We start from the raw sequence: 144,179 nt of genomic DNA on the forward strand, positions 1-144,179 counted from the left end.
CCTCTGGTAAAACTTATTTTGAAGTAAGGTTGGGCTGATTGCCCACGAATTGTGAAGTAAGGGCGCTGAGCCCAAATCCAGTAAATATTGTACCTACATTTTTGTTGACTTGCTACTCTGTACCTGCAATGCTTGTTATTTCTTCATTTTAAAAAGAAAATATAACCTTGTTAAATTTTACATTAACTTTGATTCCGTAGTTTGAGACCCGTTCACGCCCGCACCTTCTTTCCCCTCTACCTACCACTAAAACACGGTAACAATAATAATAATAATAATAATAATAATAATAATAATAATAATAATAATAATAATAATAATAATAATAATAATATGCTGATATAAGTTTCAACATTTTTTTCGAAATTTTGATATTGCCTATTTTTGCGGCTTTATTTCAACCTTTTTATGCCTATTAAGCTGCCTATAATACGATTCTGAATGTCTCAATGTCTTCAGTTTAATGATCAATAAGGAAATGGAACCATGGTTGTCAAAATTTTGGCAACTACAGGCTTAATATGTGAACATGAGGAAACGACTGTGACTTGTACGATAACCGCAGTCTTATCAACATGTGTGTTCAGTGAAAGTGCAGCTCTGTTTACCTTGAAGTAACGGTGCCACTGACTACATAGGCACCTGAGACGACCTACTTCTCTACCAGTCACCCCCAACTCTTATATAAATACTGTGGTCGATTCAAATGCAATGAAACTCATTTAATAGGACTTGAGAAGAAAATCAGAAGCGGGTTTTGGGAGGAGGTAGGAGGTCAGCGCTCCTCAATAATAATAATAATAATAATAATAATAATAATAATAATAATAATAATAATAATAACAACAACAACAATAATCAAAGGAGAACTACAGACCGCTATAGACACACGGGTGATTTCATCAATACTGTATGGACGAGATATTTGGCATTTTTGACACATATTTAGGATGGATAGACTCACATGAAGATTATTCAATGTAATAAATTCCGAAAACAGGAGAATAAATTGACTGGAGGAAACAAGAGGGGCCCTGAATGAATTGAACATCGGGGAAGACATAATAGGAAATCGCGAAGTCTTCAGGACCTCAGTAAATAAACACACATTTATGGTGAAAACTAGCAGCAGGAATGGTACTAAGTGGTCAGAAGAAGCAACGCAGTGAGTTCATGAAGAGATGTTCGAAGAATAGGAAGGTGAAAGTCATCAAACCAATAACCAAGTTCCAACGCTATTTGAGAATGGGCATAATAATAATAATAATAATAATAATAATAATAATAATAATAATAATAATAATAATAATAATAATGATAATAATATTAATAATAATACCGAACGGAGTGGTCACGCGTGTTAACGTGGTCGAATAAAGTTTAGTGGAGTTTTTAAAAGCAAGAAAGATCATAACATGAAGACGAACTTGGAATTAAAGAAGACAAATTGGGGCAAATATTCGTTTTTAGGAAGAGGAATTAGGGACTGGCCCCAAGCTCTAAATGGATAGACTGAGCAAATGCCGAGGGCGCCTGATCCAAGGGGGCGCAAGCACGAAAAAAATATTCGTTAAGAAAATATAATTATTACTGGGATATTTATTTTAAAATATGAAAAAATGGTTAAGTCCTTGTTTCTACAAAGTTAGTTGTCGAAAATGATGTAGGAGCTCTTGAATCATTCATTTCGAACAGCTTGTTTGTTGCAAGACAGCTGAGCGTCACTGTTAAAATTCTAGAAATGAACTAAACTGCGTTGGAATACGATCAGTGTTCTCTTCTAACTTCCACGCACAACCCTTGTTTTGTATCCACGCCGCGAAACGTGTCACTGTATTGCCTGCCGGCTCTCGCGCCCCTCAGTAATCGTGATCGGCGAACTGGACTGTGCTAAGTATTTGTTTATCGTCCTCCTCTGTGATGTAGTGGTTAGTGTGATTAGCTGCCGCCCTCGGAGACGCAGGTTCAATTCCCGGCTCTGCCATGAAAGTTGAAAAGTGGAAGGACTGGAATGGCGTCCACTCTGCCTCGGGAGGTCAACTGAGTAGAGGGGATTCGATTCCCACCTCAGCCAGCCTCGAAGGGGTTTTCCGTGGTTTCCCACTTCTCCTCCAGGAAAATGCGGGGATGGTACCGAACTTAAGGCCACGGCCGCTTCTTTCCCTCTTCCTTCCAATCTTCCCATTCCCCCACTTCGTTCAGCATAGCAGGTGAGGCCGCCTGGTCTTCCCTCTCCAGTTGTATCCCTGACCGAATATGGGATCCCACGTAGAGTCCGAATTAAATAATAATAAAATAATCTTATTTCTTTTATTTGTCAATTAAAATAACAAAATTTAAAATCCGTTAATAACGCGACATGCTATGAGCAGGTTTGCTAGTGTTCTAAAATACAAACATCTTTCCGTTTCTTAAGCTGCCTGGCCGAGGCGGTAAAGGCGTCCTTGGTTCTCCCGAAACGACGTGGAAGTCGAAAATTTAAGAAACGAGATTTCCACTTCCGGAGGTGCATATGGTCCTGAGTTCACTCAGCCTACACCAAAACTGAGTATCAGGTTAATTCCTGGGGGCAAAGGTTACTGGGCATAGAGCTAACCACTCTACCCCACTAAGTGCCGAAGTTACCTTCCACTCCTCCCAGGCCCTTCATGAACTATACGGAGATAGCTTTGCTTTTCTTTTCTTTTTTTCCCGTCGTTTCATGACCGATTTGTGAATTGTGTTATTAACTTCCATGTACACGCACCTAGCTAGAATTATATTGAAATACTTCTTACTTGTTTTGTACATTTAATATTTTAGACATTTTATACAATATTTCAAGAATATCTCAAAAAACATTTCCAAAATATTATTTGTTTCAGGGAGTTTGCTGTTAAAACACAAAATGAGTAAAACTGTAAGTGGTGCTGAGAACATGATATGTGTTTTGAAAAGACAACATGAGGAGGCAAAAATTTTAAAAAGTTCCCAAAAATAGAGTTATTCTTCACCCGTAAATTGGTTTCTTCGGAGAAATCTGCTTCATCAAGCTCCAGCATCCCTTCAATTCAGCCGAGTACAAGATCAGCCACTGACTGCTTAGATGAAGATGAATCATCCATCATCCACCAATAAAAACAAGTAGCCCTAACCGATCATTAATTTAAAGCTTGATGAGGGACACCTAAGCGACCATGGTGAGATAGGCTCAAATAAATCAATTACACTTTTGTTGAATAAAACGGTAGACGTTAATAAACCAAACCAAACCCCATGGTGCAACAGCCCAGATGTGCCATGCCCTACTACGTGGCCGCCTACTCAGCCGGAAGGCCTGCAGATTACGAGGTGTCGTGTGGTCAGCACGACGAGTCCCCTCGGCCGTTATTGTTGGCTTTCTAGACCGGGACCGCAATATGCAATGTCATTCTCAGATAGCTCCTCAATTGTAATTACGCAGGCTGCGTGGATCTGGAACCAGAGCTCAGATCCAGGTAAAAATCCCTGACCTGGCCGAGTAAGAGGCAGGCAAGCTACCCCTACACCGCGGAGCCAGCAGCAGATGTTGATGTCGAGCCTATTTATACAATAACTGATGTTTTGAAGGAATCATCATCAGTCGCATTAATCATTACTGAGTGTCGTGACCCCATTGTTTTGTCCCTAGAGAGTTACATGCTTCACAAAGTGTCGCCATCCAACTCGATCTTCAGCTTTTCTTAGGACGTTCTGAAGAGGAAGGCCAGTTATCTTCCTAGCCTGATCTAGCCATCTGCTTTCTGTCTTTCTATGTGGTCTTCTGCCTTCTATGATAGACTTTTCCAGGTTGTCTCCATCCCTCCTTAAGATATGTCTAAGAACTGTATTCTTTCACTGACACGTGCAGAGAGACGTTTCGCTATCGTCAACTCTTTAATGATGGACTCAGTCCAAGCTACACGTAGTATTCTCCGCCAACACCACATCTCAAAGGCATCGATGTGGTCTTTGTCCTCAGCCTTGACAGTCCATGTCTCACAACCATAAAAGAACACGAACAATTCTAGTGCTTAAATCAATCCAATCTTCGTGATTTTTTATATTGCCCTGTTCTGCCAGATCTTTAGTTTACTCATGGCTGCACGTCCCAGGACAATAATCCTCTTTATCTCTTTATCGTAATTTCCTATGTCATTTGTACATGATTCAAGGTATACAAAGATCATTAACCATCTCCAGTCCTTTTAATCGACCTGTGAGGTGCACTTGATTTCCACGATCAATGATCATAAACTTGGTCTTCTTCAAATTGATTTCTAATCCGTAAATAAGACTTGAATCCTGCAAATCTGCAAGCTCACCTTCACTACTGGCAATGAGTGTGGTGTCGTCAGCAAAAAGCAAGTTGCTCATTTTTCGTCCAGCAACTGAACAACCAGACCAACCATCAAGCGCTCTCCTCATGATGTGCTCGGCATAGAAATTGTATCGCTGCGGAGACAATACACAGCCTTGTCTTACACCTTTGGATACACTGAAAACGTCCGAGGTATCCCCATCCACCCTTACGGTCGCCAAGTTACTGTTATTAAGGCCCTTCAGCAGTGATATGAGATGTGCTGGAACACAGAATTCATCTAATATTTTACATAGTTTGTCCCATTCAACACAGTCAAAAGCCTTTTTGTAACAGTCAGATTTAGCTGAGAACAGTTCCGAAACGCTAGGCTAACTACCTAAAACATAATATTCTACAAGATCCTGCTACTCGGAATGTGGATTTGTCGGTAATTATAGAGCATATTTTAGAAAATCCTCCTACACAAGACTTAAATGCAGATTTGTCCAGAGTCCGAGTGCATTTAACAAAATGAAGGTAAGTGCACTTTATCAATTAATTTGTTTAAAGGCACGCTCATAAACGGGGAAACCTTCGTAAGAAATTGGTTACTGTATTCTCAGTCTACAGTGAAGCTATTTTTATGTTCCTTGTTGCTTATTCCAACAAAATATTAAGAAAACAATTATCTTTTAGGTTTGAAAAACACGGCACAGAGTTGATCAAATAACATGAGCATTCGCCTAGACCACATGTGTAATATTCTGATTTACAAAACAAGGCAAAATTCCATGAAAATAAAAAACTTCTCTATCGAATCAGTAATAATAAGAAGTAATATACTGGCGAACTGTATTGTCAAGAATAGTTTCTGTTGTAAGATTTCTTTCAGTACGAGGCTTGTATTTTCAGACACACAATGAAAGTATCTATCTACTTCAAACGGCCTATATGTGGGATGTTTGGAATTGATTAGTGAATATGATTGTTTCCTTTCACAGCGTCTTTCAAAATATGCTAATACAAGTTCAGGTCATGTGTCTTACTTATCAGCCCAATCCTGTGACGAATGTATTCACATTATATCAAGCTGTGTTCTAGCTAAATGTAAAATAAGCCAAGTACTACTCCCTCATTGTCGATTTGACTCCACGCTGCTTCCACACGGATGAATTAGAAGCAATGACAGAAGCAAACCTAAAGATAGCTCCTTTAAGCTTCTACCGCGGCTTCGTCATTCATCTAACCACCTAGAAGAAGTATTGAAATGTCTGACAGGATTGAGATTAGAAATTAAAAACTACATGGATGAAAGCTATGGCAACCCATCTGATATGTCAAGCCATTACACTGGTCTACAAGCAGGATTCAAATATACAATACATTTGCAGTCTTTGCGCCATGTGCTGCGTAAGGTTCTACAACTGCCGAGTGTTGTACAGAAGTAGTGGTGGTGGTGGTGGTGATTATTGTTTTAAGAGGAAGTAAAACTACGCAACCATCCTCTACATAACACCAATCAGAGAGAAGAAATGGAAGGGATCCGACACTTCGAAAAATGAATGTATCGGCCAAAGAAAGGCAAGGGTCACGACGATCGTGAAAATGAAAGACTCCCTAAGCCCCGAGTGCTCTAATACCGTCGGGGTCGGAAAAGAAAAAGAGTTGACCAAGGGAGTTCTGATAGGATATATGAAAGTGAGGAGCCTGGCACATTGCTTTTGGAGCAATGCCAGGGCTCAGTTAAGGGCCCCGTGGTCACAAACTCACTCTCCCAAGTTAAGAGCCCCTGGGACTCCTTTTAGTCGCCTCTTACGACAGGCAGGGGATCAGAAGTACAGTAGTGACATTTTTCTCTTTTCTACAAGAACTCTGCGTCTTTCTCTCGGCATCTTCATATACAGTAGATGTGAGCTTCTGCAGACGCAACTTGAGGAAAACAAAACTCCAGTAGCCAAACCTTTGTCTATTACCTGTTGGTCTGCACTGGTGGATGCAGTAAAAATGCTAGTGAAAGGCTACGAAAAAATACAATGTTGCCTTAAATAAATACCTGAATGCCTAATTTCCAAAACTCTCTCTCATAGGATCTAACATTTTAAGAAATACATTTTGGAACGTCTTGATAAGTGTATCAACTTGCAAAATCACACTCTAGATCGTGTAGCAATTGCCAAACAGGTACAAACATTGGACACTTTTATAAAAGGTAAAAGGGAAGCCTTTCACACGCATGAACAAACTGTTACGGGCATTTTAGAATGCAAAGCACCCACCTATAACAGAATTAGAAGACGGAAAATATTTGCAGATGAAACCCATGGCGTTCATGACCTTCATGAAAGGAACTGCATTTAGGGTTAACGTGTACAATGCAACAATTGTTCGGCTCCAAAAACAAAATGGTTAGCGTGCTGACCTTTGGTCCAGGGGATCCCGGGTTCGATTCCCGGCCGGGTCGGGGATTTTAACCTTCATTGGTTAATTCCGATGGCTTGGGGGTTGGGTGTTTGTGTGTGTGTCGTGTTCTTCATTAGAATTCATCACAGATAGGGTTCCATCCTCATAGACGCGCAGGTCGCCTGTACGGCGTCAACTCGAAAGACTTGCACCAGTAGCAGGCTTCTTCGGAATCCACATGTACCCCTCCCCCCAAAAATGTAACAGTTTATTTCCGATTAGAAAACTCGGAAGGAAGACAATCTCTATGATGCTTTGGTGGATCGATTTGAAATATTGACACTTCTGTTATCCGAAACTTCCAATGAAGCGATAACGAAAGGAGCTACAAAGTTGACTCAGCTTTATGACGCAGACATTAATGGGGATTTCCCTGACGAATGTTGCCACTTCAAAGGCTTATACTGATTTGGAACAGATACAACGAATACTACATATATTAATATTATGTACATACATTAAACAAAACAACTTCCGAATTTTCCTCTCCTTACCAGCCACTGCTGAAGGAGGATTTTCTGTACTGACAAGAGTGAAGAACACGAAAAGGTCTACTCTTCAGTACTAACGTGCTGTGAGAGAGCCATCACCTTAAAAAAATATAATCGGAAATCACTGAATCACTGCTCATCTGAAAGCTAGGGAAAAAGACGATCATTTTAAGGTTTTCTGTTTCTAAAATATAATGAAGATGTGTTACTAGCATTTTGGTTGTTTCTTTCAGCTATTGTATGTATGTCCAACCCTTGTCCAGTTTGTCTATGGGGTCGGTTATAAAGCGAGATGAATCTTCGTAAAGAGATTTTACGACCGGATGGCCTTCCGATGTCAATCTTATTAGAGGAGTTAATGAGATGAAGTGAATGACGTGATATATGATAGCAGGAAGGGAGACATAGCCCACTCTTGTCGAATAGCACCAAGAGGTTAAACGCATCCATCCGACGGACGAATCACCATCAACAGCGGCATATCTCATAGGCCTATGCCCTCACTCCATATGAACCCTGCGGAGAGGTTTATAAGTGAATTGAGGTGGTGGTGGTGGTGATTACTGTTTTAAGAGGAAGTACAACTAGGCAACCATCCTCTATATAACACTAATCAGAAAAAAGGGAAGGAATCCGACACTTCGAAAAATGAAGGTATCGGCCAAAGAAAGACAAGGTGGTGGTGTTGGTGGTGATTATTGTTTTAAGAGGAAGTACAACTAGGCAACCATCCTCTGTGAAACAGTAATCAGAGAGAAAAAATGGAAGGGGCCCGATACTTCGAAAAAATGAAGGTATCGGCCAAAGGAAGACAAGGGCCACGAAGGGCATGAAAATGAATGACTCCCTAGGTCTCCATACGTAATACCGTCGGGGTCTGAAAAGAACAAGAGTTGACCAAGTGAGGTCAGATAGGATAGATGAAAGTGAGGAGTCTGGCACAAGTAAGTGGACAGCTGAGGGCCCCATGGTTGCCAACCCACCCTCCAAAGTTCAGAGGCCCTGGGGCCCATTTAGTCGCCTTTTACGACAGGCAGGGGATACCGTGGGTGTTATTCTGCCGCCCCATCCACAGGGGGATTGCATTGAGGCTTTTGGTACACAATCTAGTGATTAGAAATTGTGTACTTATATATAACTTATTATATATTGAAAAATGAAATGGCGTATGGCTTTTAGTGCCGGGATATCCCAGGACGGGTTCGGCTCGCCAGTTGCAGGTCTTTCTACTTGACACCCGTAGGTGACCTGCGCGTCGTGATGAGGATGAAATGATGAAGACAACACATACACCCAGTCCCCGTGCCGTAGGAATTAACCAATTAAGGTTAAAATCCCCGACCCAGCCGGGAATCGAACCCGGGACCCTCTGAACCGAAGGCCAGTACGCTGGCCGTTCAGCCAACGAGTCGGACGTTTATATAGGCTTAGTACAGCGAATGCCTAGCTGTCAGAGCAAGGTCCAGGAAATCTGTACGTCAACAGCTAGCTCATGTTTCATACGTATCGCGAATCGATCAGGGCAGCCCCAGCTGGCAAATGGAGCACGTTTGAATCCATTACATTTTTTCGAGAAGTACTTGTCCAATTTTTAAAAATAATCACGGTGATCAATTTGTAACGTTTGTAGGTTTAAGGCTATGTGTAGAAAACAGTATAGTTCCATTTAAAAAACAAAGTTAGTAGCATGATCTCAGAAGATACTGACACACTGAAAAATTACTGTGAGTCTGATCATTAGCTCCTTGGTACCATTACTGACAGTGAAACAGAATGTCAATATATCTTTGACTGTTCAAGAGTTATTTGAGGTGGACAACTTAGCTGAATAACCCTTATAGGTTATGCTCGATCGACAATAGAGAGAACACCACGTAAAGCTGACCTGAATGACGCAAAATGAAATGTGATATAAACCCACTAAATATGCATCCTAAACCTACACAATATAAAAAAGATAGAAACACGTAATATGCATATAATATGATGACGATGATAATGAAAACGGGCGAATAAATAAAATGCAGCCCACAGCAGTTCTCAAATATGGATAAGTACGCTTCAGTCTCAACAATACATCTCCCAAACACTTTCCGAAGAATAGCGCGCTAATGCTTCGTCTGGACTGTAAACAAACGAACCAAATGACTTACGCAAGAAATGAGTAGCCTATTTATTCAGTGAAGGCGACCACAGCAAAAATAACAAGAAAACTGAATTTTCTCAAAAACCGTTAGAGTTACGAAGAAAATGTACGTGAATTGCCCTGTAGAAGAAAAATACCAATATACTGTATGTATGTCTCCGCTACACGGAAAAGCATAGGATCATCGACATGCTTTTGGGCTTGGAAGACGAGAGAACGAGTTGTTGGTTGTTCCCCTCTTAGTATATGCAGGGGGTATAGATAATGTATCCTTTTACTCCAACCACAGGGGAGATAAAGATTTCCGATATAACGAAAGAAAATAATATGTAGCATACGATCTAAGTCCAATAATATGGCAGCTGATCCAGTACACAACATTCCCATGTCACGTCACAGCAAAATGGTCACTGATACAGCACACAATTATATGACCATAAATATTCGCAACATGCATAGTATGAGAAATAGGACCTGCTATTGCTCCCGGGCGAATATTGTATTTCCAATAAACAGTATCTTCCTTTCGCAGTGTTCAGAATGTTAATTAATGCTTTCTCGTTAAAATTATTCGCCATTGCTTTGTTTACAGCCTCTCTTTATAGGTCTACTAGCTGATGTACCCGTGCTTCGCTACGGGATTCTCAGAAAGACTGACTTTGTGGTTTTCCTTAACCTGAAATCAACATAGGTCATTGACTGGGCGAGTTGACCGTGTGGTTAGCGGTGCGCAGCTGTAAGCTTGCATCCGAGAGATAGTGGATTCGAACCCCATTGTCGGCAGCGCTGATGATGGTATTCCGTGGTTTCCCACTTTCACACCAGTCAAATGCTGGGCCTGTACCTTAATTAAGGCCTAAGGCACTCCTAGCCCTTTCCTATCCCATCGTCGCCATAAAACCTATCTATGTCGGTGCGACGTAAATCAAATAAAAATACTCTGTACGCAGCAGTAATCCTATCTGCCGGAGATGAAGGGCAACAGATGACACAAAGCACATCACGACAAACAATGGTCAATGTAATGTTATTGTTGATCAATGTTATGAGCTTTCTATATTGTAGGCCTTCACATTTGGTTTTCTTTCTACTCTGTGATTTGTAAAATATTGTATACCATAAACTGTAGTTTCTTATTCTCCGACTTTACATACCGATTTTCATTAAATACTGTTTATAAATTTCTGGTTACTCGGCGCTGATATGGACTTAGTAACAGTAGCATGTAGCATCGATTACACCTCTTAATAAGAAATATAACCCTAGTTATGTAGCGTTCATCGATTACACCTCTTAATAAAAAATATTTGAGAATTACATTTTAGGCATTCCCCTAAACTACCATTTCACTCAGCGTGAATAAAATAATTTACAGCCTAGACTATAGCGACTTATTTTCTGACTTTGCATACCGATTTTCATCAAGATAGGACTACTAATAACAACAATATTTGAGAATTATATTTTAGGCCTTCCCCTAAACTACCATTTTTTTCAGCGTGAATACAATTATTGATAGCCTAGATTGTAGCAACTTACTCCCCAACTTTGCATACCCATTTTCTTTAAAATACGATCACTAACAACAAATAGTTGAGAATTCAATTTTAGGCCTTCCCCAAAACTACCATTTCACTCAGTGTGAGTAAAATGATTTATAGCCTAGATTGTAGAGGCTCATCCCCTGACTTCACATACCGATTTTCATTAGACCACTAATAACATAAATAGTTGAGAATTCAATTTTAGGCCTTCCCCTAAACTACCATTTCACTCAGCGTGAGTAAAATGATTTATAGCCTAGATTGTAGAGGCTCATCCCCTGACTTCACATACCGATTTTCATTAAATTCTCTTCAACCGTTTTCTCGTGATGCGTGTACATACATACATACAGACAGACAGACAGACCGACAGCAATTACGGAAAAGTAAAAAGTGCATTTTCTTGTTACTATGGACATGAAAGATACAGAAATACCATTATTTTCAAACTCTGAGCAATGTACAGACAAAACTCTTATTTTATATATATATAGATTACATCCAACATCTTCCAAAAACATGCCTTTCCGTCCACCAAAATGACGTCGTTCTTCCAACCATATGACGTACACTTGTTGCCTGGAAACCCATATTCGTAAAAAAAATCTCTACAAAGATTCATCTCATTTCATTCCTGACCCCGCAGAGAAACGGGACAAGGGTTGGTTACACACATTTATGTGAACTGCGCCTCTCGACATTGACTGAAATTAAAACATCAAAGAGGGAGAGAGACAGGTCCATCGATGAAGAAATGAGACTCGCATTGTCAACGATTCCACCACCGATCAGCCGCCTGTGAACAGCTAAGCAGACGTAAAGGTATGAGCAGAAATTTATTTTAATAGTAATGTGAAAGGTATATTTTCTGCCCTCTACACTCTACAGTTAATTAAAGTTCGTAAATTTTAATGCACGTGTCGATTTCGGTTTTATAATAAGATAAGAAGAAGAAGAAGGGTACATGTGTATATCAATAGCGGCATACCGAATGGTTTAGAGGGGAATGAGGGGAATAACATTTCAGTGAGCTCTGTCGAGTCATGGCCGTCCCCTGAACAGAAACAGGTTCAGGAACACTGCTCTTCAATGTGGGGAAAAAAGATATGTGAATGTCAATATTCACGATATTCATCCTTTATCTACGAAGATGGAAATCGAATATGGGTTTCCAACAATGATTTGCTGAATCAAAACCCTCATAATTCCCTCAAATGAGGTAAGAATACCTTACATCTACACTCCTGTCCACGAAGTGTATTTTATTCGTGTATTTTATTCTTGGGAGGTGGTGATGGTGATTAACAAGGAAATGCAGCTGCACAACCATCCTCTCTTATCACTCATCAGAAGGAAAATGGAAGAGGTCCGACACTTCGCATAATGAAGATGGGGTAAAGTTAAGTAACACCGTGATACTAAGCTTTCTCTGCTAGGGATTCAGAAACTTTAGACTGCGGTTGTTTTCATTTATTTCGTGTGAAAGAGGGATGCCCTACGAAGCATTTCTTACATATGTATTACAAATATCGGCATGTTATTTCTAAGAATTAACTTACAAATATTGGTAGTAGAAGTAGGTAACTCCGTGATAGTGTTCAAGTTACTCCGTGATAATATGCTGCTTACCATTAAGAATACTTTTTAATCACGGAAACTAGTTTTTAATGTAATGGAAGTGTTCAATTAATATGAATAAGTTTCAGTTATCTTTTACTGGCCATACTGAAACGTTCTATAATACAAAACAGTCATAAAGAAAAATGTCAAAAATAGTCCACAAAAAATATGCATAAACAAAATTCTGCTCTTGTTTTCAGTCTGCTTGGCTGTTCTTAGTCACTATCTGATTCATGACACTCATCACACATAAAATAGACATTATCTAACACTTTCTGGCACTTCACATGGTACCAGACATTACGTAACTAGCAGTCGATCCATTCGGCTCCGTTCTTCTTCTCGGCGTCATCCGTATAGGAACCACCACACGCACCACAACCATCATCATCATTTTTCTGTGGTATGGTTTTAGGCCTAGACTGATTTATTGTTTGTATGGATTCGCCCACTCCTGACGTCGTTGGCTTGTGGTTTGGCAAAATTACTTTCGCAGAAGGGTCACTTCTTTCTTTACGCTCCGTTTGTCACGCTGGGAGTTTCAAAATGTCTTCTAGAGTAGCCGTCAACTTTTCAGATGATTCCTGTCTCTGTCCCTGCGTAACAAAGGAAGGATCAAGGGCATCATCGGAAACGAGGGGAATATCGCAGTCTTTGCGAAGCTGTTGCAGATAGTGGTGGCCTGAAAAGCATCTTGGTAATCTGCAGCCGGAAGTCTGTTGAAATCATAGCGAACTGATTTCTCTCCAGGATGATCAATCAAAAATCTAGCCAACTCTTACCTCCATGATTCTTTAAGAAGTTTATAAACCCTGACGTCCAAAGGCTGGAGAAGGTGAGTTGTGTGGGCCGCGAATGTCACAACGTGGACATCATTCTCAGCTGTCAAAGACAGTTTCTGGGATCATATGGCTTGCATGTGAATCCATGAACAATATTACATGTTGGTAGAGAGGAATCCAATCTGTCATTCAATCTTACCCCTTTAAAAATAACCATCGGTAGGATGCACATTCCAGAAGCACTTACACAACAAAGGACAGTTGTAGTGACTCACCTTTCTCCGAAGCTACTTTTTGTCCACGTTACTTTTATGAGGATACTTACTTCTTAAAAACTGAAGATGTTGTAGTCATGAAAATAGGTATTTGGAATCTCCTTTCAAAATAAAGGAACCGTATTTTTTGTTTTTAGAAAATCTACTTAATCAGGGGTGACAGAGGGGGTGAATTTTTAAAATGGGCATATCTACAGTACAATATACAGTATCTCAAAACGTAACATATTACAGACGTGAAAATTGGTATTTTTAATCTTATTTAAAAATAAAGTAACATGTTTTTTTCAGAAAAAACTTAGGGGGGTAAAATGACTGAAAAGGGGGTTGAATGATTGTTATTAGGATGTTGGTATCTCCAAAACTGAAGATATCACAGACGGCAAATTTGGTATTTGGAATATTCTTTAAAAATAAAGAAACATTTATTTTTGTTTTCGGAAAAAACACTTCAGGGCGGGGGGCTTAAAATGACTGAAAAAGGGGTTGTATTTTTAATAGGATATTAGTATCTCCAAAACTGAAAATATTACAGACGTGAAAGTTGGCATTTGGAATCTTCTTTAAAAATCAAGAAACACGTATTTTTGTTTTCGGAAAATAAAAAGGACTGAAAAGGGGATTGAATTATTTTTATAAGGATACTTATAATCTCAAAAATTAAGATGTTACAGACATGAGGATTTGTATTTGGAGTCTTTAATGATAAAGAAAAGCGTGTTTTTCGTTTCGAAAAATTCACTTAGGGGGTTGGGGTGGGTGAAAAGAATTGAAGAAAGTGTAGAATTCTTTTTATGAGGATACTTATATATCAAATACTGAAGATGTTACAGACGTGAAAATTGGTATTTGGAATCTCCTGTAAAAGTAAAAGAAGACGCATAATTTGTTTTCTGAATATCCACTTAAGGGGAAATGTTAAAGGGGGTGAATTTTTAAAATGAGCATATCTACAGTATATCTCAAAAACGTACCACAGTAATCGGGAGATAGTGGGTTCGAGCCCCACTGTCGGCAGCCCTGAAGATGGTTTTCCGTGGTTTCCCATTTTCACACCAGGCAAATGCCGGTGCTGTACCTTAATTAAGGCCATGGCCGCTTCCTTCCAATTCCTAGGCCTTTCCTATCCCATCGTCGCCATAGGACATATCTGTGTCGGTGCGACGTAAAGCAAATAGCAAAAAAAAAAACTTAACCACATCAGACGTGACATTTGTTATTTTTTATCTCTTTTAAAAATAAAGTAAAACGTATTTTCTTGTTCCGGTAAAACACTTTAGGGGTGAGGACACTTCTTTTTATGAGGACACTTAAATCTCAAAACTGAAGACGATACAGACATTAAAATTTGTATTTTGAATCTCGTTTAAAAATAAAGAAACACGTATTCTTTTGTTTTCGGAAAATCCATTGGGGGCGGGGGGGGGGGTAAATGAATTGAAAAATGTGTTGAACTCTTTGTTTAAGGATACTTATACCTCGAAAACGAAGGATGTTACGGACGAGAAAATTGGTTTTTGGAATCTCCTTTAAAAATAAAGACACGTATTTTGTGGCGAGAGAGGGGGTGATAGAGTCAACTTAAGCGGGGTGTAAAAGGATTTGAATTATTTTTATGAGGATACAAATAAGAAGTGGACTTAAAACAATACACCCCTAAGGGGGTTTTGACTGGAGCGAGGGGTGAGGAATGACGACAAAAATTTGCATTTATATAAAACCATTTGAATTATGAAGTTAAAATTCAAATGATATCCTAGGTGTTAAATAAAAGAAAGTTTGAAACAAATGTAACTGCTCAGAGGGTTAAATGGGGGTTAAGATCCGAAAACAAATATATTCATTCCTTCCTCCGAAGCGGTTTAACGTACGAAGACAAAATTCCAAATAGCGGTATATATTTTAAATACTAGGTGTGAAAAAGGAAATATATTTTAAGGTTTCACCCCTAAAGTCTTAAATGAGGTTAGCTCCGTAAACGAAATTATTCATCCCTCCAAAACCGTTTGATGTACAAAGTTGTAATTTTACGGGAAGGGTGTTCTTTTATGTCCTGAGTGTAAGATATCGTATGTTTCATTGCGAAAGGTCCGCTGCAATTTCTGAACGCACCAGTTTAGTTCCTTCAAGACAGTTCATGAATGACGTAATTACGCGCTGTCTGGTAAGATGTTATTAGTATGAATCATGAATGTTGTTATGCATTGGTTGTGTTGACCTTGCATTCTGTCACAACCAAGGTTAATTATAAATGGAGCTGAAACGTGCTCGCACGCAAGTACGCATGCAAGTACCCCAGCCTGGACAGTAGGTAGTTCCCGTCCTCTTCACTGATAGGATCAGATACGTTTATTATCTCCTACTCACTCATATCTAGTAAATCGTGTTAAGTCCACCACTTCTCTAATGCGAACATTTTTCTTTATTCACCGAACTCTTTCGTAAAACCAGAAAGTCCCCGTTCCTTGGTATGGCTATGTGTTACTTGCTCATGTAATGGCATAATATTCCGCACCATTCCTTACCAAACTGTTGAACAAAGTGAATCGCTTAATGCAGAGAGGGTCTCAGTCCACCTTGTTACAAACATTGCATTTTTATATCAGCGTGTTGTACGCTTCTAAATATATGTAGGCCTACTCATGCCGAAAAGGCTTCATAGTAGTTAGTAAGTGAGAAGTCGATGAGCATTATTCAAGAATAAAGCCTGTTCTCCATACAACCAATGTTCTACCTATGGGCGGATGTACACAACAGTAACTGATTATGTTTTGTTCAACTACAGCAGATGTACAATATCCCAATACAATAGTTACTTCTCCTTTTGTTGATACCTGTGTAAGGCATACCTTCAAAGTCATCTCCGTACAGACCATGAAGGCTCTGGCTCTTGGTGGGGTGGAATAGTTAGCTCTACGCCCGGCCACTCTTGCCTGGTACTCATTTTTGGTGTAGGCTGAGTAAACCTAACGACCATATGCACCTCCAGAAGTGGAAATCTTGTTTCTTAAATGTTTCGAATTCCTGACGGGGAATCGAACCCACCACGCCCTTCCGGGTGAACTGAGCACGCCTTTACCGCCTCGTCCAGGCAGCCGATTCTCAGTGTTCGTATCCTTACAATGTAATCATCATTGTAATTGTGTATCCAAATAACAAAAACTCTGATAAGGGCAGCCTTAAGATCCGGTGTCGAAACATTATCAATGTGATACTTGTCATTTAATATAAAAGGAACTCGATTTTTCTCCTCTTTTTTTTCTGTCAAACGTATCGAGAAGAAGGTGTGGGAAAAAGTAATGTCCCCCCCTCTCCGACCTAAGAGTCTACCGGCCACTACAGCTCAGACTTTCATTTACCGGACACCCCAAATTATAACTGTAACAGTGAAACATACCTACTTTATGTACCTGGTTAGCATTTTAAAATATAATATTGTGTTAACCTTGACATTTTTGTAATATTTTCACGGTTTGCCCATAAATTTTCGAGATTTGTGCAGAAGGGGCCTAGGTCCAGTGGATAGAAAAAAAAGGTGTAAGTATTGTCCTATTTATATCAGGCATTGACAGAGGCATGATTATTCCCAGATTAACGACAAATGCGACGAAGATATTTTTATGACCGCAGTTGGAATCCCTGCCAATGCAAGTAGGATTTTCCGAGTGAAAATTTGTGTCCCTGTGGTTCTGATTCCACGTAAAACTAGATATCCCGCGACTATGATCACAATAGCAACAGTCACGTACAATTATGATTGTCCTTGGAATGGCTGGGTTTTACTTCTCCCCACTTTAACGGCTAAGATTCTTGGAAATCCTTAAATACATCTATTACCGACCTTTCTTCTAGTATTTTTCTCTTGATCTGAACTTAAGAAAAGCTATTAAAATCCATTCTGGTTCCTTGTTTATCGGTCGATGCAGAGACTTTGTTCTACGTGGTGGTGGTGATTATTGTTTTAATAGGTGGTACAACTGGGCAACCATCCTCTATTAACACTAATCAGAGGGGGGGGGGGGGGGAGATGGAAGTTGTTCAGCACTTCGACAAATGAAGTTATCGGCAAAAGAAAGGCAAGAGACATGGAGGGCGTGAAAATGAAATCCTCCCTGGGCCTCGAGAACCTAATACCGTCGGAGTCAGAAAAGAACAAAAGTTGACCAAGAGAGGTCGGATAGGATCAGTGAAAGTGAGGAGCTTGGCACAAGTAAGAGGAAGCAACGTCGGGACTCAGCTAATGGCTCCGTGGTCGCCAGACCACGTTCCCAAGTTAAGAGCTTCTGAGGCTTATTTTCTTGCAACTAACACATCGAAGGTTTTTCGGTGACGGAAGGATGGGAAAGTAGCGGCCGTGAGATTAATAAAGGTATAGCTTCAGCATTTGCTTGGTGTGAAGATGGGAAACCACGGAAATCCATTTTAGGCTGCCGACGGTGGGATTCGAACCCTCTATCTCCCGAACGTAAGCCCGCAGCTGCGCGACCGTAATCGCACGGCCAACTCGCTCGATTGGCGCAATTACTCTCAGTATAATTTGATTGGCAATGACCGGAGACGACTAATAAAAGTGAGGACCCTTGTGACACGTTGAACTTACTGTAGTTCCAGTTTCATTCGAACCATTGCCTTATCTTATTCCTGAGCCGTTTGCTATTTGTTTTATGTCGCATTGATGATGGTGACTGTTACGGAGTTTTGTGGTTTTGCAGAGGTGAAAGAAGGTGCGGGCGGGAATAGGTCTCAACTACAGAATTAAAGTTACTTTAAAACTTTAACAAAGGTTATATTTTCTTTTCCAAAATCAAGAAATGACAACAAATAACAAAGGTGTAACAGGTACCAAGTAGCAGATCAACAATTTAAGAATTTACAGATTACAGTTGTTACAAGATTTGGGCTTCGAGCCCCAAGTTTAATTCCTGAGCTCTCAGCTCACAACCACCATAGCTGAAGGGCAGAAAACCCCTAAGTACGAGGAGCACTTGCTCCTAATTACAATGTTAAGAGGAAAAGAGCAGACCCGCTCTCAATTTTACAAGCCTATCAAAGGCTACAACAAACTTCATTCCTAACTGCCCTTAAGGCACACACACAGTAAAACAGGGGTATCTTGTACCCAACCTACAGGGCCTTCACATGAAGAAAACAAACTCTGGGTTAATTAAATGGCCCAAAAAACCAAATTGACTGGAGGCGTAGCTTGCACTCCTACATGAAACTTCTTAAAACCTAGGTGGCACTCGGCCAGTTATACAGGGGCTAATCCCATACTAGGGAGGTGACTCGTAGAAGAATAATTTATTACACTAAGAAGAGAAGAAAAGAAAATCGGGTATGAAAACGTAGTCACCTCAAAACAACATGAGTGGGAGCTCGAGAGGTTTAAGCACTCTCTATCCCAAATTGCGGTTAATTTACATGAATATAGTAAGGTTTACATTGAAAAGGATTCGAACCTTCCCCCGAGGGTTAAAACTGCTGAGCTAGCAAGAAATAAAGATGTTAACAGGCCATTACTTTGTTGATGAACTGCTGCCCGAAGAAAGAGGCGCTTCCCGCCCCCTGCTACATAATCACACACTAAGCAAGTTGTAAATGAAGTGACCCGGAGACAAGAAAATCAGCAGTTTTTATACCCTCGTGGAAAATTCGAGACCTTTCAAGAATGAATAGACACACCCCTTCAATTTTATTGGTAAACTAGGAATTACACATGGAAACCTGAGGAAGAAAGCTATGATTGGAGGAAAATTAATTACAGAAATTACTGATTGGTTAAATTCAAAACTGGCGGAAAGAGAAGGGTTATACTGCCAACCCAAAAAATGAATGAAAGAAATTTAACAAAGAACAAACTTATGAATACCAAATTTCTTCAAAAAACAGTTCCTTCACTTCGCACTAGGGTGCATAATTATAGTTCTTAGGCAGTGACATCTAGAAGAGGACGTCCACACTTCTTGCTAGATAGTAAACAAAAACACGTCGGAATAGACACAGTTCAGAAAATTTCAAAATTACACCATTTACCGTAGTGACATCTTTTAAGAAATAGTAGAATTAGTTCAGTTTTCAAGGTTCCAAACTTCTCCTGTAGAGGAGTTTAAATTGGCGCAATATTTGAACTAGCGGCGTGGAGGTGTACCGCCCGGTACAGTGACGATGGAATAGGACGGGAAGCGGGGGGGGGAGGAAACGACCGTGCTCTTTTTTATTTATTTATTTATTTATTTATTTATTTATTTATTTATTTATTTATTTATTTATTTATTTATTTATTTATTTATTTATTTATTTATTTATTTATTTATTGTTGACTTGCATTTGTGGCGAAGTTACGGCTCACGGCCTTCTCTTACATTTAACCACTTCATTAATAACATTTAAAAATAAAAACTTAGTAGTAAGACAGTAATTCTACAAAAACTAAACACTAGGGACAGATACGCTAAGATTAGGTTACAAATTAGTAAGGCAATAGGAGGGATCATACTAATAATAATAAAAAGAGGAATGATAATAATAACAACATACAGTACATCATCATTGTAGACCGTTATGCCTTTCAACGTTCAGTCTGCAAGTCTATGAATTTACTAAACGTCGCCACAATCCTCTATTTGCAACTAGTGCTGTGGCCTCATTTAGTTCTATACCGCTTATCTTTAAATCGTTAGAAACTGAGTCTAACCATCTTCTTCTTGGTCTCCCTCTACTTATCTTACCCTCCATAACAGAGTCCATTGTTCTCCTAGGTAAACTATCCTCCTCCATTCGCCTCACATGACCCCACAACCGAAGCCACTTTACGCATACAGCTTCATCCCTCGAGTTAATTCCTAACTTAGCCTTTATCTCTTCATTCCGAGTACCTTCCTGCCATTGTTCCCATCCGTTTGTACCAGCAATTATTCTCGCTACTTTCATGTCTTGTACTTCTAACTTACGAATACGATATCCTGACTCCACCGAGCTTTCGCTCCCGTAAAGCAAAGTTGGTCTGAAAACAGGCCGATATAAAGGTTTTGTCCGGGAGCAGACTTCCTTCTTACATAATACTGTTGATCGCAACTGCGAGTTCACTGTATTAGCTTTACTGCACCTTGATTCAATCTCACTTACTATAGGCCTACTACCATCCTGGGAGAACACATCCTAAATACTTGAATTTATCTACATGTTCCAGCTTTGTATCACCAATCTGACATTCAATTCTCTTGGATTTCTTACCTACCGACATCAATTCAGTCTTCAAGACGCTAATTTTCATACTATACTCATTGCACATATTTTCAAGTTCCAAGAGATTAGATTGCAGGCTTTCGGCACAATCTGCCATTAAGACCAAGTAGTCAGCATAGGCCAGACTGCTTACTACAGTACATTTCCACCTAACTGAATCCCTCCCTGTCACTTTATACCTTTCAGCAGATGATCCATGTGAACTACGAACAACAAAGGTGAAAGATTACAGCCTTGTCTAACCCCTGTAAGTACCCTGAACCAACAACTCATATCAATTCTCACTGCAGCCCAACTGTCAACATAAATGCCTTTGATTGATTTTAATAATCTACCCTTGTTCCAATAGTCCCCCAGTATGGTGAACATCTTTTCCCTTAGTACCCTGTAATATGCTTTCTCTAGATCTACGAAACACAAACATAACTGTCTGCTCCTCTTGTACCATTTATCAGTTACCTGGCGCATACTGAAAAATCTGATCCTGACAGCCCCTCTGTGGTCTGAAACCACGCTTGTTTTCATCCAACTTCCTCTCCAACACTAATCGCACCCTCCCTTCCAAGATGCCAGTGAATACTTTGCCTGGTATACTAATCAATGAGATACCTCGATAGTTGTTGCAATCCATCCTGTTCCCTTGCATATAGATAGGTGCAATTACTGCTTTTGTCCAATCTAAAGGTACCTTACCAACACTCCATGCTAATCTTATTACTCTATGAAGCCATTTCATCCCTGCCTTCCCATTATACTTCACCACTTCAGGTTAAATTACATCTATTCCTGCTGCTTTACGGCAATGCACTTCATTTACCATCCTTTCCACTTCCTCAAGCGTAATTTCATTTTCTTCCTCCTCATGAGCTCAGTTGTTCGTGACGTCACCCGAAAGATTTCCTTTTACGTTGAGAAGATTTTCAAAATATTCCTTCCACCTGTCCAGTGACTCCCTGGGATCTATTATGAGTTCACCTGAATTACCCAAAACACTGGTCATTCCCTTTTTTCCTCCCTTCCTGAGATTCTTTATTAATGCCCAGAAATGTTTCCCTTTCCAGGTTTTTACCAAAATCTTCCCAAGACATATTTTTGGATTCGGCAACAATTTGTTTCGCTCTGTTTCTTTCATCTACGTGTAACTCCCTGTCTGCATCAGCCCTTGTTTGGAGACATTTTTGATACGCCTTCTTTTTACGTTTACAAGCTGCTCTCGCTTCAGCATTCCACCAAATTGTTCGCCTTTTCCTATCTTTATACATAGCTGTTCCTGGGCAATCCCTGGCTGTTTCTACTACAGCATTCCTGTATGCCACCCATTCTCTTTCTATAACCTGAACCTGCGCACTGTCCACTGTTCGGAATTTCTCACTAATCATATGCATATACTTCTGTCTAATTTCCTCGTCCTGGAGATTCTACCACTATTCCTTTGCAGACAGATTTCACTTTCTCTGTCCTAGGCCTAGAGCTACTTAGTTCACTACAGATCAGATAGTGATCTGTATCATCGAAAAATCCTCAGAAAACCCGTACATTCCTAACACATTTCCTAAATTCGAAGTCGGTTACAATATAGTATATTATGGATCTGTTACCCCTAGCCTCCCATGTGTAGCGGTGAATAGCCTTATGCTTGAAGAATGTATTCGTAATTGCTAATCCCATACTAGCACAGAAGTCCAGCAAACGCTTCCCATTCCTATTAGCTTCCAAATCTTCCCCACTTTTAATAAATCACCCTTTCGTATCCTTCAGTTCTATTTCCAACTCTCGTATTGAAATCGCCCATTAGCACTATCCTTTTCTTGTTGTTGACACTGACTACGATGTCACTCAATGCTTCGTAAAACGTGTCAACTTCATCCTCATCTGCACCCTTACGTGGTGAATACACTGAGACAATTCTCGTCTTAATTCCTCCAACTGCCAAATCTACCCACATCATTCGCTCATTGACGTGCCTAACAGAAATTATGTTGCGTGCAATAGTATTCCCGATGAACAGCCCTACCCCGCATTCCTCTGTTCTTCCCTTTTTAACACCCGTCAAATAAACTTTATAATCGCATTTCTCTTCTTCGTTATCACCCCTTACCCAAATACCATTTACTCCTATCACAACCAGGGGCATCCCCTTCGCTGACTCAGCCAGTTGTACATTATTTCTTTCATATGCCCGATTAATGAATACTGATAGCTCCCCATCGAATTCCATTTCGTTTGCCAAACTGTTTCCAAGGAGTCCCTCGCCTGTCAAATGGGAGTGGGACTCCGTTACTCCCATAGGTCCGAGGCTCGCTTAAAGTGTTCTGAGCTCGGTAAATTCTGTGAAGCAGGATGCTACCATTACTTACACATAGTCCAGGTGAGGATCTCTCCTCTAACGGGTTAGGGACCGCCGGTGGATTGTATAGTCCTAGACGCCTGAGCACAAGGAAGGCCATGTCTCAGAACATATCCGAGATGCCCACTCCCATTCTGTAGCAACTGGTATCCCGACTCTCAGGACTACTTACTAGGCCACTCAGCCGTTGCCCATGATTCAGGAACTATGACATGACAACAGTAACCCACACCATGAGCCATTAATAATAATAATAATAATAATAATAATAATAATAATAATTGTACCGGCCGGTACACCTATACGCCGCACATTTGAATTTTCCGCCTTTAAGTACTCTTCTACAGGAGAAACTCTAAACTTTAACAACTGTATCAATTTATAAGTTTTCTCAGAAGATGTCACTACCGTAAATTTTGTGATTACGAAGTTGTCAGTACTGTGTGGAGTTCAACTTGTTTTGTTGTCTATTGATCAAGAAGTGTGGACATTCTCTCATAAATGTCTCTACAAAAAACTATGATCATGCACCCTGGTGCGAGGTGGAAGAACTTTATTTGAAGAAATTTTGTATTCATAAGTTTGTTCTTTACTAAATTTCGTTCTTTCATTTGTGGGTTGGCAATATAAATATTTTCTTGCCGCCAGTTTTGAACTTAGCCAATCCAGAATTTCTGTAATTAATTTTTGACCAATCGTGTCTTTCTTCTTCAATTTTGATGTGTAACTTTTAGCCAGCCAATAAACGACTGTGGGTGTGTCTTAATTATTCATGAAAGGTCTCGAATCTTCCCCGAGAGTATAAAAACTGCTGATTTTCTTGTCTCTCGGCCACTCGAACAACATCTATCCTAGTGTATGGAAGTGTAGCAGGAGGCGGGAAGCGCCTCTTTCATCCGGCAGCAGCTCTTCAACAAGGTAATGGCCGTTTAACATCTTTATTTCTTGCTAGCTCAGCAGTTTAACCCTCGGGGAATGTCTGAAACCTTTTTATTATGTAACCTATCTCTTAAACATGTAAAAATTTTATAAAACTTCACAGTTCTTTAATTGTAAATCGGGGATAGAGAGTGCTTTACCCTCTCGAGCTCCCCTTCATTTTGAATTCGAGGTGACTACGTTTTCATAACCGTTCTTCTACTCTTCCGTAATGTATTAAAGTTATTCTGTATACGAGTCACCTCCATAGTTTGGGAATAGCCCCTGCTTCATCAGCCTAGTGCCTCTTAGGTTTTAAGAAGTTTCGTGTAGGAGTGCAAATTCTCGCCTCCATTCATTTTGCATTTTGGGCCATTAACGTAACCTGTTATTTTTCTACTAAGGCCCAGTGGGTTGGGTACAAGATACCCCCGTTTCATTGGATGTACTGTAAGCTGTGCCTTGATGGCAATTTTTGTAGAAGTCTGGTATTGACTTTGATAGGCTTGAAAAATTGAGAGCGGGTCAGCTCTTTCTTGTATTTGGATATGTGCCTCTAGGAGGCTTGACATTGCCAGGTGGGAGCAAGTGCTCCATGCAATAAGGGAATTTCTGCCCTTTGGTAATATGTGGTTGTGAGCTGAGTGCTCAGAAATTGTAAAAATTAGGGCTTGTGGCCCAGATTGTTAAAATATCTCTAAATCTTGGCTTTCCTAGTCTTGCCACCTGATTGTTGATTTTGTTGACTGGTTGTTAAATTTTCAAATTCTATGTGAATATTGTTAAGTTGCCATTTTCAAAATATAATCTTTGTTAAAATTTTAATTCATTTCTTGGATTGTAGTTAGACCCATTCCAGCCCGCACCTTCTTTCACCTCTGCATTCCACGGGTAACCCCGTGACAAGTGGTAGCAGAGCGTGGTTGAATGGGTCTCGTTTAAGCCCCTTTTGACTGCTAAACATTGCGTTTAATTTGAACTCTAACAATTTTCTCAGTTGCTGGAATTTTCCTTCCAGTTTTTCTAAATTGGTCAATCTTTTGTCATCATGTCCGGCCCTCGCGATGTCCTCCTTCCCGGCTATTTGCGCAAGGAGGAATTGATTTATGAATTAACAATTAGAAATGTTCAACCTGGAGGCACGGTTGCGGTAGACACCAGCAAGCTTAAAGATTTCCTTGATTTGCCGATTAGTATCCCAACCTTGAGAGAATTAATTTCGTATGGCTATTTCTAGCCGAGTGCAGTCCTTGTAAGGCAGACCCTCCGATGAGGGTGGGCGGCATCTGCCATGTGTAGGTAACTGCGTGTTATTGTGGTGGAGGATAGTGTTATGTGTGGTGTGTGAGTTGCAGGAATGTTGGGGACAGCACAAACACCCAGCCCCCGGGCCATTGGAATTAACCAATGAAGGTTAAAATCCCCGACCCGGCCGGGAATCGAACCCGGGACCCTCTGAACCGAAGGCCAGTACGCTGACCATTCAGCCAACGAGTCGGACACCTTGGGAGACGACGCTCTCTCCATGATCACTGACAATACTACTGAGCTAGCATCCGTAGTTAGTTTTTTAAGTAGGTGATCCATCCCCAAATCAACTCAAAAGAGTACAGGCTAGATTGTACCATTTTTTCAATAGAGTTAGTGATCTATTTTCTCTTAACTTGAGTGACATTCAGGGGAAGGAGGCTAGTGCTCTTGTTGAACACCTTTCTAAAATGTCTAGTAAGGTTAATCAATTGTTAACTGGGGCAGCGACTCCCAAAACCTACCAGCCCACTGTGGTAAACATCGCTAGCGAGGAAGAGTCTTCCAAGGGGGAAGAAAGTAAGAAATCCGTAGGAGTCCAACAAACATCGGCCCCATTAGAAACTGAGTCTGGTCGTCGTACATCCATCCCTCGATTTGTGTTGAATAATGCACCCTCTGAAACAGCTTCTCCACCCCCTAGGCCGTTACCTACTATGTCACCCGGGTTCAGTAGTTTGCCTCATCCATTAGCAATGCTGCTTAGGGGTATTTCCAAGTTTTCCGTTAACTCTACCAGTGATGTCATTTCATTTTTAAGATTTTTAGTCGAGTTCCAGGATCATGCCCTTGTCTTTTCTCTTTCCCCATGTCAAGTCCTTCAGATTATTTACCCTTATTCCATTGGTGTCCTCTCAGACAAAATAGTTAGAGCAATTGCGGAACAATCCACTATTGAAGATTTTCATGCACACCTTCTGGCACATTTCATTCCGGCTAGGGCAAGATCCTCTCTAATACAGAAGTATTATTACAGAGTACAGCGTCTGGATGAAAATCTTGCCGACTTCATCCAAGACATTAAATTCTATACTAGGGTATTTGCTCTTCATTTCCCAGAAGATAAAATTGTTCACGCCATTGTAGAAGGAATTTCACCATCCTACAGGTCATATTTGCGTTTCGCGTCGCGTCCGCAAACGTTTGTCGAGTTAGAGGCTATGGCTGCCTCAGCCGAGGGAGTTAAATATGCCGACACTTTACGCGTCGCGAAGGAGCCCCCTCCGTCGTCAAGTAATTTTCGGCATCCTCCCCATCGAACCTTCACACCCCGCAAATGTTATGCTTGACACTGTCTTACCACTATATCAATCAATCAATCAATCAATCAATCAATCAATCAATCAATCAATCAATCAATCAATCAATCAATCAATCAATCAATCAATCAATCAATCAATCAATCAATCAATCAATCACTACTGATCTGCATTTAGGGCAGTCGCCCAGGTGACAGATTCCCTATCTCTTGTTTTCCTAGCCTTTTCTTAAATGATTGTGGGTTGCCTGACCATCTTCGGAACAAGTGTCCATTGATTAAATCTAGCGGGACAAGGAATGGAGCAGGGTCATCCAAAGGCTGTTATAAATGCGGCTCGTTTTCCCATATAGCTAAGAATCGCCCTAATACTAATAGCAACCCCTCTTGCTCAACTTCGGGTGCAACTTCCACCAATAATCAAAAGTGACTAGTGGCTTCGGCTGAGCCGGCAAATTCATCTTTTCAAGGCTCAGCCCCAAGTAAACCATCCGAAATCTCAGGCTCGGAACATGGTAGAAAGTCTTCCAACTCCAAATTTGAATGCCCTAAAGAATGTCTTCGAATTGCGGCGGATTCCCCCGCACCTGTACCATTTCTCAAAAATGAATTAAATAATGAACCCGTCACCGCTCTATTAGACTCGGGCAGTGTTTGTGCAGTTATTTCGGCTGAATGGTACTCTAAATTAAAGTCTGTCTGTAAATTTTCTGATTATTGTTCGTCTTCGGTTCAATGCATTTCGGCCAACCTTTCTCCATTAGAAATTTTAGGTTTTATCTTTGCCAAAATTAGGATTGTTAAATTTACTTGGAAAGTAAAATTGTTTGTGGCTAAGCATTTGTCTTGCCCCATCATATTAGGAGCGGACTTCATGACTCACACCGGTCTTGTGCTCGACATTCAGAGCAAGTCGTGCACGTTCAAATTTGCTTGTAATTGTAAAATCCCCTTATTGAAATGTAATTCTATGTCATGTTCATCTATTTCGCCTACCCAGGATGAGATGTTGTTAGACCTTAGACATCTACCTGAGCAGGCTGAGAGTATTCGTAAGTTGTGTCAGTCGTTTCCAGAGGTTTTCTCCGATACTCTTGGTGTTACTGACCTTACTGAATACAAGATTGAAGTTACGGAATCGATTCCTGTTCGATATCCACCTTATAGGTTATCTCCATCTGAAACGAAGGCTCTGAAGGAGATCATAGATCAGATGCTGAAAGATGGTATTATTCGACCCTATAAGTCAGCGTATTCATCGCCTATTTTCCTAGTTCCGAAACCCGAAGGTGGCTTCAGGCCTGTGATTGACTATAGGGCTTTAAATCGGAAGGTGGTGTTACAATCTTTGCCCCTTCCAGACCTTCACTCTTGTTTCTCATGGTTTCGGAAAGCTAAATTCTTCACCATCTTAGACCTCAATCAGGCGTATAATCAGATTCCTCTAGCTGAAGAATCTAAACATCTGACAGCTTTTGCCACGGATTGGAACTTGTATTAGTACAGCCGCGTGCCCTTCGGGCTCCCCACGGGAGCAGCTGTGCTTACGAGACTGCTAGACAGGGTCTTCTCCGACATCAAATTCGAGTACTTATGCCATTATCTTCATGATGTCGTCGTATTTTCTGAGACCTTTGAAGAACATCTTGATCATCTGAAAGAGGTCCTGAGTCGCCTTCGTAAGGCAGGGTTAACGGTGAAGTTATCCAAGGTTGCTTTCGCTAAGCCTTCTATATCATTTCTAGGGCATATTGTGTCGCCCGATGGTGTCCCAGTGGATCATTCTAGAACGCAGGCCATCCGTGATTTCAAACCTCCCAAGGACCTCAAAGGTATTGCCAGATTCATTGGCATGGTGAATTTCTTCAGGAAATTTATTCCTAACTTCGCTAATAGAGCGGCGCCCTTGAACTTACTCCGCAGGAAAGGCGTCAAATTTGAGTGGGGGCCGTCTATTTTCTGGAATATATGCGCCGTAAGTCCCCTGATGTGTTTATAAACACTTCAAAGATTTGACAAACTTTACATTTTAGTGCAGGCATTGCCTTCATGGTTTCAGTCCACAGTGAATCATGTTTTCAGTCTAAAGGTTTATCAAATCTCTACTTGTTCTACAAGGTGTGTTCGTCCGAAGAATACAAAGAACAATTCAAAAAGGAGTTTCAAGTTAGTCTAAGAAAGGTGTCAGTCTTCATTTTATAATGGCTGAACTTTTCCACCGTCGTGGATTGACAAGTGTTTGGAGATTACTCCATTTGTTCATTTTCTTTTCGGTTCCAGAAATTTCATATTATCAAAATCATATTTCGTTCAATGCCTACAAAGACAGTTTTTCTACGGCCTACAAACAGCTAGACCATTGGTTAGGTACCTAATTTACACAAGTTTGATGAAAACTAACTGCGGTGTTCAAAACAATATCTGTGTTTATACGTCTAGATTTATGATTTATTTAGAAGACACAATTGAACCGCAAAAGTAGTTAGCGGGACATAAAACAAATTATTATTATTATTATTATTATTATTATTATTATTATTATTATTATTATTATTATTATTATTATTATTATTACTATTTCTTAATCCGTTTACCCTCCAAGGTTGATTATTCCCTCGGACTCAGCGATGGGTCCCACCTCTACCGCCTCAAGGGCAGTGTCCAGGAGCGTGAGACTTTGAGTCGGGGAATACAACTGGGGAGAAGGACCAGTACCTCGCTTAGACATCTTCACTTACTATGCTGAACAGGGGCCTCGTGTGGGGATGGGAAGATTGGAAGGGATAGACAAGGAAAGGGAAGGATGGGGCCGTTGGCTTAAGTTAGGAACCATCCCGGCATTTGCCTGGAGGAGAAGTGGGAAACCACGTGTTCATCACCCCCTGGTCGCCCCTTTTATTCGCTTCTTATGGCAGGCAGGGGATACGGTGAGTGTATTCTTCATCTGCGTCCCCCACACACAGGGAGCAAAAAAGAAGGATCCGACACTTCGAAGAAGGAAGTACCGGATAAAGAAAGACAAGAGTCACGAAGAGCGTGAAAATGAAAGAAAACTTAGGCCTCGAATGATGTCATACCATCGGGATCGGAATAGACCAAGGATGTTTGGACAGGATAGATGAAAGTAAGGAGCTTGGCACAAGTGGAAACAATACCAGGAATCAGCTAAGAGCCCCGTGGTCGCCAACCCACACTCCCAAGTTGAGAGCCCCTGGCGCCCCTTTTAGTCGCTTCTTACGATAATCAGTGGATACCGTGGATGTATTCTCTGCGTCCCCTACCCACAGGGGGTAGCTCGTTTAGTTCCATACCTCTTACCTTTAAATCGTTAGAAACCGAGCCTAACCATCGTCGTTTTGGTCTTCCTCTACTTCTCCTACCCTCCATGGCCGAGTACACTATTCTTCTAGGCAATCTATCCTCAGAGTTGGGAAATAATCGAGCAAAAGTAATCGAATTACTTGTAATTTAATTCTTGAAATAAAATTGTAATCGTTACATTCTAGTATACATCTCACGGAAGCAGAAAAAGGGGAAATATAAATAATGATGATGAAGATAACTTTTTTCAGTTCTACTACAGCAGGACCAGAATCTTCACCAGTTCTGGATGTGGTTTTCTTACCTCTCCAGAACCTCCAACTATGTTCTTAAAATTAAACACAGGTGCCGCTGTATGGCGTCTTTTCAGTAAATGAAAAGGTGTACTCTCCCCCATAAGACATCGAGAATTAGCGATGGAAATTTTAACAACCAAATAATTAATTTGCAAAGCAAATGGAAAATTATTTCAAACGCTAAAAGTAATTAACTAAAATGAAAGATGGGGAAAAGATCCTTTCGAAAATTCCAAGGTATCATGTGTAGCCTCACCTTGTGATGATAGCCATTTATTGCCTCTATGCTTAAAAAAAGCACACAAAAGGAAGAAATATATATTTCTTTTCCTTGCAAACTTTTGTATTATTCCAACCCCAAGCGAAACAAATCTGTGATTTCCTCTACTCTGTAGAGTAATTGTAATTTTACTCATTACTTTTTGAAAAATAATGTGTAATCGTAACTGAGTAAAATATTTCTCAATAAATGTAATCGAGCCCGATTACTTTTTCCTTGTACTCATCTCATCAGTGTCTATCCTCCTCCATTCGCCTCACATGACCCCACCACCGAAGTCCGTTTGTGCGTACACCTTCATCTATCCAGTTCATTCCTAATTTAGCCTTTATCTCTTCATTCTGAGTACCTTCCTCCCATTGTTCAAGATATCCTGAGTCCGCCTAGCTTTCACTTCCTTACAGCAAAGTTGGTCTGAAAATAGACCGGTGTAAAGAGAGTTTCGTCCGAGAGTTGACTCACCGAGCTCGATAGCTGCAGTCGCTTAAGTGCGGCCAGTATCCAGCATTCGCGAGATGCTGGGTTCGAAACCCGACTGTCGGCAGCCCTGAAGATGGTTTTCCGTGGTTTCCCATTCTCACAACAAACAAATGCTGGGGCTGTACCTTAATTAAGGCCACAGCCGCTTCCTTCCCAATCCTAGTCCTTTCTTGTCACATCGTCGCCGTAAGACCTATCTGTGTCAGCGTGACGTAGAGCTACTTGTGTTGTGTTTGGGAGCTGACTTCTTTCTTACAAAATGCTGTTGATCACAACTGTGAACTCACTTGCATTAGCTTTTCTGCACCCTGATTCAATCTCATTTACATACTATACTATGCCAAATTAACTTTTATGAAAAAATAGTAGAATCCGTCAAATCGGGACATTCTCGCGTCGGGTACAGCGGGACGTAACAGGATACGGAACGTCTGGTCACTAATCTCAACTGTTCAAGCTACTTTCAGATGACACAATTCTGTCGCTTCCTCTTCTTAAATTGCACCAAGTTGCGCTAGATTCGAGTGACACGTGGAATTTTCCGAATTGCACGACTCATTACATTGAGAAACTCTGCTTCTGTCAGCACTAAAAGTAATATGCTTAAATAGATAAATAACTTGACAACTCTCAGGAATAGGTCCTGCTTTCTTGTCTGAAATACTGGTTACCGTACTTTTATAGAACATTTTGATGCAAAATTTGGTCTCCCACGTAGAGTATCTCGAAACTGCGAGCTATATCTAGGACGAGTACGTTGTATAGAATGATAGCAGTGTAGAGAAGAGATTGAAGATGACTGTGTTCAGTTTTATTCCAATATTTTTTTTTTTACAAAATGGCTAGTAAAGATTAGGCCTACACGTCTCACAAATTATGATTAGTTGAATTTGTTGAATGGTACAATTTTTGAAGTATGTTTATTGCACTTTTTGTAGAGTTCAGATTTTCCAGTGATGAGAAGAGAAAAGTAATCGGACTGAATTGCAATTTATTTATTTAATTTAATCCGTGTACCATGCAGGCTTGGCTTCCCCCCCCCCCCCGATACAGCGAGGGATCCCACCTCTACCGCCTGAAGGACAGTGTCCTGGAGCGTGAGACATTCGATCCGGGATACAACTGGGGAGAAGGACCAGTACCTCGCCCAGGTGGTCTCACCTGATATGAAGAACAGGGGCTTGTGGGGGAAGAGGTAAGATTTGAAGGGGCTATGACCTTAAGTTAGGTACCATTCCGTCTTTTGTCTGGAGAAGAAGTGGGAAATTACGGAAGAAAACACTTCGAGGATGGTCGAGGTGGGAATAGACCCCCCCCCTCTACTCAGTTGACCTCCCGAAGCTGAGTGGATCCCGTTCCAGTCCTCGCACCACGTTTCAAATTTCGTGGCAGACGCGGAAATCGAACCCGGGTTTCTAATCACTACACCACACAGGTGGGCCTGAATTACAGTTACCTGAGAAATATTTTACTCAATTATAAATTACTTTTACAAGTAGTAATCAGTAAAATTACAATTACTTTACAGAACACTAGTCTTAAGGAAATCATTGACGTTTGTTCGCATTGATCGGGCGAGTTGGCCGTGCAGCTGTGAGCTCGCATCCGGGAGATAGTGGGTTCGAACCCCACTGTCGGCAGCCCTGAAAATGGTTTTCCGTGGTTTCCCATTTTCACACCAGGCAAATGCTGGGGCTGTACCTTAATTAAGGCCACCTCTGCTTCCTTCCCATTCCTAGGCCTTTCCTGTTCCATAGTCGCCATAAGACCTATCTGTGTCGGTGCGACGTAAAGAAACAAGCAAAAAAATGTTCGCACTGGGCTGGAATAATACGAAAGTTTGCAAGGAAAATATATTGCTTAATTTAGTGTGTGCGTGTGTGCGTGCGTGCTTTTAGCATAGAGAGACTTCTTTTCCCATTATTTTTATTTTAGTTTCTAACTTTTAGCGTTTCAAATAGTTTGTCATTGGTTCTTAACATTCTCATTACTAAGCCCCGACCTCTTTGCCGGAAAGTACCGGTACATCTTTGCATTTACTGAAAAAAAGCCCTACAGGGATACTTGAAGTAATGAAAATGAAAATCCACAGCTTCTTTCCAGTCATTTGACCGGGACAGGAATGGAATGAATGAAGCCCCCATCTAGCGGCGAGGATAGGAATTGTGCGGGCTGTCGAAGCCTGTCGCACAAATGAAAAATGAAAAATGAAATGAAATGATACTGAAGAGTGTTGCTGGAATGAAACATGACAGGGAAAATCGGAGTACCCGGAAAACCTGTCCTGCCCCCACTTTATCTAGCACAAAACTCCTCCTATGGGTGATAGCGGTAGAGTAACACCCACGGTATCCCCTGCCTGTTGTAAGAGGAGACTAAAAAGGGCTCCATGGACTCTGAACTTTGGAGCGTGAGTTGGCGACCGCGGAGCCCTCAGCTGAATCCTGGCATTGCTTCCACTTGCGCCAGGCTCCTCACTGTCATCCATCCCATCCGACTTGCCTTGGTCAACTCTTGTTCTTTTCCGACCCCGACGGCATTAGGTTTGCGAAGCATAGGGAGTCTTTCAAGTTCACGCCCTTCATGGCCCTTGTCTTTCTTTGGCTTATTTATTCATTTTTCGAAGTGTCGGATCCCTTCCATTTTTCTCTCTGATTAGTGTTATATAGAGGATGGTTGCCCAGTTGTACTTCCTCTTAAAACAATAACCACCACCACCCAGCAAAAAATCTAACATGCAGTGACCGGGATTTGAACCACAGAACCCAGTGGTGAGAGGCCGGCGCGCTGCCACCTAAGCCACGGAGGCTCACTTTAAGCAATACTTATGTTTTATTTTAAGAATATCATTGATATAAGTATGATGTCTATGGAAGTACTGAAGAGGTAAGAAAATACATCATGCAGCACTGGTGAATCTACTGGTTCTGCTGTAGTAGAGCTGAGAAATGTATCCTCATCATTTCCTTTTTTCTCTGTTTCTGCTTCCGTGCGAAGTATATCAGTTACTAGAATAACGATTACAATTTTTTTTTTTGAGAAGTAAATAACAAGTAGTCTGCGTCAGTGTTGTAATAGTTAGTGTGATCAGCTGCCACCCTCGGAGGCCCGGGTTCGATTTCCGGCTCGCCACGAAATTTGAAAAGTGGTACGAGGACTGGAACGGGGTCCACTCAGCCTCGCGAGGTCAGCTGAGTAGAGGGGGTTCGATTCCCACCTCAACCATCCTCGAAGTGCTTTTCCGTGGTTTCCTACGTCTTCTCCAGGCAAATGCCGGGATGGTACCTAACTTATAGCCACGGCCGCTTCCTTCCCTCTTCCTTGCTTATCCGTTCCAATCTTCCCATCCCCTACAAGGCCCCATTCAGCATAGCAGGTGAGGCTGCCTGGGCGAGGTGCTGGTCCTCCTCCCCAGTTGTATACCCGACCAAATGTCTCACGCTCCTTGAAGTGGTAAAGATGGGATTCCTCACTGAGCCCGAGGGAAAAACCAACCCCTGACCGGTAAACGGATTGGGAAAGAAATTACAAGTAAAGTAAATATTAACGATTACAAGTAAACATTACTAAGAATGTAATCGTTACAAGTAATCCGATTACTTTTACTCAATTATCCCCTATCTCTGTTTATATCCAACTTGCTTGAGCACACTTTATCTCTCTCTCTCTCTCTCTCTTTCTCATCGGGCTGAGTAGTTCAGACCGCCATCTGAGGCCAACTTAGCAGGTTTGATCCTGGCTCAGTCCGGTGGTATTTGAAGGTGCTCAAATACGCCAGCCTCGTGTCGGTAGATTTACTGGAACGTAAAAGAACGTCTACGAGACAAAATTTTGGCACATCGCCGTCCCGAAAACCACAAAACGTTAGTGGGATGTAAAACAAATATTATTATTATTATTATTATCTCTCTGTCGTTCCCTCACTACTGAGGATAGTGATCTTCCTTGACATTTTACGGGGGGGGGGTCTCTTGAGCTTTGATATAATTTTAGGAGACTATTGTAGTGGCCTTCTCTCATCAGGTATCTCGTCGAACACCACCACTTTCTCCAGAGATTTTCCTCCTCTACGTGGCCAAAACATGCAGTTTTCTTTGTGGACAGAAAGTCGGCAACCTCTTCTCAATTTTCTGTTCGTTTAAAATTGAGTCGTTGGTTTTATGTTCTGTCCAAGAACTATGGAGCATTCTTCTCCAACACCACATCTCAAACACATTTATTTTCTCCTATCTGAATACGCAACAGTTCACGTCTCCGCACCGTAAAGGTAGATAGGGAAGTTGCGTATGTGAACTAGCCGTATCATCACTGACTTAGAAAGTGGACCGTGTAATTATTAGACATATTTTGTTCTAGGGCACCATGGGATTATTCTTGTTTAGCAACGGCGCCGTGAAATGAAAACATTTGGGAACCGTTAGGCCATCATGCCCAACCTCTAGACTCTATCGTCCGTCTCTGACAACTAACCTACATAATCTAATCCCATTGGCAGATGGACTAGGATTCAATCCTTCCGGATTGAGATTCCGGACCGCTAGATCTGGTGTGCTAACCAACGACCAAAGAATGCGTGTGACCTTCCCCACAATCCTCCTCACGTCAGCTGCACGTGCCGTCCTCTGGTACCAGGCTGAGAGACTCACAGTGCGGGCCACGCTCTTCAGTTAACGACACAAGTGGAATAAACCATGAGACTCGGTTCGACAATCCCAGACTTTAAGGCTAACAGCACCCAGGGACCCATCAGCTTCTACCAATGGCTTGGAGATAGGTAAGTTCACTTAACACAAGAATTAACTACATATCTGGAAATAATAAAATCATTTCCTGTGGTTATTGAAAGCCTACTGTAGGATTTTTTATTTTGGACACTCGAGTTTAGGCTTTAATTGCAAACGAACTGATAGGCCTATTGCAAAGTAAGTTATACCAGTATTTTCCTTGTTTAATTCTGCATTAGGGCGTATAAGACACAGTTTTTGAAGTTCACTTGTAATTTTTTATTTGCGGTTGTAGTAAATATTGTCCGAGGTTTTGGCTTCTTCTCTAGGAAGCGCTCACTTAATATATACGGGGAAAACTACTTGACTGATGGTAATGAAATTGTTATATGTTATAACCACGTGTATCGTCCGACTCGTTGGCTGAATGGTCAGCGTGCTGGCCTTCGGTTCAGGGTCCCGGGTTCGATTCCCGGCCGGGTCGGCGATTTAAACTTCATTGGTTAATTCCATTGGCCCGGGGGCTGGGTGTTTGTGCTGTCCCCAACATCTCTACAACTCACACACCACACATAACATTACCCTCCATTACAATAACACTCAGTTGCCTACACATGGCAGATGCCGCCCACCCTCATCGGAGGGTCTGCCTTACAAGGGCTGCACTCGGCTAGAAATAGCCACACGAAATTATTATACCATATGCATTTGTAGTGTAATACTCAAGTTACAATTTTTTCCAACCACCCCAAAAAATGTTCTTGTTTTTCTAAAGCAAGTTGGGCTTGTTTTGAAGCACTCATTCATGGTTATCAGAAACTACAACCACCAAAGAGGATAGAATAGAAGACAACCCCTGTAACCGTACATTGTGGTGCTGATTTTATGAAGAGTAATATTGAAGGGAGGTTTTGTGTACGCCGGACCGTGCGATTAACTGCACGCGTGGTGGTGAAATCGGGCGCAGTGTTGCCGCGTTCGATAGTAATCACGCGCGCAACGAACACAGCTTTCCGTTTACTTTCAACCTTTAATTTTATTTCTTCTTATTAATTCCACTTCCCATCACCTTTTCTCATAAGGACTTTGGCCTTCAATGGCAGGTTTAAAAATGGTTGGCTTCCTAATTTAGATATATCACAATGCACAATTTTTTACAAGGGTTATTTACATAATAATTCTGTCAATTTTCTTCGTCTGAAATATCACTATATTCCGATGAATAGCTGCTGCTGTCATTCATGTTAATTATGATTGGTTCGAAATAAGGGACATTTTCAGACAGTCTATCTTTCTCGCAGTAGTGGTCTTCAATTTTTTTAGCGTGATTAAATTATTAAATACATTGTTTCCAGAGTTCAGGGGTTACGTTACGTAAGGCTTCTCGGCATAAAGCGTTAATTGCTTCCATTCCTCTACCATTTTCTAATGTGTTAGCCATATTTAGCATTGCTATTTTCCCTTTTACGTAAGCCCAAATGAGCTCGATTGGATTAAGTTCACAAATGGCCACTGGTAACCAAACAAGCTGTACATCTGGTCGAAGTCGTCTAGTCAGTTGTTTCCAGCTTCTTTAACGGTGTTTGAAAATAAGGTCTGGCAAAGACAATCAGCTCTGATTTAGTTAATGTATTATGATGGTCAAGTCCAAGTGGTAATGAAATATTATTTGATGTTATCTACGATATAATTTCAGGTTTCAGCCTGACCTCTTCGGGTTTTTAGTTAAAGGATTGACCATCGTATGATATGGAGCTATTAATAGATCTATAACGACAGCCGACCTTTGAGACAATAAACTCAGGACTTTCATGGACTATTCTTCATAATGCTTCAAGTTCATTTCATTGTGGTAATTACCACTCCCTTTCTAGCCAATAAAACAAGGTTCTGCACCGTCAAGAAATATTTCTTCTCTTCCGATGTGTAAAATTATGATGCGTTTCCCAGCTCTCAAACGGTGTTTTCTAAAGCACTATCCAGTTTTCTTGCCACCCATATTCCATCGTATGGTTCTGTCCGCACCAGGTCTCGCCTGTAAAGATGTTGTAGCGCTGTGCTCTGTAAGTCTCTAATTCGTCTAAGGTAGGTTGGATACAGCAACTGTCACAGATTCCATTAGCACTGGTTTTCTGTTTAGTTTTCTGAATCGGAATTCCAAGCGTTTAACTACTTTCAACAGCGTAGAAATTGACATATCAGGAAAATCCGCCATATTTTCTAACAGTTTCATTCGGAGGCTTTTAATTGTGGGGAATGCCTTATTCATATAAAGATCGTGTATATTTCTTCGTACTGTGTCCAAAGTAAAATCATCGAGTTGGATTTTCGGACGCCACGGTCTCACACACTGCTTCTTTCTTGACCTGGATGACGTATTTCCATCATTCTCCTTTGAAGCGGCTCCTACTCTCTTCACTGATGACGGCAATAATCCAAGACAGTCTGCCACTTTCTGGTACACGGGGAACCTCTTGTCCCTTACTTTTCCCCTTCGCTTTGAAAGAAACAAACACCACTCAAAATCATTGCAAGTTTACCCTCTGATAACGGCGGTCTCGGAGGCGTCTTGAAGTGGCGTAAAAGAACTAAGTTGCTACCGGTTTCTCGGTAATTACGTACACTATGTGATCGAGAGAAATAAGGTAGTATTTTATGAGCCCCTTAATACAGTAATAATAATAATAATAATAATAATAATAATAATAATAATAATAATAATAATAATAATAATTTCGTGTGGCTATTGCTAGCCGAGTGCAGCCCTTGTAAGGCAGACCCTCCGATGAGGGTGGGCAGCATCTGCCATGTGTAGGTAACTGCGTGTTATTGTGGTGGAGGATAGTGTTATGTGTGGTGTGTGAGTTGCAGGAATGTTGGGGACAGCACAAACACCCAGACCCCGGGCCATTGGAATTAACCAATGAAGGTTAAAATCCCCGACCCGGCCGGGAATCGAACCCGGGACCCTCTGAACCGAAGGTCAGTACGCTGACCATTCAGCCAACGAGTCGGACCTTAATGCAATTTAGGAATTTGAAAATAGAATGTCTCTATCTTTAACGAATCAGAGGATATTTGAGGTGGACAACTTAACTGATTCACCCTGCATATTGCGTCAAATTTGGAGATCATTGTTAGAATAAAATAAAAGAGAAACTGAAAATCTTTGTCTTCGGTATAACATTTAAAATCGTTGTGGAATTTCTAATTCTCACTCCTAAAGAGAGCGTTTCTACAAACAGCCGATCGTTAAATGAAAATTGTCACCACAGTTTCGAGGTTAAATTTATTTTTTTGATTATGGGCATGCATGATTGCGTTGTCGTTCAATTTTCCTTGCGTCATGGTACTGCACAAGTACGTTTTCAACCTCATCATGGCGGAAAGAAAACGTTCTGATGTACATGTAAAAACGGAAATAGTTAAAGAGATCTTTAGTAACTTAACTACCTCTGGAATCAATTAACCTTGATTAAGTTTTGGATGAATCGGATCTAATTAGTAAAATGAAATATCCGTATACCTCACTTGTGATTGAGAATAATGTAAACAAAAATTTCTTAGTGAGCTCCTCAGCCCTGCCGTTGGAAATGTATGAGATAAAAATACCTTGCTATTGCTAGAGTTAAGAACTACAACGAAAAATTGAGATTTCCCCCTTTGGCTATTTCTTTATCTTCTGTTATTCCTGGCCTAGAAAGCCAAGAATAACGTCCGAGAGGATTCGTCGTGCTGACCACGTGACATCTCGTAATCTGCAGGCCTTCGGGTTGAGCAGCGGTCGCTTGGTAGGCCTTGGCCCTTCGGGGCTGTTGCGCCATGGGGTTTGGTTTGGTATCTTCTGTTATTATCTCTCTTTATCTTTCTTCTCCCTGTTTGTGGGGGAATGCACAACACCACCACAAAAATGTTGGGGGTTGCTCGAGCACCGGAGTCGGTGCCCCTGATGGCGTGAATGTGCGACTCGTTGGCTGAACGGTCAGCGTACTGGCCTTCGGTTCAGAGGGTCCCGGGTTCGATTCCCGGTCGGGTCGGGGATTTTAACCTTAATTGGTTAATTCCAGTGGCACGGGGGCTGGGTGTATGTGTTGTCCTCGTCATCATTTCATCCTCATCACGACGCGCAGGCCACCTACGGGTGTCAAACAGAAAGACCTGCATCTGGCGAGCCGAACCCGTCCTGGGATATCCCGGCACTAAAAGCCATACGACATTTCATTTCATGGCGTGAATGTATTGTACCTCCCCCGTCCATATGGGGAACTACAATTTCGTACCGTTGGCTTCAAGGTAGTTTAAAAACTCCCGTGGTACAAATAAACTTCCAATAGCCCGGTGTCTAAGACCACTAGCAATTTATTGTAATATACGTTAAACAAATATTATTATACTAGCTGATGTACCCGTGGTTCGGTACGGAATTCTGCATCGTATACGGGTCTAGATGAGTAAGATTTGTTTTAGAATAGCAAGAATCACGACGGGAAGGTCGCCACACGTCCTTTCTCATGTGAAGTCCAGGCTTGGAGTTTTCATTGTAATGGCAGCTCCTCCTTGCCTTCTGCCGGTCACAGTCGAGTTTCCATTATAAGGGCAATTCCTCTTGCCTATTGCCAGTCACAAAAGTACACTCGCTGACTGCATTATTTAATAGGACTAACCGTTTAGGCAGGGTATTCAATTTTAAGGGTGCCAGGCGTACAATTTATTTTCCTGCACGGCTCCCAAGTTGAAAATCTTTAAAGGTCCCCTTCTAGTTATCTGCCAACGGCCGTAGCCTTGTTGAAACACCAGATAACGTGAGATCGCCGAAGTTAAGCAACATTGGGCGTGGTCAAGATTTGGATGGGTTGCCACGCGCTGTTGGTGGGGGGTAAGGGAACGGAGGAGCGGAAAGGAACTGGCCACCCTACCGTACGTAAACTCTGGCTCAGGCACACCTCTGCGGAGGTTCGGACCTGCCTTCGGGCAGAATACACCCTTACCTTTTTCTAGTTATCTCTAATGACAGGCAGCGAATACCGTGGATGTTTCCTACCCCACTCAGAGGGTGACAATCTGGCTGAATGGTCGGGTTCGGGGATTTTAACTTTCACTGGTAAATTCCGATGGCTCGGGGGCTGGATGTGTGTGCCGTCTATATCACAGGCAAGGCCCTATCCTCACAGATGCGTAGGTCACCTATACGGCGTCAGTTCGAAAGACCTGCCTCTTCGGAGGCCTGAAAAATAAATGTGCATTAAATAGCTGGAAGGTGAACGTCTTCATACAGTCCATACATAAATGAAATGCAGGCTGCTCTCTTTCATATTTCCTACCCTTTGCAACTCTTATTATTTCCGATCACGACAGCATTAGTTGTATAGGCCCTGGGGAGTTGCGTTTTTTTTTCTGATAGCCTCGCTTTTCACGGGGACGAAACTTGTTCATTCTCACTTCCTCTACCGAGCTCGATAGCTGTAGTCGCTTAAGTGCGGCCAGTATCCAGTATTCGGGAGATAGTGGATTCGAATCTCACTGTGGGCAGCCGTGAAGATGTTTTTCCGTGGTTTCCAATTTTCACACCAGGCAAACGCTGGTGCTATATCTTATTAAGGCCAGTACTATAGCTGAGAAATTAGCAGCTTCCATTAAAGTTCGGTACAGCAAGAGTATCCTTGTTGTGAAAATGGGAACCGAGGGTTGGGTACGAATTTCTCATTTCCTGATCATTTTCTCCAGTGGTAATAGTAAGAGAGCCAGATGAACCTGTTACGTTTCTCATCGTCTCAAAATACGGCAGTAGGGTAGTGAAGAGGAAGGATAAGAGCTCTCCCTTGGATAACATAGAACTGAAAAATGAAATGGCGTATAGCTTTTAGTGCCGGGATATCCCAGGACGGGTTCGGCTCACCAGGTGCAGGTCTTTCTATCTGACACCCGTAGGCGACCTGCGTGTCGTGATGAGGATGAAAATGGTGATGAAGACAACATATACACCCAGCCCCCGTGCCATTGGAATTAACCAATTAAGGTTAAAATCCCAGACCCGGCCGGGAATCGAACCCGGGACCCTCTGAACCGAAGGTCAGCCAACGAGTCGGACACATAGAACTGTCAGAGTTGAAAAAGAATGAAAGAGAAAATCTTGGCACAAAGTAAAAGCAATGTTGTCGTGTTCTTCATTTCCAAGAGGACAATTTTACCAGTTTATACTCGACCTCAGAGTGCTGTGAAGTCGATTTTCAGATGAAGCATACTCGGCAGCTCACTCTCCCTCCCTCTGCTTACACCGGTCTTATGACCTTGCCACTTCTGCAGCCGATCGGACCATAAAAAGTGGTCGAGACAGTGGGAATGTTCTCCGTTAAGTACGTAGTCTCGGCCTTGTGACTTTTAATAGAAGAGCAGGCGTCAGATGTGGTGGAGTGGACATCAGTTTGTTTTTGAAAAGTGAAACATTTTAATCATTGCTATTTATGTCTAATAAGTAACGAAGAATCCGGCGCTTTGGCTGTATTCAGCGCACTGGCCTTCGGTTCGGAGGGCCCCAGGTTCGATCCAGAGGCGTAACGAATATGATTCGTGCCCACCTGCCAGTATACAAATTCGCGCCCCCTCAAATAAAATGTAAAACCTACGAATATCTAATATAAATTTAATTATAGCGGGCAGATAATAAGCAATATATTGTCAAATTATATAAACAAGGGGACTAATCACTATTGTACGATTATTACAAAATAAGTTTAATATGTTTTATTTGACTGCTTCCGTGGTTTAACGGCTAAGCTGCTGAATAATTCAGCACTTAGTTGTTCGTACTTAAGTGATTTCAGACTACAGTAGCCTAACTACCAAAGTCTCACATATAATAATTTATTCTATTATAAAACAGAAAAATATGCGAACAAAACGTTTGAAAAATATCGAACAGCCCTCGCGTAAAGAGAGCTCGTTCGAAACTGAGTGTTACTGCATACACCTACTTATTAGCTTTATACGGATTTTCACACCAGGCAAATGCTGGGGCTGTACCTTAATTAATTCCACGGCCGCTTCCTTCCAATTCCTAGGCCTTTCCAGTCCCCTCGTCGCCATAAGACCTATCTGTGTCGGTGCGACGTAAAGCAACTAAAAAAAAGCTTCATACGGTACATTGTTGTCGAATAAATGAATGATAAAGTTAAATGTTCAGCAAAATTTGTGCACAATACGATCTTAGAAGCACCACACACCAAGAAAATATCATTTTATAACTAAAATATGATATTTTGGCATACATTTTCATGGCTGTAATTATTTTTAATTAATTTAGTACAATTTGGAGAGTGTCGCGGTGTTGCGAGAGACGGCTAGGGGAATCACTGTTTACAGCTGTACAATAACAACAGCTACTAGATGGCAATTTCCTCTACGTACAAATTGTCCGCCTTTCATTCTTTGCCATTACCTCTTCGTTCAATCAGTGTTCCATCTCCTCTCCCCCAGCAATCTACGCCGACCACCAACTGATGATGCTACACCAGCACCACCGTCGACTCCGTTACCACCATCTACAACCGCACCAGCAGCAGCCACCAGTCAACTGTCATCACCGCCGTCAACCTCATCTACTACTACTGTCTACAGTTGTGTCGTTCGCGGCGTCGACCTTCTCCTTCCAGCAACAGAAGTTCAACGTCACCTCCGTCTTCACGCCATTCCAGTCCGGAAGGCTTTCCGCATTTTCAACACCTATGGCCCCACGTACTTAGTGCGTCTTCAAATATCTACTGCAGCAGCCGTCGACCATCACATCGCCAACGGTGCAACCCTCTACGGCCGTCTTCATAAAGTCGAACCTTCTCGTTCTCCTCCCCGCTCTAGACATCCCCTCCCTACACCACGTCGTCACACCCGGCCAGATCATCCTTCCTTTCAACCTACACACTATGTCCGCCCATCTTCTCCTCGTCCGAATATCTCTTTCCCCCCACCGCCGACACTTGAACATCTACGATACTTCACAACCGTCCTCTACCACATCGTCTCAACACTTCACCACCTCACCCTTCCCAGCAACTTCCAAACCGCCACTCTTGTGTAAATCTTCACTTTTCCCATCTTCCTTAAAAATTTCACGCCTAATGCACATCCTCTTTCATTAACAGCACCGCAGCCATTTCTCCTTCAGTCTGTCAAATCGCTTCCCCACTTTTTTCATTTATCGCATCTCTCAGTTATCTTCAGCTCTCTTGGCCCGAGAGATCGCGTTACGATATAGGGGGGGGGGGCGCCCCGCACTTCGGACGGAGAATGAAAACAAAACAAAAAAACGTACAAATTGGTCGGTAGATGCAGAGAGGGTTTCGGCCCTTGGGTTTCGTACCTTAAGTGGCCACGGCTCTACCGTGGCTCCACGCCTCTGCATTCGAGAGACGGGACAGGGCTGGAACTCACGGCTGGCCCCAACCGTCGGCTGTCCTGAGTTTTCCGTGGTTTTCCATTCTCCTGCACAAAGGCGAATGCCGGGACAGTTCGTAGTATAGGCCACGGCCGCCCACCCCCCTCACCTTCTCCGCACATCTCCTTCACCGTAACAAATCTCCCGATCTGAGAGACGGCGTAACCGTTTAAGAGGCCCGCCTCCCCCTTCAGGGGAAAATGAAAACATTTAGTAGTAGTAGTAGTAGTACGTACAAAATGTAAAACAAACTATTTAGACTGATTCTACAAAACTGTCCTGACCATTCCCGTGCAGACCGACAGACTAGATATATTATTTATTATTATTATTATTATTATTATTATTATTATTGCGAGAAGTCTGCGGTATTCCTTAAAGGCCCGGGCTCGCCTGCATGCCCTGCAGGCCCTAACGTTACGCCCCCGGTTCGATCCCCGGCCGGATCGACGACTTTAATCCGGTCTGGTTAATTCCTGTAGCTCCGGGGCTGGGTTTTGTGTTCGGCCTAACACATATATTCATACACATACAACACATGCCGAGCAGAGTGGCCATACATGTTAATGCGCTACGGCTATGGTCTGCATTTGAGAGATGAGTGGGTTCCAACTCCACCATCGGCTGTCCTTAAAATGTGGTGTAAAAATGTCCGTGGTTTCCCATTTTCACTTCCAGACAAATGCCGGGACAGTTCCTATCCATAGACTACAGCTGATTCCTTCCACCTCCTTACCAACACCCAGTCCCTGAGCCAGGGGAAATAACCATTTGAGGTTAATATCTCTGACCTGGCCGGAAATCGAACCCAAAGCCGTCTGAACCAAAGTCAACTACACTGACCATTCAGCCAAGGAGCCGGGCACAACATAATGTATCACACTGTAACCTGACAAACCCCGGTCAGATATTATTATTATTATTGTCATTATTATTATTATTATTATTATTATTATTATTATTATTTATTCATGTGTATATTTCATTTATGTGTGTATTTAGCCGTTGCGGCTTAGTAACTCTTTTTGGAACTCTCGTTATTATGGATACTCTCTATATTTTATTTGGGACTAGTGTGTTTCGATCACTCAGTTTATCTCCCGGTTGTGTACGTGACGAGTCTCCGAGCGGGGGTTTACGTGTTGACGGAGCTGAGGTGGAAAATTCCAGGAACTGGGCTATTTTAAGATGCTGTTGTGTTGGCTTGGGCTAGTGTGGTGCAAGCACGCGTCGTGAGTTGGAAGTTGCAGTTTGCAGTGTGCAGATGTGATACTGGTGGTAATCGGAGAGGTGTTTTGTACGAGTTGTGGGAAGATGTCCCATGCCATGTTGGGAGTTCGAGATCTGCTGTTGAAGGAACCAGGGCGAAAGATGCTGGAGTGTAACAACATTCTATGGTTATGAATGTTAGCCATATATAATTCTACGGAGAGTCTACGTAAGGTAACGTGTTGGGCCTTTTCAAACTATACCAACGCCATCAGCAAAGTGGAGTCCATTCTTGAAAAATGAGTCATGACTGCGTGTGAATATTTTGCGTTGCGGAATAAACTGAGTACCAGTTATTGAGAGAGAGTTATTTCATAAATTAAGACATTTATTATTTATATCAATATTCTCTTTATTTTGTTATATATGTTCAAGGGTGTATCACGACGAGCTCTGCTCGGATTTCTAGGTAAATACAGGTTTAATTGACTAAGTATATTGTATGAGATTAATATATATTCTGTTTAATTTCTATGGGTGGGGGAAATTACCAGATGGACTCCTTTTCCAATATTAATTTTTTAGGTATCAAGTGATTCAGATCTCCTTGTCACAAGGCAACGACCCTGAAGATGAGTTTCAACAGCCGGCAAAGTTTAAGAATTATTTATTTGTATATTTATGGCTCTCAAATTATATTATTCATTATCAGTTATTATTTATTTAATAGAAAGATTTCAACACATATCTTCTTCATCATTCTAGCCTTCTTTTCCATTTTACTGGGTTCAGCCCTGGATATGGATTTGGCCAGATACCCTTCCTGAAGCCAACCCTATGTATTCACCATTGCATCTTTCTGTGGTTGCTAATAATAAGGTGTGTTGTATGCAAATGAAGGGAAGTATATTAAGACAAACACGAACTCCCAATTCCCGAGCCAGAGGAATAAATGAACCATATGCCGTTAAAATACTCATCCCAACCGGGAATCAAACCCAGGGCTCTCTGAACCGAAGACTAGTGTGCTGACCATTCAGCCAAGGAGCCAGATAATACATCACACAGATATGAGACAATATCAAAGAGACCTGAGAATCCCATTTTCTTTCACAGCAAGTACTGATGCTCAGTATTGCTAATACTGAAAGGCTCCAGTAGACTGGACATGAGAGGATGGTCTTAGCTTACAAGGAATTTCCATGGGATTATAGGACTCCTGGGAGATCATGTAACACCCAGAAGGACCCAAAATATGTGAAATAATCTTCTTCTTCTTAATCTGTTTACCCTCCAGGGTTGGTTTTTCCCTTGGACTCAGCGAGGGATCCCACCTCTACCGCCTCAAGGGCAGTGTCCTGGAGCTTCAGACTCTGGGATACAACTGGGGAGGATGACCAGTACCTCGCCCAGCAGCTTCACCTGCTATGCTGAACAGGGGCCTTGCGGGGGGATAGGAAGATTGGAAGGGATAGACAAGGAAGAGGGAAGGAAGCGGCTGTGGCCGTTAGGTATCATCCTGGCATTTGCCTTGGAGGGGAAGTGGGAAACCACGGAAAACCACTTTTCAGGATGGCTGAGGTGGGAATTGAACCCACCTCTACTCAGTTGACCTCCTGAGGCTGAGTGGACCCCATCCAGCCTCGTACCTCTTTTCAAATTTCGTAGCAGAGCCAGGAATCGAGCCCGGGCCTCCGGGGGTGGCAGCTAATCACACTAACCACTACACCACAGAGGCATACTATGTGGAATAATACTAGTGAAAAAATAGAGAAAGGGAAGTAAAGGGGAAGGGAGAAGGAGTGATACCTGAGTGACATCATAACTGGGCTCTCACCAAAATGACAGCAGTTTGAATCCTGGCCAATGGAGGTGAGATTTTTGAAAATAGTCATTATTATAGGGGCTACCTTGTTTTACTTGTGCTTAGTTCATCCAGAAAGATCTGGGTTCGATTCCCCATCAGGAAGTTGAAAAATTTAAGAAACAAAATTTCCACTTCTAGGGGTTGCACATGTCCCTGAGGTTCACTCAGCCTACACCAAAAATGAGTATCAGGTTAATTCCTGGGGGGAAATGAGGCCAGGCTTAGAGCTAACCACTCTACCCCACTAAGTGCCGAGGTTGCGGATAGAGGAAGCCTTTGCCTTCCACCCCTCCAAGGGTCTTCATAGCCTGTACGGAGATGACTTTGTTTTGCATTTTGGTATCTGAAAATTAAGTGAATTTAATGAATAGTATATGTACACTTGTCCACTCCTCACACAATGCCTTCTGTTTCTGTAGTAACCCTGAATTTGTTGTTAAATAGAGATATTGTTTGAAAGACTCATATTTCACACTTATACAAAAGCCTACCTAATCACATGATCACAAAATTCACTTTCAAGATGCGATATTTAGCAAAATGTTTTTTAACACAAATTCTATACTCTGGTTTTGAGATATTCACTTTCTGAAATAAAATAAACTGTAATTCTACTTTCCTCTACTTGCAAGTCCTTTTCTATCTCTTCATCATGTATCTCTATGAAACACTTTATCATGTCCATATTTACACTCTTACCAAACCACTTTGGAGCAATTATCAGTATTTTAAGTTGGTCTTCATCAGGGGATGCTCCTTTACAACAGAACAGCTTGTGTATGAGAAGTGACTTGTCCAAGTAGCATTTCATATGTACCATTGATGTGGTCTACTTTGGTTTCTGAAATACAAGTAAAACAAAGGATTACTTTTATAAAGGATTATTCAGCGAAGATGTTCACCTTAAATACTGCAACTCATGAAGATTATGTTTTCACTTTCAAAGAGGTTCATAAATGAATTTGCATTTCTTTTCCAGACTGTCAATATCTACTGAGATTACAATACAAACTTTGTTTTCTTTGAATGGAATTGCACTATTTTTTAAAATGATAATTTTAATGAATGGATTGGCAGACGAGGTACCACTGAATGATCTGCACATTCACTGAATCTCACCTCCACCGAGCTCGATAGCTGCAGTCGCTTAAGTGCGGCCAGTATCTAGTATTCGGGAGATAGTGAGTTCGAACCCCACTGTCGGCAGCTCTGAGGATGGTTTTTCGTTGTTTCCCATTTTTACAACAAACGTCACAGCGCTTCCTTCCCAATCCTAGTCCTTTCCTATCACATCGTCGCCATAAGACCTATCTGTGTCAGTGCGACGTCAAGAAACTTGCAAAAAAGAAAGAATCCCACCCCAATAGACTTTTCTGTGCAGGAAAAAATGAAAGATAATGTTTGTTTGCAAAAGAATTGGGATCTACAGCATTTAAAAGAATGTAGTGATTCTGAATGAGAAGATTTTTTATCCCATAAACATTAGTGGTATTATCTGTTCTTATGTGCTTAAAAGATGTAATTTACACATTGAAAATGAAGGAGAACACTTTGAACAATTGGTCTAGGTAACCTAACTTCAGGTAATAATTTTGATATAATTTCATAGTTGAAAAATAAATAAAGTCACATGCATTTTTGTCAAGTGATTTATGGCAAACCTTGTAGTTCTATTTCATATCATTCAAGGTCTCCCTAGGTAACAAGTTGTGTGTAATTTTTAAACTCTATTTTATGACAACAAACTTTGAATAAAATGAAAAAGAAACTTACATAAAATTTTAAAAAATGGCACTTGAGTTTTGTTAAAAGTTTAAATATAATGCCTGTATGCTTTTATCACTCCTTTCACAATTTTACAATATTTCTTCTCCTAGATTAAGGTCAGAAATTGTGTGGTCAACTTACTTTTGATTATTAACACTATTTACACTGTTAGGATAATTTGCATCAACACTTCTGTGAAGAAGGTAAAATAATGGCTGTGGAAGGTAGGTGTAAGGATTGTGGATGTGAATGGGAATTAAGGAAGATGAGGGAAGATATAGCAAGTTTGAGGGAGATGATTAGGTTTGTAACGGAGGAAAGGAATGAGGGATGTATTCACTACTGTTGGTATACTGTACCAACTAAAATATATACCTCTGCACCTGTGTGCAGTAATGCGACTTCACTGGTCACTGCCACGCTCTTATTTTGTAATTGCACCCCCTACCCTAGGTCTCGTAAACATAATACTTTTGAGGTTGCAACAGAACAAGACTTGACCAAGGGAGGTTGGATAGGAATAAGTTAGGAGCCTGGCACAAGTAAATGGGAGCAACGTCAGATCACTGGAGATTAACCGGGACTGCCACTTCATGTTCACCGGTTGAGAGTCCTTTGAAATCTTACTGAAAGATGCTACAACTAGGACTCTGAGTTTTAGGTAAATACATATTTTAATTGTACTGCAAAAGCATAATATCGTCGCTGCCGGGACAAAACCTCCTATGTGAAATATTTTAGCTTACAACTTTGGCCGGTAAGGTTCTGTCACCTAAGGTGCAATATTGTGTGAATATTGTCAAGGCATTCTCGCTCTTCATAATGTATGTGCTGCGGGTCAGCATATCTCCAAAAATATTATCACATAGGAGATTTTGTCCCGGCAACGACGATATTAAATATTGTTAATATTATTCTGAGGTGGCTCAGCAGTATATTTCCTTTTACAATTTGCCTTACGTCACACAGACTAAGATAGGTCTTGTGGTAATGATGGGACAGGAAAGGGCTAGGAGTGAAAATGGGAAAGTTTAAAATTTTGGATAGACTAACCTGGGCTTATATTCAACGTTTTAACCAACATTAAAAAATGTTTAAAATATATAAATAAATATTTTCAAATATCTAAATAAACACATAAAAATACAGTTTTCATTAAATAAATTAACTTGACAGAACCTTATTTCAGAATAATCAAACTTCATTGTAACATGCTTAGTAATTACTGTGACATTTATGACTATTTGTGACTCACAGCCACAATCTCATGAACTCATGAGTCATGACATGAGTATGACACTGCCTCATAAGCTATCTAATCTTAATATAAATATCCTCTGCCTTGAACGGTTTTAAGTGTGTGTTATTCTGTACATACTGTGTTTTTCTTATTGTTATCGCACGTCCAATAGAATGTCCATTCGGAATTGCTAGGCGGGCATTAATTCCATTGTGGAGTTTTATCTCCTGTATGCAGTTATCAGACTGTGCCTCTTATATAGGGCTTCTGATAAGTTCACCTGCATACACCCCAGTGTCAGGGGGTAGGGTCTGACACATCCCACTCTGATGAGTCTAGTGTCAGACCTAAGCCAAAACGCTGGTTAATAGAGCAAATGCCTGAAAAGCCTTACATCTGATCTGTCCAATAGAAGCCGGGGACTTTGATGTCCCTATAGCAATGTAATTCCCTATCTATTATCCATGATGAAAACATTACACTTGAAGCTACAAATAAATGAACAAATGAGAATCAATGGGAGCCAAGTATTTTTTTGCTTACAGTTCTGTTAAAACAACCTGTGTGTTCTGACAGCTGTCAACATGTGGCATCAAGCAAAGGTGCAGGAGCGCTTCGTTGCCACATGTTACGGCTGGTGTTACTGCCATCACAATCAATGTCTCTCACTCTGTGCTAGTCGCAGTGGAAAATAATATCTATGTACATGAATCACGAGAGCATTAACATAATATTAAATATTGCTAAATATTATACCAAGGCGGCTCAGCAGTAATTTGGTTCTTTTTTCAATTTCCTTTAAGTCGCACTGACACGGACAGGTCTTATGGCAATGATGAGACAGGAAATGGCGAAATGTGTGGGAAGGAATCGACCATGGCCTTGATTAAGGTACAGCTCCAGCATTTGTTTGGTGTGAAAATGGGAAACCATGGAAAACAATCTTCATGGCTGCTGATAGATGTCATTTTATCACCTCAAATATCATAAGATGTACTCCTCATTCCTCTCCCTCAAGGCTTTTATTAGTCTATCTCTGGATGATTGCATTCAATTTTAGATAGATTTCAGCAACAGAATGACACATCTAAGAAACTTGACCTGTAATAACATTTATATTAAGTGGAAAGGTGCATTGACATCATTGCCGATAATAATAAGACTGGCCTGCTCAGTATTCTGGTTTCAAATCCAAGTGAGGATGGGAGAAATATCTAAGAACATGTTTTTCTTTGCTTGAGGTGTCGGCACAGTTTTAAGATGTTGAAATGAGAGTTGTGGTCAGTAAAGTCCATCCTTCAGCTTGTTGTTTTGCATGGCTTTTAATCTCATGATCATAAGTCACTCTTTTGGCCTCTCCAACAGCAGTCATCCACTTTGTTTGGTCCAGAGCTCTCCTTGTCCAGTTCAGATTCCTAACAACTCCAGATCTCTCAAGATACTGTCCAGCCATCTTATACTTGGTCTCCCTCCCCCCGTCCGTTGGCCACCAGGATGTCAGTCGAGGATCCTCTTTGTTGCTCGGTCCTGGTCCATTCTTATGATGCGCCCGAGGTATTGAAGTCTCCTCTTTTAGGCCTCTGCAATAATCTCAAGGTAACCATACAGGGTGTAGATATTTTTGTTGGTCTTGATGCGCCACTGTCCTCAATCGTGAATGGCACTGAATTTCTTCCTCAAGATCTTTCTCTCCTATCACCGTAGAAAGTTCTTGTCATGCTCATTTAAGGTCCAGGTCTGGCACGTATGCAATACTACTGGATGGACTATAACCCAGGGTGAGTTTTAATCTTCTGGAGAGCGCTACAGCCTCAGTAACTTCTAGAAGGTGAAGTAACAGCTGTTCCCTGCTGCCACCCTCACCTTTATCTCCTTGCTGACCTTGTTGTCCTCAGCCATGAGGGCTCCCAGCTACTCTCTCAAAGGTGTCATCTGCATATTTCAGGACAATCACACTGTGAAATCTTGCTTTGTCTCGGGTGTTCACCATATACAGTTCTTGGTTTTGTCCTTGTTAATCTTTAAGCCCAGATGTTGTGATCCCTTGGTCATATGCAGCAGAGCTACCGTCAGATAGTATTTCTCTCAAGCAAGACAACATTGTCCATGAAGGTCGGGTACTGGAGGGTTCTGTTGCAAATGGTAACACCTGGATTCATTAATATTCAGCACATAACATGCTCCAGACAGAAATTAAACAGGGTGGTTGACAACAGGTCGCCTTGTCTCAACCCTCCCTGCACTTTGAACTCCCTGGAGAGCTGTCCCTGGATCTTCAGTTTAGCTCTGATACTCCTCACAGTCATCAGGACAAGTTTGATGATCTTCATCGGCACCTGCATCTCTTCCAACACCTGCCGCAGCTTTGATCTGTCCATGCTGTTGTAAACCTCCTTATAGTCAACGCAGACCTGGTGACTGTTGACGTTGTTCATAACACTTTCCAAGGATGAACTGTAACAGTAGTGTGTGGTCTGTTGTTGATCTGTTGCACCGGAAACCACGCTGATAGCCTCCCAACTGCCTCTCTGCAAAGGGCTCGAGTCTTCTGATCAGCACCTTCGAAAAATCTTTTAGGCAACACTGGGTAGTGAGATTCTTCAATAGTTGCTGCACACCATCTTGTCACCTTTCTTGTAGATGGGATGTTTACCGCATATCGAGAATACATCAGTGAATTAGAGGTTACTTTAAAATAACACATTTCTGGAGGCACATTAAAAAAAAGCAACTCACGAGATCAGGAGGAACTACGTTTGAGTATAATGGTGAGAGCTACGAGGGCGGTAATGTTGTTCATGGCTTTGCACGATATTTTTCGTCAGTTTACGTCAAATCAGATTTTAATTATATATTGGATGAATTGGCTTTGGATGACATTCCTCTATTTCCCTCTGTTGATATATTATATGTCAGCGAGATATCTGTTGAAGAGGTGAAAAAAACTATTAATTGTAAACTAAAGCCTAAAAGATCGAGTGGTCCTAATGGCATACCTCCATATATAATAAGGGCTTGTGCTGATTTATTGGCTAATCAATTAACTTTCATTTTTAACCTTTCTATTCGCACTTCATCCTTTCGTGAAAAATGGAAAGTTGCTAAAGTTACGCCCATTTTTAACACAGGCAGTTTTGTAATGATATCTAATTATCGTCCAGTGTGTATTATCAATGCCGTAGCCAAGGTATACGAACATATATTGCACCATAAGATTTATAACCATTTTAAGATTGCTCTGTCAGAATTTCAACATGGATTTGTACCCAACAGATCAGTTATCACCAATCTTTTGGGCTATACTCAAAGTTTGTATGATACCATAAATACCAACGGAAGGACTGATGTTGTTTATATGGATTTGGAAAAAGTCGACCATAGAATTTTAATTACAAAAATGTATACATTTGGTTTTTGTAAACAGTTATTGCAGTTAATGTGTTCATATTTAAAAAACCGACAGCAGTTTGTTTATTTTAACAATGGAATTTCAGATAATTTTATCAGTCCTTCTGGTGTTCTGCAAGGTTCAAATCTTGGACCTCTCTTGTTTTTAATTCTAATTAATGATTTACGTTTGCGGGGTATGGAGGAAATGCCTACTCCCAGTCCTGAACAACTAGGATGAACGTGTAGCGTTTCATTTATCACCAATTCATACTTCATTAATCACCTTTCCAGATCACATCTGGAATTGTAAAGCCCGACTTCGGTCAGAAATGTTTCAATCGAAAGATCTGACAGTCAATGATGATGAGTCTTCTAATGAATAAATCCACCAGTGTGGACAAACAACAACAAGGATCTGCACAAAGACACCACACAGAATTGGCGGGGTGTCAAGTAGAAGACCTAGGCGAGTTGGAGCCTCTGGAAGCCCAACAGACAATCGACAGGCAGCTGACAGACAGTGGACTAACCCAACAATGTAAGAAGAGACTCAAGTTCAACAAATCAGGAAAATTTTCATATTTTGCAACATTAGACATTGATTCACTAAGTAAGGTGGGCAAGTTGAAACATTTAACTGATGTGATGGACCAACATAAAATTTTAATAATGGCTTTACAAGAACTTAGGAACACAGACCAGGAGCCAATTGAATCAGGAGGTTATCGTCTCTACAAAGGACCTCCAGGACAAAGAGTAATGAAGAATGTCCCCCAATTTGGTGTAGGTTTTCTTGTTCATAGTAACATAATAGACTCAACTGAAGATTTTTCTTCAAACTCTTCGAGTATGGCACTTCTAACAGTTAAAGTAGGGAATAAAACTTATACTTTAATAAATGTCCATGCACCATCAAATGACAAAAACAATAAAGATAGAGAAGGAGTTGAAAACTTTTGGGAAGAACTTGATTACATATTATCGAAGATCCCTGATGAGCATATAAAAATCTTACGTGGAGATTTCAATGCTAAAATAGGCAGAGAAAAGAAGTGTCGCACAGTTGTAGGAAAATGGCCAGCTCATAAATTAACGAACAAAAATGGCCAAAGATTAATTGAACTTTGTGCAGATCATGGACTCATTTTGGAAACAACCAGATTCATGAGGCGACCACATAAACTTATGACATGGAAATGCCCTAACATAAAATTGGGAGAGTTTCAGATTGATCATGTTGCTATGGATAAAGATTATCATTGTTACCGCGGTTTGGTGGATTAGCAGAAGTGAAAGAAGGTGCTGGGGAGAATGGGTCTAACTACAAATGCCAAGAAAAAAATTTAAACTGAAATGGAAGGTTATATTTTCAAAAAACAACAATTTCTCACTGAGTGAGATAACAATGACCAAGCAATTTAAAATCAAGACTTAGAAAGAGATCCAAGATTTCAAATTCTGTAACACACATTGGCTATAAGCCCTCATTTTTACAATTTTTGCGTTTCCAGAGCAAAGTTTACAGAGAAGCATAAATTCACAAAGGGGCAGAAATCCTCTAGTACCAGGAGCTCCAGCTCCGTAATTAACAAATGTCCAGCCTCCTAGAGGCACTTTTACAATGCATAAAAGAGCTGACCCGCTCTCAATTTTTCAAGCCTATTAAAGGCAATACCTGACTTTACAATTAATTGCCATCAAGGCACAACTTACAAAATGAAACGGGGGTATCTTGTACTCAACCTATTGGGCCTTAGCAGGAAAGAACAGTTTAAGTAAATGGCCCGAAATACAAAGGGATGGAGGCAAGAATTTGCACTCCTACATGTAACTTCTTAAAACCTAAAAGGCACTAGACCGATAAAACAGGGGCTATTCCCAAACTATGGAGGTGACCCATATAAGAAAGAAATTTAAAACATTAAGGAAAAGAAGAAAATCAGTTACCAAAACGTAGTCACCTCAAACCAAACTGAAGGGGAACTCAAGAGGATAAAGCACTCTCTATCCCCAATTTACAATTAAAGATATTTACATAAGCCGGCAGAAATTTACATTACAGAAAGGTAGGTTACATGGCAAAAGTTTCGGACCTTTCCCGCGGGTTAAACTGCTGAGCTAGCAAGAAATAAGGGTGTTAAATGGCCATTACCTTACTGAAGATCTGCTGCCTGATGAAAGAGGTACCTCCCACCTCCTGCTACACGTCCATACACTGGGTTAGATATAGATCGAGTGGCCAGGAGACGTGAAAATCAGCAGTTTTTATACCCTCGGGGAAAGTTCGAGACCTTTCATGAATAAAACAGCCACACCCACTTAATTTTATTGGGTCGCTTAAAGTTACACACCAAAATCGAAGAAGAAACCTGTGATTGGTCGAAAAATAATTACAGAAATTCTTGATTGGTTAAAATCAAAACAGGCGGAAAGACAGGATAAATATTAAAAAAGGCTTTCACGGCCGCAGATCTTATAATCACAGGAATAGAACCAGCAAACTTGATTTGCTAACACGGCGGGGCCACACAGTTTGGTCTGCCACTGCTAAGCAGAGTCCTGGAGGGGCGTGCCATTCCAGCTTATGAGTCCAAATGGCACATCTGGACGAAACTCTGCATTATGCAGAAGCTGGTTCTATTCCTGTGATTATAGGATAAATATTGCCAACCCAAAACTGAATGCACTAAATTTAGTAAAGAACAAACTTGCGAATACAAAATTTCTTCAAATAAAGTTACTTCACTTCGCACCAGGGTGCATGATCATAGTTTTTTGCAGAGGCATCTATGAGAGAATGTCCACAGTTCTAGATAAATAGGAAACAAAACAAGTCGAAATTCACACCATGACATCTTCAGAGGAAAAATTTAAGTAGGTCCAGTTTTAAGTTCACTGTTTCCCCTGTAGAGGAGTACTTTAAGGTGGAAAATTTAAATGTGCGGCGTAGAGGTGTACCACCCGGTACAATCATAAAGAAATTTGTAATGTCAGAGTCCTCCGTGGGGTAGACATTGACTCGGATCATTATATCTCAAAAATAAAAATCAAGTTAACACCAAAAAGGAAACACAAACGTAATCATCTCAAAGCAAGGAGAAATTATGATCCAAGTTACTTAATAAATAATAAAATATATTTAGAGAGATCCAAAATACCTTTAAATGACAAATTAGAGACAATGATCAACAAACTTAAAACCATAGCTGAAGAAATCGCTCCAATTAAAAGGAGAAACAAACATGCATGGTGGAACGGGGAATGTGATAAAGCAATTCAAGCAAGGCACAAGGCATGGTTAAACGATCAACAGAGGAAAACAGAAAAATCTCGAGAAGGACTAATTAATGCCAGAAGACAAACAGCTAAAAAATTAGGACAATTAAAAGAAATTATCAAAAGGAAATGCTTAGCACTATAGAGGAAACATTCAATCAGCATAAAACAAGAGACTATTACAAAACATTCAAGCAATATCAATCTAAGTTTACCCCTCCCACACTTATGTTAAGAAATAAAAATGGAAAAATGGCACACAGTAATCAAGATTGTACCAGGCGGTACACCTCCACGCCGCTAATTCAAACAGTGCGCCAATTGAAACTCCTCTACTGGAGAAAGCCTGAACTTCAACAACCATATTAATTCTAAGGTTTCTCAGAAGATGTCGCTATTGTAAATTTTGAAGAGTTCTGAACTGTGTCTTTTTCGATTTATATTTGTTTGCTCTGTAGTAAGAAGTGTGAACATTCTCTTCTTAAGAACTACAATTGTGCACCCTAGTGCGAAGTGAAGGAACTTTTTTTGAAGAAATTTTGTATTCATAAGTTTGTTCTTTGTTAAATTTCTTTCAGTCATTGTTTGGGTTGGCAATGTTAATCCTTTCTTTCCGTCAGTTTTGAAAGTAGCCAATCCCGAATTTCTTAAATTAATGTTCGGCCAATTGGGGCTTTCTTCCCCAACCTGCTCTGTAACTGTGTTCTGTAACCAATAAACTGCTGTGGGTGTGTCCTATCATTCATGAAACGTCTCGAATTTTCCGCGAGGGTATATAAACTGCTGCTTTTCTGGTCTCCTCGCCACTTCAGTAACATCTTTCCTAGTGTGATTATGTAGCAGGGGGCGGGAAGCGCCGCTTTCTTCGGGCAGCAGCTCATCCACCAGGTAATGGCCGTTTAATAACTTTATTTGTTGCTAGCTCAGCAGTTTAACCCTCGGGGCAGGTTCGAAAACTTTCTAATGTAACCTATCTTTAAAATGTAATTGACATTTGGTAAATTTTGTCTCTTTAACTATAAATTGGGATAGAGAGTGCCAGACCCTCTCGAGCTCCCACTCATATTGTTCTGAGGTGACTACATTTTCATTTCCGTTTTTCCTCCCTTCGTAATGTAAATAAGCTTTCTTATTGTGTCACCTCCGTAGTATGGGATTAGCCCTTGCGTAAGCGGCCTAGTGCCAAGTAGGTTTTAAAAGTGTATTAGGAGTGCAAGCTACGCCTCCGTTCAACTTTGAATTTTGGGCCATGTAATTGACCTGCTTCTTTACTGAATAGGCCTCAGTAGGTTGGGTATTATTACCCCGGTTCTTGTGTGACTGGAGGGCAGATTGAAGGTGGAGTTTGGTGTGGCCTTTGAATAGGCTTGAACTTTGAGAGCGGGTTTGCTCTTTCTTAAAAGTGGATTTTCTGTATGCCTCGAGGAGGCTTTACTGGGTAATTGGGAGCAAGTGTTCCTTGGTATGATTGGGGTTTTCTGCCCCTTTGTTGAACCTTGTACATAGGTAAAGTTGAGCTCATTGCTCAAGGTTTGTGAGTGTCGGGCTCGAAGCCCAAATATTGTAATGAACTAAAATTGTACTTTCTTAATTTGTGGATCTTCTACTTGGTACCTGTTATATTCCGTTATTTATTTATCTTGAAAAGAAAATATAACCTTTGTTAAAGTTTTAAATTAACTTTAATTTCGTAGTTGAGACCTATTCCACCCAGCACCTTCTTTCACCTCTGCTGTTCCACAGATACCTCGGAACAAGTGGTAGCAGAGCGTGGTTGAATGGGTCTTAATTTAGCCCCTTTTGACGGCTAAACATTGCTTTGCTTTCGAACTCTAACAATTTTCTCTGTTGCTGGACTTTTCTTTCTCATTTTTCAAAACTGTTAAGTTTTTGTCATCATGTCCGGCTCTCGCGAAGTCCTCCACCCCGGCTACTTGCGCAAGGAGGAATTAATCTATGAATTAACCATTAGAAATGTTCAATCTGGAGGCACGGTTGCGATAGACACTAATAAGCTAAAAGATTCCCTTGATTTGCCTATTACCATCCCGACTTTGGGAGAAAAAGAGATTGACGACGCTCTCTCCACGATCAATGATAATACTACTGAGCTAGCATCGGTAGTTAGTTTTTTGAAGTAAGTGATCCATCTCCTAATCAACTCAAAAGAGTACAGGCCAGGTTGTACCACTTGTATAACAGGGTATGTGATCTATTGTCTCTGAAGTTAAATGACGTTCAGGGTAAGGAAGCTAGTGTCCTTGCCGAAAACTTGTCCAAAATGTCTAGTAAAGTTAGTCAGTTGTTATCTGGATCTGCGATTCCCGAAGTCGACCAGCCTATGGTCGTAAATATCGTAAATGTGGAGGATTCCTCTAAAGAGGAAGGAAGTAGTACTGAGGCGTCTACCCAACGAACATCTGCCCCATTAGAAACTGAGTCCGATCGTCGCACGTCCATTCCACCCTTTGTATTAAATAGGGCACCTTCGGAATCTGCTTCTCCGCCACTTAGGCCCCTTTCTACTATGTCACCTAGTTTCAGCAGTTTACCCCATCCATTAGCTATGTTACTCAGAGGGATTTCTAAGTTTTCCGTTAACTCCACAAGCGACGTTATTTCATTCCTAAGATTTTTAGTTGAGTTCCAAGATCATGCCCTTGTTTTTTCTCTTTCTCCGTGTCAAATCCTTCAGATTATTTACCCGTATTCTATTGGTGTTCTATCGGACAAGATTGTTAGGGCAATAGCTGAACAGTCATCGATTGAAGACTTTCATGCATACCTTCTTGCAAATTTCATTCCAGCTCGAGCTAGGTCATCTCTAATTCAGAAGTATTATTATAGAGTGCAGCGACTTGATGAAAACCTGGCAGACTTCATACAAGACATCAAATTCTCTTCTAGGGTATTTGCCCTTCATTTTCCCGAAGATCAAATTGTTCAGGCCATAGTGGAAGGTATTTCTCCATCATACCGATCATACTTGTGTTTCGCGTCGCGTCCGCAAATTTTTGCCGAGTTAGAGGCTATGACTGTCGCAGCTGAAGGAGTTAGATACGCCGATACCTTGCGTATCGCGAGAGAACCCCCTCCATCCTCTAGTAGTTTTCGGCCTCCACCCCACCGAACCGTCACTGCCCGTAAATGTTATGCTTGTGGGTCGCGTGACCAACTTCGCAATACATGTCCATTGATTAAGTCTAGTGGGACAAGGAATGGAGCACGGTCATCTCAAGGTTGTTTTAAATGCGGCGCGTTTTCCCATATAGCCAAGAATTGCCCAAATTCGAATAGCACCCCCTCCTGCTCAACTTCTGGTGCAACTTCCACCAATGCCAATAATAACAAGTGACTAGTGGCTTCAGCTGGGTCGACCTTCTGAGGCTCAGCCCCAAGTAAAACTGCCGAATCCCCAAGGAAAACTCAGTTTTTGAATTCATCCTTTGATGGCCCTAAAGAATGTCTTAGGATTGCGGCAGATACCCCCGCACCTGTTCCTTTTCTCAAAATTGAATTAAATAATGAGCCTGTAACTGCTCTTTTAGATTCTGGCAGTGTTTGTTCTATTATTTCGGCTGAATGGTATTCGAAATTGAAATCTGTTTGTAAACTTCCTGACTATTGCTCGTCTTCGGTTCAATATGTTTTGGCTAATTCTTCTCCTTTAGAAATTTTAGGTTTTTTATATGCTAAAATTCAGATTTCTAAATTTACTTGGAAAGTTAAACTGTTTGTGGCTATGCACTTGTCCTGCCCCATTATATTGGGAGCAGACTTCATATCTCACACTGGTCTAGTGCTCGATCTTCAGAGCAAGTCGTGCACATTCAAATTTGCTTCTAATTGTAAAATCCCTTTACTTAAATGTAGTTCTGTGTCCTGTTCATCTGTTTCGCCTACCCAGGATGAGATGTTGTTAGATCTTAGACATCTACCTGAGGAGCAGGCTGATAGTATTCGTAAGTTGTGTCAGTCGTTTCCAGAGGTGTTCTCGGATACTCTTGGTGTTACTGACCTTATTGAATACAAGATTGAGGTTACGGATTCAATTCCTGTCCGTTTTCCACCTTATAGGCTATCTCCACCTAAAATGAAGGCATTGAAAGAAATCATAGATCAGATGCTGAAGGATGGTATTATTCGGCCCTCCAAGTCGGCGTATTCATCGCCTATTTTCCTTGTTCCGAAACCGCAAGGTGGCTTCAGGCCCATGATTGATTATAGGGGTCTCAATCGGAAGGTGGTGTTACAATCTGTGCCCCTTCCAGACCTTCATTCTTGTTTTTCATGGTTTCGTAAAGCGAAGTTCTTCACAATCTTAGACCTCAATCAGGCTTATAACCAGATACCGTTAGCAGAGGAATCCAAGCACCTGACAGCGTTTGCACGGATTGGAATTTGTATGAATATAACTGCGTGCCTTTCGGACTCCCCACGGGAGCAGCTGTGCTTACGAGACTGCTAGATAGGGTCTTCTCCGACATCAAATTTGAGTACTTGTACCACTATCTCGATGATGTCGTCGTATTTTCGGAGACCTTCGAAGAACATTTAGATCATCTGAAAGCGGTTCTTAGTCGCCTTCGTAAGGCTGGGTTAACAGTGAAGTTGTCCAAAGTCGCATTCGCTAAGCCTTCAATGTCATTTCTAGGCCATATTGTCTCGCCCGATGGTGTCGCAGTGGATCATTCCAGAACACAGGCCATCCGTGATTTCAAACCTCCCAAGGACATCAAAGGTATTGCCAGATTCATTGGTATGGTGAATTTCTTCAGGAAATTTATTCCAAATTTCGCCAATAGAGCGGCGCCCTTGAACCTTCTTCGTAGGAAAGGCGTCAAATTTGAGTGGGGACCTTCCCAACAAGCCGCTTTCGAAGACCTCAAATTAGCTCTCTGTAATGCCCCTGTCCTTGCTATGCCCGATTTCTCTAAGAAATTCATCGTCCAAACCGACGCGTCACCGTCGGCAGTGGCTGCGGTCCTTCTTCAAGAGACCGAACTAGGGAGGCGACCCATCGCCTATGCATCTAGGACTCTATCGGCTCAAGAAGCCAAATATTCCATCTATGAGCTCGAAGGTTTGGCAGTCTTATTTGCTTTAGAAAAGTTCCGGCTCTATCTGGAACATGTCAAATTCAACTTGGAGACCGATAACCAAGCCTTAAGTTGGGTCTTAGCTAGGCCGCGTCGTACTGGTCGTATAGCCCGGTGGGCCATCCGAATTTCTGCCTTCCAATTTGACGTTAGGCATATCAGAGGTACTGAAAATGTTGTGGCAGACGGACTAAGCCGTATGTTTTCCAATGATGCAGAGACCCACGAACTGGTCGATAGTCCTTCACCTCCCGAGTCCATACGACCCGAGGTTAATGCCATTTTAACTGATGCTCCCATGTTGTTTGGGGATCTTGAGAAATATCAACGTGAAGATCCGACGCTGGCCCCTATCATGGAAACACTTTCTTCTGGGGAACATGTTGTTCCTTATGTATTGAGGAATGGTGTTTTATGTTGCCCGTCAAGGCATGATCAGAAGATGAAAGTGGTAGTTCCAGCGGTTCTTGTACCAATGATCTTCAAGTACTACCATGAGACCCCATTGGAGGGGCATTTAGGCATCTTCAAAACTCGAGAAAAGATTCGTGAAATGTTCATCTGGAAGGGTATGGATGGAGAAATCCGTGAATTGGTAAAATCTTGTAAATCTTGGCTTAGTAAACCCACCATGTCCACTAAGCAAGGGCTTTTGTCTTCTCATCAAGCATCGCGCCCCATGGAACGACTCTATATCGACTACGTCGGACCCTTTCCCCAGTCAAAGGGGAATGCCAACAAGTTTATCCTTGTGTGTGTAGATGGCTTCACCCGATTTTCATGGTTATTTCCAACTAAACTGGCTACCGCCCAGTCCACCATCTCCTGTTTAAATTCTATCTTTGCTTCTTTTGGTCCTTGTCAATATATCGTGTCCGACAATGCTAAAGCCTTCACATCCAATCTCTTTCATAAATTCTGTTTTGATCTGTCCATATCTCATGTGACTACTTCTGCTTATTATCCTCAACCATCTCTAGCGGAAAGGGTCAATCGTAATCTGAGGTCGGCCCTTATTGCCTATCATCACGACGATCATTCTAGGTGGGATACGTCCTTGCATTGGTTAGCTTTTGCTTTGAAGTCGACGGTTCATGAATCTCATAAGTTTACTCCAGCTTCCTTGATGTTCAAGTTTATTCCAAACACGCCGCTCTCTAACCTTTGGTCTCTTAGTGATATTCTACCTGAGACAATAGATCCAGATAATATTAAAGATCTTTGGAAGAAGGCTAAAGCCAATCTTAAAGTGTCTCATGAAAAGGTTAGGGAAAGACATGATAGTGGACGGAGACCCACCCATTTGAAGGTAGGTGACCAGGTGATAGTCAAGAACTTTGTTCCCGCGGGCAAGCTTGCCCCCAGATTTCATGGGCCGTGTATTATTCTCGATTTCCTCACACCCGTTACCTTATTACTAAGCAATCCAGCCACCGAGAGGATCTTTAGGGTTCACCTGTCGCAGGTGAAACATGTGTAAGTTCCGCGCTAACTTAGCTGGTTTTTATTTTTGTTTTTTTACCTTTTGAAAGAAATCTGAAGGTTATATTTTGGGTTTCATGTTGAGGCCTTCTGCCCTTTGAATCATGTTCTTTGTATTTAAATATTCATTGTACAACCTCCCCCGACCAGTTAAACTGCTATCCTGTCCTCGCCATGGCCATTACCATGCTCCCGTCTCCTGCTCAAATACACCAGTGGCTAATTAAAATGAAATAAAAACCTCCACGCCGCTGGCCCATCAGCCTGACCACAAAGACTGTGCCCTAAAATCGTTATGGTCCAACAAAATTCTGCCGCCGAGATCTTAATGTTTCAGTGCCCCCGCAGCCATGCGGCGCCGTACCGCTACTGTAGTGGAGCAAGGGCCCGATCTACTCCAGTGAGGTCAACCAGTATACGGCGAGCCGGAGCCCTCCTCCCGGCCAAGGCTGATGTGCGGTGCACCACCTGCAAACTGCCCGCGGTCTGTAAACAATCGTCGCGTGTGCGGCGTGCTTCACCACCACTACCCCTCTCATAGTGCGAGAGAGCGGTATCTCAGGGTACTTGAGGGGTCCGAGCGGCCTCCTCTGGACACAAGCAGTAGCGGCTGGTCTGGCCGTCAAAGTAATAGGCAACTAATGTACTTATCCAGCTACATGGACATTCCATAACCACAATTACTACATTTTTGGATTCAACTGCAACATCTGGTGGACTTAGAAAATTTTTTTTCCTTTCAAGAATTAAAAGTTTTCCTTCTGAATTCAACTACTACAAGCATAAAGACATTTCATCAAAAGCTACTACAAAGAATTTTGAAACTGGATCAAACCAATTTAAGAAAACTTCGGATACGGAAAAATTTATGTCCTTTTTTGTGAATCCTTCTGCAATTAATTTCTATATCAACATCATAACTTGGACCTTGTTTAAAACAAAATTTGGTGTTCTTCTGTGTCATCCCTTGGAAGGAATTTTGGGGGGGGAGGTCTGTACCGGGCGGTACACCTCCACGCCGCTAATTCAAACATTGCGCCAATTGAAACTCCCCTACTGGAGAAAGCCTGAACTTCAACAACCATATTAATTCTAAGGTTTCTCAGAAGATGTCGCTATTGTAAATTTTGAAGAGTTCTGAACTGTGTCTTTTTCGATTTATATTTGTTTGCTCTGTAGTAAGAAGTGTGAACATTCTCTTCTTAAGAACTACAATTGTGCACCCTAGTGCGAAGTGAAGGAACTTTTTTTGAAGAAATTTTGTATTCATAAGTTTGTTCTTTGTTACATTTCTTTCAGTCATTGTTTGGGTTGGCAATGTTAATCCTTTCTTTCCGCCAGTTTTGAAAGTAGCCAATCCCAAATTTCTTAAATTAATGTTCGGCCAATTGGGGCTTTCTTCCCCAACCTGCTCTGTAACTGTGTTCTGTAACCAATAAACTGCTGTGGGTGTGTCCTATCATTCATGAAACGTCTCGAATTTTCCGCGAGGGTATATAAATTGCTGCTTTTCTGGTCTCCTCGCCACTTCAGTAACATCTTTCCTAGTGTGATTATGTAGCAGGGGGCGGGAAGCGCCTCTTTCTTCGGACAGCAGCTCATCCACCAGGTAATGGCCGTTTAATAACTTTATTTGTTGCTAGCTCAGCAGTTTAACCCTCGGGGCAGGTTTGAAACCTTTCTAATGTAACCTATCTTTAAAATGTAATTGACATTTGGTAAATTTTGGCTCTTTAACTATAAATTGGGATAGAGAGTACCAAACCCTCTCGAGCTCCCACTCATATTGTTCTGAGGTGACTATGTTTTCATTTCCGTTTTTCCTCCCTTCGTAATGTAAATAAGTTTTCTTATCGTGTCACCTCCGTAGTATGGGATTAGCCCTTGCGTAAGCGGCTTAGTGCCAAGTAGGTTTTAAAAGTGTATTAGGAGTGCAAGCTACGCCTCCATTCAACTTTGAATTTTGGGCCATGTAATTGATCTGCTTCTTTACTGAATAGGCCTCAGTAGGTTGGGTATTATTACCCCGGTTCTTGTGTGACTGGAGGGCAGATTGAAGGTGGAGTTTGGTGTGGCCTTTGAATAGGCTTGAACTTTGAGAGCGGGTTTGCTCTTTCTTAAAAGTGGATTTTCTGTATGCCTCGAGGAGGCTTTACTGGGTAATTGGGAGCAAGTGTTCCTTGGCATGATTGGAGTTTTCTGCCCCTTTGTTGAACCTTGTACATAGGTAAAGTTGAGCTCATTGCTCAAGGTTCGTGAGTGTCGGGCTCGAAGCCCAAATTTTGTAATGAACTAAAATTGTGCTTTCTTAATTTGTGGATCTGCTACTTGGTACCTGTTATATTCCGTTATTTATTTATCTTGAAAAGAAAATATAACCTTTGTTAAAGTTTTAAATTAACTTTAATTTCGTAGTTGAGACCTATTCCATCCAGCACCTTCTTTCACCTCTGCTGTTCCACAGATACCTCGGAACAAAGATAAAACTAACATCCTCGCAGAATACTTTAAAGAGTTACTTAATCGTGAGGATCCTGTGGAACATTTAGAATTTGACCGTAACCCAAAAAATAAAACTCCATTACAAAAGATTATACCACCAGTTTACAACGAAGTGGAAACAGCAATTAATGCACTTAAAAACTACAAAGCAGCAGGAGAGAATCAAATAGTAGTAGAAATATGGAAGAATGCTAATGATCAGACTATCCAAAACCTACATAAGTACATCATTGATATTTGGATCACGGAGAAGCTTTCCGAGGAATGGAATACAGTGATAATCCACCCACTGCATAAGAAAGGTGATCGCTCCAATCCAAATAATTATCGGGGGATATCCTTGCTTGATATTACATACAAGATTTTATCCAAGATTATATACACAAGAATCCAAGAACAACTCGACCAAGAACTTGGAGAATATCAGGGAGGATTTCGACCAGGTAGAAGCTGTCCAGATTAAATCATTAGTTTAAAATGGATAATGAAGCACCAAAGAGTTCGAAGTAAGGGTCTAGTCATCAAATTTGTAGATTTAAAAAAAGCATATGACAGTATTCATCGTGACTCATTATTAAAAAGCCTTAAAGAACTTGGATTACACCAAAAACTTGTTAACCTCATTAGTATGACTTTTAAAAATACGAAGGCAAAAGTTAAATTTAGAGGTGAATTATCAGAATCATTCACTATAAGAACTGGACTTCGACAAGGAGGGACTTTCACCATTGTTATTTAATTGTGTATTGGAGAAGGTTATGCGTGAATGGAACAAGAAATGCCAATCAAGATCGGTAGAAGTATTAAACTCAACTGCCTTGCTTTTGCGGACGATTTACATTACTTGCAAATACAATAGAAGAGGCTAAATTTCAAATTGAACAACTAGAAATTATAGCAAAAAGAAATGGGATTACAAATTTCATTTGAAAAAACAGAAATGATACCAACTTTTAAAGTTGATTTACCAGTTATTCAACTGAGCAGTAATAAAGAGATTAAAATTGATCAGAAATTCAAATATCTTGGGGAAATAATAACATGGAACACAAATGAAAAAGAAGCAATAGAACACAGAACAACTAAATTTAAACAAGCATAAAGACTTACCTGACCAACCTATAAAAAAAAAAATCTCTTTCGATAAACGCTAAGCTGAAACACTATAATTCCATAGTTAAACCAGAGGCAACGTATGCTAGTGAAACATTATTCAAATTAAATGTAAAATCTACAACAGACAAATTACAGAAAACTGATAGAAGAATTCTTAGAACAATTAATAAAAAACACCAAGTTGATGGATAGTGGAGATTGTTGCCTAACAACATTGTCTATCGTGAATGTGAATCAATAATATCTACAATGCGTAAAAGAAGAATTTCCTTTTTCTGTCACATCAAGATTACCAGAAACCAGGATATTGAAACAACTATTTGATTACTAAAAAAAAAAAAATCAATAATAATTGGTTCAAAGAAGTTCAGGATGATTTGGAAGAATTGGGTATAACTTAGCAACAAATCAAAGACAGAAAAGAGAAGAGGATTTTGAAGAACAAAAGCATAAGTCTCAAACTAAAAACAGTTGAACGGAAACAATATACTATATCGGACACACAAAAGGCTTCCAGGTCGGAGAGGATGAGAAAGTTTTGGGAGAAGAAAAAGAAGAAATTCAAATGTATTGATTTAAGTCCTCCAATGTGGGCGTAAAATATGTAAATAATAATGATTTACCAGACAATATTTGCCACTCTAACTGTTTACTAACTGTTTACTTTTTGCAGATGATTTGAAACTTCACAAATACATTAGCGACCACCACGACCAAGACGAGTTGCAAATGGACATTACATTAATAATGTCATTTCTTGATGTGAAATTAATAATTTGTCTTTGAATGTTAGTAAATGTAAATACATGACATTTACCAGGAGGAAGGAATTTGAAGTCTCAGCCTATCATATACGGGGGGGGGGAAATTGGATAGGGTTTTAACGTTTAAGGATCTTGGTATAATTTTTGACGGTAAGCTAACGTTCAACAATCATATCAATACAATAACAAAGAATGATAACCGAATGCTAGGATTTTTGATAAGAACATCGAGACCATTTACTCAGCCCTCTGTACTGAATAAATTATATATTACCTTGGTACGGAGCATACTGGAATATTCTGTAATAATCTGGAGCCCATATACAAAACAACAAGTGAATGCTATTGAAATTGTACAAAACAAATTCCTACATTACCTTTATTTCAAAACTTTTAATACTTTTTGCCCTTTCGGCACATCAACCTAGTTATTAAGTAATATTTTTCAATTTACTTCATTGAAAACCAGATGGTCCCTAATTTCTATACAAATACTAAGAAAAATTGTAATAGGATGATTTGATTCCTTGGACCTGTTAAAGACGCATTTCATTCCATGTTCTGCAGACAAGATCACGTCAGCACCAATTATTTCACGTTCAAACGTCAAGAACATTGCATCAGTCAAATTCACCTTTCGTAAAAATGACAACGCTTTATAACGCTGTAACAAAAGAAGTCGATATATTCACCAAATCGGATAAAGAATTCAGTAAGAAACTAGAAGCCTGCCTTTACAATTTGTAAATTTTTGATAATTCCTTCTTTCTGGTATTCTTCATATTTCCCAGTGTACTCATTCATGTTTTAAGTTTCTTTGTTTTTGCATTGTCTTTTGCTTTGTATTACCGTGTGATTTCTTAGTGAATTTTTCATTTATTATCAACTGTAAATGGTATCATATATAATGTTAATTTTGTTCTATTTTGTTTTTCGTTCATTTTTAACTTTGTTTTTGTTAAACTTTAACTTCATATATACAGATTGTTACTGAATGTCAAGAAGGTACTTAATTGGGTGTAAAACCTGTGTACTTTCAGATAAATAAATAAATAAATAAATAAATAAATAAATAAATAAATAAATAAATAAATAAATAAACTCTGCTAATAGGCCGTCCTCTCTTGGAGCTCTGTTATTGCGCATGAGGTTGATCGCCTACTTCACCTCATTCCTTGTCACTTCAGGAACTGGCACATGCTCATTGTCACTAGATGAGTGGCCAACTGCCACCTGATCAGGTATGCTTGCCTCCACTCCTTGGTGTGCAGGAGCTCCTTGAAATATTCAGCCCATCGCGACAAAATTTTCTCCTCTCCAGCCAAAAGACTCCTCTTGTCCTTCCGGTATGATGTTCTGAGCTTGAACTCATTCTTGATTTCTCTTGCTCCCTGGAACATGGTGTAAACCTTCTTCTTATTATACAGCCTTGAGCTGCTCCTTCTCTCACTGTATTTTTTTCCTTTGCAACACTCTCTTTGCTTGTACCCTTGCCACATGGTAATCTTCTTTTGTTGACCTTGTTGGTTTTTGTAAGTTCTTGTCCCTTGCTTTGATCCTCCTTTGGATGGCCTTTCACATTCCACATTGAACCGCTTATATCTTATGCATGGTTCTTGGAACCCTACAGATTCTGTCACTGTGTTCGTGATAGCGTCTGGATCTTCTATGGTGCCTTCTTGTCTCTCTCTCTCTCTCTTCCCTTTTGTTGTTGTTGTTGTTATTGCTCTTGTTGTTGTGGTTCTTCTCCCCAAGGCTCCTTTTCTTTCTTTACTTTCCTTATTACTAAAGCTTGAGATACCTCTACAGCAGCTGCTGTTCTTTTACAACTTTACTGACATCTGTCAGTGGACCTCCATTTTCCCTTTGAGCCTCAAAATATTCCCATAAGTAGAGGCATGGTTTTTCGCATTAACGATAAACGTGACAAACAATATTTTCCAGCAATTTTGATTTATCTTAATGAATCATATGATTCTGATTAAGAAATGAGTCATTTTGCTTTCACAAATTACAGTGAATTAAAGCGATAAGGCCAGTTTAAAGCAAAATTTACTTATTTTGCAATAAGGATGAAAATGAAGCAAAATTCATGGAAAATAACAAACTTCAAATTTATTCCAATATCATGTGTGTGAAGGAAACCAGAATACAGAATAAGGATTTCTCAATTCGACAGAACTACATATTCATTTTAATATTGTAGGAAATAGCCATATAGGGTGAAGGGGTAATTTGTTATGTAATCTTGATTAGGGGAATAATGAATGATTATCAATATTGTTTCTCTTTATATTTCAATCATCCATATAAATAATTCACAAATCACACAAACGAAACTTTTTACGAATAATTTTAGAAAAATGATTACAGCAAAATTCAAGCGATGGATCAAGACCTATTTTTCAAAATTATGCAAAAACTTGTTTCATTTTCATGAATCAAACATAAATTAATGCGAGAAAATCATGCCTGTACCCATAAGGCACACACCATATAGTGAGCTTGACCAAGAATAATCAAGCCATATCTCCCCTTTTCGCTTGTCTTTTTTTTTTAGGTGAATGAATTCTTCGTTGCCCTTCGTTTAGTGGCACTTTTAACTGGTTACAACATATTTTCATTCAATAAAAAACGAGAATTAAGTCAAAAATATGCTATACTAGGGTTTACACAATACTAAAATTTACACTACACTAAAATGGTATGCACAATCTTGGTAACAATACACTTCTCAATACAAACACAATTGCAATAAATATGTTTAACTGATTTTAAAAGGGCAGATAATGATGTTATCACTCAAAACCAGCGACTGTGAGCTACATTATACTAGTTGGCAACGGGGAAGTCGGACCGGCCACCCCAAGGAGCTTTGAAACAGAGAGAGTAGGGAAAGGGAGAGCATACGACTACCCAGGGTTGGCTTAAATGATGGCCATTTTTTAAAACACAGTTTATGCCCTCATTGGAGCACTTTAATCGGTCATATACATTAAAGTCTAATAGTATTAAATAGAGTCAGCTTTTCAGCTTCTTCGTTCTGTTGGGCCTGGCTGCCCTTTTGTTGTCAGAAATGGTGTACTTCCTTTGTTCAAATGTTGTGAGTTTGAATCCGAAGTGTTTATTCCTTAGAATTCTCTTCTCTTCTGAGAGCCATTTATTGGTTGCCATAGTAATTGCCATCTGAAAGTACCACACTGCGAGCTGTCAGACACACAGATTGCTTTAATAGATCTGTAGTACTGTACATATTGCACCTCATGTGAAACTCTTCACTGCCCTTCCTCCTCACTCCATGATTGGCTTTTTAAATTTTTTATGAAATAAGTGCTATTTATTCGGGGCGTCGACCTAAGAAGATCTTTTTCCCCTACTTTGCACCATATGTTGTGAATGTGCGTGTGTTTGGAAATGGCGGAAGTGTAAAGTGTTGAATGTGAGGAAAGGAACATTAACGACGACACAAACACCCAGTCCCCAGGCCAGGGATATTAATCATTTACAATTAAAAACCCCTGACCCGGCCAGGAATCGAACTCGGGGCCACCGGGTGACATTCTCAAATCCATACGAAGAACATGTATTATTGGCCATCGAGAATTCATGATACCTTCAATAGGTGGACCATCAGCATCAATGGAGAGTAAACGTCTGGTATGAGATGGTTGTCCTTATTATGTGAATGGTAATCAAAACAGCAGGCAATATGCCACCTTCATACAAACTATTCTTCCTGGTCTTCTAGAGAAGATACCTCTAAGGAACAGAATGTTAATGCAGTACCAACAAGATGGATGTCCAGCACATAATGCCATGTATGCACATCATGTTCTAGAACAAAACATCCTGGTAGGTGTATTGGTCGTGGAGGACCAGTTCAGTGGCTTGCTAGGTCTCCTGTCCTTAACCGCCCTATTGTACTTTCTTTGGTGATTCCTCAAAGGTGCTGTCTATCGAGAAATTCCGACAACTTCAGAGAACATGCTTGTAATGCTCTTCAGCAGACAACACTGGAAAAATCAGTGTTGTCATTCATCCACCTACTGAACTTGTGTATTGATGCAAATGGTTGTCACCACGTTGAACATATGATGTGAATATTCCACCCCTTGCAGTACCCGTACAGATAGTACTACAAATGGGGGCAGTAGAGATTCCACTTTCTGAGCCATTTTTAATGTTCATTTCCTGAAATGTATACATTGTGATACATTTTTGAATAGGTCTTGATGAGCTTAACTGAACTCCTGACCAATAAATACATAGTGCCATTTAAAAACCAGTATTAGTACTCATATCTCACTAATAAATACACCTTTTGTATGAAACACTTTTTCATTTGGAGCTCCAGTATGGAGTTATTTTTGGTGGTCAAGATAAAGAAACACCCTGTATTAATGACTTGTCAACATCCCTATTTGTACATTGACCACTTATAAAGCAACGTAGTGTTTAGATGCACATTATTTGTTTCAGCTGGTGTGTGCTGTTCTCACACCCCGCAGATTTCACTCCCGTGTGTACCACAGAACTGGGACGCATTGCAGTACATCAGCACGAGTTTGCCAAGCGCAATGTCAAACTACTTGCTCTGTCCTGCGATAAGCTTCAGGACCACAACAACTGGGTTGCGGTGAGTTTGACCACAATGTTGTGCTTGGAGGAAATGATCTTGCAATATCATCTGTAAAATAACCTTTTGATCTGCCTAGATTACAAAATGCAATATTCTAGTCATGTCTCATCGAGACATATTTTACTGGGCATTATAAAGAGATTTATCAGCAGGGTTGCCAAGGTAATTTTTTACAGTACTTATGCTTTTTTACATAAGCTACACATCATTTACTTTGAGTAGAAAAACTTCTTTATGCAGATGTATGAAATTAATTTTCTTTTGAAAATTATTAATATAAAGATTACTGCACTTAAATCATAATTACATTTTAAACTTTAATATATTTACAAACCTTCGACACAAAATCATTATGTTTCTAAAGACAAGGCTGGGCATGGAGATTAGCAACAGGGTGTAACAGAGTAATGCAGTCTACCAGAGTGTAAGAAACCTTGTCTGGAATAAGGAAGTGTAAAGAGATAATGTACAAAATGTATTATCCACCCATATTGACTTGTGTAGCTGAGACTTGGACAATGGCATGTAGGGAGGAGATAAGAATTCAAGCCAGTGAAATGAAATGCCTAACAAGTATGATAGGAAAGACAGGATGAGAAACAAAGATGTTAGAAAGGAAGTCAGAATAGAAAACCTAAATGGGAGAATTGATAGGAATAGACTAAGATGGTTTGGACATGTAAAGAGGATGGAGGAGAAAAGAATATCAAAACACATGATGGAAATGAAGTTTGAGGGAAAGAGAGTGAGAAGAAGACCTAGAACAAGGTGGATAAATTCAATAAAGAGGAGTGCAAGAAGAAGAAACCTGAACCACAACAAAATGATAGAATAGGAATGGTGGAAGGAGAGAGGAAGGTGAAGTGCCAGAAATGCCCCAACCTGTCAGGAGCTGGATGATGATGATGATGATGATGATGAGGAGGAGGTGGAGGAGGATGTTTACCAGGTGTAGGATATAAAGCAACAAGACTCTCAACCATGAAATCCTTATGCTACATAATGTTTATTCTCAGAGAGTACAATAACCTTTATGGTAAACCCACAATATGTTGCCAGTGATGTGGGAGATGATGGATACCAGTTGCCTCACCATGTGCGAAGTTTGCAGTCTCATGTTTTACAGCATTGACAATGTCCTCTCGTGTTCCAAACCATCTCCCACACAATGGTTTTTCACTTTGGGGATGAGGTAAAAATCGCACGGAGACAGGTCCGGCTAGTATGGTGGGTTTTCCAATACTAACCACCCTCCAGCACTGAAGCTGCCTGCATGTGGTCTGTCGTCATACAGAAGGATGGCATTGTTGAGAAGGTCTAGGCGTTTGTCCCTAATGTAACTGTCTCTGTGGAAATATTTTGTAGTAGGTTGCTGTCATTGTTGTGCCATGTGGAATGAAGTGACATGTCTGTGATGAAATGTTGCTGCAATCTTGCAATGGTTCGGTACGGAAGTGCATTATTCTCCACAACTTCCACAAGCTCTCTATGACATTCTTTGGCATTGCAACCCTGGTGAACGGCCAGCTTGATGTACACTTTCTGTTCTTACCTCATCACATCCATTCTGCAGAGAGCCTGACTCAGTAGTGCAGTCCCATCACCCTGTGCATAGTAGCCTACCTATCCATCTTGTACTGTCTCCACATAATATAAGTATCATGCTTTCCAGGACTATGACCATTGTTTTATAGCACCATGCAAATATGAAGAAAAAATAGTTGCCATAACTTACCCTCGTAATAATATGCCTACAGCTACCATGTTGCACACCTTCTGAAGAAGTGTCATCTATGCGGCTGCCTACCAATTTCACCATTATGATTGTGCTACTATTCTACTGAAATGGATACTATGGCTGATTTAATTTTGTTGGATGAAAATGAGTGCGCTACCAGAGATCTCTAACATGCCAACAACTTTGACATAGGTGGAAAAATTTTTGTCCATCCCTCAAAATTTACTACCCCAGCCAACATCAAACCTGCGAACTTGGAATCATGAGTCAAACACTTCGCCACTGATCCACTGAAGGAGGTAAAGTCTATAATACAGACGTATGTATGTAAAACCTTATGGAGGACTGCTGTCAATAGGGTCTGAACCAACTCATCTCCTAGATGCATGCAACACAAAGATAAAGAGAAAGACCAGCCATAAGTAAATGGAAGCAATGACAGATCTCGCTTGAAACCTTCATTTTTGTCAAGCACACATACAAGTGGTGAGCCTCTGTGTAAATAAGAAGTGTGTATTGCAAAGAATAAAATGAGCAAATGAGCAACCACCTCAGTTACTTCACTGTGAGGATGGTAATATTACATCTGAAATAATTGCAAAAGCATGCAAATATGCTTTTATGCAGTCAACCAGAGCAAAAGGCCTTCAGAGCCAGCCTACTCAGTGCTAGGGAGGGGTGGGAGCAGCTGAGTGAAGAACGGAGGGGAAGTTCATAAAGTCATGAGTACGGAAGCTAGAGCTGTTTGAGTGACAGTACGATAGTTAAATAAGTATAAACACATTGATTTTTATACTGATATTCCATAAAAGGGAATCTCTACATTGTACAAACATAATAAAAATATGTTAAACATGATTGGATCCATATATTTGTGCAACCAGCTCTTCTTAATAATGAAGATTGTAAATCTAGGCACAGAAGAAAGCTTACCGATCTGAAGCTAAATTATGCACTGTGACTTGCCAGTATGCAAACAGTAGTACCAAAGATTCATATGATTACAATCACAAAGAGCCCAAAGATCCTAGAAAGCAGATGTACGCCAAAGATGAATTTTAATTTGCTTAGTTTTTTATTTGCTTTCATAGTCACCATTACCAATTTTTTAAAATAATGTATGTTCCTTTAAGAAGAATATGTAAAGAAATTATACAAATTGTATTTTCTTGATAAAAGTGTCCTAATACTATGGTTTGTAAATGTAATTGCAATACATTTATTGTAGAAATACAGTACCAGTATATACTGCTATCTTTTTTCCTTTGTTTGTGAAACATTTTCTCGTCCCTTCATACGCGTATGCTCTATAATATCCATCCTATTCGTTCCACGTGGGCCATAATATTATTCAAATTAATTAATTAATAATAATAGACCAAACAATAATAGGAAGAAGAAGAAGAAACTATTTTTATGGCACTGTATACATGTATACCACTGTATACATGAAGCCTGTCTGGTGCTCCGTCCTCCCTCGATAGCCAGTCGACATGAGCGTAGCAAGTAGAGCCTACTCCCTAAACCAACGAGCTGATGACCCATGCTCTTATGTACAATTCTTTTTTGTTTTTCTTTTCAGGATATCAAGTCATACTGCCTGGATATTCCTGGTGAGTTCCCCTACCCAATCATTGCCGATGACAAGCGGGAATTGGCTGTTCTTCTGGATATGATTGATGAGGAGAACAAGGCTAATGAGGCTGAGGCAATGACTGTGAGGGCTCTTTATATCATCGGACCTGACCACAAGCTCAAGCTCTCCATGGTCTACCCAACATCTACTGGCAGGAATGTTGAGTGAGTTTCATGATACTGTTATATGAAATCAAGACTTTTTGTTACGTGATGAATTATTTTCACTTCTCAAAAAAATAATGCTCATGCTCTCTCTTTGGAGCATGAGTTGGCCACTACAGAGATCCTGCCTAAACATGGCATTTCTTCCATTTAATTGTGCCAACCTCCTTGCTTTCATCTTTCCAATACAACCACCCCGGGCCAACTCTTGTTCTCTTCTGCTGCAGAAGGTATCAGGTTTACAAGTCTTTCTTTTACCAAATTCTTAAAATGGTCTATTATCTCTTCTGATTATAGTTATGAGGGCACAGTTATCTAGTTTAACTTCCCCTTAAAATAATTGGTGGGAAGTACTCCCCCCCCCAAAGAAATTGGACCAAATCCACTTACTTGTAATAGAATTAACTTTTCTTCTTTCTTGAAACAAATTATTTTTATTATTGATATGTTGGGATACTTTGCTCCTTGTATGTTCATCCTGTGTTCCTAGTAATTTACCACCGGGCGAGTTGGCCGTGTGGTTAGGGGCGTGCAGCTGTGAGCTTGCATCTGGGAGATAGTGGGTTCGAACCGCACTGTCGGCAGCTCTGAAGATGGTTTTCCGTGGTTTCCCATTTTCACACCAGGCAAATGCTGGGGCTGTACCTTAATTAAGGCCATGGCCGCTTCCTTCCCATTTCCGAGCCTCTCCCCTCCCATTGTTGCCATAAGACCTATCTGTGTCGGTGCGATATAAAACAAATAGTAAAAAAAAATTAAAATATTAATTTACCACGTGTATTCCTCTTTTTTTTTTTCTTTTTTTTTTTTTTTTTTCTGATGATGTAATGGAATGGGGTGACACGAAAGCGGAAGTATAAGCTAGACTAGATCTTTGACATGAAGCTTTTACAACCCTAGGTCTTAAAATTAGCAAAACCAAGAGTAATGAGTAGAAACTCTCCAACCGTTCATCTAAGAATTGGTGATGAGGAAATGGATATTGTAGACAACTTCCAGTACTTAGGTCATTTTCTGTCTTCAAACAATACCATACCTCAGGAAATAAGCAACAGAATACAGAAAGCTTCCACATTCTGTCTCACTGTAGATCAAATACTTTGGGATGAAACATTTACATTAGTTTCCAAGATCAGCTTGAACAAAATATATCTGGTACCTATATTGATGTATGATCTGGAAGTGGCAGCAGTTACTCCATTCTTATCTACAAGAAACAAAAATGGATAAAATCAGGAATGTTGATATGCAACGGAGGCTTAGATTGGAAAGAAGCTTGCTGGAGATCCTAGACATGAAGGATCACAATGGTATGGTCACATGAAAAGGATGGATCCCCACAGGATATCTCGAGTATACTTAGACCGCAGTGTTCCTGGAAAGAGACCAAGAGGAAGACCTTGTGATGTTTGGGAGAAGCAGATTATCTTTTCATCTGTTATCCAACTTGCTTCGTATTCCACAAACCCCACATCGAGGATGAAGTAATGTCAAGATGGCCCTGATGAAGCTGGGAAGCAGAGACAAGCTTGTCAGGGGCTGGGATGAATCAATCAATACTGATCTGCATTTAGGGCAGTCGCCCAGGTGGCAGATTTCCTATCTGTTGCTTTCCTAGCCTTTTCCTAAATGATTTCAAAGAAATTGGAAATTTATTGAACATCTCCCTTGGTAAGTTATTCCAATCCCTAACTCCCCTTCCTATAAATGAATATTTGCCCCAGTTTGTCCTCTTGAATTCCAACTTTATCTTCATATTGTGATCTTTCCTACTTTTATAAACGCCATTCAAACTTATTCGTCTACTAATGTGATTCCACGCCATCTCTCCGCTGACAGCTCAGAACATACCACTTAGTAGAGCAGCTCTTCTTCTTTCTCTCAATTCTTCCCAACCCAAACATTGCAACATTTTTGTAATGCTACTCTTTTGTCGGAAATCACTCCGAACAAATCGAGCTGCTTTTCTTTGGATTTTTTCCAGTTCTTGAATCAGGTAATCCTGGCGAGGGTCCCATACACTGGAACCATACTCTAGTTGGGGTCTTACCAGAGACTTATATGCCCTCTCCTTTACATCCTTACTACAACCCCTAAACACCCTCATAACCATGTGCAGAGATCTGTACCCTTTATTTACAATCCCATTTATGTGATTACCCCAATGAAGATCTTTCCTTATATTAACACCTAGATACTTACAATGATCCCCAAAAGGAACTTTCAACCCATCAACGCAGTAATTAAAACTGAGAGGACTTTTCCTATTTGTGAAACTCACAACCTGACTTTTAACCCCGTTTATCAACATACCATTGCCTGCTGTCCATCTCACAACATTTTTGAGGTCACGTTGCAGTTGCTCACAATCTTGTAACTTATTTATCACTCTATAGAGAATAACATCATCCACAAAAAGCCTTACCTCCGATTCCACTCCTTTACTCATATCATTTATATATATAAGAAAACATAAAGGTCCGATAACACTGCCCTGAGGAACTCCCCTCTCAACTATTACAGGGTCAGACAAAACTTCACCTACCCTAACTCTCTGAGATCTATTTTCTAGAAATATAGCAACCCATTCAGTCACTCTTTTGTCTAGTCCAATTGCACTCATTTTTGCCAGTAGTCTCCCATGATCCACCCTATCAAATGCTTTAGACAGGTCAATCGCGATACAGTCCATTTGACCTCCAGAATCCAAGATATCTGCTATATCTTGCTGGAATCCTACAAGTTGAGCTTCAGTGGAATAATCTTTCCTAAAACCGAATTGCCTTCTATCGAACCAGTTATTAATTTCACAAACATGTCTAATATAATCAGAAAGAATGCCTTCACAAAGCTTACATACAATGCATGTCAAACTTACTGGCCTGTAATTTTCAGCTTTATGTCTATCACCCTTTCCTTTATACACAGGGGCTACTATAGCAACTCTCCATTCATCTGGTATAGCTCCTCCGACCAAACAATAATCAAATAAGTACTTCAGATATGAATGTACAGGAACTGAGATTGATGAGGAGAGAGCCCATCTATGTGAAGATGTAGAAATTGTCCTTGTCCCACCCTGACCTGTCAATCTGTTTACCTTTTTCATGTCTTTATTATTATTTTCCTCCAGATCTACAGTAAATTACCCATTTGATCTGTTAAATGAGAAAAATAACAATGTACAGCCTATAAGCCAGAATAAATTAAGATAAAATGAACAACTGATACTGTCATATGGCCCACGAACAACTTCTTATCGGAGATCCAATGGCCATGGCAATACGGCAACAGGATAAACAACAAACAATAAAATGGAGTCAAATAAAATAACATTGGCAAATGACACAGGTAGTTTACAAAACCTTCATTTCTCTTCCGGCTGGGCTCACAATCTAGCACATTCCAGACCGTACATTGTCCTCTCTGCTGACCTCCTCAGGTTGCATACCCAGCTCTAGCATTACATCACCTGTCGTGTTGGTGTGCCACAAGCTCCTTACTTAGAATTTTAATATGAACTACTTCCTAATTACTAAATGCCATTACTTAACTATCTCACCAAAATAAACTCTTTTCATTCCAACATATTCATCACCCAAAATTACCTTATGTACTTAACACTCCAAATCAATTCCAAATTACCTTAATTAAACTCAAATCACTAAACATTTCAATAAATATAACCACAATCTCACACTTTCCTTTCATGTCAATCAACCTCTTATACAAACCCAAACTAACTCCACATTTCAAATTCTCATCCACCTCATCAAATAATCACTCTTCAATTCAAATTACTCACAATCAAATTCCACACTTAAATTCTGCCATCATGTCTAATCACTCTTAGCAACCTTCACTCCAAAAAATTACCATCAAACTTTCCATTCTCATATCCATCCACATCAAACTCTTATCCTTTAACTAATCAATCTTACAAATGACCTTAATTCCATTCTAAATTCACTAATCATTAAAAATTCTCGACCCTCTCATCCCACCAACTCATCATTCACATATACTTTACCCTCCAAATCAATTCCAACTTACCTTAATTACACTCAAATCACCATTTCAATAAATATAATCACAATCAAACTCCACACTTTCCTATCTCCTACCACCAACTCAGCCTCTTATTCATAATCTGTCTTATCTTCACTATTCACTATTCCTTTCAACTACCCTTAACAGACACACTCTCCCCTTTATCATCATTCTTACCCTACCACCAGATAGCCACAATCAAACTCCACATTAACTTCACTACTCATTAGAACTTCTCGATCCACTCATGCCACCAACTCATCCTTCACATATACTTTACCCTACAAATCAATTCCAAATTACCTTATTTACACTCAAATCACTAAATATATCAATAAATATAATCACAATCTAACTCCACAATAAATTCACTAGTCCTTACAAAACCTCAACCCTCTCATCCCACCAACTCATCATTCACATATACTTTACCCTCCAAATCAATTCCAAATTACCTTAGTACCACACACAATTCACTAAACATTTCAAAAGCAAACCATTTTACTTACTACTACCGCTAGTCTTTTTACTTCTCATCACTATGCTTCATCACTTTTACCCTTCTTACCCCATAGTTCCTTTAAGCTCAAGCTTCTCCCTTTAGCCAAGGCACCTCTTACTTCTACTTCTTCCTTCAAACCATTATTTTCACTTCGTTAATGACCACTTGCCATTTCTTGTGTTTCCCCTTCCATCTTCACTTCCTGTATCCTCATTTCTTCTCTCGCACAGACTTCCATCCTCAGCTCATTTGCCGCTTCCCTGACTCTTAAGACCACTTCGATGATATTACTTCTGCTCGGTGCTCCTCTTTTGCTAATATGCACATCCTCACCTGACCTACTAATTTCTTCTTGCTTCCAACTCTCTTCCAATGCTTTCAGTTTCATCACTGTCCAATTCCTGTAGCTTGCCACCAGTATCTGGCCCCTAATATATGCTCTAAACAACAGCAGTTTTGCTCTCACTAGATGTTTCTTCAAAATTTTGAAATTCATATTTTCCTCTCTTCCCAAATCCCTCTTATTCCCAATTTTCTCACTCTGTAGATTAGCAGCATTCCTCGTCACTATATCTGCATCAATGAAGATAGCAGCAACACTTTTATGGGTCTGCGCCCTCTCACCTTGTCTACCCTCTCCACATTATCTATATCGACCTCACTAAAGTTAATTTTCACTTTCTTTTGAATGACATCTACCACTTTGTAAATTATGTCCACTTTAGCTTCTATATTTTCTTCCTCCACCCTGTAAATAGATATGGATTTCTTCTTACAATCCAGACTGCTATTACTTTCTTCAAATTTACCACCTCCTCTTCCATATATTTTATTTCCTACCTTAGGGACACCAGTTCTCTCTCGCTGTCCTCCATCTTTGCCTTAGTATCTTTCATGTATTCCTGGATCCACTGCCTTGTCTTTTCGTGCTCCTGGACTTACTCCTGTAGCATCTATTTTAACTGATCAAATGGGCATAACTCCTCCACTACCTCCTTTACCACCTTCCTTATAATTTCTATGTCTTCCCAGCTCATGTTGCTACTACTCTGTGGACCTAGATTTACCTCCACTCCTCCAATAACCAGCAGCACAGTGATGACCACTGCCGCTAACAGCATCTCCTCCTTCACTCCCATCTCTGCCTTACATTCTTTTTTATTATTAGTTCCCTTCATCATTCTTCCCTGCCATCTCCCAACAGTGACCCTGTACTGCTCAATACCGATCATCTTCCGAGCTTCCTCCTCACCCATCCGCTCCCCCACTCCTTCTCCACTCCACTCAACTGGCACACACCACAGGACATATCTGTTCTCCTTGCTGGCTTAAGCTAGACTTATCTTTTTCATGTCCCTGTTCTTATACAGGGTGTATCATAATTAATAGCACAAATTGAAACAGCTCTATAATTACTCGATATTAGAAGCAAAAAAGTCTTAGTGAACATGGGTCTGCAAATGAGCTGTTGGCGAGGTAATAAAGAATTTGTTGTTACCAGCCACCACTGACTTGATTATGTGTAAACGTCATCTTTGTTAGGAAAAGGTACCAATACATCATTAAGAAAATTTAGCATTGATACATACATCAACCCACCATTGCATTGAATCCCAGATTCACTCGTGTATCTCTAGAGTATTACGTATGCATGTTGAAAATGTTGAACATTTCACGAAAGAAGGACTGCATGTGGTATGCTGGTATGTTCTGTTCGTGTGTCTTTCACATAGTTACTGTACAATGTAGAATCCTACAAAATGAGTTCTAACACAGACATAAAGCATTTCCGGATCTATCTTCATATAACATATTTTCTTCTTCTACGTGTGAGGAATTGGTCGTGAAAGTTTGGCTGTAACTTATTGTAACACACTGCATATACATATCCTATTTATCTTTCCTCATATGCTAACATAAACCAATTATATTGATTGTTTCCCTTACAGTGAGATTCTACGGGTGATAGACTCTTTGCAGCTGACTAGCAGGCTCAAGGTGGTTGCAACCCCTGCCAACTGGACGGTAAGTCAAGAAGCTTCCTTTGAAGTGCTATATCTAGTGATTCTGCAATAAGAACTATAAACAGTAAAACGAAGATGTGGATATTATTACGAGTTTGTTCCATTGCTCTTTCCACTTGTACTTCGAGGGTGTAGGACATTTCTCATCATGGTCCTATTCCTCATTATCTCCATTCTCATTATCTGTGTTTGAGGCTCTGAGACACAAAAATATCATAAGAGTAATTTTGGAAAACTAGTTTCTTCAATGATTACATCCTTAACAGAATAATACCAGTTCTTATAAATTCTTATAAATTAGACTTTCACTACCTTTGCTACAATAAATGAATGACATCACTGGAGTGCTTTCAACCAGTTGTTACACAATCATAAATGGCAAAATTAACCTAATTTACATAATCAGTCAATTATTAATGTTGCCCAGATGCCAGATTCCCTATCAGTTATTTAAGTAGACTTTTCATCAATGTTTTCAAAGACAATGGATATTTATCAAACATTTTCTTTGATAAATTATTCCAATCCATTATTCCTTCTCCTATAAGTGAATATTTACCCCATTTTGTCCTGAATTCTAGCTTTATCTTTCCCCCTTTTAAAAGCTCCAGTCAAGCTTATTCATATACTAATGTCATTCTATGCCATCTCTCCACTGATCTGTAGTACCTGAACCACAAGGATATGACTTTCGCATGCACCGGTTAGGATTGAAACTGAGACCACTCTTGAGTGAGTGGTAGGGTTACCACATTACCCATTTTTGAGACCCTTCCCCCAACTTCTGAACAGTTTTGCTAGATACCCCAGCTTTCTCATCTACAATAAAATTATTTAATATATTTATCATTTATTTGTCCGGCTCGATGGCTAAATGGTTAGCGTGCTGGCCTTTGGTACAGAGGGTCCTGGGTTCAATTCCTGGCCAGGTCAGGATTTTATCCTTAATTGGTTAATTCCAATGGCTTAGCAGCTGGGTGTGTGTGGCATATTCAGCATTAATAATACCAATATAATGGTCCGTTATTGGACATTATAAATTTTCCAGCTAACTCATTCTTGGTTGCCTGCGTTTCGCCCTCATGTGCTAAGTTAGGCTCATCAGTTGGGACTTGGCACACCACCCAAGACGCAAAGCTAGTGCATACCGTGGAGGCCAGTGCATAGGCTACTTGAAGCCACCAGCAGTGCCAATGCACTGTGAGAGCTATGTCTCATTTCCAAAAAATTGATGCCTGCCTGGCCATCAGATAATACAGATGGTGATTCCCATAGGGAATTTAAAATATTTGTCCCGAATGAGTAAATTTATAATGCCAATATAATGGTCCGTTATTGGACATTATAAATTTTCCAGCTAACTCATTCTTGGTTGCCTGCGTTTCGCCCTCATGTGCTAAGTTAGGCTCATCAGTTGGGACTTAGCACACCACCCAAGACGCAAGGCTAGTGCATACCGTGGAGGCCAGTGCATAGGCTACTTGAAGCCACCAGCAGTGCCAATGCACTATGAGAGCTATGTCTCATTTCCAAAAAATTGATGCCTGCCTGGCCATCAGATAATACAGATGGTGATTCCCATAGGGAATTTAAAATATTTGTCCCGAATGAGTAAATTTATAATACCAATATAATGGTCCGTTATTGGACATTACAAATTTTCCAGCTAACTCATTCTTGGTTGCCTGCGTTTCGCCCTCATGTGCTAAGTTAGGCTCATCAGTTGGGACTTAGCACACCACCCAAGACGCAAGGCTAGTGCATACCGTGGAGGCTTGCTTGCTTGCTTCAATGCTTTCATTCCCCACCCTGAAGGGGTGGGGCGGGCCACCTAGAGGGTGTCGCCCTCTCTCTGGCCAAGAGATGCGGGCGGGTTGGGGAGATGTGATGGAAGAAGGAGGTGGGTAAAGGATGTGGAGAGTTAGGAGATGGGAGAGGATTTGTGTCTTGTCTAAGTGCTGGTATATAAGACTTTATTGATATTTTGGTGAGTTTTACAATGCAGACTGATGGATGAGGTGATACAATTCTTAAGGATGAGTATGATGTGCCTAAGTCGGTCGGACTTAGGGTCCGGGGTAGCTATGGGAGGTTAGGAACTGGAGGATGGTGGTGATGTTATGGAGAGATAGAATGAGGAGGCGAAGAAGGTCGTATGTTTGGAGGGGTAGAGGGATGGGTCCAGTTGGGAGAGGGAACGGAGTTTGTTGTAGATATGGGGGAACACAGGGGAGGGTTGGCTGGGGGCGGCGGTGTGAATTGATCGATGGTTGGCGGTTTCGTGGGGGTAGGGGTGGGGAGTGGGAGGGCTCTACTCGATGGCGGCGACCATAGACTTGTGCGCCGGTACTGATGAGGTGCTGGGCGTCTTCTTTACTGGGCATCTGGAGGCGCATCATGAAAGTAGGTCCATGGCTGTTGTAAATTCTGATGGCTCTAAGTACATTGACTCCAGTTTTTCGTAGTTCTTGGATTATGTTTTGCTCGGTAACTTCTGGAGATATCCCACGTAGTACGCAGCTGAAGACGGCTGGTGGGGGCGTCTGTTGTTGGTTTGCTGGTGGTGAGACTGCGGCGTCCGGCGGAAATTGCAGTGGTGGGGTGGCTGGGGTCTGCTGGGATGATGACATTACTGGGGATGGGTGGGAAGTTGTGACGGTGGTGAATATGTCTGGGGAGGGGGTACAAGTTGACGGAGTTATGGTTGTGAGGGTAGTTGTTGTTGTTGTTGTTGTGGGTAAGGTTGGTAGGGGCGATGGGGGTACCTGGATGATGGGGATGTGATAAGGGTCGGCTTTTATTTGGTTCAGGATGCATGGGGGGGTAGGCACCACTGCGTAGGTTTTATTATGGATGTTTGCTCCGGTGGTGAACAGGCGGCGTTGGGCTGCTTCTCCTTCTAGTTGGACTAACACGTGAGTAGATGGTGCTGCGGTCTGACCGTCCTGTAGTCTGAAGGCGTTGAGAACTGGAACGTCGTCTGCTTGGAGGTCTTCAAATATGTGATCTTCGGGAATGTGGAGTTCCACGCCAGGGATGAGGCAGTAGGTCATGATGAGGATAGGCGACTGCCAACTAGGCGTCTGCCTGTTTGTGTTTATAGTGGGCCGACTGAGTGAGCTGTTAAAGATGATGGCCACCCAGCCGAAAAATTTCGGGCGTGTGTTATGTGTGTTCCCCTCTCCAACCAGAGCAGGTGTTGTTCGAAATTTATTCGTTTTGAAGGGAAACCAGAGCTGCCATGGAGGCCAGTGCATAGGCTACTTGAAGCCACCAGCAGTGCCAATGCACTACGAGAGCTATGTCTCATTTCCAAAAAATTGATGCCTGCCTGGCCATCAGATAATACAGATGGTGATTCCCATAGGGAATTTAAAATATTTGTCCCGAATGAGTAAATTTATAATACCCTATGGGAATCACCATCTGTATTATCTGATGGCCAGGCAGGCATCAATTTTTTGGAAATGAGACATAGCTCTCATAGTGCATTGGCACTGCTGGTGGCTTCAAGTAGCCTATGCACTGGCCTCCACAGTATGCACTAGCCTTGCGTCTTGGGTGGTATGCTAAGTCCCAACTGATGAGCCTAACTTAGCACATGAGGGCGAAACGCAGGCAACCAAGAATGAGTTAGCTGGAAAATTTATAATGTCCAATAACGGACCATTATATTGGTATTATAAATTTACTCATTCGGGACAAATATTTTAAATTCCCTATGGGAATCACCATCTGTATTATCTGATGGCCAGGCAGGCATCAATTTTTTGGAAATGAGACATAGCTCTCATAGTGCATTGGCACTGCTGGTGGCTTCAAGTAGCCTATGCACTGGCCTCCACGGTATGCACTAGCCTTGCGTCTTGGGTGGTGTGCTAAGTCCCAACTGATGAGCCTAACTTAGCACATGAGGGCGAAACGCAGGCAACCAAGAATGAGTTAGCTGGAAAATTGATAATGTCCAATAACGGACCATTATATTGGTATTATAAATTTACTCATTCGGGACAAATATTTTAAATTCCCTATGGGAATCACCATCTGTATTATATTCAGCATTAGAAATCATCTTAGGTAGGGCCCTCATCTTCACAGGCATGCAAGTCGCCTAATAGGCCATCTACGAGAAAAAGACCTGCACCAGGCTCTCCGGAGGCCATATGCCATTTTTATTTTATTTATTTTATTTTAATTTAATTTAATTTATTTTAATTTCTTTTCTTTTCTTTTTTTTTCTTTTCTTCTTTTCTTTTCGTTTATTTTATTTTATTTTATTTTGATCCCTGGCAGTCAATGCCCAGGAACCTAGCCTTCTGGCAAATTCTTCACACTTTGTAATTTAATTCTATTTTATTTTTATAGATTTGAGTACATTTGTTGTTATGTCTGCTCCGTAGCAGGTCTAATCAGTTTAAAGTTGTCAACCATGAAAGTGTCACTCAGTTCTTGTTTGTATCAGAGTTGAAGGTTTTGCCACAAATGTCTTATGGCCGGGGATCATCTGAACATTTGCATCACGAAATTAGTGATACACAAAATGCGTGACTCAATGTTACCTTGCAACTGTGCAGGCTGAGGTAGGAAGTATTGATGGATGGCCATGACTGAGAGACATATTACCAAAGAGGGGAGTTAAGAGTACAGATGGTCGATGTGATCTTGCAGGCTGTGATGTGAAATATTTGTTGATTGTGTTGAATTATTTAGAGTAGTTTTGCCATACCTGCATATAAAACAGCTGTAGAGAAAATATTTTCTCATTTAGATTTTTCAGTGGACAGACAAGCAAAATACATACAGTTGAAAATGTAAAATTATGTTAAATGTACTGTACAACATGAAAAATGTAACATGTGTATAATGCTATGACAGCCTTGTCTCTAAAACAGATTTTCTAAAAAAATCCTAGTAAAAAACAAGTGAAATAAACCACTGGATATAAATTCCCCCAGTTTTTAAACTTTACAGTATTGTAATCCCCCATTTTTTTCAGTTTCAAATATGGCAACGCTACCAACTGGGCAACAGGTGTCCAAAGCTACCAGTACAAGAAATAACAACCCGATTTATTATCTTATTTAACCGTGTGAAGCATAACACACATTTTTAAAATACCAAACCATTAACCCTCCATTACATGCGCCGCGGAGTGAGAGTCCGCACTTTATTATTCTTTGTTATCATAGGCCGAAAATGCAAGGCAGAACGGGCTGCCTTCTTGTAGCTTCTTTCCTCAACAATACAAAGGCCGTGATAGCGTGAGAATGTCTGAGTAATCGCCGAGCTGTTGATTACAGAAGTTCATATTGTCAACTGCAGACTTGCGGAGTCTGAGTCCGCAGGCGTGTATTGGTGAGTTGTTAATCTTACTCACTCTTTTGGAAAGTTATCCATTCTTCCGTTATTATTTATTATAAAATTATATACTTTTTTTACCTACAAGTGTAGTAGTGGGCTCATTTTGATATATTTTCTTCTTGTGATTATTTATAATGGGATAAACACGACATTACGAAATGAGGTATGAATAATTATTTTGCGTCCTCTTTCCAAGGAGTTGGTGCGATTTATTCCGAGAGTTATGGATGAAATCGAGCAGTCGTTGGACGACGATGAAGTTGGTGCAAGTGATGATAGTGATCGGGACGTCGTAAACGATAGTGATCATAATTATGAGAGCGAACAGTCCACATGTGAAGAGGACGTGGCTGAAAGTGAGCAGCATGAAATGTATGGAGGAAAGGACGGGACTGAGTTGAATCATCGGCCTGTAATGAACCGTAATGGAAGGGTCAGACAACTTGAACATAATATTATAAAACACTTGCCTGGAGTAGTAGGAGTTGCCAGGAATACTGAGGCGCAATTGTTCTTTACCGAGAAATACTACCAGAAATCGTAACATGCACAAATCGCTATATATACCCTTGTGTCATGCAAGTCAAGAAAATAGAAAGTTGTTTCGGTTCTATCTACTTTCCATGAAGACCATTCTGTTGATGACGATTCATATGGGTCAAAACCCTCAAACCTATAATGACACGAAGTCGGGCGTTGATAAGGTGGATGAAATGAAATGCACTTACTCCATGGCAAGATCATCACGACGTCGTGACTTCTTCCGAGCAAAATACATCAATTAACAGAATGTAACGATTGCATTTTTATTCCAAGAAGTAAATTAATAACCAATTATTGTTAATTTACAATTAATTTTGCTAAGTGCTGTGATTTGCAGTTGATAACTTCTGATTTATCCTAAAGGACTGAAATGTTCTTGTAAATGTAGATTATGGTATATAAATGTATCAATATAAATAAAATCAAAATAAAGTAATTACGATGTAAGACGGATTGACAAAAGAGGGAAATAAAGAATTCTTGGAAAAAGAATTGAAATGAGAGGAATGGGAGCTTACAAACAATCGCGGACTGTCAGTCCGCGCGCGTGTAATGGTGTTACAACAGAGCGCGCGTGTAACGGAGGGTTAAAAACATGTTTAACCTATAAAAACACATATTCTGTTGTAATTACAGATTATTTTCAGTTTAAAAGTACATGATGTGATGGTTTTTCAGCCTGGGACAAAGGTGATGATCCTTCCAAGTGTCAAGGATGAAGATCTTCCACGGCTTTTCCCCAAGGGTGTGGAAACTGTTAAAATGCCATCTGGCATCAACTATGTGCGCACAACAACTGACTACTGAAACACTGCTTGTTACAGCCAATAATGAAATGTTGAAATGCTTATTTGTTGTATAACTGCTGTGTTGAAAAATAAAAAAGAATATATTCTTTCTACTTATTGTCTGTTATAAGAAATAACAATCTAATGTATAACCTTGGAGTACTGTACCAAATAGGTTTGCAGTTTGTAAAGTACAGGATTTGAAAACCCTTCTTCATGCTGCAGACATATCTTATATATATTTATCTTAGATTTTACATAAATACAAGTCTTCTGTCTCTACGTTTGCTTATTTTACAATATTTTGGATATGTATATGTTTCAGGTCAATTTAAGACCATATTAACAATTTTTAGCTTTTTTGTCTGTTTGCACCACTATCATGGAGGAAATGCCTGACCAAATTTTGTGTTTTGTCACCCCATCCAGGACCAGGTTTTAAGATACATACCGGTACGATTTCAAACAGTCTTTTTCTCAAACACTATTTGTACAACATCAGTCTATTTTTGTTTAAACTATTTTTGTCCAGTACAATTTTTTGCTTACTCTTGAAATAACAGTGCATGAAATAATAAAAACTGTTACCAGTCACAAGGTTTGTTAAATTATTTACTCCACTATGCATTTGCAGAGACTTTGCTCCATCGTCAGATGGTGAAATGGTGCTATACTTGATACACAATTGTTTTCAAAGAATATTGTACTATGTTTACAATTTGCTTTACGTTGCAGTGACACAAGTAGATCTTATGGTTAGGAGTGGGAAGGAAGTGGCCGTGCCCTGGTATAAAAATGGGAAACTACAGAAAACCATCTTCAGGGCTATCTATCTCCCAAATGCAAGCTCACACCTGAGTGCCCCTAACAGCATGGCCAACTCGCTCAGTATTATACTATTGAATTTATTACATCTGTGTTGGGTAAACTGTAGGCGAGTGTCATCCCAGAAATATACAGTTGCTCCTAAAGCTTAACATAGTTTTTAAATATTAATTTTCAATTATATCCTTGCCCGCCTCCGTAATGTTATGGTTAGTGCTATTAGCTGCCATCCTCAGGGGCTGGGTTCAATTCCCAGTATTGCCAGAAATTTAGAAATGGCAGGAGAGCTGGTAGGTGGTTAAAATGGTACATGCAGATGATATTGGAGAGTGTTGCTGGAATGAAATATGACAGGGAAAACTGGAGTATCTGAAGAAAAACCTGTCCCATCTCCACTTTGTCCAGCACAAATCCCACATGGAGTGACTGGGATTTGAACTACAGAACCCAGCAGTGAGAGGCCGGCATGCTGCCGCCTGAGCCACGGAGGCATCCTTCTTGGATATATGCATAAAATGGTAAGAGAATTCTGTATATTTGATACTTCATGTCCTGCATCATGTAGATGTGCAGCAACTGCTGATTTGTCATGCTTATGTAGCTGAAGTGCTGCCATGGGTTCTTGAAATCTGATGTCAAATCCTCTTTCAGTTTGTTCATTGTAAGAACATTCACAATTTTTTCAGGTGATTTTATACACACTAGTCTGTTTGAATTTATCTGGTTTATTGACTGAGTGCGGTACAATCTGACCCAGGTTGTTTATGGTTGAGAAGCTATAGTTTGCTTCTTGAGGGCTCTGGCAATTTGAGATAATGTTTTTCCAAGAAATGGTATGCTGTGGTACTGCAAATCTTGTTATTAGTGTTCACTTTCCATCATGGATTTTTCTGCTGGTTTCTTCCTAACGTTTCTAAGCATTTTATTTATCATATGTGGACTGTATCTATTTTTTTGTGGCCATTTGCTTTATCAACTGAATTTCTTTAGTCCTATATTCATCAGGATAAGGATAATTTTATTGCTCTATGAAGCATAGTTGAAATGTTGCCATTCTTTGTGAGTTTGAGTGGCAAGGGGAGTTATGTTGCTTTTCTATTAATATTGAATTTGTGTTTCTTATCTGTGATTGTGTGGTCCAGATTTTAATAGATCTGTTGCTTTCATGTTCTATATTGAAGTTGATGTGGCACTGTAAGTTACATATATTGCATAGAAGGAGTAGTTCATTTTTTTCTTCTGCTTTATTCCCATTGGAGAGGATTGTGATGTTATCCACATATATGATTTTATTTATAAGTGGGTGTCCTGAATTAAATAATTTGTTCTCTAGGTCATTAATGAAAATGTCTGCCAGGTATAAGGTAGATCCATTAGCTAAAGCATCTTGCTTCTGGTAGATGTGGCCAGGTCCATGGCTAAATGGTTAGTGTGCTGGCGTTTGATCACAGGAGTCCTGGGTTCGATTCCCGGTGGGGTCGGGAATTTTAACCATAATTGATTAATTTCGCTGACACGGGGGCTGGGTGTATGTGTCATCTTCATCATCATTTCATCCCCATCATGACGCGCAGGTCGCCTACAGGCGTCAAATCAGAAGATCTGCATCTGGCGAGCCGAACTTGTCCTCAGATACTCCCGGCACTAAATGCCATACACCATTTAATTTCATTCTGGTAGATGTTTTAGTGAGAAATGGAAGGGTATGTACAGGTACTTTAAAGCAGAAACAGGTTCCAAGAGGGACATTCAGGAATCATTAATGAACAAGGGGAGTGTGTATGTGAGGATCTTTAGAAGGCAGAAGTATTCAGTCAGGAGTATGTATTGTTGGTCACAAGGATAATGTCCAGATAGAGGAGGTGACTAATATTAAAGAAGTATTAAAATTTACTTATGATAACAGTGACATTTACAATAAGAGACAAAAGTTGAAAACTAGAAAAGCAGCTGGAATTGATAAGATTACTGGGGAGATACTAAAGACAATGGGTTGGGATATAGTACCATATCTGAAATACAGTGAAACCTTGTTTGGGCGTTCCTCATTAAAACGTTTTCCTGCTTAACATGTCGTAAATTTGAAGTCCTGATTCTCATCGTATTAAATCTATATGAAGATACCTCTCTTATCGTGTCACAAATTTTCGCAATTTCCAGTTAATGCGATCACGTTTTTCCTAGCCCTGAAAATGTTATTTGTCTTCCCTTGTGGAAGGAACATGATTTCCTTCCCGCAGTTGTGTGATAATGGGAAAATGCCTTGAATTCATGAACTTCACAGGATAAGTTTCACCTTTGGGAAGCAACACTATAAATTGAGGATAATTATGTCCACCTTTTCAATACAAAAACAATGTGACGTCATTAATATATCACATATTTATTACCTTTCAAACATTGGGACCGGTTTCGGCATTATTTGTATGCCATCATCAGCCATAGGAAACTTTGTGACAAGGCCTAAGTACAATATTAACATAACTTACAACATACATATTGTGACCGTTCGTGGACGCCGTGGTTTGTAGATAACCATGAACTATCAAATTATTTGCCGACCAGTATTCAGAAGGTTCGCATGATACTCCACTCAGGGCATGGCCCTTCGAAGAGTATTCGGTCACATTCAGATAACGACGACTGAGCTATAGATACTGCCAATCATAAAATGTAAATTCTACACTAAGGCAAAGTTTTCAAATAAATTGCAACAGAAATTGGAAGGATCACAATTTAATAAAAAAAAAAAATCAACTGATTGAATTTGAACAACTGAAATGAACAACGTAAAATAACTCACATGCATACATTAATATTAAATAAGGACCGAGTCCATCTTGCATTGTCCATCATAAACCGGAAATAATTATTTAACACAAATTCACAGAAATGTAGAATCTTATGGATATACCAAAGTCTATCGGGTCATATTATGTCGTTCACTCGCCGTCGCAAATGTTAATTGTACCTGTTTACTCCGCCTTGCCTTTCATAGTTATCATTGTTCCTATCTGACTAACTAAATATCGGTTAACTTGAACCCCCCAACAGATTTCAGCATTTATAAATGATCACACATGACAACACAATACATATAAATGAGTAAAATGCACGTCGTTTCCACCCATCGAGCTGCTGGGCTGCACCTGAAATGAAACTTTATCTACTGGCATGAAAATATAAGTTGGTGCCGTCTGGACTGCGTCGAGGTCTGCCTTCACCATCAGCTGAAATGCTACTACAGCATGAATCTACTATAAGCATCTACTACATGTACATCGATCGCAATAGGTGACTCTGATCTTAAACATGACTATCACTGAATTGCATTTTAAGACCCTAACCGTGCATATATTCCAACACTACATTACTTGCAACTACGTATCTTAATTTATTAATTCATGTACTTGACGACTCTCTTCAATACCAATGCCTAACACTGGACTAGCTTGTTCAACCATCTCACAAAATATGCGGCGGAAATTCTTTTAACAACACCATTAACAACTTAACCCGTCTCGAAACTCAATATAATTCGACACGCAAACCATAAAAATCAACCTAAATTATCTCGTGTCCGCCACGCTTTATGACGACCCTACGCTCGTCATCTCATTGTATACCGCACAAAATCATCACATCCTAACTGCACAAGCAATATTAAGGAAGAGTCTTATTAACATTATACATGAACATTACCTAATGCACCTTAATGAACATCCATATCACATCATGGAATTATACCAAGATCACACACCAATATTCCATACACACTGTCACACTGCAACTTACCTGTAGTAAATGATATTATTTTTGTTTCACAGCGATAAATAATACGGACACAACGCAGTAAAACGTCTCATCCACGGTAATTGACGGCATACAATATTTACCCACGTATGATCAATCGCAACCCGACAAATACAACCGAAAAATCTGTTAGATCGTTCAAGTTAACACACCCTTGTCACCTACGTGACATTGACAATAGGACTAACGCTACTAAAGCATTCTAGGAAAGCAAAAGATAGACAAGTACAATAACTTATCTGGCTTCTTCATGGTAATTCAGCAGCGATTTAATCATCATTTTTGTAATTCCGTCCATTCCGGCAGAGGCCTGAGTCCGCCCGGGCACTATATTGGTTTAGCACTTCATGTTGTTCATTTACATTCCCTGGTCAGATAGTGATTTAACATCTCCGGCCGCCACCTGAAACTTGTACAATATAATTAGGAATACAACTTCACACTAATTGTATCTTCACTATTCCAGTTTGATACTGGCCTGAGGAAACATATAATTCGAGGTTTGCAAATGATTTTGGCTATTATATAACTTATATCTGGGCTTATTCTTTATGTTTATCAATTATAGAACCAGATCTTTAAGCTTGCTTCAATTATCTTCCTTCATACAGTAATCAGTAAGTAAAACACGAACTCCTTCCATTATTATTTACAATAATAATAAGTTGCTTTCCATAAGCAGAGAAATCCTATGCTAGCTATACATGTGTTTTTGACATTTGAGGAACTGAATAACAACCCTAACCTTCATCATAGAAGTTGCTAAAGGAAAACACACACTATTGTTCTTCTTCTTACTATGAAACACGTCAGCACGGGCCCATTAGATGATTTGCCATATGAAGTTTCATGCTAATCCATGGCCCCCTTTACAACTTCAAACTAGATATCATGTCTAGCCACATTCTTCTCAGCTGATGCTGACATTGTACTGAGCTCTTGCTTGTAGATAAAGCTGATCTTGACGTAATTCGACATATACCACGGGGTCTTGAGTTCGATCCACCGGCTCTCATCCATTATGTCTATTCTACACTTACGAGTTGTATCGGTTCTTTTATAAATATGCGCGTAAGCCGCACATTGACACGTTACACCTTTTTCCAAGCCATTGATTCATATTTCATTTCACTTATGACTTTCAATGACCGGCCGACATATTGCTACAGGTCATTGAAAGGTCATAATATATATATAAAAATTGAACATATTCTTACATGACTATTAAAATTTGGTGTACACCATAAAACCTTAGATTAAAATTGGTAGCATATTTTATGCGACATATTATGACTTTATACAATTATTTGACTAAAGTTAAAGCTTTTTGTCAGTTTTTATAAATATTACAAAATGTTAATTGAGCATCCAGATAACAATTTTCAATCTTTAAAAACTTTTATAACTACTAGGCGTTAAAGATAATAGTGCATTTGTTTGGTCAATAATACTAAATTGACATGCATTAAAATGAAATCGCCTACTGTCAGATTGGAAAACAGTGACCTATTTGTACTAGGTATGGGGATAAGTTACATTATCAGTCTTTAGTAATTCTATATCTTGCGTTAATATAGTTTGGTTATTTAATAACAAGTCAAATAAAATGATAAATTCGGCTGATATTTTAAACTTTAAAACATGTCCATTATAGAGGTCCCCTTTTTCAGTGAAGATATATAGTGAGCAAAACAGTTCCTCTTAGAATTGATTACAGGTTCACTCTGTTTTAGGTGGATTTTGGATTGAATAAATTTCTTATAGACAAAACGGAACAATGTTTCATATCATTAGATCAGTATTTTAACCCGAATTATAATCTGAATGAGGTATCCGAAAAACCCACGATATTGTTTGATACGTTCATTTCAGTGATCAACAATCTAAAAAGACCAATAAATCAACCAGTACACAAAATGGTGCGCAATATGCTCATCTACCATCCCCTCCATAATCCACGACCTCCCGACCAATAACCTCGCATTATCGCGATCCCCCTTCCCCTACATAACATGCTCCACCCCTCTTCTAATACTCGTTACCAGCTTCATTCTTGACAACATAGTGCTTAGGGTGAGTTTCTACTTAAACGAAAATAATGCCTATTAAACTTAGTTATTCTTACGCTAATACATAGTATATATATCTCTCTTCTTAGGTCCGTCTTGGATCGAGATATTTCTAGAACCTCAAAGACCTTGAATGTAATGGTCCAAGAAATTTTGGTTCACCAGTCCACTTCTATCAAGTCGATCTACATTTTAAGAACATTAGCATAAAAGACGGAATATTACATATACGAACATTGCTCAACGACATTATATTACGAAATAAGAAATTTATTCAATCCAAAATCCACCTAAAACAGAGTGAACCTGTAATCAATTCTAAGAGGAACTGTTTTGCTCACTATATATCTTCACTGAAAAAGGGGACCTCTATAACGGACAATTAATGTTTTAAAGTTTAAAATATCAGCCGAATTTATCATTTTATTCGACTTGTTATTAAATAACCAAACTATATTAACGCAAGATATAGAATTACTAAAGACTGATAATGTAACTTATCCCCATACCTAGTACAAATAGGTCACTGTTTTCCAATCTGACAGTAGGCGATTTCATTTTAATGCATGTCAATTTAGTATTATTGACCAAACAAATGCACTATTATCTTTAACGCCTAGTAGTTATAAAAGTTTTTAAAGATTGAAAATTGTTATCTGGATGCTCAATTAACATTTTGTAATATTTATAAAAACTGACAAAAAGCTTTAACTTTAGTCAAATAATTGTATAAAGTCATAATATGTCGCATAAAATATGCTACCAATTTTAATCTAAGGTTTTATGGTGTACACCAAATTTTAATAGTCATGTAAGAATATGTCCAATTTTTATATATATATATATATATGTATGTTGTAAGTTATGTTAATATTGTACTTAGGCCTTGCCACAAAGTTTCCTATGGCTGATGATGGCATACAAATAATCCCGAAACTGGTCTCAATGTTTGAAAGGTAATAAATATGTGATGTGTTAATGACGTCACATTGTTTTTGTATTGGAAAGGTGGACATAATTATCCTCAATTTATAGTGTAAATCTAGATTCAATACGGACCAAAATGAAGTTCTTAACTTTAAATTTGGGAAGCAAGCCGTTAGCCTCAGAAATGTTGCCATTCTTTGTTAGGTTGAGTGGCAAGGGGAGTTATTAAAGAAAATTTTAATCCACAAACACGGATCATTTTGAAAACATGCTTTAAAGTGGTTAATTCAACAGAACTCGAGAACACATGGCAACACTTTAGCTACGTAAGCACAATAAGTCAGCAGTTGCTGCATATCTACTTGACACAGGATATGAAGTATCAAACATACAGAATTCTCTCACTTTTACACATACATCCAAAAGGGATAAAACCAAACATTTTAGAAACTCTAGAATTTTATAAATATCAATTAACAGATCCACAACACATGCTCAATGATAAAACTAGAAGTGAATATTTAAAAACAATATTAAGCTTTAGCAGCAACTACACAAGAATCTCATTTATCCAGCCCTCATTAATCCAGATCTCCAGTTTATCCGGATCGAAAAAAATAAAATATAAATTTTATTTGTACAGTATTTCCTTTGCGGTGTTGATTCTTCTAGAATGTCTTTTCCGCCAAGGATAGTTAAGGACAGGAATTGGAAGTAAGTTGGCCGCGGTCTATCAAAGATACCATCCCGGCATTCGCCTTGAATTGAGAATGGGGAACCGCGGACTCTTCTGAGTTCCTTGACATATTTGAGCGCATTCCCGGATGCTCGGACGTAGATGTGAATGACGTAAATGACTGGTTGAAAAATGACTGTAATTCAGGCTACGGCATAATGACAGATGAATAAATTATTGCCTCTTATTCCTCAGCAGGTAATGACGAGAGTGATGGTAAATTTGAAAATGAAACCGGTGCTCCATCAGAAGAAACAATGACTCATGGAGATGCAACAATGCAGTTGGACAAACTGATGGCCTATTTAGAATCCCAGACTGAAACCACACCAGCAGAACTGATGTTAGTAAAATGTCTTCGTGATCGTGCTAAGCGCAAATGCTATACAAATGTAAAACAGAAAAAGTTCACACATTATTTTAGTGCATAAAACAGAGTTGTAATTGGATATCCTACTGACGCCCCAGATGCAATGATTTACGCACCACACAGTCTTCGAGGACTTGTACTTTTCAAAGCTCAATGGGAGGCTTTCATTCAGCATATAAATATTTGCAAAAGGCTGATGCATTTGAGGAGCCCATTCATTGAAACCACTAGACAAATCCATACTGAAATCACCCATTGCCTTGAACACCTGCCGCTTAACAAGGAACAAGTTGAACATCTCAAAAAATTCTCTTCCCAAGCTCATATGAAAAGTACTCTGTGAAGATTTCCTTTAGCAGTTGGTATACGTTACCATCTATGGGTAAGGGAGTAATGTTATTTTCCTACTGGAAGAAAGGAAACGCTTGGATCAGTAATAAGAGAAGTATGTCATGCGGACAAGGGACAGAAGCAGTTAAAATGAACTGTAATGTCATCCCAGTTCAATCTCTTCCTGGAAGGAGCTTTAATACATCCCATTCCAGAAGATGCAACAAGTTCGAAAACTTACCCCATTTATTTGAGTTTTGTCGTAAGGGAAAGCTGATGAAAAATGAATCAGCACAATACACAAAGGATAGAGAAGGGTTCACCTATTCAATACCATAAGCTTGTATATTGTCTTATAAAACTGGGACTGCCGGGCTGAGTGGCTCAGACGGTTAAGGCACTGGCCTTCTGACCCCAACTTGGCAGGTTCGATCCTGGCTCAGTCCAGTGGTATTTTGAAGGTGCTCAAATACGTCAGCCTCGTGTCGGTAGATTTACTGGCACGTAAAAGAACTCCTGCGGGACTAAATTCCGGCACCTCGGTGTCTCCGAAAACTGTAAAAGAGTAGTTAGTGGGACATAAAACAAATAACATTATTATTATTATTATTATTATTATTATTATTATTATTATTATTATTATTATTATTAAAACAAGGACTAGTTTAGACTCCATATACACGGTTATTCACCTAAGATGTTACATGGAAATAACGTCTAAACCATTAAAGAATCGGTATTCTGTTTTCATATTCATAAATGATGTGCTACTTATTCCCATGGTGAGTGTTGTATGTCCGGCGCTCCCTTTCTCGCTCCGCCAGCCAGCTGTACGCGCGCCTGTGTATCATTCTGCTAGCTTCGACGCGCAGCCCTCAGTGCGCGTGCCTGACCATCGAGTGTACTATAAATAGGAGCTCCCTGCCTGCTCAATTGCCCACTTGCCCTGGTGTCCAGCTCCAGAATACACCCTACGTCGAGCACGGAGGCTACTCCTCTTGAAAATGTGCTTCGACCAGGTGGACTGAATTTCTGGCAGTACGAGGTTTCACCTCTGGTCACCGCTCCCTTACCTGTTTCCGCTGCCTATGTTCCGTAATTCTTTTACAAGCCATTTTCATTCCCTAATTTACGCAAGCTCCCTTAGTTTCGCTAGGTGGAATTTCTTCAATCAATTGAACTTGCTTTTTAGGAATTCAGGCACTTCAACAAACAAGGACTCTCAAAGACATTCATGTTAGTGTGCCAGATAGTTTTCGACTATCAACGTGTCAATTCACAAAGACTATCTTTTCAAGATAGAAGTGTATATAAAGACTGTAAACCTATACATATTGTATAAAGACAGACTTTTCTCAAGATTCAATATTCCTTTTTGCTTCAAAATAAATTTCAGTTATTTGTGTAAATATCATAAAGTGAAGCAATAAAAGTTGTGTTTTGTAAACTTCAACCTTGGTTACAACAGTGAGATTAATAACCGAGATATTGATATTAACTCCATATTTTTAAATGGAACGGCACAAATACATACAGCTTGCCTAAAAGCTCAACTGCGTACAAGTTCAAATATGTAAGTATTTTCAAAATTGGACAGTTACCTTTTGAGATATCAATAAAAACTGCATTTGGGCTTTTGTGTGCCCAATCAGACAGTGTGCGGCCGGCCAAGGACGTACTGGCATGCAAGCTGTTTCCTGGCATTGATTCCAGCCCCAGAAGGGATACCAGGCATGTACTGTAAATTATCGTACACATAATGTGATGTACGGTACCGTAACATTCCCTGGGTGTGCAACGTTATTGTTTGATGGGGAAGGGAGATTAATGTTTCTTTGTTTTGTTTTGTTTTGTTTTGTTTTGTTTTGTTTTGTTTTGTTTTGTTTTGTTTTGTTTTGTTTTTGTTTTTGTTTTTGTTTTGTTTTGTTTTGTAATCCATGTGTAACAGGTTGCGTTCAGTTTGGTGTCTTTGCCCATGGATGAGAATGGGAAGGATTTGGAAAGTACGTCGGCCGTGGCCTATCTCAAAGGTACCAATCCGGTATTTGCATGGTGTTGATCATGGGACACCATGAAAATCACTTTCAGGTCGGGGGAGGCAGGACCTGAATGCACGCTACTACATTATTCATTTGCTTTTCTAGAAGGAGCTCTTCATATGTCCCGTGTTATGTTTATTTCTCAATTCTCAAGTCAAAGTTATTATTTTATTCCTTTTAAAAGCATCAACCCTCCCTGTCCTGTCATGAGTTCACCTGTCATAGACACTTTGCACTGTGGCTGGAATCACACCCAGGAAACTGCTTGCGCGTCCCAGTATGTCCTTGCCCGACTGCACGCAGTCTGATACGACATGCAAAACCGCCCATGCTGTTCTTATTGATATCTCAAAATGTAACTGTCCGGTTTTGAAAATACTTATATTGAACTTGTACGCTGTTGATCTTTTAGGCCAGCTGTATGAATTTTTGCTGTTCCATTTAAAAATATGGAGTTGCTATCAACATCTCAGCCCCATGAGAATAACTTAGGTGAATAACCCTGTATACTGGGTCATCTTCATCCATGCTACAATTGGAAGACATATGCACACATATAACCAATACTAAATTAAAAACTTTGCTATGCCACAATTTATAAACTTAATTTAAAACTTTGATGAAGTCCGAACAACATATCCAAATCATCATCATTTTACAGTTTCAGTTTTCCGGGTACTGTTAGCAAGCCTCTTCCATTCTGTCTTATTGAGATACGTTCTGTTGTTAATGACGTCCTCCAGTGTCCTTCCCTGATCTGCAATGTCCAACTTTAAGATGTCCATCCAGTGGGTTCTTGGTCTTCCCACCATCCGTTTCCCTGCCACATGACTCTCCAAGTTAATATATGCTGTCCCTTGTTGGCTCCATCCTCATTACATGCCCAAACCATTTCAGTCTGGACATGCTGATCTGATCTAACAATGATGTTTCAATCCCAGCTTCCTTCCCAACCACATCATTCCTTAACTTGTCCAGTTTGGTTTTGTGAATTGTGGACCTAAGGAACTTCATCTCGGATGCCTGTAACCTTGGTGAGTCTTTCTTAGTGAGGGTGCAGGTTTTAATACCATAGGTTAACATTGGTATGAAGTACTGATTGAACATCACCAGCTTTGATTTTGTTGGTACTTGGGATCCCAGAGGAGTGTTCATACTTGCTGGTAAAACTGTGAGCTCTTCTGCACTCTATTTGCCACCTCCTTTGTGGCTAGTGTATCTCGAGATATTACACTGCCGGGGTATGTAAAGCTTTCCACACTTTCTAGTGGATGATTTCCTAGCATGATGTTCGCTGGTCGTCCCTCTCTGTTTATTGCCATCACTACTGTTTTGAGTTTGCTTATCTTGAGATTGAATTCCTGGAACTTAACCTTCCATTCACTGAGTCTTGAATGTACTTGTTCCTCAGTTTCTCCCCAGATCATAACATCATCAGCGAAGGCCACTGCAATTAGTTCACCAGAGGTTTTCTTGATGTTCTTCATTATGTCATCCATGATGATGATAAACAATAATGAGGATAGTGCACTGCCTTGCTGGACTTCACTTTCGGTCTTGAACCAGGATGAATGTCAGTCACTCAATCACACACAGCTGGTACGGTTCTCGTACAGCATCTGAACTTCCCTCACCAGTCCCTCTGGCACATTCCTTTTTCTCAGGAATTCCCATATCTTCTCTCTATCAATGCTGTCATATGCCTTATCAATGTCAAGGAAAACTATAAACAGATCTTTGACTTTTCCTCAATGCGGCAAAAACATCCACGTTTACTGTGACACGATCGCCCTATCGTGTTGCCATGCTGCAAATAGTGTCAAGCTCTTATTGCAACAGTGACATTGGGAGGCCTTGGAACAACCTACAGTATGTACTCAGCAGACATGAGTCCTTGTGACTTCGACCTATTTCCAAAGTTGAAGGAACCCTCTGAGGCCACGGATTTCCTGACGTAACATCTGTACTCCATGCAGTAGGACACTCCGTCACTGTCATCAACAGAGAACGCCTTGTCAATGGTCCCCAGCGTCTTCCCGACATTTGGCAATAGATAATACACTTTTCGCGTGACTACATTGAGAGAATGTAATGGAGTTATACTTGTTAGTTCATTAAAGATTGGGTTCTATCAATATTGCCAGTGTATGCAGTTCAGGGCAGTATCCTCGTATGGAGACTGTTCACATAGGATGAAATGGTACCTCTGACGGCATCCTAGATTGGCGAGCATTGCATGAACCTGTTGGCAGATCGTTTTACCACTTTGTTCACCTCCCGTACCCTCCAGGTGACCTAGACTATATTCCAGCCCATCGCACCCAAACTATGGCTGACTGGTTTGATCAGTGCGTCCAAGTCACTTGATGAATTTCCTGAAAGTAATTATGTTAAATATAATGAGACTTTGGATCGTGTTCACGCAGAGTTCGAAAGGCAATTCAAAGAAATGAAGGAAATGCAAAGTGAATTGATGATTTTTATGACACCATTTTCCATCCTGCGTTGAAGATGCCACAGCCAGCTACCACAGGGAGATGATCATTTTACAGTGTCATACAATCCATAAATATCGGTACTATTCATAACTATCTTGCTCGGGGCAGTTATTTGGCTCTCTTACAGGTTAGCTGCCCGGAGCCAGCAATCAATCAATCAATCAATCAATCAATCACCACTGATTTGCAGTTAGAGCAGTTGCCAAGATTTTCTTTTCTTAAATAATTGCAAAGAATTTCCTCTTCCTCTTCTTCCATCTATTTTTCCCTCCATCATCCTTTGTTGAAGACAATTTCTGCATAGTATGTGATCCAATCAGGACATTTTCCTCTTCCTTATCATTTTCATCAGGTGTCTTGTCTCTCCTACTCTTCTTAGCACCTCATCATTTCTCACTTGACCTGTCCATTTTAGTTTTTACATTCTTCTCCACTACCATATTTCAAAACTTACAAAATACTTTGTATCTTTCTTTCTTAATGTCCAGCCAGACTGAGTAGCTCAGATGGTTGAGACACTGGCCTTCTGATCCCAACTTGGCAGATTCGATCCTGCTCAGTACGGTGGTATTTGAAGGTGCTCAAATACGTCAGCCTCGTGTTGGTAGATTTACTGGCACATAAAAGAACTTCTACAGGACTAAATTCTGGCACCTCAGCATCTCCAAAAGCTGTAAAAATAGTTAGTGGGATGTAAAGGCAATAACATTATTATTATTTCTTAATGTCCATGTTTCACCTCTGTATGACATCACACAAAACACTCTGTGAACCTTCTTCTTAAATTATTAGGGATTGCTTTAGATGTCAAAAGCACTCTCACCTTTCCAAAAGCTTCTTTTCCTATAAAAATTCTGCTTTGTACTTCCTCTGTACAGCTTCCGTTCCATGTTAACAAACTCCCCAAATATCTGAATCATTTTACTTGTTCCAATTTCTTTCCCTCTAGTGTTATATTAACAGTAGTTTCCTCCTTTCCTACTCTTATCACCTTAGTCTTGCCAATGTTGACCTTCATTTCAAACTCTTTTCCACACTTTCAATATTTTCCAAAATGACTTGTAGATCTTTTTCTGATTCTGCTACATCAACCACATATTATGGTCTTTAGTGGTTCTCCACCCTCTACAATGCCCCTTGCTTTATCCAGGGCCTTCTCTAACAGGTTTTCAACATATGGAACATATTGAACAGCACCAGTGACATGAAACATGCCCGTCTCATTCCTATTCCAATATCCCTTCTTCTGTTTCATATTCTTCTACTCTAACCATCACTTTCTGATTCTTCCACAACCTTTTTTCAGAATCTTCATCAGAATACACCAGTTCACTCTGTCAAATGCTTTTTTCCAATCAATGAGACATATATATATTTCCCTGTTCACTTCTAACATCCTTTTCACAATCATCCTTAGGCATCCAATTGTATCTCTGGTTCCTTTTCCCTTCCTAAAATCAAACTGGTCATCTCCCACACTTTCCTTTAATTTCTTTCTGTTCTTCTCAGCACTATCCTGGTCACTGCCTTAGTAACATGACATATAAAACTAACTGTTCTATAGTCTTTACCTTCTTCAGCATTATATTTCTCTGGTAAGGGAACTATAATGGTCTTATGTGTGCGTTATATAATGTGTTCACTTGATAGGTCAGCCTAAATATTCCTCCATTCCCTAAGGCCTTTAATGCTTCAGATTTTATCTGGTCACAGCTCATTGCTTTTCTTTCCTTTAGGTCCTGGATTGCCTTCTCCACTTCCCATTTTTCTATCCTTGGTCCCTTGAATTCTTTGTCACAATCCTGTTCATCCTCAAACACCGTTGTTCCATGATCAGCTTGATAATCATCTAAATCTTTTATATATTCCGTCTGCACCTCCTTACTTCCCTCTAAGCATGATGTCATCTTTCCTTGTTTGTTTGCTTGCTTATCTTCCTTGGATTTCTGCTCACAAAGTTCCTTGTTGTTCGATACATGTCTTCTATTTTTTCCTTCATTTTCCAACTGTTCTATTTCTTCACATTAGTTTTTCATCCATTCTTCAGTGGCCTCATTAGTTGTCCATCTAAGCTCATTATTTAGTTTTCTGTATTATCTTCTTCCTTCATCTCAGAAGTAATTTACCATTTCCTGCGTTCATCCATTTTATATCTTTATTATCATATTTCAGTATTTTGCCAGTATTAATCACCACCTTAACTTGGATATTATCCTTTTTATACCAGACTATCTTAACATACTGCTGACTGAATACTTCTGCTTCTGTAGATCCACACAAATACACTTGCCTTGATCCCTGGAATGTTCTTCCCAGAACCTGTTTCCACCTTAAAGTACCTGAACATATCCTTCCATTTTTCACAAAATCTCATATGACTGCCAATTATGTTTGCCATAATGTAATTCTTATCTGACTTTTTGCTAAATTCAATTTCCTAGGAAGTTCCTTCAATCTTTCCTTACTTCCAGGACCATTTCTAAATCTCTTTCTCAGGCAAATGCTGGAGCTGTGCCTTAATTAAGGCCACAACCATTTCCTTCCTACTTCTAGTCCTATCCTTCTTCATCATCACCATAAGACCTATCAATATTGGTGCGACTTAAAGCAAATTGCAAATAAAAAATAATTTCAAAAACACACCTCACTTTCTAACCTGCATCTATTTCTTAACCCTCTACTGCATACTGTTGCCTTTAGGCAACAAATAACTTTTCACCTGTATAAATGGATAGATATTGTAGACAGAGGTAGTTTCACGGCACACCTTCAACTGTACAATCAATTAAACACATATCCCAGTGATGCCTTGTTTTTTTTTTACATAACAGAAGACAAAACAGCCCTACAACCAAAGGTACTCCTTCCACCCCGTCAACATCCACGCGAACCAACCACCGTTTATTTTACGTGGGCCCTCCCCATCATATTACCACAGGCTTCAGGAGTACCTCTGGCTCAACCTCAAAGACATTACCGACCTACGGTTCTGCAAGTTGTACTTGCGCCTTGCAGTACGTACCCATGGCCATCGTGAAAATCGTATATATATTCAACTATGGCAATCCACATCACATAAAAGTGTTAAGCTATTAGCTCCACTTAAGAATTGCTGGTACATCTAATACACTGAACGTATGTTGAACATTAAAGCTTGAAATTTTCTTCACCAAACGAAAACGAAAAATAATTCATGCAGTAGTACTTCTCCGTTATAATATAGTGGGGTTCTTGCCATCCTTATTGTCTTTAAAGGTACAAACTGTTGTGTGTGTCCTCCGCGCCTACAAGCTCAGCAGCCCGCCGAACATGACGTTTCCAGAGACCACGAGGCAGACTGCAGTGCGCTGACGTGATCGTTGGTGACGTTAGCCAGCGCCATAAAAGGAGCAACGTTTCTCGCCTCTCCAGGACTCCTAAAGTGTCCAACGACCAGACTACACTACAAGTCAAACACGGAGGTACCCTCTTAAAAATGTGTTCTGAATAGGTGGACTAATTCCTGGCCGTGAGGTTTCACCTCTGGACATTGCCTCACTCATCCTGCATCCCGTAGCAACATCGAGCACCCATCCAAGCATTCTGCTACTCACTCAAGTCCCCTACAGTGCTCCGACTCCAATCATAACATTCTGCTATATATGAACACTTGACGCAAGTTCCTTGCAACCGGGCGAGTTGGCCGTGCGCGTAGAGGCGCGCGGCTGTGAGCTTGCATCCGGGAGATAGTAGGTTCGAATCCCACTATCGGCAGCCTTGAAGATGGTTTTCCGTGGTTTCCCATTTTCACACCAGGCAAATGCTGGGGTTGTACCTTAATTAAGGCCACGGCCGCTTCCTTCCAACTCCTAGGCCTTTCCCATCCCATCGTCGCCATAAGACCTATCTGTGTCGGTGCGACGTAAAGCCCCTAACAAAAAAAAAAGAAAAGTTCCTTGCAAGTTATACGCCTCCTGTTAGCATTCTGCTAATACGAACTCTCTCTACAAGTTCCATTTGTTATTATACATGACCAATAGTTTTCGACTATCAAGAATATTCTCTCATTTGAACAGACTGTCTCATCAAGACAAGATTGAATGTATATAGGAATCTCAATTTGTAAATATTATTCAGGCCCTCAGCCTACTACCTTATATTAACATTAAACGTGTGCAACTCAACAAGCTTCAAGAAAAGTTTCGTTCTATTTCATGTACATATGGTATAAATGTGGTGAAGCAATAAACTTTTATGTTGTGCCTTGTGTACCAAGTTCCTTGTATACGACACAAACCTGTGTTCACAGTCCTTAACATTTGTTTTAAACCCACCCCATAGGCTTTTTAAATTTTTATTTACAATTTTCCACCGATCATACTTTTTAAAACTCTCTCATGCCTCTCTTATCAACCATATGGTACTGCTAAATAGCCTACTTTTACAACCTTCCTTTCAATCACATTAATTGTTAACTATGACTAAAACAGCTTTGTGATGACTTAAACTATCTATCATTTAAGTTTCTCTATAAGGCTCATCTGGTTTTATCAGCACCACACCTAGAATATTCTTCCCTCTAGTTGGTTCCATTACTTTCTGATTCAGTTGTCATTCCCAGATTAACTTATTTACCACTTGTTGGTCATGCTTGCTGTCATTCGCATTACCTTCCCAGATATCATTTGGTAAACTGAGATAACTCGCTACAATCAAATTGCTTTCTGTGTCGTTCCCCACATAATGGATTATCTTATCAAATACCTCATTCCTCATCAGCATTTGTGATGTTTACTCCAAAAACATCAAGTTGCCTATTTTCTTTAAAGATGAGCCTTGTGCCTACAATTTCGTATTTCTCATCCTTACCTTCTTCATAGTTTAAAAATCTTCCTTCACCAACACAAATACGCCCCCTCCTAATGTTTGTATCCTGTCTCTATGATGAACACTCCAGTTCTGGGAGAAAATTTCCTAGATCGAATCTCGCTGCAGTCAGTTTAAAGATACATAAATGCAAGAGACCTGTAACAGTAAATTTAACATTAAAGAACCCCTTTGTTAGTAAAATTTCCAGCTTTTTGGCATTTCTTGAAAGCTACAGGAATTAACGGAACATTGAACGTACAGCTTTAACATTATTAATTCATATGTATATACTTTAATTGAAAGAGCCTCCATGGCTCAGGCGGCAGCGTGCTGGCCTCTCACCACTGGGTTCCGTGATTCAAATCCTGATCACTCCATGTGAGATTTGTGCTGGACAAAGCAGAGGTGGGACAGAGTTTTCTCCGGGTACTCTGGTTTTCTCTGTCATCTTTCATTCCAGGAACACTCTCCAATATCCTCTCATTTCATCTGCCAGTCATTAATCATTGCCCCAGAGGAGTGCGACAGGCTTCGGCAGCCGGCACAATTCCTATCCTCGCCGCTAAATGGGGCTTTATTCATTCCATTCCTGACCCGGTCGAATGACTGTAATCAGGTTGTGGATTTACATTTTCATACTTTCTCACTCAATAAAAATCACTAAATCATATATAATAAAATAAAATCCTATAATTACCAAAATTATTGCTACAATAAACAAAACTAAAAAACTTAAAAAACAAATAGCCAAAGGTCATAAAATGGTTTAAAGTAGTTACCTACATCACTGGTATCACAAATCAACATTTTACTTTAATCGAAATATTCAGAGCACTTTTTTCTACACGTATGTACAGCTCAGTTCAGTTCAGAGGGCTCTGGGTTCAATTCCCAGCCAGGTCGGAGATTTTAGCCACGTCTGGTTTATTCTTCTGATTTGGGAGCTGTGCATGTGTGTTGGTCACAATACGCACCTATTCATGCACTCCACAATGCACCACAATACCAACTGTCACCGAAGCGTGCAATAGTGAGTACCTAATGCGGTCGTGAAAATTCAATATTCATTAAATCTCTCCACATAGCACATACGGTTAGCATCAGGAAGGGCATTCAACCATAAAACAGGGCCAAATCAACAAGCGCAACACAATTAGTACCTGGGACCCCACCAAGGCATATGAGAAGAAGAGGAAGAAGAATTCTTACCACTAACATACGAACGAACAGAGAACACAGCTTGTCAGCTTGACATGTGTTGCATGAAAGCTCTGGGAAAGCATTCTTTCTGATATAGGCATGTTTGCAAAATTACTAACTGGTTTCATAGAAGACAGTTTGGGTTTTGGAAAGGTTATTCCGGTGAGACTCAACTTGCAGGATTCCAAAAAAATATGGTAGATATTTTAGATTCAGGAGGGCAAATGGACTGTATTGCTATTGACCTATCCAAGGCTCTTGACAGGGATCATGGGAGACTACTGACGAAGATGAGTGGCTTAATTACCTACTAAAAAATACAACTCAAAGAATTAGAATAGGTGAAGCATTATCTAACCCAGTAATGATAAAGGAGGGGAGGGGGTGGTCTGCAGGGCATTATTATTGACCTTTACATTTTCTTAGTGATGTAAAGCAACTAGCAAACTAGTACATTTTCTTATACAGGATGAACCAAAACTCTATTGACAAACTTCCAGACGTTGTACAAGGATACCTTCTGAGTATATTGGTATAAAAGACCCATAGTCTTCGGTGGCTCTTTGCAGAGTAATTTCATTTTCAATCAATGATCTGTAATGAGGGCTGTCGCCCAGGTGGCAGATTCTGTATCAATTGTTTACCTAGCTTTTTCTTAAATTTTTTCAATGAACTTGGAAATGTATCAAACATTTCCCTTGATAATTGAATCATGACTTGTTAAAAGGGCTTAAGTCCAGTCTACAGATCTCAATACAGTGTTATGTTAAAACAACTTTAGTCCTGGAATCCTGCAGCATAATATTGAAGATGCTTTTCTGAGATGAAGTGCTCATAGGATTTACGAAAACAACAATATCACTGGAAACCATGAAATGTTCTGTCCCACATTCTGAGAAGATAAGCTTCAAACCTACAGAGTGGAGTACATGGAGTTCCAGACTTGCACAGCCAGGAGTACAGGCAATAGTTCTTCCAAAGACTTTAGTATACCCACTAGCTGATGTTCAATAGGTGCTACCGTACATTCCTTGTGGTACAAAAGAAGACACATTTCACCAGGAGATTCTGCGGTGGAGCAATGAAGACAGAGGGGGGTGATGTTAGTGACGAAGACTAATGAAATAATATTGTCACGCTCAAGTTGTTAGCCTTTGATGTCTTAATACCTTGCAAATGACAACATTTTATACAAACTTAATAAGTACTTTTACCATTTGTCACATGTCTGTAAAAAGTGTGTCTTTGTCAGTTCAGTGGTATTAATATCAAAAAATTGGTGTAATGAAACTAACTATTTACATGTGTACGGTTTCAAACTATGTCATATACTAACAATATTCAAGAGTGAATTGTTAAAAGGACGTAAGTCCATGTACTTTAAACACCTTAATCTGTATGTAAAATTGAATTAAAATTAAACAACTTATATCCTACACGTTATACATTACAGGTTGAATCATGAGAACAGTGCAATTTACAAGAACAAAATTAACCAGTTGATAAATAATGTTTTTTTTTTTTTTTTTAATGTCTCTTAAACTTAGGTTCAATGGACTTACGCCCTTTTAAAAAGTCATGATTCAATTTATTCCAGTCCCTTACTCCTAGTCTATAAATGAATATTTGCCTCAATTTGTCCTCTTCAAATCCAAATTTATCTTTCCTGTTTTTTAAAGCTCTGCTCAAGCTTATTCGTCTACCTATGTCATTCCATGCCAGCTCTCCACAGACAGCTCGAAACATACCACATAGTGGAGCATCTCGTCTCCTTACTCCCAAATCTTCCCAGCCCAAAATTTGCAACATTTTCATAACACTACTCCTTTCTCGGAAATCACCCAGAACAAATCGAGCTGCTTTCCTTTGGATTTTTTCTAGTTTGAATCAAGTAGTCCTGCTGACAGTCCCATACTTTGGAACCATAATCTAACTGCCATCTTTTCAGAGACTTATACGCCCTATCTTTACATCCTTTCTACAATCCCTAAATACTCTCATAACAACTATGTGAAGAGATTTGTAACCTTTCTTAACAACCTCATTAATATGATTACCCCAATGAAGATCATTCCTTATATTAACACCTATTTACTTACAGGGATCCCCATGAGGTATTAGCAACTCGTCAACACAATAATTAAAACTGATAGGACTTTTCCTTTTTGTGAAACTTACAACTTGACTTTTTATCCCATTTACATTCAAACCATTGTCTGCTGTCCATCTCACAACATGTCTAGGTTCCCCTGCAGTGGCTCACAATAATGCAACTCATTTACTACTCTATACAGCATAGCATCATCTACAAATAGCCCTATCTGTGATTCCAGTTCTTTACTCGTATCATTTGTGTATACCGAGTGGTCCACCAGCCCCTTGCAATCCAGTTAAATGCATCCCTTCACATTTACTACAATTCTGAAAGTCATCGGTCCCTCTCCCTAAACCGGGGTAATATAACAAGATGCGTGTTTACAGGCTAGAAGGCAGCAGGAATCATGAGCGCCACTATTCATTCATTATGAGTACCTCGAATGAGCCCATAAAACGAGTACAGATACGCAGAACACGTACTTTAATACAGGAGGTGAACGCACAGACCAGGAGTACGGTACTGTACAGGCTGGGAAGTGGGCGCTGTAGGTCAAGTGTCACAGTAGCTCACATGGCAAGCAGGCGGGGAGATATGTGATAGTGGACAGTGCTCGACGTAGGAGGTTTGAATCCCACATAAGAATTTTCTTTAACAGCCAGTTGCGTAGGATGTGGTAAGGTTGCATACTTGATAGCTTCCGAGGACTGATTTGTTTATTTCATCCTGAAAAGAGCCGTTGGTATGGAGCTGGCTTGATAGAGGCTAGGAAACATGCGACAGGATTTCAGTTATCCACGTCATTCAATGCAGCACCTGCTTGAAATGACGATCTCCATGGTCGATACAGAGCTGCGCGCAATGTTGTAAGGACCGTCTGGCCCGTTGCAACATCTCTGGCGAAATGGATTGGCATGCCTCGGCGATGAGCTGTCTAAAGTGATAAGGACTGGCCAGCTCCTGTGCATACACCAGTTGTTTTATATGGCCCCACAGAAAAAAAAATCAGGAGTGTAAGATCAGACAATCTGGCGGACCAGGGGGCAGGTCTTCCCCTTCCTATCCATTTATCAGGATACATCACATGGAGATGGTTCCAGACGACCACCACCCCGTGCGGTGGAGCTCCGTCATGTTGAAACCACATCTTGCAGTGGTGAAGGAGTGGCACATATTCCAAAAACGGTGGTAGTTCATCGCAGATAGCATCGGTTGGTCAGATGGCCCTCAAAGAAATGGGGACCGATGAGGTGATCACCCATGATTCCACACCATACATTCATGCCCCACTGTACCTGAAAATCTGTCTGTCACACCCAATGGGGATTACCCACACTCCAGTAATGCATATTATGGCGATTAATGGTTCCATTTTTTGTGGCATCGTGCTTCGTCCACAAATAAGAGAGTCGCTAGAAAAAAAAAGCAGGATCAGTGCTCCCATGCTGTAGGATCCATTGACAGAATGCCACCCGGGCATTGGAATCATGACCATGGAGCTCCTGGTGAAAGTGCAGATGGTACGGGTGAAACCGGTGGGTATGCAATATCTGCATAACAGACGCTCGGCTGATGTTCGTCTCCTGTGCAATGGCCCGTGTGCTAGTATGAGGGTTACACTGGATAGCATCAAACACGACCTCTTCATAGTCAGCAGATGTCATGGGATGATCTCGAACAGGCCGTATACTTCCCAGGGATGCAGTATCCCTCAGGCATTTTTCCACATTCCGAAATGTCATGCCTGTCGGTTTTCATCTATCCAGATAGTGTTCTTGGTATCGACGTTTTGCCTGGTATGCATTCTATCTAGCTTTTCCATAGATAAGTAACATATCCACATACTCGTCGCTGGAATACATCTCAAGGCAGTGAATAAACTTTGTGTTGTGAATTGCTTTGACGGAGGAGAATTCGTGCAGCTACATACTTACCTGCCATCACATGTTGTCATCATTCCAATGGGGTATACTTTGCCCTACCTGTGGTCTGCGAAGCTTGGAACATGTACAACGTAGCTGACTGATCATAGACCATCATCTTCTCATCCTCTCCAACCCAGCACCATACCCAATGCAACAATACGTACGGTCTTTTGCAGGGTCAAATAAACAAATCAGTCCTTGGAAGCTATCAAGTATGCAACCTCACCACATCCCAGGCAACTGGCTGTTTAGAAAAAAAATTTCTGTGGGATTCGAACCTCCTACCTTGAGCACTGTCCACTGTCACATATCTCCCCGCCCGCTTGCCATGTGAGCTACTGCGGCACTTGACCTACGGTGCCCACTTCCCAGCCTATACAGTACCGTGCTCCCGGTCTGTGTGTCCACCTCCTGTATTAAAGGACGTGTTCTGCATATCTGCACTTGTTTTACGGGTTCATTCAAGTTATCCATAATAAATTAATATTGGCGCTCACGATTCCTGCTGTCTTCTAGCCCGTAAACATATATCTCATTATATTACCCCGGTTTAGGGAGAGGGACCGATGTCTTTGAATTGTAGTAAATGTGAAGGGATGCATAAAACTGGATTGCGAGGGGCTGGTGGACCATCCGGTATAAGGAAATATAAAGGTCCAATAATACTGCCTTGCTGGATCTGCCCTCTTAATTATTACAGGATTAGATAATGCTTCATCTACTCTAAATCTCCGATCTATTTTCTAGAAATATAGCTGAGACAATTCTCTTCCTAATTCCTCTAACTGCGAAATCTACCCACATCATTCGCTCATTTATGTGCCTAACAGAAACTATGTTGCATGCAATAGTATTCCTCATGAACAGCCTTACCCCGCGTTCCTCTGCTCTTCTCTTTTTAACAGCCATCAAGTACACTTTATAATCTCCTATCTCTTCCCCGTTATTTCCCCTTACCTGAATATCACTTACTCCTAGCACATCCAGATGCATCCTCTTTGCTGACTCAGCCAGTTCTACTTTCTTTGTTCCATAAGCCCCATTAATATTGATAGCTTCCCATTGAATTCCATTTTGTTCGCCAAGTTGTTTCCAAGGAGTCCCTCGCCTGTCAAATGGGAGTGGAACTCTGTTACTCCCATAGGTCCGAGGCTTGCTTAAAATGTTTTGAGCTCGATAAATTCATGAAGCAGGATGCTACCCTACTTACGCATAGTCCAAGTAAGGATCTCTCCTCTAACAGGTTAGGGACCACGGTGGATTGTATAGCCCTAGCCGCCTGAGCACAAAGAGGGCCATGACTCAGAATATGTCCGAGATGCCCACTTCCATTCCGTAGCAGCTGGTATTCCGACTCACAGGACCACTTACTAAGCCACTCAGCCGTTGCCCATGGTTCACGAACTAGGACGTGACTACAGTAACCCACACCATGAAAGCCTTCAATATACCCCCAAAAATCTTATCAATCCCAGCTGCCTGTCTAGCTTTCAACTTTTGTACCATTTTTTAAATATTCTTATTGTCATAGGTAAATTTCAGTATTTCACCAGTATTAATAACCTCCTCTATCTGGACATTGTCTTTACATACAACTATCCTTACATATTGCTGAATGAATACTTCTGTCTTCAGTAAATCCTCGCGTATACACTCCCCCTGTTCATTAATGATCCCTGGAATGTCCTTCCTGGAACATGTTTCTTCCTTAAAGTACCAGTATCTGTACATATACTTCCATTGCTCCCTAGAATTCATATGGCTGCCATACTAGTCTGTACATATACTTCCATTGCTCCCTAGAATTCATATGGCTGCCAATTTTGCTTTCCATCATATTATCCTTAGCTGACTTTTTCTCTGATTTCATTTTCCTAGTGAGCTCCTTCCATCTCAACTTACTCCTGAAACCACTTCTTGCTAATCTACACTTCCTTCTTAATCTCTTTGTTTCCCTGTCATAATATAATGGGTCTTTACTATTCCTTACTACTTTTAAAGGTACAACCTGCTTTCACACTCCTCAACCATTTGCTTTAAACCCATCCCATAGGCAGTTTACATTTTCCATAATTGTTTTTTAAAAATTTCCCCATTCCCCTTTTGTCAGTCATATGGTATTGCCTAATAGTCTTACTTTTACGACATTCCTTTCTAGCTCATTTATTTTTAACTGCAACTTATATCATCTATCACTTCAGTTTCCCTATAGAGCTCATCTGGTTTTATCAGCACCACTTCTAGAATATTTTCTTCTCTAGTAGGTTCCATCACTTTTTGATTCACCTGTCCTTCCCAGTTTACATTCAAGTTCAGATCACCCACTACAATAATGTTCCTTTCTTTGTCATTCCCTACATAGCCGATTATCTTATCAAATAATTCTGCATCAGCATCAGCATCAGCACCAGTCTTGCCAGGTCTGTATACCCAAAAAACATCCAGTTGCCTGTTGTCTTTATAGATGAATCTTCCACATAGAATTTCATGTTCCTTATCCTCAGCTTTTTTGTAGCTTAGAAATTCTTCTTCCACCCGTACAAATACTCTCCCTCCTATCATTCTTAACTTGTCACTACAATAAACACTACAGTTTTGTGAGAAAATTTCCACATCCATAATATCACTTCTTAGCCTGATTCAATTCCTTTTACAATATCTAATAAATATATATCTATCAAATTACCGTACTTAATTCTGTTCCTTTCTTTACAATATTTCTACAGTTTAATACTAACAATTTTACGTCATCCTTGACTTCATGCTTCCCAAACTGTCATCACCGCTTCCTGGTCCAACCCATTACCCTAAATGTATCACCTTGTAACTCTTCTAAACAAACCCCCTAACTTATGTGTACCATAGCAGTTCAAGTGAAGGCCATCGGAGCGTAGATCCCTATCTCATACTCACCCATTAGGATCTACAAATCTCACTCCCAATTTCCAACATATGAAATCCATAATCTCATTCAAATCCCCAATCACCCTCCATTCAGTATCCCTTCTATACAGCATTCCACTGATAACAATCTCTGCTTCCTTAAACTTTTTCTGTGCTGCCATAACCAGATCCCAAACATCCCCAACTATGTTGGTGATTGCTTTGCATTGTTCGTACCAATGTGGAAAATTATCAACTTCTCATTACCCTTCTCCTTTCCTTCTATTTTCCTGAACATCTGCCTTAACCTAATTCCTGTATAACACTCTACCCCAGATTCCTTTCCTCCACATGCCTGACATTTGAGACATTCTTGACCAGAGCCTCAATCCCACCCTCATTAAATACTCTCCACTTCTGCTCTCCCTTAACTTCCCTGACACCTGCAGAACGCACTTCCTCCTCCCTTTTCTCCTTCTCAGTACCCCGTTCCACTTACCTTTTCTGATCCTCTACTCTACGTTTCACTTTCCTACTGGTCCATTTCTTCTTGCCCTGCCCCTCCTCTGTAACACTTCTCCAACTTCCCTCTACTATCTACCTGCAATCACTCATACCAATTCCTCTCCTAGGCCCGCTCACCGAGGAAAACCCCTAGCCCTCGTTGTCGTTGTCCTTAAGACATTAGCCCACCTGTTTTCCACAACACCGTCCCTTCCTCCCCCTCCCTCTTGCCTACCGTATCCTGTACATTGATTGAGAGAGACCTACCTTCATTACTGTTCTCCGTTACAAGTGTAATTATCTCCCTCAAACTCGCTATCTTTTCTGTCATCCTCCTTAGCTCCTACTCACCCCAATTAGCTTTGTACAGTTGAACCACTCTTCTGCGGACACCGTCGGTTCTGTGGAAAAATGTCCATTACGAGAGGAGTCCACTAAAATAAGGTTGTAAAAGTTACTTGAATATTTAAACGGTAAAGTACATCCACATTAAATATAAGCATACATCTTTATTTTGATAATTCTAAATAATTTATAACTAAATATTTGGCTGGGAGATATTACAATTGATTTTACAGCCTTTAAATTCATTACAGCTTTGGAAAGTAATCATTCAGCTGAGTGGTCAAAGTTAGCACATATTTCTTTACTGCGATATTCTCAAAAAGGTAATACTGACCCAGCGTGACATACGCATTCTTTATTCAATTAGCCTCAACTTTCAGGTAATTTGTGATTTCTTGTGATTTTTCTTGTGACATGGGCCCACTCGCTCATAGTTTCTTTGCTCAAACATATTTGAATCACTCATATACCGCAATTTCACTTCTGCGAAAACTGACTCAAACTTTCTTTTCATTCCGTGATTCCTATTTTCCTCCCACTCACTTAAAATATAGTTTTTATTCCTCAAAAGTGTGTTTTCCTTTAGTTTAATTTTTCAGGGAGCTTTTCTCACTCAAAGTCCTTTTGCATTTTCTTGTCATGAGACGTAAACACGCTCGTTCCTCCTGATGTTTACTGGGCAATTGAAATGCAATGGTATTTCTGATTCAACAGTCAGCACATGAAAGTCTCTTCTTTGTCAAGTTTAACTCAACTACCTGACCTCGATCTTATCAGCGACAATATCAGTTATGAATAGAATAATGCAAGATATATTGGAAAATCCCTTGGTAACTCGTAAGTAAATAATCACTGGTAGCATTCCCGGCAACTACAAATCTCAGAATGTACACTAATTAGAACAAAAGGCGACCCTAACGACTGGAATGGAGCCCTGTACAGAACAATTAACTTCATGGTTACTTCAGCATTCCTTTGTACTTTTTTTCTGTTTTTCTTGGACATGAAATAGTACAAATATTCAAAAGGAATTCCCATGTATTTTCAGAATGATTGTAAGATAAAGTCCTGTGCAAAGAAAGTGTCCTGGAATGTGTAAAGTGTCCACTTAAGACAAGTGGACGAGATTAATGGCGATGTCCGCTGTCCGTAATTCGAGTTGTCTGCTTAAATGAGGCTTATTTAACACACGTCTTATGTAAACTAAAATGTCCGTATGGGGAGGGGTCTGCTGAATAAAGGTGTCTGTGAGGTCAGGTTCGACTGTATCTGTATTGCAGTAATAATATTTGTTTTACATCCGTTCTTGACAGACGCTGGTGTGTAGGAATTTTGTACCGCAGGAGTGTTTTAATGTGCTGAAAGCCAATGACATGGAGTTGTTACCTACATACTGTACTGTACAGTACACTGACAGAACAGATTTAACACACAGTGACAAAAGTGTACATGTTTCTTCTGAGAGTTGTTGCATTACTTTGTGTTTTGTGTTGTACGTTTTGATTATTGAATATTACAGGCTTTTTCACTGTTGTGAAGGTATTTTTACAGAATCAAGGATGATTGGGGTAATAAACTGAATAAAACACAATTACACAATTACTCTGAAATGAGCCATCGGGGACCATAGGTCCCTAATACCAATATATTCAGAAGATATCCTTGAACAACCTCTGAAAGTTTGTCTGTAGAGTTCGGGTTCATTCTGTATATACTGAAGATATGAGTACTTCTTTTTACAAGTTCCTTTACTAAGAGGTATAAATTTCATTGTGAATGGTCCATACTGAACTGTGATTACAATTAAAATTAAAAGTACAATAGTTCCACCTTTTCAATACAAATTCATATCAATTATGCAATACGTTCAATACATCGCAGCGCAAGCTGTCAGAACTTCATAACGAAAGAATTACAAGTCTCAAGATTCTTTGACATCGAAATTGATCATCCTTCCTGCAACGACAGCTAAGTGCATTAATTTATGCATTTTATGCATTATCTGAAACTTTTACCACAATTGTGACTATTTCTTCTTCATATTTATAGTGTCAAATCCACTATGTTTTTGCAACATTTTTACAATTTCTATGGACTATTTGATACATTGTGAAACTCGTGCTTTTTGCTGATGATAACCCTGATAATGGGTCGAAACTAGTACCTAATAAATGTTTCTTCTCTAAAGTAACCCACTTCACTTGAATTTGTATTGAAAAGGTGGAACTATTGTACTTTTAATTTGAATTGTAAGTTGCTTTATGTCGCACTGACACAGATAGGTCTTATGGCAACAATGGGACAGGAAAAGGCTAGGAGTGGGAAGGAAGCAACCATGGCCTTAATTAAGGTAAAGCCCCAGCATTTGTCTGGGGTGAAAATGGTAAACCATGGAATACCATCTTCAGGGCTGACAATAATATTAATAATAATAAAATTAATGTCATAATGGTCCACCTATTCAATACGATAATATGCAATTGTGATACTGTGTTGATCTTGTGCAATTTATTGTGAGTATTGTTGCTATCGGTGAGTGACTGTGACGGTCTGTGAAGGTGAGAATAATAATAATAATAATAATAATAATAATAATGTTATTGGCTTTACGTCCCTCTAACTACTTTTACAGTTTTTGGAGACGCTGAAAGTTAGTCCCACGGGAGCTCTTTAATGTGCCAGATATCTACTGACACAAGGCTGACGTATTTGAGAACCTTCAAATGCCCCTGGACAGAGCCAGGATCGACCTTCCAAGTTGGGGTCAGAAGGCCAGTGCCTCAACCTTGTGAGCCGCTCTGCCCGGCAAAGGTAAGAAGACGGTGCACTATTGTGTACCTCTATGTTCTTTGGATACTGCTAAAACGCAAGAAAATATGACGTCCCATAGTTTTCCTTCGAAGTGCGGTTTAAAAGAGAAATGCCAGCAAGCTATTTCGATGCAAGGTGATAGTAGGATCTCTTTGGGTACCTAACAATTATTCCCGAGTGGGTAGCTTATATTTTAATACATCAGATTTCAGTATAAGCATATCAATGAAAATAATTCTTACCAACAAAGTTCCTTTAGTTTTTAATGTGTATCCTGTTCACAAACAGAAAAGTGTCAAATGCAGAAAGGATCCAGCTCTCAGAAATGACGTGTTGCCATCAATATTTAATAAAATTTCCTCTGGTTCAGATAACAATTAGCATGTCACAGCTTCAGAAAATAACTGTTCTACATGCACACACAGGATAAAGGAGTACAAGTCTCATTTCTGTGTCGAAGAAAGGGTAGTTGCTCAGTTATATATTGATGAGAAAAATAAATATCAGATAAAGAAAAACAAACTTTAAATTGAGAAGTAGGATACCAGTACGGGAAATGAAAAAGTTTTAAGGTATTTGAACTTCCCAAAAAAGTAAACTAAATAGGAAATAATGGTTAAAATGGTCATTGAGGAGCTTATCTCCTTGGCAATAATAACTGGCCATTTGGTATAAGTGGCTGAGGAGCATACACACTGTGAAACCTGCCTACAAGGATTATCATCAGCCACCAGTGATAGTCCTCTAAGCATCTATTTACAATGCAGTATCCATCCTAACAAACATTTTAAAATTCACGTGCTCTTCTTTGAGCTATTTGTACCAATTCCTGCAACGTTTTCACTGTGAGCAGGAAAAACTAGGTAAAATAATACTGACAAAGCTTATAAATGCGATTCTGGACAATCATACCAAGGAAATTTCTGAGCAGACTTCAAGAATTTCCGAACGAAACACCTGAACCACAAAGTGCTGAAATTATGATAGCTTCCTGCAATTCAGGTAATCTGATCTATCAGTACATCACACAATACATACAATATCGGTATTTCTATGAGATGAAATGAAATGAAGTGGACCTTATGAACATTAATGCTGCTGATATATTTGTCTTAATTTATCACAAACTTTTCTTGAATTACTTATTTTGTTTTAGCATAGTGTGAGAAATACATTGTAGAAAGTAAGTGATACAATTGATCTTGGTCTATTTTTTATGTCATATGTCATGAATTGTTATAGTTTTTAGTATTCAAATGTGTGGTAATGACCAAGCGAGACAGCTCAGTAAAGAGAACTCTAGTAGCGGTAGTGGGAAGCATCTCGAGGCCGCGTCCAGTGGGCTGTATTTCCCGGCCTTTAATATCTCATAGGCAACGGTTAAGCTTGCACTCTTGGCTTGCATTCCGAGATGCTGAAATCGAGATTAAGACCGACCATCAGTAGCCCTGAATTTAGTTTTCCATTTTCACGATGGCTACGTACCGGTACGCTATCTTCCCACTCTTGTCCCCTTCTTTCTCATCGCAAACTGTAAGATGCTACAGTGGCGTTAGAGGTAAAATTGATGAAAGTGCGTCACTTTCTTAGATTATTTTTTTTATTTTTTTTATTTTTTTTACTCATACTTCACTACTAGGGACGGGTCCAGTTAGTTCATTTGCTTGAACTAGTTCATTCGATACCGTTCGTCGCCTCGAGTCGTTCAAGAGAACTAGCTCAAATGAACGAGGTAGTTCATGAGGTGATGTCATAGAAATAGCTCTCGTCTCGCGGCACTTCGTTCAAATGAACGAGTTAGTTTATTATGAGCACGAACGGAAAACAGCTACCCAACGCACAGCGCCACCAGCCTGCGTAAGTGGAGGAATGGTATCTACAAGAGACGGAGAGACAGATAAGCTTTCTAATTTTGGATGAGTCCTCCCCCCCACCCTCCCTCAGTTGAGAAGTGTGAAAGGAGATGTGCTCTCATGTGACCATTAACACGGCACGCATTGACCATTCGCGTGCGAGCTTATTTTGTTCATTTGTGCTGCCTTCGTGGAAACAGCTCTCGCGGAACTTCGTTCAATGAAAAAAATCGTTCAAATGAACGAGGTAGTTTATTATTAGCTATCTTGGCAACAGCACTAGCGGTGCCAGCTGTTTAAAATAAACGGTGCTTGCTTAGGTCTTCGTCCTCTAACATGCTGTATGCTCGCGTGAACGACCCGGTCAAGATATTTGAGCGAACTCGTACCAGTTCAATATGAAGCGAGTCGTTCAAATGAACTAGTTAGTTCGTGAACGATCCACCTCTATTCACAACATTTACCCATTCTCTTTGACATTTACCCGAAATATACAATCACCGCGAGGCTACTCATTTATCACATCCTCTTTGCTCATTATCGTTCTACTCTCCTTATTTCGAACCTATGCAATGAGGATAATTAGGAACATATTATTATAAACGATACAGCAGTCAAACTGTCATGCTCGATAAGGTTATTAATTGGATGGGTACTCTCTGACGTCCGTGAATATGTCCTCGTACAGAACGAGTATTATGACTGATGTACTGTAGTTCAATTAAAACAAATGTAACTTTCAGATTATCGAATGTGAACATTTTCATACATCACCAACCCTATCGTCACCAAATATTTTGCGTGAAAATTATAATTTTTAACAATATAGCGCGAACTTAAACGTCTTAGCTACATAAGCTAGTTCAAATTTATTGCCTTAATGTTCTTGTCCATGATAGAACCTGTCAAAGGGATCGAAGTGTCGGCCAGTGTTATTAGCGCCAACGGGTTGGTGCAGTACCGGCATGCAAAGAAAATTTTTGCCAGCATGTGGACGTTGGCAGCTGTTGTCATGGTAACCACAAATTGTTTACCATTCAAAACTTGCCATATTTCGTGCACGTAAGCCGTAACAGTCTCTCCGTAAACCTGGCATAATGGCTAGGATTGATGATCTTTGTAAGTATCCGAAAATGACGAAAGAATTTTTAAGAAAACATTGCAAAGATACACATTTATATTTAACTCCATATTTGAATGATGTGTTGTATCTTCATTACAAGGGATTTAACAAAATAGAAAACTTGGAAGAATATACGGGTCTTAAATGTTTGTGGTTAGAATGTAATGGAATTCACAAAATTGAGAATTTGGAAAACCAAACCGACTTAAGGTGCCTGTATTTGCACCACAATTTAATACGACAAATTGAAAATTTGGAACCACTGCAACTTCTGGACACATTAAATGTAAGTCATAACTTGATAACTAAGATAGAAAATATAACCATTCTGCCAGTTCTTCACACACTTGATATTAGCCACAACAAACTGCAAACTATTGGAGATATTCAGGAGCTCAAAGACTGTAAGAGCCTATCTGTTTTGGATTTGTCCCATAATCAGTTAGATGATCCTGAGTCTCTACAGATTTTTGCTGCAATGGAAAACTTGAGGGTTCTTACCCTAACAGGAAATCCCATACTTAGGAAAATATCTCCTTATAGGAAATTATTAATTGTTAATTGTAAAAATTTGCAACACTTAGATGTCTACCCAGTTTTTCCCAAAGACAGGGCTTGTGCAGAAGCTTGGAGCAGTGGAGGATTGGAAGCTGAGAAACAAACTAGAAAGAAATGGGAAGATCAAGAAAATGAAAGAATAATGGGTAGTGTGAATGCCCTCTTAAGATTAAAAGAAAAGTATAAGAAGAGACATTGCCAGTTAAATTCATCAGAAAAAGAAGACTCATCCACAGAGGAAAAGAAGGAAACAAATAAATTAGATGAAAATAAAACAAGCCATTTAGCAAAAGGTGACATGAATTTGGAAGAAGTTTCACCCATGAAGGTAAACGAGGAAATAAATAAATCAGAAGAAAATGAAATGAGTCATTTAGCAAAAGGTGGCATAAATGTGGAAGAAGTTTCAGTCACGGAAGATGCAGCAAATAAATTGGAAGAAAATGAAACAAGCCATTTAGCAAAAGGTGACATGAACACAAAAGAAGTGTTTGCAATGGATATATCTGAAGACAGACAGCAAAAGCCAAGGAATTTAGCAGAAGAAACAGAAGCAGCTGTTATTAAGGAATACTATAAGAACTATCAAGAAGACTCTAAAGGTAAAATAGGTACAATGAGTGATAAGTTAGAAATCCCAAGTGAGAACAAAACTACCAAATCTGATGGGGATACTTACTTTCCAGCAGAGAAAATACAACTAAGTGAAACCTATCAACAGAAACAGGCAAGGGATGTTTTCAGTAGTGAGGTTAGTGTTAATTCAGAAAGTCACAAAAAAATGGTTGAAGAAATAGGGTCAGGTTTAGTATGTAATAAACTAACAAACACTATTGGTACTTCAAATGAAGCTGGTGAAGACAAGAAACTGATTGAAGAAATAGTCGAGATAAAGAGTTCAAACGAAGCTGAAATGAAATCTTTAGAGGAAATACAACCAGATGGAATATTCCGAACATCAAACGGTACTCAGAGAAAGGCTTATGAATTTACAGGCATTTTTGAGAATTTGGCAGAAGAAAAGAATGAAGATGTCAGTCAGGTTGATGATGCATCATCTAACAAACAAGAAATTGGCTTAACCTCAGCCACTCCCAAAAGACTAATAGAAGAAATACAATTGGATGATGCAGGCCTAGATGACAAGGAAGATACAGCCAATATTGTTGAGGATAAATTTGATACTTATAGGAAACGTATGGCAGATATAGACTGGACAGCAATATTTCCTGAGCATGAACTACAAGACACGACTGAAGAAACAAAACAACTTACTGTAGAAGAGGAACAGTATAGAAGGAGTGTCTTCAGGCAGTTGCCAGAATCCATTAGTAATGATGAGGATGAAGAACCTTTAATCTATTGTGAAAGTGAAGGAAAGGACAGTGCAAGTGAATCTACTTCCTATCCACTAGAACGAGATTTGAAACATCGAACATACCAGGATTCTACAAGTAATATGAGAAGAAATGCACACTCAACTGCATACAATTCAGATCAGCTTACAGATTCTACTGAAACTAGTTCTTCTGACCTAGAGGATGATTCTGATGAATCATCCAGCATATTCAGCGATGCTCAGAAGTCTGCCAATATCATGGATGTGAATAACTACGGTGATCTACAAGAGAATGCTCCTCAAGAAGAAGAGCAGTACAATATACACATTAAAGATGTACTCTCAGTAGTTCAGCGTATTTCTGAGTCAGAAGAAGAAATAAATGCAGTGAAATGTGGAAATTCAGGACTGCAGCGTTTGCAAATAAAACTTAGTGGTATTATAACTAGTGGGATTCAAGAGGAAGGATTAACGTCAGACTTAAGTGATGACTTTTTTGTGGGACTACAGAATTTATTCTCAGAAGAATTCAAACCCAGTGATCATGTTCAGGATATGGATGGTGATGAAATAGTTGATGAAGATGAGTGCAGTAATAGTGTGTGTGTAGAAGAAGATAATTGTGATGAGCACATTGAGTTTGTAGGAGAACAACTTCATAAGAGTTTAATTTTGGAGCAAGTTCTCCAGATTTGCAATAATAAAATTCAGTGATACATTTAAAGTGTTTGATTGTTATACCTGCAGAGGTAGGATGTGATGTGGCTGGAAACTGCATCACTTATCTGTAGCCTGATATAACAAAATGTAAACCTTCTCTCAGTTTTGGATATTTAAGTATGTTTACGAAAGGTGATGTTGGTTAACATTTAAAATATTTTATTTTTAAAGTGAACCAAAGTAAATTTTATTTACAATGTGAATGTCGGTTGAAATCATATAGAGCGTTGCTGTAAATTCAAAAATAAACCTTTCGTGCCTCTGATTAAAATGATAAATTACATAATATTTAGGTTTTATTAAAAGCATAGTGCTTAACAGTTCTGAGAGCAAGATATTCCTAATTTTTGTCCATTTACCATGCACTGTTCTCCCTAGGACTGCAGTGTGGTGATGCAATAACTTATTGGTGTATAAAGATGGAACTCAAATTCTTGTTAGTGGTTTTATGATGATTTTCAGAACGTAAAAGCAGATGCATCCTTCTGCTAACTTATAATATTTATTGAGGACAATTAAATGTATTTTTAAATTTGGGATACAACATTCTATTGATGCTAATAGATACAGTGTTTAGCAAAAGTTTCTATTTCAATGTACTTGTATTGCATATTTTGTGAGTAGTTATTGAAAGATGTCGATTATGATGATGTCATGATTCATGGTTGGTAGAAGTTGGTTTTAAAGTTCTTCTCATTATATGAATGCTAAACATGCTCATTATATGAATGCTGCAATAATAAGAATTTAGGTACAATGATAGTTGGTGTGTATGTACTGTCAGCGATTTCAGTTAGGAATTGTTGGTTAACCGAAGCAACTTGAAAGGTGGTTGTACGAGTTTGTATGAGGCAGCTTTACTCATATTACTGTGAATGTAAATGGATACTTACCATTCTAATGAGTGGCATCATCTATGGATCAATCAAAGAGAGCTGACCTCTGGATCCCAAGATCAAGGGTCAAACCCGGTAGTTGGATTTATGAAGGGCAGAAAAAAGTCCATTTGTCAGTTTGTGTTCAATGGCTGCATGTAAAGGATACCTGGTGATACAACTGGTGTTTACTCAACAAAATAAATACTCAACCGTATGTGGCCCAACATAATTCTGATTTCTCTGCCATATGTAATAATAATAATAATAATAATTGTAGGTCCTCAGCTACTGTGTGCAGGCAGTTTAACTCGATGTCTTCTAGGCTCCTGCTCATCAATTTTAACATTCTATTCTACTCCACCAGATAGCACAGTAAACTGGATCTCTACTGAGCAATTTATGGCTGAATTTTAATTAACCATTGGGTAAACACCAAAATTTCTCACCAGAGATCTTCTACACTGTGAAATCATACGAAGTGGAGTGTCAAATGGACTTTCTTCTGCCCATCAAAAATCCAGCTAGTTCTACTGAGCTTGAACCTGCAATCTTAGGAATCAGAGGCAAACACCCTACCAATGATCCACAGAAGGAGCTATCTGTTAGAGTAAAATGAAATGTTGAAATTGACATGCAGACAGCCTAATTCTTGTTAAGTCAAAATGCCTGCATATACCATACAGTTATTCTTGTTGTAATTACTATCTATGATGTATTAACATACACATGTACATTTTCTATTTGGCTGAGGAAGTTCTTGATTAACGTCGAAAAATAAGCATAAAGATTATCAGTCCACTTTTATACAAGGAGAGGCCAGACCATGTGTCCAGCCGATTTCAATGAACTTTGGTGTACCTGTTGCAGGACATTCAACACTAACTCATGTAGAAGGGTTTAGGTCAATACACTTTTGTTTTCGAAAAAATTGAGGTAAAATGTCAAAACGCATGATCTCCTTTGCACCAATTAGAGGTGATAGAATACTAAAAGCCGAACAAATTTTACTTAAACATGTCAGGTGCGCAACCTAACAATTTCTGAAAAAATGATGAATCCCTGATTCCTATGCACCACATAATTATATACTTGGCAAGTTACACCGCAGACAATTAGAATGGCAGCCGGTTGGTCACCATACTTGTTTGCGAACCTCGACAACGTGAGTTCAAGTCCCATCGCAGCATATTGTTTATACGAAAAATATTCTTTTACAAGTTGCTTTACGTCGCACCAACACATATAGGTCTTATGGTCTTGTGAGAATGTTTAGGCCTACATTAATTTCAGATAGAAAATAAAGTGTATTGCAATTTTTCATAATATTTTTATTCCATTTTTATCTTCATGTTCCCTCAAATGATAATTTATTTTACTGAGCGAATTGGCCATGCGATTAGGGGTGCACAGCTGTGAGTTTGCAGCCCTAAAGATGGTTTTCCGTGGTTTCCTATTTTCACACCAGGCAAATGCTGATGCTGTACTTTAATTAAGGCCATGGTCTCTTCCTTCCCACTAACAACCCTTTCCTATCCCATTGTTACCCTAAGACCTATCTGTGTTGGTGCAATGTAAAGCCAATTATAAAAATAAAATATGAGTACTTTGTACAAAAAATATAGCTGCGACAAGACTCAAACTCACGTCGTCGACATTCACAGACAAGTATGGTAACCACTTGGCCACCGCTCCAGTTGACTGCGGTATAACCTCCAAGTACATACGTGTTGCATTGGAATTGGGGATTAATAAATTTTTTGGAAATTATTTGGTTACGGACCTGACAGGATTAATTAAAATTTGTTCGCCTTTTAGTATTCTATTACCTCCACTTGGTCCTAAATGGATCCTGCGTCATGACATTTGATCTTAATTTTTTTGAAAACAAAAGCGTATTGTCCTAAACCCTTCTACACGAGTTACTATTGAGTGTTCCCCAACAGGAACATCATAGCTCATTTAAATTGGTTGGATGCAGGATCTGGCCTCTCCTTGTTAGTTAACAGCCAAATTCTCACTCCTATATACAACTTAACAAATGCTATAAATTATGGTTCATGTGTACATACTTGTTGATTCTTTGGTTAGAAAAGGAAATAAATTTGTCCCAATTTAACAATGGTTAACATAATTAAAAAACAAATTTAAAGGTATCCTTATACAGTGTATGCAGAAAAAAATCTCTCCTGTTGAACAAACACAGTTTTTAATACAAACAAAATGTTAAGAAATAAGAACTGAAATAAAAGATGTTATTAAATACAGAATAATATATTTCATCTAATCAACTAGACATCATCAGATTTCTCAAATCACAAACAAAGTGCAAACTAGTGTTATATACTGGTACAGACATATTTATGAAGTTGTTAATATACTGAAAAGAAAAATCAGATTAAAATGTGCTAGTGTATGATTTAGTTAGTTGGAAATACTTAGCTTATTCTGCAGTTCATGTTATTTGTCTTCTCACTGTGCCCTGCTACCAGTTTACTTTTCCAGCACATTAACAAGTACATAATTTGTAAATGCGAATCGAACCAAACCCCATGACGCAACAGCCCCGAAGGGCCATGGCCTACCAAGCGAACGCTGCTCAGCCCGAAGGCTTGCAGATCATGAGGTGTCGTGTGGTCAGCACGACGAATCCTCTCAGCCGTTATTCTTGGCTTTCTAGACTGGGGCCACCATCTCACCATCAGATAGCTCCTCAGTTGTAATCATGTAGGCTGAGTGAACCTCGAACCAGCCCTCAGATCCAGGTAAAAATCCCTGACCTGGCCGGAAATCAAACCTGGGCCCTCCGGGTAAGAGGCAGGCACGCTACCCCTACACTGTGGGGCCAGCAATTTGTAAATGCATCTGTATTTACAAAGGTAATTCCAAAAATAAGGTCTCCTATTTTTTTATAAATACATAGACCTGTTTATTTCTACAATCAAGAATCAAGAATCTTTATTTGCCATTGACCATATACAATGAAATAGGCTTCGTCAACTGATAATAATTTAGTACGGTACTCAACATTAATGGGAAGATCGAAGAATGTGGATTGAAAATAAGTGTAGAAAAGAGTTAAACTCTTATTATGACTAGAGGGGAGAAAGAAGGGAAAGGTCAGATTAAACTTGCAGACAAGCCCCTGGAAGTAGTGGAAACGTTTAAATACCTGGGGAGTGAATTAATGGAGAATGCTCGACTGGATGCTGAGATTAGTAAAAGGATTCAAGCTGGAAGTTGTTTCTATCATAGTGTAAGAAACATGTTATGGGACAAAGATGTACCAACGAAAGCAAAGGATACTATGTACAAGATGTATTACGTACCCATAACAACATACGTAGCAGAAACTTGGACAGTGACAAAGAAGGATGAGAGTCGAATACAGGCAGCCGAAATGAAGTTCTTGAGGAGTATGATACAGAAGAGTAGAAGAGACAAAATAAGGAATGAGAAAATCTGGGAAGAAATTGGAGTGGAAAAAATGAATGATAGAATAGAGAAGAGCTGACTAAGATGGTTTGGGCACATAAAGCGAATGAGCGACGAAAGAATGCCAAAAAAGGTGATGGAAATGCAAATCCAAGGAAGGAGAGGCCGTGGACGACCACGATTGGGATGGAAGGATACCATACAACGCAGCATTATAGAAAGAAACCTGGACTGGGACACAGTGTTGGAGGAGGAGTGGTGGAAAGACCGAAGAAAGTGGAGAGGAACCATATTTGCCCCTACCCGGCTACAGCTTGATAAAGGGAAATGATGATGATGACTTAATATTACTAAGGCTAAATGAACATACACCTTTTATTAAAACTTAATACTAACATTATGCATTTCTAAGAATTCAGAGGTATTATAAAATGGATTTTCTATTAACCAATCATACATTTTTCTTTTAAAATTAATTATATGAGTGGACCGTGCAGAATGTGGTAATTTATTAAATAATCTTAAACAACTGATTTTATGTGAGTGAGCAGTTTATGACAGCCTGTGGATTGGGATGTCAATGTCTCCTTTGCCCCGAGTATCATGAAGGTGAATGTTTTCCCTAGTACTGAATTCATTTATGTTGTTTTTAACATATGTTAAAGATATATAAATATACAAATTTATAATTGTCAGTATTTTAAGCTTAATGAAGAGAGGTTGAGAATGGTCAATTGCACCAGCCCTACACATTGTTTGGACAACCTTTTTCTGTTTTTCTTTTTGCTATTTTGCTTTACGTCACACCGGAAGTGGAAGGAAGCGGCCATGGCCTTAATTAAGTTACAGCCCCAGCATTTGCCTGGTGTGAAAATGGGAAACCATGGAAAACCATCTTCAGAGCTGATGACAGTGGGGCTCGAACCCACTATCTCACGATTACTGGATACTGGCCGCACTTAAGCAACTGCAGCTATCGAGTTCGGTTTAGTTTTTTTCCTGTATATATACATAAGAAGAATGCCCCTAAAATAACAGTCCATAAGTAATGTGTGACTGGAAGAGACCAAAAATATGCCATCCTTAGGTAGTCACTGCTGACTAAAGCCCTCAATTTCCATATCAGATAGGCCACTCATGATATTTTTTAACAAACATGATCAATTTGTGTTTCCCAGTTCAATTTGGCATCAATATAAAAACCCAAAAGTTTGACTGACTGACTGACTTTCAATATCTTTGGATAATCCTAGTGTGAGAAATTGAGTTTTATCCTGATTGCACAACAGCCTATTGGATGAAAACCAATGCATTGCAGTTGAAAGAGCTTCCTGTGACATCTGATGCAAACCTGAGATGCTCTGGTGTTTTGTAATCAACATTGTATCGTCTGCATAAGATATAAGAGCATGAGCTGTGACATTTTGTGGTAAATCATTGACTGCCAGAATGAATAAAAATGGACTGAGCACAGAACCCTGTGGCACACCAGTTGTAACTTTCTTCAAAGTGGAATACCTATTTTTAATTGAGACAAACATATCTGTTATTCAAGTATGACTTAATTGTGCTCAGTGAGGGATACTCGACACCATACATCTCAAGCTTTGCAAGTAAAATTTCATGATTAATACAATCAAAAGCTTTACTTAGATCACATAACACCAAAGAGATGGCCTGCTTGTTTTCAAAAGCTGTTAATATCTGATTAACAATTTCAAGAACAGCAATAGTGGTACATTTACCTTGTCAAAACCCAAACTGACTGTCGGGTAGAGATTGTAAGTTTCAAAATAGTTGCTAAGTTGATTGTACAAAAGTGATTCAAATATTTTAGAAATTATTGGAACAATTGAGACTGCATGATAGTTCTGAAGAAATACTTTGTCCCCAATTTTAAATACTGGAATAACTTTAGAAATTTTAAGTAAATCAGAAATAACTCCAAACTCTAAACACTTATTAAAAATAAAAGCTAGAGGTTCAGAAATCAAATGTATTATTCTTTTGATGATGTAGAGTTTGACAGTTTTAAGCTAACTTTAAATACTTCATCAGATGTGATTTCAACCTAATGGAAAGTGTTTCAGCAGGGGGGTTGATTGTGAAGAAAGTCACTCACAGCTGTACCTGTTGCCTTAATTTGATCTTTGATTTCTTTTACGGAATTTAAGAATTAATTATTCAGTTCTTCTGGATCGAGAAATGTGTCTTGAGTGCGAGTAGGATGTTTTCTTGTACTATAACATCCCATGCTGCCTTGCATTTGTTGGGTGCATTCTCAATATATTTGTCACAAGCTAAAGTTTTGGCATGGATAAGTTTTCTTTTATATAACTTTTTACAATTAAGATAAACTTTATACACGCCATTCTGTTCGGTTTTTCCTTGACAAGAGTTTTTATAAATTTCTATACAGCAAAAGCATTCTTTCTCTATATTGAGTCAATTCATCAGTATAGCATTTCAACTTCTTGCTTTTAAGTTTACCATTACAACTAATTTTTACCAGTGGTGAACATAAATGCCACAATTCAACCAATTTATCTAAAAAGTTTCCAAATACAGTTTCAATATCATTTTCTCCCATTTGAAATTCAAATACAAAGCCCCAGTTAATTTGTTTCAGATTTTCAATAAATATGTTAATATAATCATCACCCTGACCTTTTACCCACATCGGAATAGATTCGTCATTGTAAATTATGTCAGGCTGGTTAAGATATAATGATATAAGCAAAACCCCCACCAACAAGTCTAAGTTTATACAAATCTCTAGAAAAATTTATACTAATATTATCCAAGCGTGCATTATTACATGTAGGTAGCTTGTTTGTGCAAGTTAAATTTAAAGTTCTTAGTAAATTCAGAAAATTTCTAGAAATCTGCCCATCTGAATATGCCATCTCTATGTTAAAATCCCCACAAACAGCAACTTTGGCCTTAAACTTCATTTTTCATCATTAATACAAAATTCTTAAGAAAGAATGAGGAAGTACCCATTATTCAACAAATAGTTTTCAGGGATATACAATTGACTTAACTACCCGCCATCAAGTTTGCTTTCTGTTTCATTCCAGAATGACTACATTTTTTACTACGGACAACCACATCTACAAGGGGCATTTCTGATTACACGAGATTGTCATTTAGACCTACCACCCTCTCTTATGAGTAATTTTAGCAACGATTTCGACCAATGCTCCAATGTTTACTAGTGCTTCCCATCATACTACAATTTTTATCCAACATTCGAAGATGTCTTAACCCGCCAGTGCACGGGTCACAAAAAGTTACATGAGTAAACGGGTTGGGTCTCACAGACCCATCATCATATTTATTTTTTATAGTATGCTAATAATTTTTTATTTTCAGTATTCATTCCCTCCTATTCCGCTAACATTATAAACACATTGCTGTCACAAAACCGTTGATGATTAATACTTACTTAACATTTTACAAAGCAATTATCTAACCACTGCAAATTTACACACAATATTTTATTTGATCACAAAATTCAGAACTTATCAAGTCAAAATTTATGAAATCGTCATAACCTAATCTTCACTATCCAGAATGTTCACTGGAACATTCACATTTCAGCTCTACATTCACTGCACACAAATACGGAGAGTTCAAGATACACTAACTTTCTGCAAAAACAGCACGAGTAGCGGGTCTTTTCTGACTCTACAGTATGCACGACGTCCTCTTTTATTTTCTGTATTTTCACGTCCTGCTTCGCCGTCAACCCAGATATCCTTCTTGCAGTATCGCGAATGCTCTTAGGAAGATATCTTGAGACAGCTCTTTCTCTTATTTGTTCTTCAGTTAGAAGAAACAAGTGTTTCTTCAAAAAAATTATTCTGTTCCTTGCGTCTGGAGAGTTAGGGTTGTTGGCTCTGAACATTAAATATGCGTTAAAGCCTGTAATATTCAACAATGCATAGAAGACCACCATTGTCCAACGTCTGGTGTTTCGAGCCGTCCTTTCGTCCACACAGCCTACACCACCCTTAGCTGAATTATAGAATGTGACTATTATAGGCTTCTTCTTTCCTTCTATACTTTCTTCAGTTTTATCATCGCTGTGCATCGACGAGAGGAAAACCACAGTAAATTTCATCATCTGATAATGGTTCCTCCAATAATGCGGCAACTCGTTCCATATCATGTGGATTGCTGACATCATAACACTCCTTTTTCTTAGACCTACGAAGAAACGAACTCATCAGCCCAGTTCAACCCATTTTCAGTCTCATGTGTGTTCTTAAAACCCAAGGAAGTAAGGTGAAAGACAGCCAGGCTAGCTAAACCACGGATTTGGACAAGACACTAAGATATAATCACCCTATAATCTTCTTTATGTACACGGTTAACATGGAAAGACTAAAATGATTATGATAAAAAAACTTACACGACTACACGGGTTGGGTCTCACAGGCCCACATAGCACTTTAACTTACCACTGCTCACGTACTAAAGCAATCACTTCCATGTTCGTCTGCAGGAATACTACACCGGTGATAAAAGGAAGGTAGCAGAAGCCGGAAGTATGCACCTATCACCGTCTATCAGAAAATGTTGAAAATACCAGTGCATGGGTCTCACAGACCCAACCCGTGCATTGGCGGGTTAATCCATATCGCCTCCAATTCGAGTACGTATTTTCATCCCAGTTTTAAATAATAGATTTCAACCTCATCATATACCATATCTTTTATTCGTATTATTCCTATGCAGTGAAGCCTTGGGTTTGATAAGCTGTTCCCCAGGCGTGATATATATTGTTCAAGCTTTTTATCAAGAAGATCCATTTCAGTGTCAGACATGGATTATTTTAAAAATACAATGTGATACAATTACTTTTAGATGAACGTTTTAATTTTTCAAAGTGATTTTAGTATGTGTACATATTTTATTCAATATTTTTGGGCTGTAATTATTACGTCACCACAGTATCAATACCATTAAGAGTTCATCAATACGATTTATGTAATTTGATATGATTCCTCAGACCAGTATGTGTTTTAAGATTGAATGAGGCTGATGACGCCCAATAAAAAGTGGGCGAAATATGTACCTTTAAAATTCTGGTAATTTCTATGTGCATTTGACCTTACAATAGTGGAATAAATTGTATTGAATAGGTGGTATTTAAATTACTCCTCATGTAAACTTAGTGATATAGCTATTTTCAATACGGAATAATAACGAGAATAATGGTTTGTAATGACACGGACACTCGTCTCTACTTCTTTTCTCTCATAGTAGGCGACTGATGATCTGGCAGTATGACTGGATGCTTTATCCACGTGGATCCAGACATTTGAAGCATCCTCACCGTACAGCCAAGGGATATTTTTGTCGAAGTAGGGGTCCATGACATTTTCTGCAAGTAGGTAGCATTGATCTTTGCATTTTTCAGCACTCTGAGGATTCTGAGTTTATCCTGGGCACAATATCCTGCCAGTACCGTGAACCTCTTAGCAAACTTTTCTTTGTTTTCCTTGATGAAGTTTGAGTGCCCCTTTTGACCTTTTGGGTGATAGTAAATTGCCTGGGGCTTGTTAGTGTCATCCAAATAAACCAAAAACCATTCTTTAATGTGCCTTGCTTTCAAAGCATGTCTATGTGCCTTATATTGCTTCACCAGCTTCAGATCTTCTTTAATTATATGATAGACTGTACCTTTAGATGTGCTTGTGTGGCTGGCAAGATGTCTTTGAGTTGGTGGATTTTTCTTCAAGACAGCAGCCTTTACCTTCTTAATGATGTCTAGAGTCCTGGAGGGTCGAACTCTCTTCCATGGCCGTTTCTTTCGAAGTTGTTGTTTCTGGCGGGAAACCATTTTGATGTAGTTTTATCACATTGCCTACAAAGGACTTACTAGTATAGAGACCTTTCATTTTACACTGTTGTTCAATCCTCGATAATGAGAAATTAGTGTCGGAAAGGCAACAATGTAGCCTTGCCATTTATCTGCAATTTGGCAGACCATGAGGCAACATTGGTATGATATGACTGTACGTGGCACTTCTCTAAATCACACTGACCAGACACAACAAAAAAACGACATGCAGCTGTTTCCAGGAGTGGCTCGTGCGCTCAAGGTCGCATCCTGTATTATCTGGGACAACCCTCTGTAGAAGGAAACACAAAGGTCCCAGTAGTGAACCTTGTGGAACTCCAGACATAGGCTGATAAAGACAAGAAATGAGACTCCCATATTTTATTGAATACCTCCTGTCGTGAAGATAGCACTTAAACCATTTAAGCAAGGTTCCATGAATGCCATATGCTGACAACTAAGTTAGAAGAACATTATTCTGCACAGAGTTGAAAGCTCCAGTGTGCTAGATATGAAGTGGGGGTACACAGCAAGATTGGTAGTTGTTCAGCATTTCTGGACAAAACCATGCTGGTTTATTAAATTATTAATTATTATTAATTATTAATTATAAATAATATAATTATAAACCACTGACTGCACTGTACAAGGCTTTGTACACGACTCTTTTCCCTACTCTGGAAATGAGTGAAAGAAGAACTACTGGTTTGTAATTGACAAATAAAGATCTGTCACCTTTCTTGAAGATTGGAATAACATATCCTTTCTTCCATTCAGATGGGAAATCGCCAGTTGATTATCCTGGCTAGTGGGGTTGCCAGCTCCTCAGCACCCCCATGTAACACAATTCCTGACCTGGACCGCATGACTTCTTCGTATCCATCGAATTCAAGATGTTGCAGACTTCCGATGCCAAAGTTACCACTGATAAGTTAATTTCCCTGAACTGTTCTGTGTGAGAATTACAGGGAACACTGGGTGAATGAAATTTTTTGAAAGTGTCAGCAAAATTATCCAGAATTTCTTTCATTGAGCTAATTTCCTTGCCTTCACTAATCATCATAGAGGGTAGCCACCTAGATTTTGATTTGTAATTAATACATTTCCAAAATCTTTGTGGATGTCTGATAATATCTTCCTCAACTGACAAAACATAATCCCTGTACTTTCTCGGCTGCATTTGTTTGTATTCTTTTCTTAGCGCCGCGAGTTCGATGTAATCTGAGGAAAGTGAAGATCTCGCAGCTCGTTTCTTTGCCCTTTCCTTTGCCTGCATTTTGTCTGTAAGTTTATCATCATACCAAAAGGGAAGATACCTAGTCTTCATTATGCAGGAAGGTATGGTGTCTTTAAGAGCACTGTGCAGTAAATCATAAAACAGGTCAACTGTGGTCTGTGGTAAACGAGGAACATGGGAAATATGAAGTTGGAGTTCAAGAGCAGAATGATCTGATGGTACTATTCAGTTGCTTCATACAGGGAATTACTAGTGACTTTTTCAGACACAAAAGCAAGATCCAGGAAGTTATTTCCTTGTGTTAGAAAACCGCAAACTTGGTGAAGGTTAAATTAATTGGTTATCTCTGAAAGAAAGTAGGCTTCCTCGTTGACATGGGTGAGGATAGGATTAATGGATCCCGAATCATCTGAGGCCCAGGCTAATTGACTTATATTGAAATCATCGCACATGATAATAGAGTACTTTTGTTTTGCTACGCGATTGATTTGAGCTAGGGTTTCTCGGAAGTCTGTGAGCCGTACTTTCACTTCGTCCGGAGGCAGCTAACAGCAAGCAATGTACAGTGCTCGGCCAGGGGATGGGGTGGCTTTCAGAACAACACATTCCCAGTTTCCCGTTAGGTCGGGTTGTTGCTCTGGACTGTAAACAGAATTCACTGCTGTTAAAACTCCACCTCCCTTGTTCTTACAACTAATGATATTTTGCCAATCTTGGTGGAAAATAACATAATTATTGTGCAGTATTTCACTATTGTCGATTGAAAAGTCGAGTCAGGACTCTGCTAAACACACGCACTCGTAATGCATGTCACTCAGAACGACGTTAAAGTCCACGAGTGACTTCTTAAGACTACAGACATTCTGGTAGTAGATGCTAAGGCTGGTATTTACCTCCGGTCCTAGGTTCAGCTGGACATCACCAACAACTGCTAATAGTAGAATACTCAGAGTCAGGCTGGAGATAGAAGTGTCGCTGGCTGAAGGCTTGTGCTTTACACCCTTACTGGACGCCATTCGCTGCTACTTGCCATCCATACACAACATGTGGGCACTTATTTTCAGCTTATTATTGGAGAGTATATCTTCCTAACAAGTTATTCCGCACTTACAACAAAGTATATGCTTGTCGGTTCATTTTCACATGTAACCATGATAAAAGCACTTGGATCGCAAGAAACACGATTATTAACAGGAACACACAACACGCCTACAACTGTCTGCCACCTTAGGGATATGATGGGTTCAAACCCCACCATCGGCAACCTGAAGATACAATTTATGAACTTCATCATATAGATCCGTATTGATACAGTCTAAATTAATGGTATTGATACTGTGGCTACGTAATAATTACAGCCCAAAAATATTGAATAAAATATGTACACATACTAAAATCACTTTGAAAAATTAAAACGTTCATCTAAAAGTAATTGTATCACATTGTATTTTTAAAATAATCCATGTCTGACACTGAAATGGATCTTCTTGCATCCGGGAGATAGTAGGTTCGAATCCCACTATCGGCAGCCCTGAAGATGGTTTTCCGTGGTTTCCCATTTTCACACCAGGCAAATGCTGGGGCTGTACCTTAATTAAGGCAATGGCCACGTCCTTCCAACTCCTAGGCCTTTCCTATCCCATCGTTGCCATAAGACCTATCTGTGTCGGTGCGACGTAAAGCCCCTAGAAAAAAAAAATTGCAATTTTTCATATGTTGGACAAACTGGAAGGAGTTTCAGCAGAAGATATTCAGAACATATTAATGCCCTAAGATAAAACAAATTCTCAGCAGTAGGTTAACACATGCAAGACTACAACCATAATTTTACCAACATAAACCAAGATATAGAAATCCTTAAAACATTAAACAAAGGCCCCGTATTCGATATAACAGAAAACTTTTTCATATAGATCAATATTTCAACTCAAACTATAACCTAAATGTCATTTCTGAGAAAACCAACATTCCATTTTACCTCCTGATTATTATTTTTAAACATTTTAATTTAACTAATCTAAAATCAATTTTCCATTCTATTCATGGCACCTTTCCTCAGCATTTACTCTTATTCCCTCATCCCTCAGCCCCACCTCTCTCATTTTTTCCACCTCCCTTCCCCAATCATCTCCAAACAATCCTACCTATTTTCTCTTTCCTTACCTTCCTATTCTTGCTTCCTTTCACGTAAGTTATACAATACGTCCAATAGTTCGCACCGCAAATTGATTCACATATTACATATTTTGTTACTTCTATTCATTTTCTATCCCCCTCTTTTTTCCCCTTCCATTCCCCATTTCTCTCCAAAACTTCCCCTCCCTTTCTTTTTCTTCCATTATCTTGCTTCCCGTCACATAAGTTATCCAATTGCAAGAGTCTATCCTCATTTTTCCTTATTGAAAGTCTGTTAAAGGAGAACAATAAAACTTTTATTTCCACCTATTCAATACAAGGATGAGGGAACAAGAGTAAATGCTGAGGAAAGGTGCCATGAATAGAATGGAAAATTGATTTTAGATAAAATAAATTCAATACATTTAATAGGTGGAAATCAAAGTTTGATTGTTCTCCTTTAAGTTATCCAATACGTCCAACACTTAGCAACGTAAGGTGAGTCACATATTACATATTTTCATTATAATTTTTTTCTATTTTTTTCTATTTTTCCTCCTTTTCCATTACTATTTCACTCATTTAGCTTTTATTACTATTTACAACTTTATTCATTTCATTTATTTCTGATTTGAACTGCGAATTTTTTCCACCATTTTTAATTTTTTAAACTTTTTAAACTTTCAAGCGTTACTTGTAATAAAAGTCATATTTAGCCCGTATTGTCAACTTTGAAGAGTTTTATGATATTATATCAAGAAAAAGTTCCACCTTTAATACTTGAAAAGTTTATTCTTTAAAATAAAGTTAAAGGAACATGTTTCATCGCTCTTGGGGACATCTTCAGCCTTACAATGAGCAAAAGTTGATTGGTAAAGATAAAAGCATATTTAAAATGTTGTTACAATACTTATCTTCTACCTATATATAAAAATAAGAGTTTTATCGGTACATTGCTCAGAATGTCCAGTAACAAGTAAATGCACTTTTTTATTTTTCGTAATTTCTGTCTGTCTGTATGTACTTGCATCACAAGAAAATGGCTGAAGAGAATTTAATGAAATTCGGTGTGTAAAGCCGGGAAGTAAGTCACTACAATATCGGCCATAAATAATTTTATTAACACTGAGTGAAATGGTAGTTTAGGGGAAGGCCTAAAATTAAATTCTCAAATATTTATGTTATTAGTGGACCTATTGATAAGTACTACATAACTATAAAGTTATATATAGTTAAATTTATGATCATTTATGTCTTATATACATTGTTAGCATATCACCTATGGTAACAGAGATATTCATGAATTTGTATTTTTGCTAGTAAGTCCATATCAACGCCGAGCCACAAGATAATGGATAAACAGAAATTAATGAAAATTGGTATGTAGAGTCGGGAAATAAAAAACTACCGTCTAGGCTATACATCATTTTATTCACACTGGATGAAATGGTAGTTTAGGGGAAGGTACCTAAAATGTGATTTTTAAATACCTATTTTATTGGTCCTGTCAAAAAGTACCACATAACAAGTTATAGAGAATACAAGTTCCGATCATTTATATTTTATTCAGTTTTACCATACGGACTATGATAATAGTGGTATTTCAGAGTTGGAAGGAAACTAAATCTGAAGGACTGCAATGTCGATAGCTCATAAAATTGATCAACAATTACATTACGTTGACCATTGTTTGTGATGTTCTTTGTCTCTTCTGCTGCCACTCACATCCGATGGATGGCATTACTGCTGCGTACCGAGTATAACAGCCTGCCTGAATATTGATGGGAAGTAGCTGGGGAGTTAGATAACTTTAGCATGGCATTCCTCTGGTTCATACATTTTCTGATACTGCTGGTATGTAACACACTGGTTCATCATAGTATTCCATCTATTCAATCCCTTCTCTGAGGCACTGATTGAAATGAGCAGCGTGCAAACTGAACAGAATAATAGCACTGATTGGCAGCATAAAGCTGTTCATTAAAAGTAAGCAAATGAGTGGTTTTTAATTTAATCGCAACATTCCTACTGGCGTCATTGTAATGAGCTGTGTTGATTTCAGTTGGGAAAATCAGGGCCTACCATTATAATGAAAATTCGCTAACCCAGTCTTCACATGAGAAAAGATGTATGGTGACTTCCCCATCACGTTTCTCGGGTAACGTTAAGAGCTATGCAATTTAATAGAATCTTACTCACAATGTGTGCACTACCTAACCTAGAATTTCGTAGCGAAGCACAGGTACACGAGCTAGTGTCTTCAGTAAACTTAAAATCTATAAGGTCTATTCAATGTTGAGTCTTTGCATATCATTAAACATAAAAGTGGCAACATGCAATTAAAATTCCACTTGAAAAGCTTAGTCATTTATCAAAGTATGAAAAAGTCTTATGATTGCTGATACAGATAGGTATGAATAAAATCTTGTGGTTGCATTTGTACATATTGAAAAAGCATATGATAGTGTTCCTCAAAACAAGATATGGGGATGTCTGGAAGACGTAAAGGTGCCAAAGTACTTAATTGACAAAGTCAAGATGCTATACCAGAAGTGCTACAGCTGTGTCCAGATAGGCAACGTACGATCAAAATAGTTTGAAACAAAGAGAGTTTCCAACAAGGAAGTGCCCTATCACCACCCCTGTTCATAATAGTAATGGACAAGGTCATAAAATCTATCAGGAAAATGGACAGTGAACCAAAAACCAAACGCCCTGGTATTTGCTGATGATGTGCTTTTATGGGAAGAGACAGAAGCTGAAGTTCAGAAGAAAATGAATGGAACAATACATTCAAATATTTTGGACTGAAGATGAGCAAAACAAAGACAATGGAAATGACCATCAACAGGGAAGGAACAAGCTCAAATATATTTCTGGAGGGAGTAAAAATCGAATCAGCTTCCCACTTCAAGTACCTCGGAAGCACAATCTCAAAAGACAACACTGTTAGGCAGGAAATACTCAGCAGGACACAGAAAGTGTCAAACTTCTACAGTCAAGTCAGAAATCTTCTCTGGGACTGCAAAATACCACAAAAAGCAAAAACAATCATGTACCACACTTACTTTGTACCAATCCTCATATATGGTTTAGAAACATGTACCCTACTAAACAAAGACTTCAGTAGAATCCAAGCAATTGAAATGAGATTCATTAGAACCATGAACCAAACTACCAGAAAGGACAAGATCAGAAATGAAGTGAATAGGAAAGTAGCTGGTATCGATGTTCCTATTTACCAGTGTCATAAAGAAATGCAGACTTCAGTGGAATGGGCACATAATGAGAATGAACAAGGAAAGACCTGCCAGAAAATATTTTAACCTTAAACTCATAGGAAGAAGACCACAGGGAAGACCAAGAAAATGCTGGATAGAGACTGTAAGATCACATGTGGAGGAGAGAGGACACAAATGGGAGGATGTACTGGTATACAAGATGTATGAAGACAGAAGGAGATGGCGAGCGCTTGTACACCACACTCGGAAAACTGGAGTTGGGAAATGATGATGGTGATGAATAAAACAATAACTTGTTGTACAGTCTTGATTTTCCTGCTACTATTTATAGTAGAATACATTCCATTCATGGGTTGATGAAATGTGTAGTAAAACTGAACTTGTTTACATAGGTGGAACTTTTATCATGCTGTGTTGTAGAGAGTTGAATTGCCAGGCTTGGTTATAAGATCATCTCGTATGTAAAGTAATCTAGAATAAAAAATAATTTTGTAAAATTTGTGTGTGAAAATGAACAAGAAAGAAAAAAGTAAGAAGAGTATACCATTTACCATTTAATTTTTGTTCATTGTAAGACTGAAGATGTCCCCAAGAGGGACGAAATATGTTCCTTTAACTTTAATTAAAGAATAAACTTTTAAAGTATTGTAAAGGTGGAAATTTTTCTTGACAATATCATAAAATCTGAAGGAATGTTGTTTTGCACTAGGAAATGGAGTAAAAGTAGCATCAGAACGTCCAGCCGTGCGGTGTAGGGGGCAACGCGCCCGCCTGTCACCCGGCAGCCCCGGTTCGAATCCCGGCTGGGTCAGGGGTTTTTAATTGTAAATGATTAATATCTCTGGCCTGCGGAATGGATGTTTGTGTCGTACTTAACGTTCCTTTTCTCACATTCAACACTTTATACTTCTGCAATTTCCAAATACACGCAGGTTCCTAACATATGGTGCAAGGAGGGGCAAAAGAGCTTTGTAGGTCGACGCCCCGAACAAATAGTATTTAAAAAAATAAAAAGGCATCAGAACACTGCCCATGGCTATTTGTTGATGGGTGCAGTATTAATGCATCTGTCTACGGGCCCAGGTCAGAGTAAAATGTAGCTTCCACTGAAGTCTCAGTTTAATTTATGATTGTGACAGAATGGAAGCTACTAAGGTATGAGTGGTGCTGAGTAATTACATTTGGAGCACAACTAGTGCATCTGAATGTTATGGAATGTGATACTCATACGGTTGGTTATGCTGCAACAGCACTTTCTGGCCCAATGAGGAAAGTAATGGCACACAACCTCATTCCTCATCATGGTGCAGCCATAAGATTTTGTGGTTTCCCTATAATTGCATAACCTTTGGTAGTACTATATCACCAAGCTCGATAGCTGCAGTCGCTTAAGTGGGGCCAGTATCCAGTATTCGGGAGATAGTAGGTTCGAACCCCACTGTCGGCAGCCCTAAAAATGGTTTTCCGTGGTTTCCCATTTTCACACCAGGCAAATGCTGGGGCTGCACCTTAATTAAGGCCATGGCCGCTTCCTTCCCACTCCTAGCCCTTTCCCATCCCATCGTCGCTGTAAGACCTATCTGTGTCGGTGCGACGTAAAACAACTAGCAAAAAAAAAAAAAAGTACTATATCAGAATCCAACTAGTCTCTGGACTTAAGACTTGACAGACAGCATCATAAGAGGCATTATGGGAAATCCAACAATGATTCCAGAAGCTTTACCAAGTCACTCAAGGGGATTACTCTGAAAGCGACTGAGCATCAGTGCTTTAAATTATTCCTAGTACGGAACTACATGGTCTGACTCCTTGGCTGAATGATCCCCATTGAGGCTCTCAGTTCAGAGGATCCTGGGTTGATGATTTTAATCACGTCTGATTAAGTCTTCTGGCTTGGGGACTAGGTGTTTGTGTTTCTCCCAACACTCTCCTATTCATATTCAGACAACACACCACACAATCACCACAGAAACATGCAGTAATTGTTACATCCCTCCATATAGGGTTGGCATTAGGAAGGGCTAAATCCACGTGCTACACACTTCACACCCACGACTACACAGGTGTGAGAAAAGCAGTAGCAGAAGAAGAATAGTAACAAACTAGATCCCACGTCCCGGAATTTTTAATCCTATTACATGTGAACTTAATGATATGAAGTTCATCTTATTCATTTTCTCCCTCTTCACATCCCTCCTTCTTCCCCACACAAACTCATTTGAAATAACCTCTT

The 144,179-nt window shown here is 39.7% G+C and overlaps 1 protein-coding gene across 1 annotated transcript; it reads left to right on the forward strand.

Annotated features, from left to right (window-relative positions):
* The first annotated feature begins 35,687 nt into the window (after window positions 1-35,687).
* On the forward strand, window positions 35,688-89,493 carry LOC136872537 (peroxiredoxin-6). Its single transcript, XM_067146338.2, has 5 exons — window positions 35,688-35,845; window positions 72,415-72,571; window positions 75,895-76,112; window positions 82,614-82,689; window positions 89,271-89,493. The coding sequence occupies exons 1-5, from the start codon at window positions 35,763-35,765 to the stop codon at window positions 89,397-89,399; spliced, it is 663 nt and encodes a 220-aa protein (XP_067002439.1). The 5' UTR covers window positions 35,688-35,762; the 3' UTR covers window positions 89,400-89,493.
* Window positions 89,494-144,179: the final 54,686 nt, after the last annotated feature.

The sequence above is a fragment of the Anabrus simplex genome, chromosome 4 (assembly GCF_040414725.1).
Source record: "Anabrus simplex isolate iqAnaSimp1 chromosome 4, ASM4041472v1, whole genome shotgun sequence".
Lineage (NCBI taxonomy): Eukaryota > Metazoa > Arthropoda > Insecta > Orthoptera > Tettigoniidae > Anabrus > Anabrus simplex.

Excerpts from the sequence above, each read along its gene's own strand:
- LOC136872537 (XM_067146338.2), top strand. The coding sequence starts at position 35,763 with ATGAGACTCGGTTCGACAATCCCAGACTTTAAGGCTAACAGCACCCAG. Across the intron at positions 72,572-75,894 it reads ACCACAACAACTGGGTTGCG|GATATCAAGTCATACTGCCT; the intron begins GTGAGTTTGACC and ends TTTTCTTTTCAG. Across the intron at positions 82,690-89,270 it reads CAACCCCTGCCAACTGGACG|CCTGGGACAAAGGTGATGAT; the intron begins GTAAGTCAAGAA and ends ATGGTTTTTCAG.